Source organism: Dendrobates tinctorius, unplaced genomic scaffold (genome assembly GCF_039654945.1).
Source record: "Dendrobates tinctorius isolate UK_male_01 unplaced genomic scaffold, ASM3965494v1 ptg000105l, whole genome shotgun sequence".
Lineage (NCBI taxonomy): Eukaryota > Metazoa > Chordata > Amphibia > Anura > Dendrobatidae > Dendrobates > Dendrobates tinctorius.
In genome coordinates, this window is record NW_027361773.1 from 12,357,945 (window position 1) to 12,500,000 (window position 142,056).

Sequence of the window (142,056 nt, forward strand, 5' to 3'; positions counted from 1 at the left end):
CCCAAGCCTATCCTTAACCGTATTGGCATAGAATGAAAGAAATAATAATTATAAAATAAAATTAAATTAATCTGGCTAAGGGGATGACACTTGAAATATGATTTACTAATTGACTTTTGATCACTGTGATAAGGTCTTTCACAGTGATCAATATTAATCAATAGAAAAAAATCGCTGTTGCTGGGTGGTGGCCGGCAAATCTGGGGGATGGAGCAGGATGGACCGAGGGATGGTGGAGGTACCAGGTGGGCTTGGGGACATCATTTCTCTCTCTTATGACATGTATATCATGTCAGAAGAGAGAGAAATTATTTTAATAGCCGGCACACTTTTTTCATATAATATACGTGATCGACGTTATTCATTGAATGAAGGTGATCATGTAATCGTGGACTGGAAAATACATCCCTGATCGTGTTTTCCATGGTCTTAGCTGAAACCCCGGAGATTTTGAAAATCCGGGAGGAACTATACCCATGTTCCCAAAGGAATAAGGCCCCTTAGTGGCTGCCGTTTTAATGTGTATAAGTGGTTGTTAAGGGGTTAAAGAAGAACTCTCAGCAAAAACTTTATTCTCCAGTGTCCCTAGTAGGTCAAGCTCCACCGTTAGGTAGGAAAGAAAATAGGGTTTGACAATTTCAATTTACCCATTTTTTCAAGCGACAACAGAATTTCTTGACAATTGGTGTCCCCTACGCTATTTGAAATATTTACCTCATCATTTTTCACGCTCATTTGATGCGGAAATACATACATAACTTTGCTGATAAGGGACATTTGTCTACTATGCTTTGTGTTATTTATTTGGGGTTACGTGTGTTGTTAAGGTCTATCAGAGATTGTTTCGTTTGAAGGTTACCTCAGGCATAGCTCCGGCTTTCCAATGCACCTCTGCCAAGATGAGCTGCTGAAAATAAACTTTGCTATTGATGAACTTTACTAGGAAATGTTTAATGTTGACTTCAGTTTATGACACCAAGTGCCCTCAAATTTCTGAAGTCGGTAAATTTATTAGCCAGCTGCCATGTTCTAAGAGATGTTTCTTTCTGCCCCATGAAAGATTACGGAAAAACCCTGCTGATTTACTGTACTGTACCAAGTCTCTGCATTTATCTCTGACAAGGGTTAAGCACCTCTGTAGGAAAGGGCAAAACTTGTTTTATGGTACAGAAGGTTCTTAGATTAAAAATTAGCAACGCCATGTTCGCACGATGTGTATTTGGTGAGTTTTTGTTGTTGCAGATTTTTGCAGTATTTCTGCACCTATTAGCTAAATTGGATTACTTGCTTTTTTACATGCATTTTTATAGCTGAGATTTTTGTCTCCGTTTGGTGTGTCATGTTTTAATTAAAGCTGCTTTGTTTTTGATATTTTATGATATTTGGCGAAACTTTATTGATACAGTTGTATGTAATTTATGCTGGGAAACACACTAAAAATATGGATATTTTTACTTGAGGATTTTCCACATCTAATTCATTTACATGGAGAAAATCCACACATAAAATTCAGTGTATCCACAAAAGAAAATTAAATGTTGAAGATTTAAAAAACGCAACACAGCATAAAAATATCAAAGTGTGCATGACATTTCTATAAATCTTAACTTCTTGACTTGAACTGTAAGACCACTGTGGGGTTTTTTTTGTAAAGCATGGGAACTTACTGTAACTCAATATAGATTCCTGAAGATCGCCCATGACCTGACCTATAAAAAATCTCTATCCCAGTATTTGGGTAGTGATATCAGTTATATCATCATTTAATTGGACATATAATTAAAAAAAATTCTGCATTTACCTATTTTTTTTAATAATACTGGTAGAAAGTTTGTCATTTTGTATTTAGTTTTTCTTCCAGATATACAATACTGTGCAAAAGTTTTACGCATGTGTGAAAAAAATACTGCAAAGTAATAATACTTTCTCATAATATTAGGAGCACTCATAAAGAAGAGGGAAATCTAAATTTGGTTATAGAAAAAAAAAACCCCTCTTATAAGTGAGCGGCCTTTCATGCTCCCGGCGTCTGTGAGCCGCTCACGTCTGCTCCACAGCTGGAGGTACACTGACAGGAGGCTGCCACCAGCCGGGGCAGCCCCTGTAACTCGTCTATACCCCTGTGTACAAAACTCCCCCCTCTTTTTCCAAGTGCTGGAGCAAAAAGCGCTATTTTAACCTGCACCGCTTACTGGAGTGAGGACTTCACATCGCATTATCTTTACAGGTACCGCTCTCTGACTTGTGCATTTACTATTGCGGCTACTCTGCACAGCCGTTCACAGACTGCAATTTGACTTTGCCTTTTTTTTTTTTTAAGCTGCTATCAGGGAGAAGTACCCTGCAGTATATAACCTGTTCAGTGATTTCAGGTTTTTACCCTCACTCATGCCTTTTTAGTTTTTAATGATTGTTCAGGTTGGAACTAAGATTGCCACCAGCATCTATATACAGTATATATATATATTTTTTCCCTTAAGCACTTCTTCTGAGGTCTTACAATTGCCTATTTCTAATTGCTATTTTCTCGCTATTATCCAGCTACATAAAGAGCACTTATAAGAGGTTTTTTTTTTCTATAACCACCTAATTTAGATTTCCCTATTCTTTATGAGTGCTCCAAGCGCAAACTAATATTATGAGTTATTTTACCTTATTTCTTTGACACCCTTGTCACAGGTGTCTTAGTGTTTGCTGCTGGAATTACACTCATACACAAGCGCCACTGAATCTCCATTTGTAATAATACTTTCTGTTGGCATATGCAACAGAAATGGACTTTTTGTTTATGTAGGAGGACTGTATACTAGCCTGACAGCAGATGGCGATAGTGTGAAGTTATATGTTTGCTGTATTGTGGGGAGGGAAGCTCTCTTGTTGTTAGTTTTACTTTCGCTTTTGACTGTATTATGCCAGCAGCACGGGCTGTGTGCTTCTGAATTCTTATCTCATGTTTACCCATAAGAATTAAATGCTGTTTACTCAAGATAACTTGCTCAGTGAAGTTCTCCTGTGTACCAGTGAATTCTCAAAAGATACACTCTGCTACAGGTTATGGGACCAGACACCCAGAACAGGAGATAGTCCCAGACACCCAGAAGATAACTCCAAGCAATAACCTGAGACACTGAGAAGCAGATAAGCTCTGTTAACAGAAGGAGATAAAACCCAGTGAACGGAGGCTGAAAAGAAAAAAAATCCAGATACAGAGGGACAAAGGAATTTATGACCCAGGAACTGGAGGGCCGCACACTGGAGATAATAACAGAGAATCACCACACACAGGATATACAGGAATTATAAAGAAGAAAGAAGAATATCTTCATAAAACAAGTAAGATTATATAAAAATGATGTGCAGCACTGAGCTGAAACTCACAGTAGCTAAGCTGAACAGTGAAAATTATCAGTTATGGAAATTCAAAGTAGAGATGTTGTTATCTAAAGATGATTTATGGGAAGTAATCATTACAGATAGACCTGATGAAGATAATCAGACATGGGATAGAAAGAATAGAAAAGCTAGAGCCACCATTAGCTTATTAGTGGATGATGCTCAATTAATACACATAAGGAATGAAGAAACAGCGAAAGGAATGTGGGACGCATTGAAAAAGCTATATGAAAGATCTAGTTTAAATCACAAGTTATTTCTATTAAGAAAGCTTTACAGTATGAGATTGAGTGCAAATGACGATATGCAGAAGCACATATTCTCAAAGATGGAAGTAATATCACAGCTAAGGTCTATTGGTGAAGACATTAAAGAAAGTCATGTAGCAGCAATATTATTGTGCAGTTTACCAGATTCATATACAGCCTTGATAAATGCCCTAGAGGCAAGACCAGAAAAAGACATCCCATTAGATTTTGTGAAAACCAGACTAATACAGTTGTGGCCAAAAGTATTGACACCCCTGCAATTCTGTCAGATAATACTCAGTTTCTTCCTGAAAATGATTGCAAACACAAATTCTTTGGTATTATTATCTTCATTTAATTTGTCTTAAATGAAAAAACACAAAAAGAATTGTCCTAAAGCCAAATTGGATATAATTCCACACCAAACATAAAAAAGAGGGTGGACAAAAGTATTGGCACTGTTCGAAAAATCATGTGATGCTTCTCTAATTTGTGTAATTAACAGCACCTGTAACTTACCTGTGGCACCTAACAGGTGTTGGCAATAATTCAATCACACTTGCAGCCAGTTGACATGGATTAAAGTTGACTCAACCTCTGTCCTGTGTCCTTGTGTGTACCACATTGAGCATGGAGAAAAGAAAGAAGACCAAAGAATTGTCTGAGGACTTGAGAAAACAAATTGTGAGGAAGCATGAGCAATCTCAAGGCTACAAGTCCATCTCCAAAGACCTGAATGTTCCTATGTCTACCGTGCGCAGTGTCATCAAGAAGTTTAAAGCCTATGGCACTGTGGCTAACCTCCCTAGATGTGGACGAAAATGAAAAATTGACAAGAGATTTCAACGCAAGATTGTGTGGATGTTGGATAAAGAACCTCGACTAACATCCAAACAAGTTCAAGCTGCCCTGCAGTCCGAGGGTACAACAGTGTCCATCGGCATCTAAATAAAAAGGGACTGTATGGTAGGAGACCCAGGAAGACCCCACTTCTTACCCCGAGACATAAAAAAGCCAGGCTGGAGTTTGCCAAAACTTACCTGAAAAAGCCTAAAACGTTTTGGAAGAATGTTCTCTGGTCAGATGAGACAAAAGTAGAGCTTTTTGGGCAAAGGCATCAACATAGAGTTTACAGGAGAAAAAAGAGGCATTCAAAGAAAAGAACACGGTCCCTACAGTCAAACATGGCGGAGGTTCCCTGATGTTTTGGGGTTGCTTTGCTGCCTCTGGCACTGGACTGCTTGACCGTGTGCATGGCATTATGAAGTCAGAAGACTACCAACAAATTTTGCAGCATAATGTAGGGCCCAGTGTGAGAAAGCTGGGTCTCCCTCAGAGGTCATGGGTCTTCCAGCAGGACAATGACCCAAAACACACTTAAAAAAGCACTAGAAAATGGTTTGAGAGAAAGCACTGGAGACTTCTAAGGTGGCCAGCAATGAGTCCAGACCTGAATCCCATAGAACACCTGTGGAGAGATCTAAAAATGGCAGTTTGGAGAAGGCACCCTTTATATATCAGGGACCTGGACCAGTTTGCCAAAGAAGAATGGTCTAAAATTCCAGCAGAGTATTGTAAGAAACTCATTGATGGTTACCGGAAGCGGTTGGTCGCAGTTATTTTGGCTAAAGGTTGTGCAACCAAGTATTAGGCTGAGGGTGCCAATACTTTTGTCTGGCCCATTTTTGGAGTTTTGTGTGAAATGATCAATGTTTTGCTTTTTGCTTCATTCTCTTTTGTGTTTTTTCATTTAAGACAAATTAAAGGAAGATAGTAATACCAAAGAATTTGTGTTTGCAATCATTTTCAAGAAGAAACTGAGTATTATCTGACAGAATTGCAGGGGTGTCAATACTTTTGGCCACAACTGTAGATGAATATCAGAGAAGAAAAGAACAGACAAATGATTTTTCTACTGAAAAGGACAGTGGAAACACTCTTAAAGCTACAGAATTTAAAAAAAAACCTATAATAAAGAGACAAGAGAATGTTTCAGATGTAAGAAAAAGGTCATTTAAAGAAAGACTGTACCATATGGAAAGCAGAACAACAAAAATTACAACATAGTGAGCATACACAGAAAGTGAAAAACACAATTTCCGATTCATGTGAGAATAATTGGAATGGCACATTTAAAGTAACAGACAAGAAATCATCACTTGGTTGGTTTATTGATTCAGGAGCAACGAGTCATATGACAAGTGACAAGAATTTCTTCACTGATCTTGATTTAGATTAGAAAGAAGCCATTTATCTTGCAGATGGAAGCAAAATAACTGCAGAAGGTATAGGACAAACAAACTGTTCAAACAAACTGTTCAAACAAACTGTTCAAACAAGTTCGGACAAAATTCAAAGATACTTGTACAGAATGTGTTGTATGTTTCAAAATTGGAAGGCGGATTGTTATCTGTGAAGCGTTTAACAACCAATGGACTCACTGTAAAATTCAAAGACAATGAGTGTGCAATTCTAGCAGGAAACAATGTGATAACCAATGTCAAGGCAGATGAACAATTATACCATCTTGACACACCAAAGGAGCAGATGAAAGACGTACACATGATCACAAGAACTGTATTCACGTGTGGCATAGACATCTAGGACACAGACACCCTGACAGTATAAGGGAACTACAAAGAAAAGAATTTACAAAAGATCTAAAGATATCAGATTGCTCAATTACCGTAAGATGTGAATGTTGTATAAAATCTAAAGCTACAAGAATATCTATTCCAAAAGAAAGTGAGATGAAAAGCAAAAGACCACTTGATTTGGTGAATACTGATGTATGTGGACCCATGAAAGTGACTACATCAGGAGGAAATAGATACATGGTGACTTTTATAGATGACTACTCAAGATACACAGTCACATACTTAATTAAGAACAAAAGTGAAGCTTTTGATAAACTTGTAGACTATGTAACAAGCTCGAGTAACAAATTTCAAAGGAAGCCATTTGTCATCAGAAGTGATAATGGAGGTGAATTTACAGGTCACGAAATAGAAAACTACTTAAGACAGAATGGAATAGAACATCAAAAGACTGTTCCATATACACCTGAACAAAATGGAGTAGCAGAAAGGAAAACCATAACTCTGACAGAAATTATGAGATGGATGCTGACAGATTCCAAACTACCAGAGAAATACTGGGGTGAGGCAGCAATGACAGCTACATATCTACAGAACAGACTTTTTTCCAGAAAACTGAAGAAAACTCCATATGAACTGTGGCAAGGTATGAAACCAAGTGTCAATCATTTAAAAGTTTTTGGATGTAAAATTTTTGTATTCATTCCAACAGAAAAACTTTCCAAACTTCAAAACAGATCCATGGAGGGAATTGTCACGCCATTCTGTTTGTATTTGATTGTCGGCATGACAATGCATGTTTTCTGCTTTAACCCCTTACTCCTTTCCCCCTAATTGAGCTGGGGTACTGCTGGCTATTACCTGTATGGAGCCAGTTCAGTTCCCTGCTCTGCTGCGTAGCTGCACATGTGTTGTTAGGTCATTGCGCTGCTGCTTGACCATCCGCATGTGCGGTCCCTGGTTGCCACTGTGGAAGCTGTCCGCGGGTTGCGAGGTCATTTGCGCTGGTGCATGACTTTCCACATGTGTCTAGGCTGGCAGCCATTGCCAGGTGCTCTAAGCCAGGGGTCCCCAACCGCCGGTCCGCGGCCCAGCACCGTGCCGCTGCAGTGCCCTTGCCGGTCCGCGGACATAAGGGGAGCCAGGGGCGGTCAGTGGCGTAGCGGGGGCTGGGGCGGCGCGCAGCAATTCTTAAACTGCGTGTAGCGGTGGGCAGGGAGCGATCAAGCAGCTCCGCTGCCTGCAAGAGGGAATAGCAGGAGCGGAGCTGCAAGGACCCGTCCAGCTTCCTGCCCGCCGCCCGCACTTCCTGTCTCTGAGAGACAGAGAGGAGCATGCCGCTGCTGTGTGAGAGCGAGGAAGCGCGGGCGGTGCTGCGACAGGTGAGAGGTGGTGTGTGTATGCATGTCTGTCTGTGTGTGTACATGTATGTCTGTGTGTGTGTATGTGTGTGTGTGTGTGTGTTTGTCTGTGTTTGTGTAGGTGGAGCCTGGCCCTGGAGGAGATGGGGACATGAGGAGAAGACCGTGATGGGGAGAGAAGGCCATGAGGGGGTAATGGGAGAAGGCCATGATGCCTGGGGTGATGGGAGAAGGCCATGAGGGGGTAATGGGAGAAGGCCATGATAGGGGTGATGGAGAGAAGGCATTGATGGGAGTGATGGAGAGACGTCAGTGATGGGGTGAAGGCAATGATGGGGAGAAGGGAGTGATGGGGTGAAGTCAATGATGGAGAGATGGCAGTGATGGGGTGAAGGCAATGATGGAGAGATGGCAGTGATGGGGAGAAGGGAGTGATGGGGTGATGGAGCAGGCAAGAATGGGGTGATGGAGCACTCATTCAAAACCTATGGTGAGTTGAGTCACATTATAAATGTTATTTAATTATAAGTATGCACTGCTACACTACAACCGCGTCCATAGCCCTGCCCCCTTATGACCAAAGCCCCGCCCCTGCCACACCTCCATCCCCGCCCTACCGGGCCATGGAAGAATGGTCTTGCTTGAAACCGGTCCCTGGTGCAAAAAAGGTTGGGGACCACTGCTCTAAGCTGCAGTTCCTGCACTGATTGTGCTGCAGTGGTTTCTGTGTGTGCTTAGGGTGTGCGCAGCCACACCTCCCCTGCTTTTATCAGGGTTAGTGTGTGTACTTGAAATGCTGTACCCAGCCAATTGCTATGGGGCAGCTCCTTTATAAAATGACCCTGCCCTATGGGCGGGGCCAGAGCTACTCACAAAGCTCCTGAACCTTGCCATGTGTGTCTCGTGTCTGTGTCCCTGGACCTCGTCTGTCTCTGTTTTGGTACCAAATTCCCTGCCTTGATTCCTGCTTTGTCCTGTTCCCTCGCCCTGCCCCGGAGGCGGTATATCCGGGCCTGAATCCCTGATCCTGTACCTGACCCCATCTAAATTCGCCCTGGCGGCGGTGTATCCAGGCTTGAATCCTTGATCCTGTACCCATCCCTTACCTGACTATGTCTGAACTGTCTGCTGTGTTATGTTCCTGGAATCCCTCTGTGTTTGGAGCCCTGCACCCAGTGACTCTGAGACTCTTGCAACCGGTGTTCCTGCTGAGCATCTATTATTCTGTGCTCTGACTACCATGCGGTGCTAGCTCCATGCAGGCCCAGCAATCCTGCGGTGTTAGTACCATCACGCTTGAGTTCCTTCCTAGGTCCGATGCCTGGAGCCTGACGACCGCAGTCTGGAACCTGATGACCGCTGCCTGGAGCCTGGAGCTGGATGACTGCAGTGGTGCCTGTAGGTCATGTTGGATGTCCGGAACCAAACGACTCCCGTCTGATGTCTGCTGGTGACTCTGATGTCCTGTGGGTGACCCTGATGTCCTGCCTTCGTCTGGATGACCTTGTGTGTCCTGATGACCTCGTGTGTCCTGATGACCTCGTGTGTCCTGGTTTTGTCTATGTACTGTGACTTTACTTTAAGTAAACTTTACTTTATTTATACCTGAAGTTGTGCGGTGTCATCAAGTCCTACGTGTTCTTGTCCACATGCTCAGCTGCCACATAAACCCGGTCGCTGCCCTTCCCTAGTTCGGGTAGGCCCAGGTCCCCCTCTGTGGTATAGAGGGTCCATATTGCATCCCCGGGGGATGCTCGCCCCTCGCCATCGACGTGGAGGCGCCTGCTGGGCCGCGTCTGCGGCTGCAGTTGTGACAGGAATATTTGTTGGATATAGTAAAAATTGCAAGGGATACAGAATCCTAGATCCCAAAGCAGACAGAGTCACGGTGAGTAACAGTGTGACATTCATTGAGGATCTAAATGAATCTAAATGAAGACACTATGATTTAAATTGACACAAAAAATGAGAAAAACCTGCAGTGACATAGCATTCATTATTGTACTTCTCTTCAGCCCTTCAGCAAACTTCCTTATTTATGGACAAAGATTTGACATTTTGATTCAGCTCAGAGCACCTGCTGCCATTTTCCTGCACCATGGTTTCTATATGTTCACATATAGTTGAGGCAATTTCAATGTTGATTTTATGGACCTATATTCTTTTTATAAGGAAAGTGTCCGCAGGTTTGAGTCCACCAAACCACTGACAACTTTATATAGGTCCTGGGTCTTGTTTAAAGATATCTATATTGATGGACATCGTGCACTAAAAATAGACAAAATAAAGTTTTAATGTCAACTGGATGCTCCTGAAATTGTGAACTGTCCAAACAGTTCTGTTTAGCCCTTCCCCTGTGCTGTTGATTAGCATTACTCTGGAGTGCATCATCAATACGCCCTGGATTATGGAGCTGGTGCCTATCATGTCATTCAACGCAGGGTAAGGATAGGACTACACTTCTGCTGCAACACCTGTCTTGCCGCCAAAGTCACTGCTACACTTTCCTGGATGAAGCTGTAGGCATCAGAGATACATGTGGGGTGTCTGGGTGCAAACTCCTTCCCTGGGCTTTGCTTATGGGCGGTATTATCACCACCTTACGGTGGGACCAGAGTCATTATCATGCATTTTGTCTTACCTAATTGATATTGTTTGTCTTATTCTGGGTTTTATAAAGGTTGTATATGTGTCTCTCTGTGAAATTTACTGTCATGTCTATCTTGATAGGTTTTCATTTGGTTTATTGAGAGACTGATATATATTGCTCCTTAATCCGTGGGGAGGTTACTTAGTCCTACCATATTAGAGGTATCTACTGTGATCATTGGCCTGACTGCATAGACTCTTATTGTATGAAGATGAGGTTACTGGAGTTCTCCAGTCACTGAACCCATTACTTTATTCTACTTCCACAGTATGTATGTTTTTGATTACTATGTATGATCTAAAATAGACTTATATCTTATATTTTATATATCTCATTCTTATATGTATGAACTAAGATAAAGTTATATCTGATAAGCTATTGTATCCTGATGTAGATCTGCTACATATTCTGTTAAGGTACTGTCACACTTAGCGATGTACCAGCGATCCCGACCAGCGATATGACGCTGTCAGGATCGCTGGTACATCGCTAAGTGGTCGCTAGTGAGCTGCCACACAGGCAGATCTCACCAGCGACATCGCTGGGGTCGGGGGTCGCTACTTACCTGTCGGACGAGGCGATCCTGGCGTCCTCCCACCCGGCTCCACGCTCGTCGCTCGTCGTCACAGCAGGAAGCGCCGCAGGAAGCTGACGACGAGAAACAGTCCTGAACGTTCTCGCGCGATCAGCAATAACCAGCGGGGGAGCCGGTCGTAGGTAAGTATCACACACAGAGATATCACTAGCAATATCGCTATAACGTCACTAGTTATAGCGATATTGCTAGCGATATCTCTTAGTGTGACTGGCCCTTTACACACGAGTTTGGGATGCTTCAGTCCACTGACCATTTTTTTTGTGGCTCTTATATGTTCTTTTGGGTATTGTGCTATATATTTATTAACTGCCTGTATTGTGCAAATCAGTTCAGCCCAGTATATGCTGTATTCAGTGTGAATTGAGTTTGATATTGTGATTTTACTAGTTTTGTCATATCACTTGTAGTCTCTTTTCAATAAAAACATTTTTGGCATATTCAGGTGTGCACTTTTGTAAATGTATTTCTGCTTTTGTTCCAGTATCCAGGTCACTTCTACATCACAGAGCAATACAAGTGAATGAGGTAGCATTGCGACACTGAGGGTTGGATTTTTTGCAACTTACTTGTCGCAGTACCCTTAATGTCACAATGGACCTCATTCACTTGTATTGCACTCTGATGTAACAGCGACACACTTGACTACTAATTTGCATGTGTCACATTATTAAAATGCTATCTTGTTTCCATTGCACTGGCATCATTATTACGCCACGTGCACATACTGAATATTTGGTGATTTTTTTTACATCCGTATTTGTAAGCCAAAACCAAGAGTGGGTGATAAATTCAGAAGTGGTGATGTGGTTCTATTATACTTTTCCTCTAATTGTTAAAAAACTGATATAAAAAAAGACCAAATACTGAACGTGTAAACGTGGCCTTAACAATGAGCTCAAGCTAGAGACTCCATATATTCCAAAGGAAGACTCCATAGACTGCACAGGACCTACAGTACTGACCTCTGTCTGCAGTAACATGGGCTCAAATCTACTGCCCGATTGCAGGATGCAGCAAATTTTCAGTTTTGTGTTCTAATTTTTTCTTCTCTTTTTCATTTAAATAGCTATAACTTTTTTATTTTCACACTAGTGTAGACAGGTTGTTGTTTGGAAAGTCTCAATTAATTTTACTATAGAGAGAAATGGAAAATAGCAAAAAAATGTCCAAGTGTGGTGAAATAGTGAAAAAAACACACAATCTCCCCTTAGTTTTTTTTAGGTTTTATTTTCACACTTTTCTTTGTGCAGTAAAAATGACTTGGAAACATGATCCTCCTGGTCACTTTTTTTTACTATTTTATTGGCTTACCAGAATTCAGAATTTTCTTCAAAAACAAATAAATTTGGTATGCGTTGCCATTTTCAAAGACCTATAACCTTTTTTATATTACCATTAATGGAGCTGTGTGTTGTTTTTTGCAGAATCAGCTGTCGTTTTCACTTATATAATTTTGTGGTGCATATTATATTTTGATTGCTTCTTAGTATACTGTATTTTTCTGGGTTACTGCAGCAACCAAAAAAAATAAAATTTTGTTGTTTTCAATTTTTTCCTTTTTATTGTTTTTACTTGCTGGCTTAATTAATTTTATATTTTGATCTGATATTTCATCATGCAGTTACACCAAATATGCATATTTTATAACTTTTTATAGTTTTCTAGTGCTAACTAGATAGAAGGAAAAGGGTGATTCAAAAATTTTAAAACTTTTTTTGCACCTTACATTTTATTTTTTGGTTCCCTGAAGTGACTTGAACCTGTAATTGTTTGATGACTTGTACTACAAACAGCAGTACTATCTTCTTCTATAAGACCTAGGCACACACTGAAATCAAATGACAGGCTCTGGGGTGTTCAACCAGTCCATGGCTGTCATAGCAACATTTCAGCTCCCTGCGATCGCGTCATGGGGTGGCTAATGGGTGCCCAAATAAATGTCAAGCTGGGTTGCAGCTCTCAAATTTCGCTGTCAGTGATTGACAGCGGCATTTAAGTGGATTGGTAGGCAGCCTGATCAATGCTATCAGGAGCATCTGCTTTGTGTGGAGCAGGCTCTGCTGCTGAGTTCTCTCCAAAGTTAATGACACGCTCTCTTGAGGTATGGATCCATCATGGAGCGTGAATAGGTTAAAGAGAAAAAATAACTTGTTTTCTTAACACAGAAAAAATATGAACATAATGGGCCCAATTGACCATTTGCAATTTTTTAAGTCACTTTTCACAGCATTCATCTGAACCCACTGTATGTTATACCACTTGGTCCCTTCTCTTATGAACAATGGTCATTTCCACGCTCTCTCTCTCTGGATCCTTAGACAGGCCAGTGATTACATCTCTTCATATACTGGTACAAGTTAATATTCTGCATTTTTTTCATCCAAGAAAGACTTTTCACACACACCCTATTCACAGCCTGACGAAGGGTACGTTACCTAAAACTTTGCTAGAGTTTACTTTGCACTGTTATAACTTTTTTTTGGACATGAGGATAGAAAATTAAAAACATTAAAAAAAACATTCCATTTTGTGCCTATCTTGGTATGCTTTTCCTTTACACAATATTAATGTTCTCACTTTTCATATATTGTCTTGTATTCGCTGACAACTATTGAGAAAAGTTCATCAAAATATGTCGATCGCCAATGTTGCTCAAAATAAAAAGTGCTTTTAATTTCAGCCTTTCAATTTTCTTGATACATTTTAGCACAAGAAGTCATGTGTTCTGCTAAAACGCTATAAAAATTGCTCCAAACTTTCAGGCATACAATAAATTACTCCAGGGCTGGACAGGAGAACATTTGCACCAAATTTTGAGACTTTTCAAAGGTTGCAAATGATGAATCAGGTTAAAGTCCTAATCTCCGTGATATCACAGATCTATTCAATACAAAGGATGTAAAGAGCCTTTATGCAGTATTCATACATGGGGCCCTATTGTACCTATTGTGAGGCAGTAACCCCTGTTACAGCTAGAGGGCACTGTATGTGCTCCTCAGGATACGCATGGAGATGTAACGGTGATAGTGAGACAGTGACTGGTGTCATTGTGAATGGCCGGTATGTGTCACAGAGGAGATCCTCTGCACTGTAAGCCAGTAATGTTCTGGGATCTGTAGTCCTACAAGCTTTGTTTTTGTTTATTTACTTATAAGGGAGGCTTACAGGGATAGTCAAAGAGCTGGGCGGGACAGACTAACCACACATACACCACCCACTTGTGGGGGTGGCTACAGCTACATAGCGTGACCATGGTTTGGGTCACATGGTCAGAGTGTATGGACCTGAATGGTCTGTGAGACAGGAAGGCCTGTGTTTTGGAAGGCCCAAGGAGTGGACTTCCTGAAGAGCACATGGAGAGGCCGTGTGTGCAGACTCTGTGATGTCACTGCGTCGAGGAGCTACCGTTCCTCTGAGGGTCTGGACTGTTGGGAGTGCTCTGGACGGTGATTCCAGTAAGACAGCTTCCCCAGGAGAGAGCACTGACAAGGAGTCAGTGTGTGGAGCAGGAGCTCCAGGAAGGTAACTCCAGAAAAGAGGGTTATAATAACGGCAGAGACGTATCTGCCATTGGAACAGACTGTCGGTGTTTATTAAGTTCCGTTGATGTATATAATGAACTGTTCGGCGTGCGGTCGCCCACGGTAACTGGAGAGAAGTCCGGCGTGTTTAGTGACTGTGAGTTAAATCCGTATACTATAAAGTGCTATGGACTATGTGTTAGGTCTGTGATGTGCAACATGGCCTATGGTGCGGTTTATGATGTTTAAATAAACCAAACAGACTGTTTAATGGAGAAAATCGTTCCTGTGTGACTAAATCCCGTTGCCAAGCGAGTGTCCCCCAACACATGCAGTAAGCGCTGTCTTACACTACATATGCCTCTGATACCATGCTATGAAACAATTCTGTATTGTGAGGATTGCAGAGACTCATATTGCTCATGTTCATGAGCCCTAGGGCAAATAATGGACAATGGCAAGGAAACAAAAGACTTATTTGCACCTGTTATATGGAAATTTTAGCATCAATTAAAAACAAACCTATATGAAAGCCACAGGTTAAAAATGTATCAACATGTTCATTTAGGCTGAAATATTAATTCCAGTAGTTCTGTATATTAAGATTAAGCTAGAAGCATAGGGAAGAAACACACGGGAACATAATAATTAACATCCTTGTGGCTTCACTTTAGAGAAAAGAAACTATAAAATTGAAATGAAACTTAAAATTAGAAGAACATTTATGGTTTACACAGAAAGGTGAAGTTATGAAACCCTTTTGTTATACATCCTGGCACTACATACAGATACACTGAGCGCAGTAGCATAGTAGGGATACCGTCATTATAAAATATGAAACAGATTATGCTATACAATTATTTTTTTTGCAAACATTTTCATCAAGAATATTGCAGTTAACATTTACCATTCCTGAGGGACCATGTGCACAAATGTATTACATCAGGTACTGCTCCAGATAAAGCACCCTTAGCTTGCCATGCCCACAAGGTACCTCCATATATGCTAATTTCATAAAGAGGTTTGTTCCAATAAATTTATATAAAACGTGTAAGAAAAATAAGCAAAACTTATTCAACTGCATGCTATAATAAGGAGGAATTCTCGCTCAGAAATATCGTTCTTAGGGAATTTATACAATATCTCACAAACTCACCATATTGCTGCACAAGGAATTCCAATCAGCCTATGTAAAAGATCCATACGGACGACACCTAATCATACTAACGACTTTGAGAACGTATTGTCAACATGGCAAATGGATAAAACTATGCTAATTGTTGCTGCATTATAAAAACATAATAATATTGCTTCTACTCACAAAACCACAGATTCGATGCCTTCTATATGTAAGTCCAGGCCTAACACCTATGCAGGGACATCATGGGTGCAACCCTATTATGAATTTGCAAAAGATGGCTAAAAAGGGTTAAAAGGTTAAAAAAAACTCAGCAAAATGGAGAGTGGGAATATGTTCAAAACATTAATATGCAGAATATTACTTTTGACAACCATTGCTAATTTAAAGAGGCATTCTAAGTTTTGGAAGCTATCCCCTAGTCATAGAATAAAATATAACTTTCTGATCACTGAGGTCTGACAACAGAGCCTCCCACCAATCCAGAGAACTAGAGATCTGTATAGCCCCATGTGAATGGAGCAGTGGTACATGATTGTAAGGGAATGGAAAATGCTATTGGTCTATCTTTTACCTCTTTCTCGTATTTTACTGGTACTGCTACATGTTCATGTGTATTAACATTATGTGTATATCACATAGGTTCTGCTACACTATTCTGTGTATTACCTTAAGAGATAAAAGTGTAATGTACATTTATGTAAATGCTATGTATAATTACTGCTATAGTTGTAGGGAAAGCGTAGCATCCCAGTTAGGCCACTAGATGGGGTGGAGCGCATACTCAGCCTGTAAATATTTGAGATTTGAATCAGTTGGGCGGGAGCTCCCTGACAGGACAGTCAGCTCTGTAACGTTAAGGACACGGGCCCTGATGTCCAGGGCCTGAAGGCCACAGATGACATCACTGCAGAACACAGCAGCGCAAATCACAGCCACGCAGATCACAGCAGCCCAGAACATAGCAGTGCAGATGACTACACTACAGACGGTAGTGGGACAGTTGGCAGCGGTACGGCAGCACAGATGGCTCATTTTGAGGCAGCTTGCTACGTGGGCAGATGCCCTTTTTTCTGGGGTGAAACAGACAGGGGAACTCCCAAAAATGGTAACGCTTGACAGGGAGAATGCTGTGGAGTAGCAAACTGGAAGTGTGTCACTAGAAGCTCACAAAAGAGTAAGTGCTCAGTGGAATGCAGTCTTGCATATGGTGGGGCCACATTGGACCCCATTGCTGTGCCTTGAATTTGAAAATAAAAATTATCTTCAAAAATGAAAACAAAATTTGTAAGTACAAGTTCCAGTAATTCCATGAGAAAGGATATGGCCGTAGAATCGATAGTAGACTTCCTGAGTAATTTTTTGTGGCTTCCATGCCCTTCTGATGTTGTATGGAAGTATATAAGTTATTTACATCAAAAGTAACCAACAGGGTCCCTTCCGGCAATGTGCCAAAACCTCTTACAATCTTAAAAAAAAAGCCCTGTATCGATTCTATGGCCATATCCTTTCTCATGGAATTACTGGAACTTGTACTTAAAATTTGTTTTTCCATTTTTGAAGATAATTTTTTTTTCAAATTCAAAGCACAGCAATCGGGTCCAATGTGGCCCCACGTATGCAAATTGTTTCGTGTCTACATTTGAATTGGAATACATTCATTCTAATGAATTGTACCAATCACATTGTCTATTATGGCGTCGCTATATAGACGATATTTTTTACCTATGGAAAGGAACTAGTGACAATCAACATTTGTTTTTTGATCAAAATAAACCATATTTGGCCAGAATTGACCTTACTCTTAATTATCATACCTCAGAGATCAACTTTCTGGATACTAAAATTATACAGGATGATGATGGTAACTTAAAAATAGATCTTTACATGAAGGAAACTGATCGCAATAATTTATTGCTTTATGAAAGTTGTCACCCCAAAGCTGTAAAGAGATCCATCCCATTGTCTCAATTTGACCGAGTCAAAAGAATAGTCAGTGATCCTCAGGTTAGCACTTTACGTATGGACGAAATAGAAGATAAATTTATCCAAAGAGGTTATCCACGTCGACTACTCCGAAAATGTCGGAATAGAACTGTTATATCCACGAAATCTTCTTCAATTCAAAGAATCCCTTTCATCCATACCTTTCATCCTTTCATGCACAAAATCCACAATATTATCCGCAAGCATTGGCATTTACTTCAGAATAGTTTTCCCAGAGTTCCAGAATTTCAAGTTCCATTTCCTTTGAGAAGTAAAATTATTTGTGCAGACATTGGCTCTGCCATTACAATTCCTAGACAGACATTTCTTTCAACACAGCGGAAAGCCCCAGAACCAGAGCATTATTGGCACTGTGCACATTTAGAATAATTTGCATAATTGTTGTGCCTTTCCATGCACGGAAAAAATGTTCTTTAAGGTTTTAAATTTAACCACATTTAAAATAGCAAAAATAATTGTAGATCATCAGGTAAACTGTTCAATGAGAGTCTGGGCCAGGCGACGTCTGCACAGTGTTGACATTTAAAAGAACTCTATTGGATGTAATCAAGAGATAAAATGTTGGCGGCTGATTAGGAGATACTGTTTTTTTCCTAATGCCCAAATACCAGCAACCTAAAATGCTGTCTCATTAATCTAAGACCAGACACTGCAAGGAACACTTTTACAATATCAATAATTTACAGAGTAAACAAATGAACAAGAACACGATGTGCAAAAGATAATTTTGGAGGCATCCACATAACAAAACATGATCTGAATTTATGCTCTGGGCTAAAGGGACTGCGCACTCAAATTAAAAATTGGTTATGTAACGAATGAGAAAGCAATTGACGTAGTTATTCAGGAAGAAAAGCCAAGGCCGCAGAAAAGTGTCCATGCTTTCTAGAAAACAAGTACCACATTGCATCTCAGTCTGCTATTTTTGTTATGTCACATGGCAAGGGTGCACCATCAACGAGGCCATGTGAGCACTCCAACAGAGGTCACCAATTTTTCAGAGATAATGTCAATACATATAAGTCCAATTCCAAAAAAGTCGAAATGCTGTGTAAAATGTAAGGAAAACAAGAAACAATGATTTATAAACCTCTTTTTGCTTTATTTTAGCCACAATGTGCACAATAAAATAAGCCGTGCCCATATCCATGTGGAACTCGCTAGACTGCTGTTGTGACTCCATAGCCACCCGGTTGTGCCAAAGCAAAGATCCCAGCTGAGCTTTATATATATTTAGTCCCCACACTGTATAGCCGCATATGAATTACCGGCTTTTCTCCTATCTATTTTATCTATCTATCTATCTATCTATCTATCTATCTATCTATCTACAGTTGTGGCCAAAAGTATTGACACCCCTGCAATTCTGTCAGATAATACTCAGTTTCTTCCTGAAAATGATTGCAAACACAAATTCTTTGGTATTATTATCTTCATTTAATTTGTCTTAAATGAAAAAACACAAAAGAGAATGACGCAAAAAGCAAAACATTGATCATTTCACACAAAACTCCAAAAATGCGCCAGACAAAAGTACTGGCACCCTCAGCCTAATACTTGGTTGCACAACCTTTAGCCAAAATAACTGCGACCAACCGCTTCCGGTAACCATCAATGAGTTTCTTACAATGCTCTGCTGGAATTTTAGACCATTCTTCTTTGGCAAACTGCTCCAGGTCCCTGATATTAGAAGGGTGCCTTCTCCAAACTGCCATTTTTAGATCTCTCCACAGGTGTTCTATGGGATTCAGGTCTGGACTCATTGCTGGCCACCTTAGAAGTCTCCAGTGCTTTCTCTCAAACCATTTTCTAGTGCTTTTTGAAGTGTGTTTTGGGTCATTGTCCTGCTGGAAGACCCATGACCTCTGAGGGAGACCCAGCTTTCTCACACTGGGCCCTACATTATGCTGCAAAATTTGTTGGTAGTCTTCAGACTTCATAATGCCATGCACACGGTCAAGCAGTCCAGTGCCAGAGGCAGCAAAGCAACCCCAAAACATCAGGGAACCTCCGCCATGTTTGACTGTAGGGACCGTGTTTTTTTCTTTGAATGCCTCTTTTTTCTCCTGTAAACTCTATGTTGATGCCTTTGCCCAAAAAACTCTACTTTTGTCTCATCTGACCAGAGAACATTCTTCCAAAACGTTTAAGGCTTTTTCAGGTAAGTTTTGGCAAACTCCAGCCTGGCTTTTTTATGTCTCAGGGTAAGAAGTGGGGTCTTCCTGGGTCTCCTACCATACAGCCCCTTTTCATTCAGACGCCGATGGATAGTACGGGTTGACACTGTTGTACCCTCGGACTGCAGGGCAGCTTGAACTTGTTTGGATGTTAGTCGAGGTTCTTTATCCAACATCCGCACAATCTTGCGTTGAAATCTCTTGTCAATTTTTCTTTTCCGTCCACATCTAGGGAGGTTAGCCACAGTGCCATGGGCTTTAAACTTCTTGATGACACTGCGCACGGTAGACACAGGAACATTCAGGTCTTTGGAGATGGACTTGTAGCCTTGAGATTGCTCATGCTTCCTCACAATTTGGTTTCTCAAGTCCTCAGACAGTTCTTTGGTCTTCTTTCTTTTCTCCATGCTCAATGTGGTACACACAAGGACACAGGACAGAGGCTGAGTCAACTTTAATCCATGTCAACTGGCTGCAAGTGTGATTTAGTTATTGCCAACACCTGTTAGGTGCCACGGGTAAGTTACAGGTGCTGTTAATTACACAAATTAGAGAAGCATCACATGATTTTTCGAACAGTGCTAATACTTTTGTCCACCCTCTTTTTTATGTTTGGTGTGGAATTATATCCAATTTGGCTTTAAGACAAATTAAATGAAGATAATAATACCAAAGAATTTGTGTTTGCAATCATTTTCAGGAAGAAACTGAGTATTATCTGACAAAATTGCAGGGGTGTCAATACTTTTGGTATTCTCGGCTGAGAAAAAAATCGCAAATGAGATGTCACACATTGCCTAACATTGGTCAGAGTGCCATCCGATTTTCGCACCAGTGAGTATGAGCCCTTACAATAAATACAGGAGCTTCAGTGGATATCATAGACAGCAATGCATATGAACAATTGAAAACAAAGCCAGGCTTACAGCAAGTGCATACTAAAATCTTTCCATAAAGATCTAAAACACCTCTAATTACAATGGGACAATTTGACGCTGAACTTAGCTATAAAGAAAATAGGCAGAAAACCACTTTTCACACATTACAAGGATCGGGAGGCTGTCTTCTCAGGTATCACACTGCCCTGAAGCTAGGACTCATCCAGATTATTCATACTATAACTGACCCAGCGGATCTGGAAGTACAGGCCATGGTGAACAGCTTTCCTGCCCTATTTAGTGGTTTGGGAAAACTAAAGAACTCTCAAGTGCGTCTTCATGTAGATGACAGTGTTTGTCCAGTAGCCCAGGCTCACAGGCGTATTCCATTTCCCCTGAGAAAGAAGGTAGAAAAGGAACTCCAATTGCTCATGGATGAGGAGGTTATTGACACTGTTACTGGTCCCACTCCTGGGTCTCTCCACTGGTGGTAGTTCCAAAACCAAAGACTCCAGAGCAGGTGAGACTGTGTGTTGACATGCGCCTGCCCAACACCGCTATTCAGAGAGAAAGACATATCTCACCTACGATTGATGACATCATTTATTAAATGGAGTAACCGTTTCTTCAAAGCTTGACCTCAATAAGGGCTATCATCAATTAGAATTGAGTCCTGAAACCAGATACTTGACAACATTTTCCACCCATGTGGATCTTAGAAGATACAATAGATTGACTTCTATGATTCTATGATTCTATGATTGACTTTTGTGGCCTGCTCAGCAGCAGAAATTTTTCAAGACATGATAATTAGCGTAATTCAACACATTCCAAATGCCTTTAACCCCTTCATGACCCAGCCTATTTTGACCTTAATGACCTGGCCATTTTTTGCAATTCTGACCAGTGTCCCTTTATGAGGTAATAACTCAGGAACGCTTCAACGGATCCTAGCGATTCTGAGATTGTTTTTTGTGACATATTGGACTTCATGTTAGTGGTAAATTTAGGTCGATAATTTTTGCGTTTATTTGTGAAAAAATCAGAAATTTGGCAAAAATTTAGAAAATTTCACAATTTTCAAATTTTGAATTTTTATTCTGTTAAACCAGAGAGTTATGTGACACAAAGTGGTTACTAAATAACATTTCACACATGTCTACTTTACATCAGCACAATTTTAGAAACAATTTTTTTTTGTTTGTTAGGAAGTTATAAGGGTTAAAAGTTGACCAGCGATTTCTCATTTTTACAACTAAATTTACAAAACCATTTTTTTTAGGGACCACCTCACATTGGAAGTCACTTTGAGGGGTCTATATGGCAGAAAATACCCAAAAGTGACACCATTCTAAAAACTGCACCCCTCAAGCTACTCAAAACTACATTCAAGAAGATTATTAACCCTTCAGGTGTTTCACAGGAACTAAAGCAACGTGGAAAGAAAAAATGGACATTTATTTTAATTTTTAATTTTTACAACAAAAATTTTCTTTTAGCATCAATTTTTTCATTTTTTCATTTTCACATGGGCAACAGGATAATATGGATCCTAAAATTTGTTGGGCAATTTCTCCTGAGTACACTGATACCTCATATGTGGTCATAAAGCACTGTTTGGGTACATGGCAGTGCTCAGAAGGGAAGGAGCGCCATTTGACTTTTTGAATGGAAAACATGCTGGAATATTTAGCGGTTACCATGTCACGTTTGGAGAGGCCCTGTGTGCCTAAACATTGGAGCTCCCCCACAAGTGACCCTATTTTGGAAACTAGACCCCCAAGGAACTTATCTGCATGCATAATGATCACTTTGAACCCCCCCCCAGGTGCTTCACAAATTGATCAGTAAAAAATAAAAGTACTTTTTTCTCACAAAAATTTTCTTTTAGCCTCAGTTTTTTCATTTTCAGATGGGCAACAGGATAAAATGGATGCTAAAATTTGTTGGGCAATTTCTCCTGAGTACACTGATACCTCATATGTGGTCATAAACCACTGTTTGGGCACACGGCAGGGTCCGGAAGGGAAGGAGCGCTATTTGACTTTTTAAATGGAAAATTAGCTCCAATCGTTATCGGACACCATGTCGCGTTTGGAGAGCCCCTGTGTGCCTAAACAGTGAAAACCCCCCCCACAAGTGACACCATTTTGGAAAATAGACCCCTTATAGAACCTATCTAGATGTGTAGTGAGCATTTTGAACCCCCAGGTGCTTCACAGAAGTTTATAACGCAGAGTAGTGAAAATAAAAAAAATCAGTTTTTTTTCTTCAAAAATGATTTTTTTAGCCCGCTATTTTTTATTTTCACAAGGGTAACAGGAGAAATTGGACCACAAAAGTTGTTGTGCAATTTGTTCTGAGTACACGGATACCCCATATGTGGGGGTGGGGGGAACCATTGTTTGGGCACACGGCAGGGCTCAGAAGGGAAGGAGCTCCATTTGACTTTTTGAAATGAAAATTACCTCTAATCATTAGCGGACATCATGTCGTGTTTGGAGAGCCCCTGTGTGCTTAAACATTGGAGCACCCCCACAAATTACCCCAGTTTGGAAACTAGACCCCCTAAGCAACTTATCTAGATGCATAGTGAGCACTTTGAACCCCCAAGTGCTTCATAAAAGATTATAACGCAGTGTCGTGAAAATAAAAAAAAAAATTTTCCTCATAAAATTAAATTTTAGTGCGCAGTTTTTTATTTTCAAAAGGTTACCAGGAGAAACTGGACCCCAAAAGTTGTTGTCCAGGTTGTCCTGAGTACGCTGGTACCCCATATGTGGGTGGGGACCACTGTTTGGGCACACGTCGGGGCTCGGAAGGGAAGTAGTGACATTATGAAATGCTGACTTTGATGGAATGGTCTGCGGGCTACATTTGCAGAGCCCCTGATGTACCTAAACTGTGGAACCCCCCCACAAGTGACCCCACTTTGGAAACTAGACACCCCAAAGGAACTTTTCTAGATGTGTGGTGAGCACTTTCAACCCCCAAGTGCTTCACAGAAGTTTATAACGCAAAGCTGTGAAAATAAAAAATAATTTTTTTCCTCAAAAAATAATTTTTTTAGCTCGCAAATTTTTATTTTCACAAGGATAACAGGAGAAATTGGACCCCAAAAGTTGTTGTCCAATTTGTCCTGAGTACACTGATACCCCATATGTGGGGGGAACCATTGTTTGGGCGCACGTAAGGGCTGAGAATGGAAGTAGTGACGTTTTGAAATGCAGACTTTGATGGAAAGGTCTGCGGTCGTCGTTATGTTTGCAGAGCCCCTGATGTGCCTAAACAGTAGAAACCTCCCACAAGTGACCCCATTTTGGAAACTAGACCTTCCAAGAAACTTATCTAGATGTCTGGTGAGCACTTTGAACCCCCAAGTGCTTCACAGAAGACGTGAAAATAAAAAAATCATTTTTTTTCCAAAAAAATCATTTTTTAGCCCCCAATTTTTTATTTTCCCAAGGGTAACAGGAGAAATTAGACCACCAATGTTGTTGTGCAATTTTTCCTGAGTACGCTGATACCCCATATGTTGGGGTAAACCACTGTTTGGGCACACGTCGGGGCTTGGAAGGGAGGGAGCACTGTTTGACTTTTTGAACGCAAAATTGGCTGGAATCAATGGTTGCACCATGTCACGTTTGGAGACCCCCTGATGTGCCAAAACAGTGGAAAACCCTCAATTCTAACTCCAACCCTAACCCCAACACACCCCTAACCACAGCCCTAACCCCAACACATCCCTAACCCTGATCCCAACCCTAACCATAACCCTAACCCCAACACACCCCTAACCCTATCCCTAACCCTAATTCCAACCCTAACCCTAATTCCAACCCTAACCCTAATTCCAACCTAAACCTAGTTCTAACCCTAACTCCACTCTAATCCTAATTCCACCCTAACCCTAATTCCAACCCTAACCCTAATTCCAACCCCAACCCTAGCCCTAACCCTATTTCTAACCCTAGCCCTAACCCTCTTTCCAACCCTAACCCTAATGGAAAAATAAAAATAATTTCTTTATTTTATTAGTTGTTCCTGCCTATGGGGGTGATAAACGAGGTGTTTATTTACTTTTCATTCTATTTTGATCACTGTGATAAACTCTCACAGTGATCAAAATAGAATGAATGAACCTGCAGCCGGCGGGCGCGGAAGGTGGAGGGAGCCTAGAGAAGGGGGAGGGGAGCAGATGATGACGGCGGCGGCACATTGCCACCGTCAGTCAGTATCGGGGGCCGATCAGCCCCGTGAGTCGTAGGGGGGGTCGGATCATGGTCTCCAGCCATGTCCGATGCTACTGCAGCATCGGCCATGGCTGGATTGTAATATTTCATCAATTTTCATTTATGAAATATTACTATCGCTCTGATTGGCTGTTTCACTTTTAACAGCTAATTAGAGCGATCGTAGCCACGTGGGGGTGAAGCCACACCCCCTGTGGTGAAGAACAAAGCTCCCTGTATCTGCGTGTCAGGTGACCTTTCAGTGACCCCGGTCACCCGACCCGCAGGGGGGCTTTAAAGTCATGACGCTACATAGGCGTCATGGGTCGCTTTGGCACGACTTTTCATGACGCCAGGTCATGAAGGGGTTAATTATAGTGATGACATACTGGTTTTTGGGAAAACTCAAGCTGAACACAATCATGCTCTATATGCTATCTTCGAATGCCTGCTCTCTGCTGGACTTACTTTAAACAAAGAGTAATGTGAATTTGATAAAAGTTCATTGGAGTTCTATGGTCACATCTTCTCGGTGGAAGGGGTACGACCTGATCCCAAGAAAGTGGAATCCATCAGAGCAGCCTCAATTCCACAGAATGCCAGTGAAGTGCGCTCTTTTCTTGGAATGGCCAGCTACTGTGCTAGATACATTCCAAATTTTTCAACAATCAGCACTCCATTAAGGGAACTTACAAAACAAAGTTGTGTATTTCAATGGTCCCAGGACTGTCAGGCCTCTTTTGAAACAATTAAAAATGAACTCTGCTCAACAACCACCATGGCATATTTTGATCCAGCTCTTCAGACTGAACTGACTGTGGATGCCAGTCCTGTGGAATTGGGTGCTATTTTAGCGCAATACAAGGATGACATTCAAAGTCTCCACATCATTTCTTATGCAATCAAAACCCTAACAAGCACTGAAAGAAAATATTCACAACCTGAAAAAGAAAGCTTGGCAGTTGTCTGAGGATGTGAACACTTTCAATTATTTCTCTGTAGAGCTCCCTTCACCATTGTCACGGATCATCAAGCTTGCCTTACAATTTTTGGAAATCCCCGAGCTAAAATGCCTGCGCGGATCGTACGATGGGGTCTACGTCTACAGGACTACAATTACAAAATTGTTCACAAACCTGGAAAATATAGCAATGCGGCTGATTATCTTTCAAGACATCCTGTGAATGATGATATACCTGGGCATTCCTCCATGGAAGAATGCATACAATTTGTTGCAGCTTATGCCGTGCCAAAAGCACTTTCTGTTGATCTGTTTGTGAATACAACAACAAGTGACAAGACACTCTGTGCCTTAATACAAATCATCCAAAATTGAAGGTGGCATGAAATTCAAAAGGAAAAATTTCCTGATTCTGGGATTGATCTGAAGGAATTAAAACTATTATCAAATGTACATGAGGAATTGTCAGTCACTGAAGAGCACCTCATCCTTTGAGGTACCAAACTGGTTGTACCTAAGGCTTTACGCAACTTAGTCATACAGATAGCACACAAAGGTTATCTAGGAATTGTTGGTACAAAAAAGTTACTCAGAGAAAAAGTGTGGTTCCCAAATATGGATCAATTGGTGGAAGAGAAGATTAGACACTGTTCCACTTGTCAATTAATTACTCCATCATCAAATTTAGAGCCACTACAAATGTCTCCGTTACCCACTGCTGTCTGGGAGAAAGTGGCAGTTGACATGAAAAAAGGACGATCCAGCACGATCAGCGATACCCTGCGGGGGGGCCGATTGCTGCTGGATGTCACACACAGCGATCTCGCTGGAGAGATCGCTGATGTGTCACAAAGCAGAATAAGCAAGTATCTTATTTCTCAAAGGATTGCGCCTGGGAAGACTTCATAAGAATATTCATAATCAGGCTTGGCCACATGTTGCAGATCCAGCGTGGGTAAGTTGCAGCTATGATACAGCCAAAAATGTGCTTTTCGAATGCAGCTCAGCCACACTAGGTCCCAGTTGCTAGACCTAATCGATGTAACATGCTAGAGTGACATGGTATCTGTAATGTCCACACGGTATATGGAAATCAAGAGAGAACGCTTTAACTATATTTTATTCTTCTCCTTCTTCCTCCAGAACACGGCATAACATTTCCCTCCTCAGGCTAAAGCGAAACTGAAACTCTCCACACCCACTTCCTGTATATAACCTTCTAGTCCTAAGATTTCCTTTCTTAAAGAGACAGGTCAAATCATTATACATTACATCATCCCTCTTTTTTTTACATGCTAACAACCTCAAAAAAAATATTGACAAGGCAGCAACACGAAAAGAAGAATAAAGAAAAAAGAGAAGGAACAAAAAAAAAAACAAGAAAACATCCAAGAAAAGACATATGTCTGTATTGTCTTATTTGTTCATTTCCAAATCAGACATTTTAATTACATCTCTTCAATAAGTCTCGATGGAGCCTTTCTTTCCTGTGTAGGGTAATGTCTGTGTTCATTGGGGGAGTCCATTGCTGACGGATCAACTACCCCCTGTTGGCCCTGTCCACCGTCGTGTTCCAAATCTTCCACTGGTGGGAGTTCATTACCATTTTTCGGTGGTATGATTTTAAAATGTGAGGCATTTCGGGTTATAGAGTGATCATCTCGCTCAGCCGTGACTATGTTGCCTCTTCTCTCAGTAACACTATATTTTGCTGGACTATATACAGCAGAGGTTTTGTTGGATGATCTTTGACGCACAACAACGATATCACCTCTTTTGATGGCTCTTGGCTGTGCCCTTCGCCTTCTGTCTGCATAATGTTTCATGGCTTGCTTGTTAGAGAAATCTGTTGAGCGCACTGAAGAGTCACTTGGTAGGTGATGGCTGGTCACATCAGGGATCCGTATACGAAGAGTTCTGCTGAACATTAGATGCGATGGAGCAGCATTAGTAGTGGAATGTGGCGTATTGCAGAAATTGCGCAAGAATTTGTATAGTGACTGTTTCAGTGGGGTGTGCTCCAGACTAGCTGCCTTGATTCGTTTCCCCATAGTGCGCATGAAACGTTCTACAATTCCATTGACTTGCGGCCAGCAAGGTGTGATTTTCCTGTGGCTGAACCCTAAGTATTCAGAAAACTGTGTAAATATATGTCCATTGAATGGAGGTCCATTGTCGGTTTTAACCACTCTTGGAATGTCATATGCAGAGAATATGTCGTCCAGTTCTGGTATGACACTATTAGCAGACGTTGAAGAGGTGAACGAAATAACAGGGTATCTAGAATATTCATCAATTGTTACTAGAATGTATTGGCCATCAGTGCTTTGTTCTGAGTCAACACTGATATGACTATATCTACACATAGAGATAACAGGGCATTTGAACAAGTACACAGTTCTGGATAGTGAGAGCTGTGATTAGGAGACCTGCTCTGGGAGAAGACAATCCTGGTAAATTTTTAAAGATTTATGACAGCGGCTTGTCAGCATAGAGAGAGGGGGGAGGAAGGTTAGCTGCTAACTGCTGTAAAAGAAATCAATGGGCTGGACAGAACTGACTGGATGTTATGTGTTTTACTACATTTTTACTACATTCTCCTGGAAAGTAGCTGCTGCACAAACTTGGCCAGGGTCTGGGCAGGCACTAGTGGCCAAGTTCCATGGAAACCAGCTGTATAATATGTAAGATAAAAGCTCTCATTGCAGGAGAACGACAGCAGATAGAAAAAGAAAGTCAATTGCAATCTTGCTTACTTCCATGTTGTCTAAGTTATAAAATCAATTTAATAACTTTAGAATTAATTTATTACTCTCATGAGAATGAATTGTACTATATAATTGATTATGACGGCCCTGTGATGCCATATTAAAAAGTTGATCATTTATAATATTTTTAAAGGTACAGCACAGTGGCTCAGTCACTAGCACTGTTGCTGTGCAGTGCTCGGGTCCTTGGTTCAAATCCAACCAAGGACAACATCTGCAAGGAGTTTGTATGTTCTCCCCGTGTTTGCGTGGGTTTCCTTTAGGTTCTCTGTTTTCATCCCACAGTCCTAAGACATACTGTTAGGGAATTTTGATTGTGAGCTCCCTTGGGGACAGTGATGATAATGTCTGTAAAGTGCTGCAGAATATGATGGTGCTACAGTATATAAGCAATGCATAATAAATAAACTGTTCAGAGTCTATCATAACATGATCACCATGTTTCTAGCTTTTTATGCCTCCAAAAAACTGCTGGTGGCTGCTAAATAGGTACAGCTGTTATTGAGCAGATCTCTGTTCTGCCCAGTAAAGCAGTTTCCTGCCTGGGGAACCCACATCTATAAGGCCGGAGTCACACTGGCGAGGAATACGGGTGCGTGAGAGGCGCAAAAAGCACGCATTAGACACGGACCAATGATTCTCTATGGGGTCACTCGCACCAGGCGTATATTTCTCCTCCGTATCCTACGCTCCGTGCCACTCGCAGCATGCTGCGATTGTCAGCGTACTACGCCCGTAGCACGCCAATGCAAGTCAATGGGTGCGCAAAAAATACGGATTACACACTGACCACACGTGTGACCTGCGAGCAATACGCAGGTCTTTTGGCTGGTGACAGGAAATGGGCCAATCCATCATCAGGAAGCGTAGACATGCAAATGAGCTCAAAAAGCGCTCCAGACATCCAGGAAGTACGCCTCCACGGAGTACAGCAACAGCATGGCGTCCACTTACATAAATGTGGAGATGCTAATTGTGCTGGTGCAGGAGCGTCCAGAAATATGGGACCCACGCGACGCAAACTATGCGAACCGCACACGAAAGGAGGCGTCATGGAGGCGCATCTGTTGCCAGATGTACCATGACTTCGGTGACAGACCACGTGAGGAGCAGCAGAAAATTCGTAAGTGCAACCATAAAAATATAATTAACGTTAGCGCGCGCTATAAAATGACTCTACAATCAGCCCCCCCCCCTTCCTGGGCATGTAATTTTAGCCTCATGAGGCCGTTACATTAGGATGTGACACGTGGCTTCACACAGCCATAATTAGGGGTTAGGCCACAAGCTCCTCATCCTCCTAGCCACAAAAATTATTTTCAGGGGAGCTAATGAGACCCTGGGTATCGGCCCAATTACATATGCCACCATGGGTAGAACGCACACCCCATAAGGCCCCATGCCTAGACTACTGTTTGAAAATGTGACCACTCAAATATGTGATTTTGACAATCTTTCCTGTCACATTGCAGTGGAAGATGTGATGAAACGGTGGAGAAGCATCCGGGACCAATACCGCCGGGAACGCCAGCAGCGGTCCAGGAGTGGGGATGCTGGCCATGTAAAGCGGAAATATATATATTATGACCGGCTGAACTTCCTCGCCCCAATTCTGGCTCTGAGACCGTAAGTACATACCTCACACCACATGACACAAAAACATTACACAAATACTTTACAGGGACAAAAATATTGATGTATTTTTGCCTCTGTTCTATTTCATAAGAGAACTCAATCCAACCTTACGGATCGAGGAACGGCCTCAGATGCAGAGCCCGTTATTGATCCTGTAGGGGATGAGGTGGCTGGCCCATCTTCTCCCCCTACAAGAAGGATGTCTGAAGAGGAGGCATCACAAGAGCACACAATGGCTGCCCGACAAAACACACCACCAGGACGGTCTGCAGCTGCAACCTCACCCATCCTGGAAGAGATGGGCAACTTGAGCAGCAGCCCAACTGCCCAGATCAGGCCCTCCCCACAGGCTGCTCTAGCAACACGGCGAATAAGAAGAAGGCGCCAGGTCGCCATTCAAGAGAGCAGGACCAATGTGGACACTGGGGTGCTGAATTACCTGTCCAGAGTCACTACAGATGATGGTGAGGAGGCCTATGCACGTAGCCTCACCCTTTATCTCCGTGCCCTTACCCGTGAGGTCAGGCTCCGTATTAGGGGGTGTATTCAGATCCTGCTTGATGCAAGCACCCCCCCCCCAATACCCCATATGAGGTGTTTGAATTTCTGGAGAGGTGGCAGCTCTCACCAAGAAATTTAATGCGCATGAGACCATCCACACAGATGCTTGCTCAAGCAGGGTCTGAACAGCCCCTAATACGTGGGCCAACACCTCAACCCCTTCCTCCCCCTACCCATCCTTCTATTCCGCAGCCCCAAATGTCTTCAGCAAGCCAACCCCACCAATATGGCCACTTGTACCCACCCAGTGTTGGAGGCTGGTCCCAACCTGGTTGGGGACGATCTGGCTATCTTGGTGGGTATGATCCACGGGCCTACCATAGCCAACAAGAAGCCCCTCACCATCATCATTATTACTCTGGGCAGTATCACCAACAGGCCCAGGAGGCTGGACAACAACAGCATCATGGGCAACAGTATGGCCCCACACAGGGCGATGTTGGCCACAATGTCCAGCAGCACCCCCAGGCTGTTCCTCCCCGTTCCTCTTTCCCTACATATGAGGATTTATGAATCCAAACTTTGGAGATGTCCAGTGACATGTAACTGGTGCTTCTAATCTAGAGAAAAAAACAGGTGTTCTCCATCACCAACATTTAGAACATAATTTAACACTCACATTTGTAAACAATGTTTTCCAAACATATGAAACAATCCATCATGACAGGCAACGCTACCTCACGCCTTTCACACAGATATTACATGTGTGTATAAAAGAGAATATTTAAATGCGCTATACTGTTACCTGAAAGGATGAAAATACACTAATCACTTGTTAATGCATAGGAAAGGTGTGCTTGCCTTTAGTTAAGTAGTCAACTTTGTTATTAGCATTCTCTAGTAAACCAATTTGAGGCGAACAGCATTCACAATATCACGCTCTCTCTATGTCTTAACAAGTGAGTTTTGTATTTTCTTCCTTTCCAGTATAGCATGCTTAAATATTGTCTGTTCTACAGACAGGTAATATCTGTGTGAAAGATGTGAGGTAGCCTTGCCTGTCATGGTGGAATCTTTCTATGTTTGGAAAACATTATGAGGAAATGTGAGTGTTATCTTATTGACTTTATTTTGGTGATGGAGCTCACCCTTTGTTGCCTAATCCAGGTTAATGTAGGCATGCAGCAATGTTGTTATTGCATAATGTTTGTTGCAGTTATTTTCTGTTATGTTAATGTTACATCAAGTTAACGAAGGCCCAAAGGGTCATTTTGGCCATTGCCAAATTTGTGTGATGGCAAAATTATGTTTGCCTTTAAGCAAAAACCAAAAAACAAAAAGGCAAAACTAAAAATTTGTCTACTCTAGTTAACGTCTCTGTGTGATTTCTCACTATCCCTCACAACATACTAACAGACACCAACCAATGCAAAGAAACACTCATAGAATCATAACAAGGCTTGAGTAATATATATTTAGACACACTTTGACCCAAAAATAATTAGAACATAGACACAGCATTCTCTTGCCAAGAAGTAGCCCCCTCAGGTGAGATAAAGTAATTAGTGAATATATCACGCACTTTGAGGCCAGAGAGCGGTCTACGTTGAGGGATGATAGGTGGTCTCACCCTGCGCACATTGTCCGGCCTACGCACAACACCATCAGAGGAGGAGCAATCATGTATCCTGGTGAAGTTATGCAGAACAACACAGGCTTTCACAACTTCATTCACATTTTGCTCACTCAACTGAATGGCAGACTGGAGTACCCGCCATTTGGCACAAAGAATCCCAAAGGAACACTCCACCAGTCGCCTAGCACGTGATAGGCGCAAGTTCAAAATTCTGCGCCTGTGGTCAAGGTTGCGCCGGGGATATGGCCTCATGACATTACGTGATAACTGAAAGGCCTAATCTGCCACAAGGACATAAGGGACTGATTGTTCGGGGGAGCCTGGTAGCTGGCGTGGTGGTGGTAGTTCAAACTGGTTGGTGCGTAGCCGCCGACCCATTATGGAAGTATTGAAGACTCTAGAGTCTCCCGTCCTTCCATAGGCCCCAATGTCCACAATTATAAACTTGTATTGAGGGTCTACCAGAGCCAACAATACAACAGAAAAGTATTGCTTATAATTGAAGAATTGGGACCCTGAGTTCGGCGGCTTGCGCACCCTGATATGTTTGCCATCCAGGGCCCCAATACAATTTGGAAACTGGCAGTCCTCCTCAAAGTCCCTTGAAATCCTTAACCAGTCTTCCATCCTGGGCTCGGGTAGGACCACCTGATGGAGTCTTGTCCAGATTTGTGCACATGTAGACCTCACTATGCCTGAATTGGTGGACTTTCCAATGAGAAACTCATGGTGGAGGGCGGCATAAGACAGGCCAGTGGACAGGAAGCTGTAGAACAACAGAAATAGTCCAGGTTAGAATGGCTAAAGTAAAAAAAAATCAGTTACATGCCGACCAAACTTGGTAGGAAATGAGAGAGAACAACACACACATATTTGGTGGCACAATGACTAAGTGATATGCAGTACATATTAGATGTAACATTGTGCTGTGTCAGGTGAAACATATTTTGAGTAAGATGAGGGTATTAAACATTGTCCAAGAAGGCCAAAAAACATAAATTAACACACACATTATGAACATAGAGAATGTGGTTGTGGAGTACATACCGTATTGTGAGTAGAAGTCGCTCCTCTGCAGATATGGCTTGGCGCATCCTAGTGTCCTGAAATGTGATCCCAGGGCGCACTGTCTCCAAGAGGCGATCAAATGTGGAAATGCTCATTCGACAGTACTGGTAAAATTTTTCCGGATGCTCCCGCAGAGACGAATAGAGGCGGTGAAAATGCCCTCTTGTGAGTCGTTGCCTCAAAAGTGGATGTACCCACATGCGTCTCCTCCTCCGCGGATCCACTTTCACAGGATATGGTTGGCCAAAGCGCCATGACAAAAGCCAGGTAAAGAGAACCTGCTCGGTTGTATTGAATGTCAGACCCTCTGCCATGCTGCACAAAGAACACCAACACACCTCGTGAAAGCAAGGTGAGAAATGTACAGAATGTAGGCAGCCACCTATTTCTGAGTGTCTAAATAGGGTGCAGGCTAATGATTTAAATAGTTTGCAGGCCTCAAAACCGTTAAATGTCCATTTTGCAAGGCTGCGAGAAAATCTCGCCATACGGATTGCATACGGATTGCATACGGAGACACACATGCGCAAAATACGCGACCTCACCTTGCTTACGGATGACCTACGGACCACTATTTTGTGGTCATTGATCCGTATTATGCATGTAAAATACGGAGCGTATTTTGCGCAGGTTAGTGTGACTCCAGCCTAACGCCCATATGCGCAAACAGGTAAAATGGTCAGAGGTTATCTCAATAAGATAATTATACCTGCTGTCAATGAGATGTAATATAGCTGATTAGCCCTAGGGACGTGACATTTACATGCAAACACATGCTCATAGCTTATGGGGGTGGGTACTGCTACTGGTGATGGCAACTCAGTAATGTTATCAAGTAGCCCTATCTTTGGGGTCTGAAGTTAATTTTCTTGGAAAAATATTGTAGGGAAAACAAAATACTAAAATCTAGCAAGAGCTCATTTACTAGAAAAAGCAGACAATATCTGACCTTCATCTAAAAGATGGGTGTCAATGGGGCAAATCTGTAATTTTCTAAGCAAATGCTAACAATTGTAAGTGCTTGTTCACACTCAAAATTGATTTGTATTATTTTCTGATGTGGAAAAATGCTGTTCTATGACAAGACTTCCCTACTAAGCTCAATAGCAATGGGTCACAAGTCCAGGTTGAAAAACAACCCTGTTGTGTGCATTAAAAAAAAAAAAACATGCTTGTCTGTGCTGATGATTTCTTAGCTCCTAGAAGTTTTTCCATGCCGGTCAGTGCCACATGGGACACCAACATTTGGATACTTGCAGATACTTGTAGATATACTTCTATAGATACATCTTTTTTTTCTATTGGGTAACATTTCAGATCACTAGAGTCCTCACTTATCGGAAGTGTCAAAAGAAAAAAGCCTTTATTGTCCAGAGCAACCAATCACATCACAACTTTCATTTTTTTTTAAACAGATATAGTAAAATGGAAGCTGCACTGTCATTGGTTGCTATATAGACCATAAATTCAGTTTTATGCTAGATGGTCTGGATAACTCATTCACATTTCCTCTGCATTGGGCTGGTTTCATATACACAGTTTGGAAAAATGATGCAGTTTTTTGTAATCAAAACCAGGAGTCAAATCAAAAGAAAGTGGGAAATGCAAAGGAAGATTTTCTACATCTACGGTACTTCCTGCAATATCTATGTCTGGCTTTTGGCTCAAAAATTGCATCAAATCAAGCAGTAACATTTTTTTGTAGGTTGTTTGTGAAACCAGCCCTCACATATTTGTGCAAGAATGGACTGGTTAGAGGTTTCCTGATCCAAAATTGACAACCTTAGGGGCAAATATGAGGCTAAGTTTGAGTCAGGAGACCCACCGCTGATCAGGGCTTGTGTCAGGGCTGTATTTGCCACTAGGGTCTCGAGGGCACATGCCTAGGGCACCAGGATGCGGGGGGGGAGGCACCTGAGCAAGTTTTTTTTTTATGCAGAAAAACTGCCGGCTCTGCTGCGAATGGCAAAAATCGCTGATGTGAAAGTAGCCTAAGTCACTGCCGACAGTGTCTGCATTAGGCTGGTTTCACATTTGCGTTAAAACAACGCTGCGCCCTGTGCCGTTAAGCCCCGCCCCGAGCCGGCTCCCTGCCCGCCCCATCCGGGATCACCGCCTACTTTCGCATTTGCACGCATGCGATCGGCGCACCCTATCTTTAGCATAGGGTGCGCAGATCGTGCGCTGCCAGTGTGAAAGTAGCGTGCTGCTTCACCTCAGCCAATTCGCCCCTAATGCTCTTCAGCTCTTGTTTCATTTCTTCCACCCATTGAGGCTCTCCGATGGCGTTCATAGAGGCTTCAGTGCTCTGGACCTTTCCCATGAGGACTGTCAGCCCTTGTTTTTGTTCCCGAGCGCCCACCTGGCTCCCTACCTCGGAGAAAGCCAGATGTGGGTTTACCCGGACCCGTTCCCGCAATGCTTGCTTAGTCAGGGGGTCTTGGAGCCCGGTCACTAAGAGGTCGTGTAAGGTTATGTCAATGGGCCCTACGCCTACACCGTCCTTTTGTTCAATGGCCGTGTATAACTCTTGAAGGACGTTCATGTATTGGGTGACCGTCTCCCCTTCCCCTTGCATAAAACTGTATAACCGGGTCTTCAACTTTCCCACATCCGTTGGGTCCCCATGGGTCTCCTCCAAGATCTACAAGACTCTGATAAAGATGTTTCGCTGTCACAGGGGCCTCAACATCACAGAATCCCGAGCCTCCCCGTCCAACGCCATTAGGGCCACTTCTGCCTCTAGGTCAGGGGTCATCGGATGCATCCTAAATAGCCCTCGCATCCCCGTTCTGTCCAGCTCCACAGCATAGTGTTGCTGCCAGAGAACCTAGGCAGGTTACTCAGCATAGCCCCCAAGGATAAACTGGACCGGGGGCCGCCGTCGGCCCCCTGGTCCACAGCATCGCTTGCGCTCGGACACTGCATCCTGCCAACTACACCAAGTGTAGTAATCACAGGCACGCGGGATGGAATGACGAGATGGGAGTTGGAGTAAGCTTTAACTGTAACTTTTATATAGATATATATCCCTTTAGGGCTATCTCGAGTAACCAGCAAGCTAACAACCGTTATCCTCGCAGGGATCAGAACTACAATACACAGGTAACACAATAATAACTACCCGGTTAGAACAGGTAACTATGAGGCCGTGATATGGCCGACTATGGGTCCAGAAACTACGATTATGCAACTACAGCGTGTCACTTATCCTCCTCTGACGTCTTGCAGAGTGATGATCAATGTCTGTTCAACGTCTCAGCCGCTGTGCCCAGCCAACGAGTTGACGCAAGCTTCTGGTGTTCCTACACCCAGGTGGAGCGAGGGCACAACAGGCCCCGGTAAAGTTCCTCTGCGTGGCGCCTCCCGGCGATGGTGGGGCGACGATGGTCGGGGCCCGGGGTGTGCAAGCCCCAGCCACAGGCTGGAGTCAGACGGCAGCAGCCATGGGCGGCAGCGGACAGGCCGCGGCCGCAGGTTGGAGTTGGCCGGCCGCAGGCGGCAGCGGGCAGGACGCAGCCGCAGGCGGCTGGCGGTGGCCGAGTGCCTGCAGTTGTACAGAGGCGGCCGCGGAAGACAGCAGGCAGGCTGCAAGAGTGGGCAGGAGTTGGCCGGCGGCGGCCGTGGACGGCAATGGGTAGGCCGCGGCCTTGGTGACAGTCCCCTTGGTTCCGGTCCAGTTACACAGCGGGGACTCTCCTTCCTAAACTTTTGTCATAAAAAAAATGGCAAAGTCGCAGTCAGATTTGACTTGTATTCAAGTCTAGGACAAGTGAGTAGGGCGAGATTCAATAGTGACAGAAAATCCACAGAAAAGACATTTGGAAATGTTTGTGACTGTCACAAGTTGCCTTAATGAGAATAAATGTCTGTATGAAGTAGGAAGCAGACAGATGTATAGAATGGGCCCATAGATTGCTATTGGTGGCTGGTAAAACATGTATCCTTGACAGGAGTCCAGGGATGAGAATTCCCTTCTGTCATTACGTTTTACCTTTACAATGTGGAGAATACTGAACTAGATGAATGTTTCTACTAGGAAAAGTGCAGCCCCTAATAATAAAGCCTTGTAGAGTATTATTTGTATTTGTTTTTCTTGCAAGTTAATGTAATGAGATATTAAGGACAAGTTTCCATTTTCCTGAATAACCTGAGGCATTTCCTCCAAATTTTTAAATGATATCTGATCCCTTCAGATTGGGATTGTCCTGGCTATTTGCCCAAACATCCATTATCTGAATCTAGACAGAAGCAGAATCTTATGTTTTTCTTAGGAACAAGTTAATTCTTGCCTATGAAAACCATTCTAAATGTTTAAAGGGCTATTCCCCCTAACTTGTAATAAAATACTGGACTAGTGCAGCTTCTTGGTCTTTTACCTGTGCATGCTGTGTATGTGAAACATACTACTTCCCCGTTGTAACAGCCTATAGTCTCTTCTAGTTTATTAATCTTACCCACATTATAATTTCATGGATTTCTTAAAGGGAAACTGTCAGAGCAAACTGACAGCATAATTTAACCCCTTAACGCCCAATGATAAATATATCCAACTTTGGACGCCTCCCCCTGTATGGTGCGGGTTTCAGCGATGGGCTTTCTTTTGCCCCTAACAGCCGCCGGTGTAATCGCGATCCACCCACGGCTGTTAATGTGTTAAATGCCGCTGTCAAACTCTGCCAGCGGCATTTAACATGCAGGCGTAGGAAGTGTGTCATTAACCCCACACATCGGCACCCGTGTCACATGGGTTGGCCTGACAACCCGGGGTCGGCAGCAGACCCGTGGTTGTCATTGCCAGATTGCTATGAGCGCCGCCCAGCGGACGGCACTCATAGCATGTGAGCATTTCTGCCTCATGGAGCAGGGCTGCAGCCCTGCTCTATGTAGCGCAAGTGATCAGATGATGGCAGCTTCTAGTCTCCCATGGAGACTATTGAAGCAAGTAAAAAGAAAAAAAAAAAAGAATGTTTTTAAAAATATAAACAAAACATATATACAAGTTCAAATTACCCCCATTCAAAATTAAAAAATAATCATATTTGGATCGCCAAGTTCATAATCACCTGATCTATCAATATATAAAAAGAATTAATACAATCGGTTAAACGGTGTAGTAACAAAAAAAATCAAAACTCCATTATTTTTTTTTGGTCGATGCAACATTGCAATAACAGGCAATCAAAAGACCATATGTATACCAAAATGGAATCATTGAAAACGTTAGATCAGTGCGCAAAAAATAAGCCCTCACCCAACACGAGATCACGAAAAATGGAGGCGCTACGATTCTCGGAAAATGGCGACTTTTTTTCACCACTTAAATAAAAGAGAACCTAGACATGTTTGTTGTCTACGAACTCGTAATGACCTGGAGAATCATAATGGAAAGTCAGTTTTAGCATTTGGTGAACATGGTAAAAAAAAGAAAAATCCAAAAAACAGTTGTGGAATTGCACTATTCTTGCAATTTCACCGCACTTTGATTTTTTTTTCCCCATTTTCCAGTACACAATATGGTTAAATCAATGTTGTCATTCAAAAGTACCACAGAAAAACGTGTCCCGCTAAAAACAAGCCCTCACATGGCCATAGTGAAGGAAAAATACAAAAGTTAAGGCTCTGTGAATAAGGGTAGCAAAAAATGGAAACACAAAAACAGAAATACCCCCTGGTCTTTAAGGGGTTAAGCAGCCTTTTAGGGGATATAGCCCATATAAAATTCTCACTTTTAGGCCAAGTTCACACATTCAGTACTTGGTCAGTATTTTACCTCAGTATTTGTAAGCCAAAACCAGGAGAGGAACAATCAGAGAAACACGTCACCACTTTTGTGTTTATGAGACAGGTGCGCCAAAAATCGGATGGCACACGCATGGTCTGTGTGCAGTGTGATTTTTTTTTTTCACGCACCCATTGACTTGCATTGGTGAGTCTCGGCCGTTTTACGCGGCCATATGCAGCATGCGGTGATTTTTTTTCCTCACCCCAATTTCAGGAGAGGAAAACCTCACAGGAGACCACTGCCTAATTTAATAACATTGTTGCGAATGCAATGTAATTTTTTTTTCTCACTTTTTTTTTTGAACAGCAGTAAAAAAATAAAAAAAAGGCACCAATTACTCCTGGGAACTAACAGTGTATTTCAAATTTCCCAAAAGCTGTGGGTCCAATCTTCAAAGCTTTGCATCACAAAAGTGGTGTAAAAACGTTGAAAAATTGCAAATTTTTTGCACAGTGCAGAGTTACGCAAAATATCACGACTTGGCATTGTCACGCGATCTTGGATCGGCTCTGCTGAAATGGTCAGAGCTGGGTTGGAGCCGTAGTTGGGTCGTGGCTATGATCCTGGTCAAATTCTTCAAACCTGCCACCATTTTCTACACCAGAAATTCACAGAAGGGGCATATGTCAAATTCATTAAGTGGCGTGTGCTTCTTAATTCGGTGCTCGTGTACTCTGTCAAGGCTGGCGTAGTCCCCTGTATGTTTAAGGCTACACGTCATGCGATTAATGATCCGAAAAGTCACGCAACAAAAACAATTTGTTTAACTCGTTTGCGACTGGTTGTCGTGTGACCATTTTGAAGTTCTGATTTTGCGGTGTATAAAACATCAATTTGCAGATAAGTCACATGTTGTGGGCAACTTGCATTAAAGTGTATGGCAAGTAAGTCACATGCAACCAACGACATTTGGAAACATTTGTGACTGTCGCAAGTAATCCAACGTTGCAATGTGTTGCTGTGATCTCAGTTGAACAGCATCTCGTATGTAGACCGAGCCTTAGTTTATTTGCCCACCGTTTTACACCTCCATAATCTGCTACCTGCACGATTTCCCAGGTCTCACCGGTAAAACATGAGCTGTAAAGAATATAATTCTAGCTCACTGTAATCTTACTTTTTCCTTCCTAGAAAAAGTACACAAAGAATGCATGGACCATATTTCTACTGAGAATGTAATGACACGACCATTTCTTGCTCCTGATCTCCAGTATTCAGGAGAAGATTTTTTTGTGTAGTTCTCCCAAATAAAAACATGTTGAGGCCAGCCATAGTCTAGAGAACCGATAGTGAGAATTCTCTAAACCTCACATTGTGCTCCCCTAATTGAAGGATCGGACAGGAAGGATTGTTACATGCCCATTCCTTCATAGCACGCTTCCTATTGAAAAACACGCTTGGCTGGCTAACTTTTATGACAGTCTTAATACTCATTTGTAAAGAAGTCTTTGAAATGTACAAAGTTACGTCTTTCATACACTTCTTTTATCCCCTTCATGACCGGAGCTTTTTTCAGTTTTTGCGTTTTTCGCTCCCCTTCATCCCAGAGCCATAAGGTTCTTATTTTTCCGTCAATATGGCCGTGTGAGGGCTTATTTTTTGCGGGACGAGTTGAACCTTTGAACGACACCATTGGTTTTACCATGTCGTGTACTTAAAAATGGGAAAAAAAATTCCAAGTGCGGTGAAATTGCAAAAAAAGTGCAATGCCACACTTGTTTTTTTGTGTGGCTCTTTTGCTAGGTTCACTAAATGCTAAAACTGACCTGCCATTATGATTCTCCAGGTCATTATGAGTTCATAGACACCAAACATGTTTACGTTCTTTTTCATCTAAGTGGTGAAAAATAATTCCAAAGTTTGCTTTAAAAAAAAAAAAAAAAAAATGTGCCATTTTCCGAGACCTCGGGTTGGGTGAGGGTTTATTTTTTGCGCGCCGAGCTGACATTTATAAATGATATTACTTATGTGCATATAGTATACGTTCTCTTGATCACCCGTCAATCAGGCTAAACCTTTTTTTTTTTTTTTTATTGATAGTGCGATCCTGAAGTGGCAATACCAAATATGTGTAGGTTTGATTTTTTTATTGTTTTATTTTGAATGGGGCGAAAGGGAGGTGATTTTAAATGTTTATTTTTTTTAAAATTTTTAAAAATATTTTTCGTTAACTTTTGGCATGCTTCAATAGTCCCATGGGAGGCTAGAAGCTGCCATAGTTCAATCAGCTCTGCTACATTGAGGCAATGCTCAGATCGCCTATATGTAGCAGAATTACTACATTGCTATGAGAGCTGACCACAGAGCAGCGCTCATAGCAATCCGGCATCAATAACCATAGAGGTCTCAAGGAGACCTCTGGTTGTTATACCGACGAACTGATGACCCCCGATCACGTGACGTGGGTCAGCGGTGCATGTATTTCAAGCTCGATGGCTGGAAGCACGCGTTAAATGCCGCTGTCAGTTTGACAGTGGCATTTAACTAGTTAATAGGTGCAGGTGGTTCGCGATTCCACCCGCACCTATTGCGGGCACATGTCAGCTGTTCAAAATAGCTGACATGTCTCAGGCTTTGATGCGGGCACACCCTCATAGCCGACATCAAAGTGGGGGATATTGCCATCAGATGTACTATACCATCCGATGGCAGCAAGGGGTTAAAGGGAAGCTGTCACCCCATTTTTCGACTATCAGCTGCCGGCACCGCCATCAGGGGCTTATCTACAGCATTCTGTAATGCTGTAGATAAGCCCCTGATGTAACCTGAAAGAGAAAAATGAGTTATATTATACTCACCCAGGGGCGGTCCGGAGGGTGTCACGGTCCGTTCCAGCGTCTCCCATCTTGTAGCTGTGACGTCCTCTTCTTTGCTTCCTGTCACGGCTCTGGCGCACTGCTCTGCCCTGTTGAGGAGCAGAGCAGAGTACTGCAGTGTGCAGGCACCGGACCTGGTCAAAGAGGTCCGGCACCTGCGCACTTTACTCTGCCCTCAGCAGGTAAAGTACGCCTGTGCCGAAGCCGCGACGGAAAGCAAAGAAGATGATGTCACCACTACAAGATGGGAGGCGCTGGACCGTGACGCCCTCCGGACCGCCCCCCAGTGAGTATAATATAACTTGTTTTCTTCTCTTTCAGTTTACATCGGGGGCTTATCTACAGCATTACAGAATGCTGTAGATAAGCCCCTGATGGCAGTGCCTGCAGCTCATACTCCAAAAATGGGGTGACAGATTCCCTTTAAGGCCTGGGTCAGACTTGTGAGAAACTCGAACGTCAATATCCGGCACTGCCGCCAGCACTTGGGACAGGAGCGTTCAGCTGCATAGAAATACATGCAGGTGAACGCTCCGATCCGAGTGACGGCGGCAGTGCTGGGTATTGACATGCGATACTCGTGCGACTTTTTCTCAAGTCTGACCCCAGCCTAAATAAGTTATTCTAAGTTGAAACTCAAACTACAAAATAATATAGCATACCTCCATAATTTATTATAACCCCATTTTCAAATACTACTGCTATAATCTTTACAGTGACTTCAGTCAATAGGGGGTCAGTAGTTACAGCCATACGCCAGGCCAATATATACCACCCAGTCTGAGGTCCAATGGGTTACTTTTGCAAGGACTAGACCATCTGGTCCAGTTCCAGAGAGCAGCTACTGTTAAAAAGCCAATACTGGCTACGCTAGAAAGTTATCGGCAAATCATAGCTTGCTTCATAAATCAGGTCCAAGTGTCTATTTTGACCCCTGCTCTACAGCACTGTTACCGAAGGTCTGAGGAGTCCAGTGTTCTTATCCATTATGCAAATTACTGGGCACTTATGCGCAGTTTATGTGGGGAAGAGATGGAACTATAATGCACTATGGAAAGATGACAAGTGGGCAGTTGCCTGGAGCACCATACTTCCACGTTTTGCTGGGAAACCTTGGGTCCTTCACGATGATTTTACCTTGGCATGTACTATCAGTTTGTGGTACATTGTCATAGACAAAGAACACTTTGTTAAATATTGGTATTCCTTAAAGGAAGTAGCCTCCTTCAGCAGGATATTTAATCCAGTCCAATTGTGTATCTATGAGATATGATGGTGTAAATAAAACAAGAAATAAAAAAATCCAATCCTCAGACGTCGCATTTTGCAACTTCCAGGACGTAAAGTTAAGTCTGTCCGTAAAGTCAATGCCTCGGGGTGAGGCTCAATTGTTTTGGAAGCACAAAGGAGACGTGCACATTATGGTATTATTGTTATGGCTGATCAATACGTGCCAAAAGAGATGACAACTAAAAGATGAGGGATTTCATTTTATTGTACTTGAAGATGTATTGCTGTACAGACATTTACATAAAACCATGCATTTCCGTTATGTACAGTGGCTGAACACCCAACAATGCATCACAGTCTTCCGCAAGATACAAAAGTATTTACAGTATAAGATTACAGTACAGTAAATATGACGGCAGAGAAATTTTGCACAATCCTGATCGACAAGTTGCAATCAAAATAAAAAAAAAACAAAAAACTTTTATTGTAATGGTCACTAATTCACTAACGTGAAATTGTATCTTCCACCTACAATTCAATATGGTAAAACCTCTACCATTTCACAATCTATATTAGTCAATATTTGCTTCTCTTCACAACGTCCCTCCTGACCTTCTACGACATACAGAAATCCCATCGAACTCACACGCTTGCCATAGGCATGGCCCATCAACTCTAGTCTCTTGCCAAAACACAGTATTCATTACTCTGCAGCGGCGCTCCTAAACCCTTCACTAGTGTCTACTTTTCTTACACACGTCTACTTTAAAAAACAAAACAAAAAAAAAAAAAAAACATTTTTTTTTTTTTTTATAAAAAAAAAAAGGTGTCCAAATTTAAGTCAACTGCCGCGTCTGGGGGGAGGGGGGGGGGGGCTGCATCTGCGAGAGTCAATAGATGGTCTCTAAAAATCTTCAAAACTACAATAAAATGGTCGTGAAAACCCTCTACACTACATAAAAAATTAAATACTTGTCACAAAAAACAAAACAAAACATAAATGAAGGAATGTACAGTAAACAAAATTCCAGTAGGTAACATGGAAAACCTGCTAAAATAGAGTCTTTTTAAGGATTTGATCAAACATGTTTCAGATGTAAAAATAACAAGGGTTTGGGTATTTCTGACATTCTGAAAAAGAAAAGAACAAGTTACTGGCTCAGATTACAGTCTAAGTGTATTTCAAGACCTTCCAGCTGGAGAAATCCATGGTGAAGAAAAGACCAAATATGGCCGCGGTTACTGACCTCACTTCACACTGAATTCCCTCAACATTACAGGCATGATCTACCAAATTTACAGTCATGTAGAAGGTGTAATGCCCTACACTTACATTTTATAACATTTACTATTGGGACATTAACAAAAATTACTTTGTAGTTTTATTATTCCCCTCTTATGGGGGTACGGTGTTAAAGACTCTACTTTAACAGTGTTGACTGAATACCAGTAGCTGCCACTGAAAGGGAACAAGGGGGAACACATACAGTAGGATCCATGACAATCCCAGTATACGCACATGGAAAAGATAAGAAAAAAATGTACATATCTATAAAACACAAGTCCAGCCAAAAGGCAATTTGCAAATTAAACCAACGTTTCTTTCCGCTTCATGCTTTGCTGTGTCTTCTCCAGAGTTTTCCGACTGCCTTTCTCTGTTTGCGTTTTGCCAGACTTAGGTTCCTCAGGGGAGTCTGCACTACAACTGTCAGCATTTGATTCAAAGTCCATTTCTACATTGCTGGATATGGTGGACGAGCGCCTCTGTACTTTGGCATTTGGCACAGGCGGATGATTTTCTTCACATTCCTCACTGAGGTCGGGCAGCTCTTTTAATTCAGTTGGTGATGTGTGTTGGTATGGGGCAACCGCTGTTCTGATACAGTTCAGCCACTGCTGCTTGTGAAAGATGTCATTGGCTTGGAGTGTGTGACTTTGGCCGACGCAAGCATCTTGAAACCGAACCCTGAAGATGTTTTTAGCTAAAAAGATAAAAAGTAAAAAAAATAAATAAATTAGAATTTGCCTATAAAAAGGGCACTTTATACATGTATTGGCCAAAAAAGAAAATTTGAGCCCACAGCTTAAAATTACATTTACATATTCAGATCTCAAAACTGAGAACTGCATTAGTGAAACTGGCCTTCTTCACTTCGAGAGGACAGGAGGTCACATACAAGATATTAAATGACGGCGCCACAGCAAACACATTTATATATATAGTTTGAATTGAGTACTCCAAAGAGCAAAAATAATTCTGAGTTATGGGGGTCACACACCTTACATAGCTGTACCATAGACATGTATGCTTGGTGAAGGCTAGAAAGCATGGGTCTTCAATGGGCAGAGGGGTACCCAAACGTTTGGGCATAGGTAAATCATAATTAAAGCCTAGAAAACATGTTGTTCAGGACTGCAAAGCCTACAAGTGAAATCACAATAATCCAGGCAAGCATACCTTTGTCAGAATTGGTGAACGCCCCCCTGAAGGAGCCTCCCATTCGTACATCACCATCCTGGAGATCCTCTAACACCAAGTCTTGGACAGGGATAGGCTGCCTGTAAACCTGGTAAGAGTGACGCTCGTTCCGTGTAACTGGGCGTGTTAAAACCAATATGTCTTGAAAAAGGAACAGGTACAGTTTCTGTGAGGAAACAAAACGCCAGATTAGATTATTCCTTTTCATGCAAAATCATTTCCTTCACCATAAAAAGAGCACAGAACTATCCCCTGGACATGTACTTTTTAAGAGAGATTTTCTACTTTCTTGCTGTCACATACAATTATAGCTTCTTACAAAAATTGGTGATGACCTCACCGCATAAAAGCTTCGCTCATAAAGCAGGATAAAAATAGTTTTGAAATTAAGCTAGGACTGCAAATCTTTAATTTATACTTCCCGTCCTCCAGTAATAATATACTAACAATGGTAAAACTGCAGCCATTAGCCTGCCGTCCTGTCCTACCCACAAGTGTAACATGTCATTTACATTGGTAAAACACATTTGAATGCGTGAGGTCATTGTTTACGTCAGTCTAGTGAATGCCTCGCAGCAGAAGAATGCCACCCAGCCACATGGCATCATATTCGCTAGTTTCGAGGAGTAGTAAAGTCTCATTTCATTAGTAATTACGCTCTCAAACACTTACATGGCCATTTTTATTCTTCAGTTCTCCGTGACACAGTAGTGACTTGCTCGATTCTATCCGTAGGTCTCTTTGTTTATCATCGAGGTACTCCAGCTTGTCGATGTAATACTGGCATTCGGACTCGCCCTTTTTCAAGTTTATGTCTGCGAGGACACCTAGGATTAAGAAGAGCTGTAATGGAAAGGAAAAAAAGTTAATTAAAATAAAATTGCAATCAAGCAGGGCAAAAAAAAATGGTGGGAAATATTTTTTTTAAGGGTTTCTCCAATATATATATCTATATCTCTCTATATATCTCTCTGAAATCCAGCAGATACGAGTTTGGTAATACCAAGCCAATTTTTTGGTCAGTTTCTGTCTAAACATTACTAGTAGGTCATATGACAGCATGGTAATACAGTAACTCAATGGCTTTTGAGGTCCACTTCCAGATTGAGTAAATGGCCCATTTTTATGTGCAACACGTGGGCCACTTAGACAAATTTACATGACTATAATGATGACTAGTGACATCCTTCAAGGACTGCCAGCTTATCATGAGACCTTCACCTTTGGTGATCCGTGATGCTACACAACTTACCGCTTGCTCCAAACTCTTCACATCTGGATGGTCTTTGGGAGTGTGTCGCAAGATTTCCTTGAGTAGAAGGGGATACTTGACTAGACGGCTTCTTGGAATATCAAGGAAGCTCCACAGGTCTAACTTGCGACTGAAAGGGGACTCAAGACATCTCTGAAGAAAATCCTGAACTCTGCGATCGAGCTTTTTTTGATCCAGGAGAGCTTTTGCTGCCAACTGGTTACTGCAATAACCTTTATAAGCATTGAGTCGTGGCAACTAAAGAGAAAAAAAATAAGAAAAAACAAATTATAAAAGTTACAATGATCTCAGGGTGGTATTTTTTCTTTACTATAATTGTTAAGAGAAAAATAATGATTTCGACAAAAAACTTAGCAGAACTTACCCAGTTTACAAGAATGGGACCAATGTGCTCAACCGTTCCATCCGGTCTTGTGGCTTCTCCTAGTTTAGTCAGAAGTTCTAAAATAAGAAGCATATACATTAGAAATCAAATCCTAAAAAAAACTTGGCAAAGGGATGGACAAGAGGTCACACCAGAAATGGGTTCAAATGTACCTTCATGTAGGGGAATGTAGGCATCCAGATCGCCAAATATGTGCGCCAGCTCTTCTTCAGACATAATTGATAGCTTAAGCATAGGGTCATGGTAGGCCTTCCTGGCAAGCTTGAGGTCTTCAATAAGGTCTTTTTCTCCTCTGGTCATTTCAAATATAGCCTTTAAATACAGAAGAGTAAGGGTTTAAATATGGGGATTGTAGTCATAATGGGTTTACCCTCTAAGCCCAGCTACACAAATATATTTGTCCATCAGCTTCACAGATGTATAGACTAGACATATATATTACACTTCAGGCTCAAATGTAGACCTGAAAGATCTCTAATTTGACCATTTTCTCTCTGACGACACATTATTAATACAGGATATATTGTATGTATATTTATTTCGGGTACCTCTTGCCGTTTTATTTCCTTGGTGCTTAGTGATTCCTTCATGTTGACATCTAACATCTCAGACCATAAGACACTGTTTCTTCGTTTTGGAGGAGTTGGTGCAGCCATTTTGCTACAAGATTTGTGTGTACCACCTGGAGACTTGTTTTCTGCTCGCATTGCGAATGACTATTGGGAAGAAAGCACAGGAACAGCTGAATTTAGATGTACATACTTTAGACAGAGGCATATGTTCCATGAAGACATACTTTCTCACAAGCACGATGGCAAAAACAATATGCCACAACAAGGAAGGGTCAACGCTGGTGCAAAACACCAATTCACTTGGGGGGGAGGAGGTTTGCAATTGCGGTTATCCTAGCATTTATTTACCTGGATCGTTTGTCCAAAGCGTCGGACGGCGCCATTTCGCACAGGAGATATTAAATTTGCGAGAGATGTTACACGTGCTAATGGCCGTACTCTTTTATTGCTCGGCTCCTGAAAACACAGAAAAATAACACATACATTATAGTTAGCCTGAAGCTTTCCATTTTTTAAGTCTTGCTGCTACGTGAAGGCTATCAAATCACAGGCATTCTTCAACACAAAGCAAATATGAAATGCTAACTAGCATATAGAGGAAGCCGGACAATACCGGCTTACGTAGGTAGGTTTGTCTGCACGCAAGCTGCATTAGACAGAAAAACAAAGAGTAATCCAAGTAAATATTCAAAGGGCAAAATCCTCAGAAATATACCTAGAGGGTGTCCACACAGATGATTATTTACCAGGGACTCAGCTAGTCAAGACTGGACTCCAAAATGCCAAAGGCCAAAGCAAAGCAAAACACTGATCAACCACTGATAAAAGGAGACCTTTAATAGCCGAGACATTTATTTAGATATGGGTCAAAACTACTGAAGCCTGTAGCATATCAAGTTCACCTTATAAGTTTATACGAACTTCTAGTCATTTTTTGCAGCTTTAATTTGACAGTAATCACGTTCCAGAACTCCATTCTTAAAGGGGATGTCCAGTGAAAAGTTATCATGCAGCCAATAGATAGGTGATAACTTATTGATTGGTGGGGGCCCAACTGCTGGGACCTGCATCGATTGGTAGAACGGGTCACCTTTATCCCAGTAAAGGAATAGCACAGCAGTGCGAATGCGGCTCAAGTCATTCTCTGTTTGACTTTTTCCGGCAGCCCCATATGGACCTAAGAACGCAGAGGTCAAGCACGCACGCTATTGCTCCATTCTAGAAAGGGCATAAAAATGCCTTATCCTGCTGATCAGTGTGGATCCCAGCGGCCAGGCTCCCACCAATCAGTAAGTGATCACCTATCCTGGAGATAGACGATAACTTATCTTTACTGGAAAACCCCTTCAATCAGATCTGCGGGAAAGCACAAAAGCATCTGCTGACGTGTTTTACATTTCTCCACCCTGTATTAAACTTCACTTTCAAGAAGTTGTTAATCTCACAAGGCACAGCAATCACTTTATGAACTTATAGATACAAGCGAGAACATAATCGTCATCTGGAAGAAAAGTGAACCATCATCTCCATTCATCCCTCCACCACGGACCTCATGTGTACAACAAATCTTATATTCTTATTCTATTTTCTACAATAGCTCAGATCAGTATATAAAGGTAAAAACGTCCCTTCTGTGACCGGAGGTCTTTATCAGAAGTGACAGTAAGGACAATAGGTTCCTATGCCCAAAGAATGGCAGGTGTGAAAGCCATTAGGTCTTCGCCTCATATTACAGGGCCATTGACTTCATCATAAGTTAAAATGTGGTCACAGATGAAGGGACAAAGGCGCCTTTTGTTCCAATAGATGAAAACCAAGTGCCGGTGAGGTGTAATCCATGTACTCGCTATGGCAGTTTAGCGATACTGACAAACAGGTTATGCCAGAAAGTGCAGAGGCGCCAAGAGTCACCGGCTGCCTCAATGCATCGCTGCAATAACACCACCTCAAGACTGCTACTATAACATCACCTCACCTCCAATATTAGGAGCGTAGGGTACACAGCAAATCTGAGCTTACCAGCCATAGCACACTAGACAACAGCAATCTTAACAGTTCAGTGTGTCAACCAGACATTAGCCTGAAGGAAACAGCACAGTCCGTCCTACGCTGGAGGGCACAGCGCCAGAAAATGCATGTAAAAATCAGCATAAGAGATATTTATTCATCATATGCTAAAGACATTAGTCCCACACGCTGACCGGCACAATATCACACTTTGTTCTCTCCTGAAAGGATGCATTGAGGAAAGTCACTTCTAAAGACAAAATATACAAGAAGCGAACAGGAAGACAAACTAAGGAACAGATAAGGCTCAGCAGGGGTTACAACTACAAAGAGGCGCTTCAGCAGCTCTGTTCTTGAAGGGCAAGCAGTTTTACTATAGCTAAACCACACGGCTTCAGGCTCTTCATGGAAATGTGAGAGAGTGAACCGTGACTAAACACAACTCCATTATGTTGTAGGAGGCTCATTTTCATGAAGCACCCTGGGCTGCTGTACTGTGGGACCGTACAGATTTGTAGCTTTTCATAGCAATCCTGGATAGAAGATAGATATCAGGAATTGCTACAAGAGTATAAAGAATGTCAGATGATAACCATCAGCACTGGAATTCAGCCAATATGAGGCACATATATGTATAACAAAGTCGCATCCCTAGAGAAAACCATTGCAGAGCACAACATACCTCTAATTCCTTTGATGCCGGATTCTGTACGGCTATCACCTGAATAGTCCTTTTAATAGGCAAGAGTCCACCGATTTCATCATGAGCCACCATACTTTATAATCTGCTCCTCACACAAGCAGTTACTAATCCACGTTAGACGCCCAAGCCCTTTAGGGGCTTCTGTGTTTTCATAGACGAGTCTCCGGTGTGCTAAGAAACACTCACAGCTCCTTCCCATACTGCATACTTCCCTGGCATCAAGTGGAGTGAGCTTTACAAAGTGCAGCAACTGGGAAGACTTCAAGTGGGGAGGAGCCACCTCAGCTGCCAGGGCGGGATCCTGTGGAATGCCATGTCATCTGTCTGACAGCTGGTACACCAGTCGGCAGATCAGCTTACAGCACAGACCGTGCCCTCTCACCAGGAGGAAGGAGTGTGGTGCTGGGGCTTCACATCCACCAGCAGGACAACCACACTGGAGGGGCTGTATTTGGGAACAGCAGTTCCTTTGTAAGTGTTACAATGTGTTACCCCAATATTTCTATGTAAAGTGCTGTGAAAGCTGATGGAACTATATAAACTGCTTAATAAAAATAGTACAGAGTTAAATATTCCAAGCAAAACTAAAAACTACAGATTTACCCAGAGTATTCTACCCCCAACCCCATCCCTGGTGCCACCTGTTGGTAAGATATGTGTATTACTAAGACATAAGCTCCCATATGTACATCATTGATCTAAAAAAAGAGATTGTCTACCAATGGATAGATCATCAATGTTTGATCGGCCAGGGTCTGACACCCGACACCCTGCTGATCAGCTATTATCGCTCTCTGACAGCAAGCACCCACTTGTCGAGCTGCTCCGTCTACTTGTAGTGGCCGCCGCAGGGTACTGCACATCCAAATATTCAAATCAATAGGAGGGGAATGTGTAGCACCCTGCGGCGGCCACTACAAGTAGACGGAGCAGCTCGACAAGTGAGTACTTCCGGCCAGTTGTGGCCAAAACCAGTAATAGTGGATTGGCAGGGGTGCCGGATGTCGCTGTAAAAGCAGTGCACAACCTCTTAAGGGTATCTGTGCACACTTTGCGGTTTCTGCTGCGTTTCCGCAGCGTTTTTGGCTCTGCAGAAACGCAGCAGATTCTGCTGCGTTGTATAGTACCTTTATTTCCTATGGAAAAAAAAAAAAAGCTGTGCACATGCTGCGTTTTTTTCCGCGCGGTTTTCAAAACGCAGCATGTCAATTGTTTGGTGCAGAAACGCTGCAGTTTTACACCTCATCCATTATGAGGTGTAAAACCGCAGGGCAAAACCGCAGAAAAAACCGCAGCACTTTGTCCTGCGGATTTCCTGCAGTTTTCTCTACAAAATCCGCGGAGACAAAAAACTATGTGTGCACATACCCTTAATGTATATCTAGTTTATAACAACCATACATGTGTGTGGACACAGTTTACCGATAGCAGGTGGGGGCACGTTTTTTTTTTTTTTTTTTTGCAGATTTTGGTTTGTAGCGGATTCAGTGAGGAAAAACTGAGCCAAATAAGCAACAGACACACACCAAAAATGACAGCCTGTAGTTAATCTGCTCCACAGGTCACTTTCCATTGGAGATAATTGTCAACAAATTTAGGTGATAAGTAAAACCACTGGGGGTCCTAACGCCTATGATGAGGGTCCTGTTCTGCCCCATTTCAATAGTGCTGTGATTACATGTGCGTACTACAACAGTGATCATACATGTGTTTAATGCTTCCAACAAGTGACACTAGAGCTCAAGTTCTCTTGCTCTCAGACGAAGCAATTTCCATATTTAATTTCCCAGAGGTGCATTGCATGACTTATAAGCCTCCTTACACTGGCTTGTCGCTCTCCGCAAGGAGAAATGTTACCTCTTCGATCCCAGTCAGAAGCATCTCATACTTTGCACTGACGAGGGGCAATATCCTGAAACACTGGGTTTACAAACTGAGATTCTGATTTGGCTATTATTTTAAGACATATTACAAGGCTCATTAAAGGGTCAATATTGACTTTTAGGATTGCTACTTCCTATAGGTGGCACTAGAGTTCTAGACCTCTCTCTCTCTGAAGAGGCAATTTGCATATTTAATTCTTTGCCATCTCTGTCAGTCTCAGACAATGCCTAAAGAGAAAAAACCTGTTTAACAATTGGCTGCGTTGCTGGAAAGAAGTCTCTTGCTGCAATATTCATTAGAAGGTTCTTTGTGGTCCACTATGCGTTTCAATGCCGTTTTGGCATCTTTATCAAGAGCACAAAAACCAACAGGACTTGATAAAGATGCAAGTAGGGCACTGAAACGCATAGTGGACCACAAAGAACCTTCTAATGAATATTGCAGCAAGAGACTTCTTTCCAGCAACGCAGCCAATTGTTAAAGGTGTTTTTTTCCCCTGTTTTGGTCATTTCCCTCTGGCGGATCCTTCCCCCAGCCATGGGGCAACTGCAGCCGGCTATCTAAACCTTTATAGTGGTTGTGCCTCCACACAACCCCCCAAGGTGAGCAAACCTATTTTACTGTCTCCTATATTTGGGGTTTACCCTACTGTGGGCTTCTCCCTTCACAGTCACTGCTTATTCGAACAGAGACCCCCGCTCCATTATAACGGAGGAAGGCGAGTGTGATTTTGCACACATGTATGCGTATTTTGCGCATGTCAGCATCCGTATGTAATCCATATGGTGAGATTTTCTCGCAGGCTTGCAAAATGGACATATAATGGAGCCCTATGACAGTTTTAATGAAGAAATGAAAGAATAGATAGACACATAGAATATATATATATATATATATATATATATATATATATATATATATATATATATATATATATTTATTCTGTGTGTCTATATCTATTCTTTCGTTTCTTTATTAAACCTGTCAGTGTGAATTTACTGTATAGTGCACTGAATTGCCGGCTTTGCTAAAAGACACCTGGTGCGTATTTCTCGCAAGTCACACGTGTGGTCCGTGTGTAATCCGTATTTTTTGCGCACCCATAGACTTGCATTGGCGTACTACGGCCGTAGGACGCTGACAATCGCAGCATGCTGCGAGTGGCACGGAGCGTAGAATACGGATGAGAAATATACGGCTGGTGCGAGGGACCCCATAGAGAATCATTTGTCCGTGTGTAATGCGTGCTTTTTGCGCCTCTCACTCTCCCGTATTCCTCGCCAGTGTGACCCCGGCCTTACACCTAATATCAGTCCTGAGATGGCCTGTATGCCATTGGCGCTATTAACCCCAGCATCTAATGGTTAATGAGAACTCGTCACCTCCAGAAACACCATCTACTTACAGATATAGGGGTAAGCCACGGGAAAATAGCTGCCTTACTAAAACAACTGCAGGGAGAAAATTACGTTTCATTCTCCCTGCAGCTGCTTGCTTCCAGGCCCCACACTTATCCTCCCTGACACATTGATTCAGAGGGGTGTGAGCAGCGAGTGAGGCGACAGATTCTCTACCAAATCACCATGGTAACAACTGATCCCAGCCATTGCAGCCAACACTTGTAAGGAGAGGACTAAAGGCCCATACACAGTACATGGACATTCTAGGTTCTATAGAAAGCAACCTCCACACATCTCTGGCATCAGATTATCTCACCAAGGGTAAAAGGATCGCAGTCTGAAAACCGGACAAGTGTGATTGTTTGCTCCCATAACATCATCTGTTGGAGGACTCTGGAGGCCCCCATACACATTAGGCCGTTGGCTGAGCGCGCAGACACCGGCAGGTTAAGCTGTTGAAAGTCTAAACCCCTGAGCCACTTAGAATGTCTCCACCTGCCTACATACACAATATATGGCTTCACAGGGATACATTTGACCCCCTAAACAGACATTGGTTTACATTTTTATTTCATAAATCAATGGTACACATGAAAATAAGAAATGTTGTAATACATCTTATTAGAGAAATCTGCTCTTTTCTCCGACAGGACTTATTTTCAAAATTTTCCATTGCAGTAAAATCTGTGTTCAGGGAAGACAGTTACATTACTGAGATAGGAGATGGCAGGTACTACTGATCAGACTATTTTGAGTAAAGGGGGAGGAGCTCTGTCTACAGCTCCTCCCTCCATAAAACCTTATCAGTACCAACTGTTATCTTTCATCTCAGTAAGGCTGGGATAACACAGGCTAGGAATACGCCCGAGTCTCACATGTTAATACCCGGCACTGCCGTCAGCACTCAGGAGCGGAGCGTTCGGCTCCATGTATTGCTATGCGCCGCACGCTCCGTTCCTGAGTGCTGACGGCAGTGCCGGGTATTAACATGCGAGACTCGGGCGTATTCCTCGCATGTGTGATCCCGGCCTAATGCATCATTTTACCCGTGAATTAAGAATGAATGATCAGTCCTGGCAGAGAAAGAAGCAGATGTCTCTGATAAAATATATTACACAGTTACATATTTTCAGTGCACTCTTCATTTATGAAATAAAAATTAAAGTGCTGGTTACATGAGGATTCTCATTTCTATTTAATTTCCATCTAATCTCACCTCATCAGGCAGGATGGGTGTTCTCAGTTTAGATGTGGTAGCAACCATAACCCTAATACATGGATACGCCATAAAGGTCTAACAAAAAAAAAAACAAAAAAAAAAACACACAACACTTTAAAAAGTGGCACTAACCATGCAATGGCACAGCAAGCTGAAAATGACTCTGAAGGGCAGAACTACTGTCCATCTTTACACATCTCTGCTTGGTTCAGTTAGGCTACTTTCACACTTGCGCTTTTTTTGCGCTGCGCACCGTGCGCAGTGCAAACGCACATAAGAAAAACACATCATGCGTTTGTGTGCTTTTTTGCGGTTTTGCGCATTTTTTTATTTTTTTTTTAAAAAGGCATGCGTTTTTTTTTTTTTGCGCTGACGTGCGCATTACCATGCGCACGTCAGCGCACCCATAGACTATAATGGGTGTTTGGGTGGAAAAAAAAAAGCATTACGTGCGCATGCGGTTTTTTGGGACAAGTCGGACGCACAAAAAATGCAACAGGATGCATTTTGTGCGCCCGAGCGCACACTACAAAAAGTGCATTCGCGTACAAACGCATGTGTATGCGCACCCATGTAAAGTATAGGGGAAAAAAAACGCATGCTTTTTTTGAACAAAAAAACAAGTGTGAAACTAGCCTTATTTAGGTTTTATTTTCAGTAACGGAGGTTATTTATAACCACGGGTGAAAGGACTACTTTCTAAGCAATGGTATTACACACAAAAAGGCAAACAAAACCCGACACACTCAGCACTGCACATGAACAAAGGCCGCGCTCTGGTCAGAAGCAGAACAAGGGTACTATCTGCCAGGTCGGCCCCTCAGTAATAACCTAGCCTACTACACAGTTTGGCTATTTCCACAGATCCAATTGGAGACTGACACCAAACTGTAGATCTGCTAGAGAGAAGAACACTTGGGCACAGATCCAGCACGAAGTTTTTCCTTATCCCAGGCAGCTCAGATAACATTTTTAAAAGTTAGTGGAGCAGGACATGCCGATGTGCACCTGACAAAGTCAGAAATTTACTCCACAAATGAACGCCTGCACCTGGCTGGAGGACACTGCAGGCGTTGGCGAACAATATTTGAAAGATGCACGCCTATAAATTAATTTGGAGTATCCACCAGCACTCCATTAAAGGGGCTTTTAGGTTCCATTAAAGGGGCTTTTGCACCATTTGCCGGTCACAGTTTTTCAGTTTCCATGCACATTCAACTTTGATGTGGTTAAACAGGGAAAAAGTTACATTTTCCTTTTGAACCATCAGAATGAGCTCACTGACCAACTCTCAGTTAAGTCATTCTACAGCTAACAATAGACAGTGAAACACAAACCATGCAACCCAATTAGAAAAATTATTTTCAGCCAAAAAATGAATGCATTTAAGAAAAAAAAAAAAAAATGTTGCCAAAGATGGTCAACGCCTTTATTATTGGCATACGAAATGTTAGCCTTAGGGAACTGAGGTTTTAGTAGTTAACTTGATCAAGTTTAGGAGAACCCCTTAAATAATTATACCTTAAAGTTCACAGAAACACCTTGGGGCAAGTTTCTAAAAAGATGGGTATATAGGGGTTGATTTAGTAAGACTGGCGTTACATAGGCGCAAACAGAAGTCTGCTAAAGTAATGTGTACCAAGATACGCCTTCTGCTAAATTTGGTATATTTTGTGCTGTCTATGTGCCCTGAAATAGAAGGCAGATATCAGCTTGTGTCAATCTCTTGATCAGCTCAGGTGTAAATCATAGTAAATCAATTGGGTCATCCATTCTTGTTTGGTGACGCACAGTTTTTTCTAAAAAAAAATTATATTATATATACACATACAGTATATGTATACACATTTACAAATACACATACATACATTATTTATACAGTGCAGACCAAAAGTTTGGACACACCTTCTCATTCAAAGAGTTTTCTTTATTTTCATGACTATGAAAATTGTAGATTCACTTTGAAGGCATCAGAACTATGAATTAACACATGTGGAATTATATAATTAACAAAAAAGTGTGAAACAACTGAAAATATGTCTTATATTCTAGGTTCTTCAAAGTAGCCACCTTTTGCTTTGATTACTGCTTTGCACACTCTTGGCATTCAAGTGTTAATTCATAGTTTTGATGCCTTCAGAGTGAATCTACAATTTTCATAGTCATGAAAATAAAAGAAAACGCTTTGAATGAGAAGGTGTGTCCAAACTTTTGGTCTGTTAGAGATAGAGAGAGATATATAATATCTCTCTATCTATCTATCTACATACAAATATACAGTGGGGAAAAAAAGTATTTAGTCAGTCAGCAATAGTGCAAGTTCCACCACTTAAAAAGATGAGAGGCGTCTGTAATTTACATCATAGGTAGACCTCAACTATGGGAGACAAACTGAGAAAAAAAAATCCAGAAAATCACATTGTCTGTTTTTTTTTCATTTTATTTGCATATTATGGTGGAAAATAAGTATTTGGTCAGAAACAAAATTTCATCGCAATACTTTGTGATATGTCCCTTGTTGGCAATGACAGAGGTCAAACGTTTTCTGTAAGTCTTCACAAGGTTGCCACACACTGTTGTTGGTATGTTGGCCCATTCCTCCATGCAGATCTCCTCTAGAGCAGTGATGTTTTTGGCTTTTCGCTTGGCAACACGGACTTTCAACTCCCTCCAAAGGTTTTCTATAGGGTTGAGATCTGGAGACTGGCTAGGCCACTCCAGGACCTTGAAATGCTTCTTACGATGCCACTCCTTCGTTGCCCTGGCGGTGTGCTTTGGATCATTGTCATGTTGAAAGACCCAGCCACATTTCATCTTCAATGCCCTTGCTGATGGAAGGAGTTTTGCACTCAAAATCTCACGATACATGGCCCCATTCATTCTTTCATGTACCCGGATCAGTCGTCCTGGCCCCTTTGCAGAGAAACAGCCCCAAAGCATGATGTTTCCACCACCATGCTTTACAGTAGGTATGGTGTTTGATGGATGCAACTCAGTATTCTTTTTCCTCCAAACACGACAAGTTGTGTTTCTACCAAACAGTTCCAGTTTGGTTTCATCAGACCATAGGACATTCTCCCAAAACTCCTCTGGATCATCCAAATGCTCTCTAGCAACCTTCAGACGGGCCCGGACATGTACAGGCTTAAGCAGTGGGACACGTCTGGCACTGCAGGATCTGAGTCCATGGTGGCATAGTGTGTTACTTATGGTAGGCCTTGTTACATTGGTCCCAGCTCTCTGCAGTTCATTCACTAGGTCCCCCCGCATGGTTCTGGGATTTTTGCTCACCGTTCTTGTGATCATTCTGACCCCACGGGGTGGGATTTTGCGTGGAGCAACAGATCGAGGGAGATTATCAGTGGTCTTGTATGTCTTCCATTTTCTAATTATTGCTCCCACAGTTGATTTCTTCACTCCAAGCTGGTTGGCTATTGCAGATTCAGTCTTCCCAGCCTGGTGCAGGGCTACAATTTTGTTTCTGGTGTCCTTTGACAGCTCTTTGGTCTTCACCATAGTGGAGTTTGGAGTCAGACTGTTTGAGGGTGTGCACAGGTGTCTTTTTATACTGATAACAAGTTTAAACAGGTGCCATTACTACAGGTAATGAGTGGAGGAAAGAGGAGACTCTTAAAGAAGAAGTTACAGGTCTGTGAGAGCCAGAAATCTTGATTGCTTGTTTCTGACCAAATACTTATTTTCCACCATAATATGCAAATAAAATGAAAAAAAAACAGACAATGTGATTTTCTGGATTTTTTTTTCTCAGTTTGTCTCCCATAGTTGAGGTCTACCTATGATGTAAATTACAGACGCCTCTCATCTTTTTAAGTGGTGGAACTTGCACTATTGCTGACTGACTAAATACTTTTTTTCCCCACTGTACATGCAATAACCCATTTAAGGTTTCGAAAATGCAGACTGTAGCACTCATCGCTTTGGTTAGTTAAAAGTAGCACAGGAAACTGACTGCTTCCCGTTATTACCACCTTATCTCACATCGTGAAGCGCCTCCAGGTAAATCTGGGTTATATTAGATCAGCAGCTAGCTCCATTTTATTTTTTTTTTTTTTTATAAGGTTTCCTGAAGCATTGGAAGCACAAGACTTTCCCATTCAGATTTGCTCTATTGTGTATTGGTTATTGTTGCTATAAAACATGGGTAGCACCTGACAAAGTAAACAGGCAGCGGAGTCACCGACTCAAAGAATCCAGCCTGTTACATGAAGTCATAGGCTGCATCTACGCTGAAAGATTATAGAACAACCGTCAAGACCGTTCATGTCACAATAACCTTTCAGTGTAAACTGGCTGGTGATCACCTGATGAGGAAAACATTTTATTATTGAGTGAAATGAAATGTAGAACAGCACAGATCCGTTATTGGCGGTGCATCGTCCTACGTAAATAGGCTACCATGGTTCTCTGCCATGTAGGTGCACTGATCTACAGATCGCTCAGTACACATAGTGTATTTTGCCTTGTGTGAACAGTTTATAAGGCCTGTTTCACACTTCCGTTTTTTCAAATCCGTCAAAATCCGTTGTTTTCCGTAAAAAAACGGATCCGCCATTTTTTGCAGGATCCGTTTTTTTTGTCCCATAGACTTCCATTACGGTTACCGCGGATCCGTCAAAAAAACGGATCCGTTTTTAAAAAAACGGATCCGTTTGCATCAGTTTCCGTCAAAAAAACGGAAACGGATCCGTTTGGCGGACACAAAAACGGAAGTGTGAAACAGGCCCTAGATGACCGCCATTCGGTAAAGGTTCACTGATCGGGGATCATTAAAGGGGTTGCCCAAAACAAACATTTATTTTAATCCTAAAAGGCCAATTAATTTAATCATCACTTTTCTAATATATTTCAATTTAAAAATCACTGATCGTTCCCTCACTAGGCCATCTAACTGCTTAATTTTTTGTACTCCCTGTTTGGCTTAGTTTGAAAATGCTGGGATACGAAGATGGCAAAGGCTGGGGTCAATGCCGCGGCCTTTGCCACCACCCTAAAGCGAAGTGCCCCTGCTCTACTACTGAGTATGTGTCAGTTATCAAATCTGAAGTATGCTTAGTTGGATTTTCACTGTGCAATATTCTTTTTTAATAGCAGAAAAAAATCTGGTAAGCAGAGATCAGCCCTGCCCAAGGGTGGGATTGGTCTCTGCTCGCCAAGTAATCTCCCTACAATGTACACTGACACTGCGCACTCTTGCCAGCTAGACACTTCATAGCCTCGGAGGGAGAGCACTGTCACTGTCCATTAAAAAGAATACTTTATTGACAAGATCCTACTGAACACATGTCAGAAATGACAAAAGATGCATGCTCAGTAGAGTAGGGACTAGCCAAGACACTAATCACTGATGTTGCTTCATTTCAGTGTGTGGTCAGAGGCAGTGCCAAAGAGGTAGTAGGTAAAAAAAAAAAAAAAAAAAAAACCATAGCGTAGTGAGTGAATGATAGGGTATTTTTAGTTGAAGTATATTAAAAAATAGATTAGATCATTAAATAGACATTAAGAGTTAAAATAAATGTTAGTTTCAGGCTACCCCTTTAAAACCAACTGTTTTTTTCCCCCCCCATGTAAACAGATCCTCAGTCACATCTGTCTCTCTTAACTGTACAATGACTAGGGAATTTCTTTTTGTGTGCTCTTTGGGTTAACAGGAATCTGTCACCCCATTTTTCGACTATGAGCTGCCGGCACGATGTAACCTGAAAGAAAAAGGAGTTATACTATACTCACCCAGGGGCAGTCCGGGTCTGGTTTTAGTCTGATGGGTGACGCGGTCCGGTCCTGCAGTGCGCAGGCACCGGGAGAGATCCGGCGTCTACGCATTGCAGTATTCTGCTCTGCCCCCAATAGGGCAGAGCAGTGCGCCTGCACCGGAGCCACGACAGGCAGCAAAGAAGAGGATGTCACTGTTAGAAGATGGGAGGCGACGGACTGCAACACCCATCGGACTAAGACCGGACGGCCCCCCGATGAGTATAATACAACTTGTTTTTCTTATCTTTCAGGTTACATCGGGGGCTTATCTACAGCATTACAGAATGCTGTAGATAAGCCTCTGATGTCGGTGCCGGCAGCTCATAGGCCGGTTTCACATTTGCGCTTCAGGGCGCAGCGACTTCCTGCGCACGGCCGACGCTAAGCCCAGCCCCCTGCCGCGCCTCCGTCGGTAGCTCCGCCTCCGGGCGCATGACGCTGCATGCGTCATGCGTCCCCTATCTTTATCACTGAGGACGCAGGCGCCGCCAAACGCATACTGCGCACGGCCTGCGTCCTTTTGACGGTGCGCCGACCAGCGCCAAACGCAACCTGTTGCAATTTGGTTGCGCTCGGCGCACCGTCAAAAGGACGCACGGCCTGCGTCCTCAGTGATAAAGATAGGGGACGCATGACGCATGCAGCGTAATGCACCTGGAGCTACCGGCGGAGGCGCGGCAGGGGGCGGGGCTTAGCGGCAGCTGTGCGCAGGCCGTCGCTGCGCCCTGAAGCGCAAATGTGAAACCGGCCAGAGTCGAAAAATGGCGTGACAGATTCCCTTTAAGCTGCAGGTTAATCATGTAAGGAAGGTGCAGCACCCAGGAGAAAATGAACTCTCAGCAGCTGTCAAAGTCCCAGAGTATGCTTACAGCCACAGTTCTAAGAGCTGCGAGCGGTGACTATAGCAGCACCGGTACGCCTGTATGACTGAAGGCAGCTACTGGGAGAAAAGGTTCATTTTCTCACATGAGCGCCGTACTTTCAGTATGTCGGCCGAACACTTTCCTTCCTATTAACTCTATATCTGCATGTTAATAGCATTATCAGACCTGACAGGTTCCCTTTAAAGCTCAGCAATTATAAGCAGCATGCTAGCACTACTGCCTTGCAGTATGTTCCTCCATGGATTTCATCTAGTACCACTGACTGTAAGAAGCTTTAGAATATATTACTACATTTACCATTACGTTTCTTAGTGACGTTTGGACCATAACTAGGTTCTGATGATTCAAGACATTTCACTATTTTTACTTCATGTTACCTTCAGATCAAAGCTACAAAGGCTGAAAGTGTCATCATCCTTTTCTTTGCGTTTCCTTTTCTGAAAGCAAAAAAAAATATCAGTCAATTTATCACTGAAAATCAGCAACTCAATAGTGCAAACTTTAAAGTCTAGTTCTCTACAGCAGACAGGCCCCAATGATATACTACTATATAATAGAAGTTGCAAGGCACTGATGAATATCCACTTGCACCATGACCCATCATGACCTATAGCGTCACGCTATAGGTCAGTGAAAAATCAGGAAGCACATGGAGGGGGATCAGTCTAAATACCCAATAATAGGCATCAAAGATCCAAATATTCCAGCACACCTTCTTACTTCAAGTAAGAAGATGTGCTGGAATATTTGGATCTTTGCATTTATGTCAGCTTGTGACATTTCCTAGCACCTTCATCAAAGAACTGCCTCCAACGTGACAAGTGAAAAAGGTGAGCTGAATATTTTCGTTTTTCAATAATAGGCATCAGTCTTCTGTCCAATATTGACATTGCAATGCATATTAGAAGTGTTGTCTTTCAATTTACTATACAATTTATACACGAAAATTAAAGATGGCAAGAAGTGACAATGACCAAACACTGATTAAAAGTGATCCATTTTTTGCATCCATTAAAAGTTGATGCAGTCTGCACAAGGCATAAGGCGGCGTTCATACGCCGTGGCTTTTAGCCGTCTTCCTGCACAATTGCTTAAACCTTAGTTCTGGTTGGAAGGGACTTTGCAGAGTATCATGGCACTAACGTAGCTGGCACTTCCATATAACATGTCTAGGAATCTCCATATCAATAGGAACAGGTCACAATCAATTTTGTTAGGGAAATTTTATTTTGCAGTCCTCTACTATAAAATGGTACAAGAAGTGTCACAGGGACAATGAAGAAAGAAAAAAAAAAAAAAACAGCAAGATAAAAAAAAAAAAAAGCGAAAAACAGGTCTAATAGTGCTGAACTAGACAGGAAAAAAAAAAACAACACAGCCCTGCTGCTGTAGACAAACATCTGCGGATTCAGTTATGGGGAACATAACGCCGGTAGACAACATCTGGATTAGGTTTGGGCATTTAAAAGAATAAAGTGAGTCACTCGTGATGAGCGCCGTCTAGGACGAGGCTTTCAGCAACGGCGTACACATGTTTGCCATTATGACACATATGGAAAGAAAAGCCTTTCCAGGCCAGATTTACATGTATACAAAGTGTGCAATCTCTGCACATTGTCTGCAGCAACTGCAACTAGTGTCAGAAAGCAAAGGTACTGTCACACTTAGCGATGCACCAGCGATATGACGCGGTCAGGATCGCTGGTGCATCGCTAGGTGGTCGCTAGTGAGCTGCCACACAGGCAGATCTCACCAGTGACATCGCAGGGGATGGGGGTCGCTACTTACCTGTCAGACGCGGCGATCCTGACTTCCTCCCGCCCGCGTCCACGCGTCGCTCGTCGGCGCCACAGGAAGCCCAGCAGGAAGCTGACGAAGAGAAACGGTCCAGGCCGTTCTCGCGCGATCAGCGATAACCAGCGGGGGAGCGGTCGGAGGTAAGTATCAGACATAGCGATATCGCTGCTGCGTCACAAAACCAGTGACGTTACAGCAATATCGCTTAGTGTGACAGGCCCTTTAGACAAACATTCACAAGGTTATTTACATACAATGGAGAATTCGCCACAGATATAAAAGATTAAGAAATATACAGACAGATCTACATTAGTACTAACCAGTGTAAAATCCCACGGTGTGCTTGGCGTCAGAAAGGTGAAGGAGCTCCCTCTTTTGAGCGAATGGCTGGGAGAAGATGCAAGAAAACAGCAGTTTAGTAATAAGAAGTATTGCTGCGACTTAAGCAGAGAGCGAGGTTTAGAAAATTCCACTTGAACCTATTTCTCCAAGTACAGGTTTCACTCATGAGACCCAGTGTTTACTGTCAGTGGAAAAATGGCACTTGTGTGGAAGCGAATGGTGAACCTGGCAGGCAGAGTCGCGGAAGACGTGTCTGCATCTGTCCCATTACTCTGAATGGAGGTGGCAGAAAGCCATGTACAAGCTGCAGACAATCCGCCACGTGACCATTACATTAGCGCTGAAGGTCACCCCCACCAGTGAGACTTTAGGCCATGTTCACACGTTGTGTTCTTTTGCGGCAGTTTATGCACATTTTTGTAACCACAAAAGCCATGACATTTCAGAATTCTCATGCACGCACTTTTTTTTATCCTGACTGACTTGGAAAACTGTGGCACTTTTCATGTCACTTCCCTCAGCGTTTTAAAAACCCATAGAAAGTAATAGAGCAAAAACAGCAGGGATTAGGTTTTGCTGCGTTTTTGACGCAGAAAACTCCGGAAGTTACATCATGATTTCTGGGGGGGCACTAGATTTTATCAGCATGTACATGAGACAAGAAAACGCAACATGTGAACAAAGCCTTACTGGGGCAGCTGCTCATGGTTCCTAGAGCAAGTGGGGGCCAGGAGTAGGGCCGGCAGCTGGACATTGTGGAACGTTTCATGGATTAACTGTGCTACTAATAATTATTACATTTTAGACACAATAGAAAATGTACATTTATAATAAACAGCCATCTTAATATTACATTTATTGTAGAATCTGGAAAACAGAAAAAGCTTAGAAATTGGAACGCGTAAGAAAATGATAGTATTTATTACTTCATGGCGCCCCCTAGTGTTCTTCTGATTCCACATCAGTTGAATGGAGCATGTGCGCTGACCCTTCCTTTCTAGCAAGGATGAAGCTGCCCTGTTCTGTTAACCGGTCAGTGGACGGACCCCCACTGATCAATAACTCACCACCATCCTGTGGATAGCTGATAAAGGGGTTGTCCAATAATATGCTCAAACCATTATGATTTAGAAGCCATCAAAAACACTAAAGTGGGGGAGATTTATGAATAACGGCATAACGGAAAATCTTAATATATCAGATTTTCCTTAATAAGCGCATGCCTCGTAATAAATCAGGTGCATTCAGCAAACACATACAGTGGGGAAAAAAAGTATTTAGTCAGTCAGCAATAGTGCAAGTTCCACCAATTTAAAATGATGAGAGGCGTCTGTAATTTACATCATAGGTAGACCTCAACTATGGGAGACAAACTGAGAAAAAAAAATCCAGAAAATCACATTGTCTGTTTTTTTTTCATTTTATTTGCATATTATGGTGGAAAATAAGTATTTGGTCAGAAACAAAATTTCATCTCAATACTTTGTGATATATCCTTTGTTGGCAATGACAGAGGTCAAACGTTTTCTGTAAGTCTTCACAAGGTTGCCACACACTGTTGTTGGTATGTTGGCCCATTCCTCCATGCAGATCTCCTCTAGAGCAGTGATGTTTTTGGCTTTTCGCTTGGCAACACGGACTTTCAACTCCCTCCAAAGGTTTTCTATAGGGTTGAGATCTGGAGACTGGCTAGGCCACTCCAGGACCTTGAAATGCTTCTTACGAAGCCACTCCTTCGTTGCCCTGGCGGTGTGCTTTGGATCATTGTCATGTTGAAAGACCCAGCCACGTTTCATCTTCAATGCCCTTGCTGATGGAAGGAGGTTTGCACTCAAAATCTCACGATACATGGCCCCATTCATTCTTTCATGTACCCGGATCAGTCGTCCTGGCCCCTTTGCAGAGAAACAGCCCCAAAGCATGAAGTTTCCACCACCATGCTTTACAGTAGGTATGGTGTTTGATGGATGCAACTCAGTATTCTTTTCCCTCCAAACACGACAAGTTGTGTTTCTACCAAACAGTTCCAGTTTGGTTTCATCAGACCATAGGACATTCTCCCAAAACTCCTCTGGATCATCCAAATGCTCTCTAGCAAACTTCAGACGGGCCCGGACATGTACAGGCTTAAGCAGTGGGACACGTCTGGCCCTGCAGGATCTGAGTCCATGGTGGCGTAGTGTGTTACTTATGGTAGGCCTTGTTACATTGGTCCCAGCTCTCTGCAGTTCATTCACTAGGTCCCCCCGCGTGGTTCTGGGATTTTTGCTCACCGTTCTTGTGATCATTCTGACCCCACGGGGTGGAATTTTGCGTGGAGCACCAGATCGAGGGAGATTATCAGTGGTCTTGTATGTCTTCCATTCTCTAATTATTGCTCCCACAGTTGATTTCTTCACTCCAAGCTGGTTGGCTATTGCAGATTCAGTCTTCCCAGCCTGGTGCAGGGCTACAATTTTGTTTCTGGTGTCCTTTGACAGCTCTTTGGTCTTCACCATAGTGGAGTTTGGAGTCAGACTGTTTGAGGGTGTGCACAGGTGTCTTTTTATACTGATAACAAGTTTAAACAGGTGCCATTACTACAGGTAATGAGTGGAGGAAAGAGGAGACTCTTAAAGAAGAAGTTACAGGTCTGTGAGAGCCAGAAATCTTGATTGCTTGTTTCTGACCAAATACTTATTTTCCACCATAATATGCAAATAAAATGAAAAAAAAAAACAGACAATGTGATTTTCTGGATTTTTTTTCTCAGTTTGTCTCCCATAATTGAGGTCTACCTATGATGTAAATTACAGACGCCTCTCATCTTTTTAAGTGGTGGAACTTGCACTATTGCTGACTGACTAAATACTTTTTTTCCCCACTGTATCTGCCATGAGCTGCTGTAGGTTTGCCATTTTATAGGAAAAATTATAGTAATTTTGCCACGCCACGTGCAGTTCCATCCATTTGTTTTCTCTCCTTACGTGTCATGAGAGGAGGAAACAATAAAACTTGCAAATTACGGCATACATACAGCAAGGGCTTTAATTTGCAGCCTTTTTTTACCCCAGTGTCTGGTATAAATGTCCTAGTTTATGCTGAGTATGGTGCATCTTGGCCAATAGGCACTTATGTGCCAATAGGAGGAGGCCATGGCAGCTGAGGCCTCTTTCACACTTCCGTTTTTGACCATCAGTCAAAATACGCCAGTTTTTGAAAAAAACGGATCCGCCATTTTTATTGGCGGATCCGTTTTTTCCCCCTTTGAGTTGCATTACCGGCGGATCTTGACGGATGGCCATCCGTTGGATCCGTTTTATTGCGGATCCGCCAAATTTTTTGTGTCCGCCGGCATGCCTGGACGGACCCTGCAACGTTTTTTTTTTTTGCTGTAGGGTCCGCATTGGAAAATGCGCATGTCCGGAGGAAGGAATTCAGCCGGAAAATTAACCCTGAAATCCTTTCTGGTGGACGAAAAAAAAAAATCTCTCTCTGGCCAGCGGTTCCTTTAAAATTCTGCATTCAGCGGATCCGTCAAAAAACGGATCCTGTGGCATCCGTTCACATCAGTTAGGAACGGATCCGCTTGTCCGCCTTTTGGGCGGATTTTAACTGACACAAAAAACTGAAGTGTGAAAGAGGCCTAAGTGGCACGGTTGTGGCTGTATAGTGTTCCCATAAGAAGGGCACCACAGTAGCCTCAGAAGCACAGAACTATGAACAGCTTGCAAGCTCGGGATTAAGTGAAGACACAACCTTTTGTCTTGAGTTTGTTTTTAAAGCGAACCTGTCAGCAGCTTTGGCCGCTATAAGCTGCAGCCACTGCCTTTCTGGGCTGAAACACAGCATTCTATATTGCTGTAGATAAGCCCCTGGGCGGCGGTCCGGTCCTAGGGGTGTCGCGTGTCCGATGCCTCCCATCTTCTCGTGATGCTGCTCTGCTGCTTTCTTCACAGCTCCTGCGCAGGTGTACTTCTCTGTTGAGTGTAGAGCAAAGTCCTGCATTGCGCAGGCGCCGGGAATGGTAAGAGAGGTCAGAGAGGGCCAGCGCCTGCGCAATGCAGGACTTTGCTCTACACTCAGAGAAGCATACCTGTGCAGGAGCGCGATGCTGGGGAGCCTGTGAAGCAAGCAGGAGAGCGGCGACCATAAGAAGATGGGAGGTGTCAGACGGCCCACCCGGGTGAGTATAACAAAACTTATTTTTCTTATCATTCATGTCGGATTGGGGGCTTATCTACAGCATTACAGAATGCTGTAGATAAGCCCTGAAAGGCAGCGGCGGAATCTTCTATCGGCCAAAACTGACGACAGGTTCGCTTTTACTTATGTTACAGTTTCAATAGCAACTCCTGGCATTATTGCAAGTAACTTCATTCTATAAATGCATGTTCACACAACGCTTTTTTTGCCTTGAAAACAAGTATTTTACAGTCGCAACCAAGCGAAAATGATTTCTGAGATCTCATGCACATGTTGCTCATTTTTTCTTGCAGATTTGAAGCACCATGCCAATTTTCACAGAAATGTCATCACATAAGACCTGTGACTGCACAAAAATCAGTCACAACACAAACCCTGTGCTGTGCCAACCAAATATTGATTGCAGTGAAACACTGCCATCTAGTGAGAAACAAAATGACTACATCATGTAATAGGAAAATCAATCACCTAAAAAAAATTGCCTAAATAAATTGGAACGGTTCAATTCATAATATCCATTAAAGTGATAACAAACCGGCCAGTATGAACAAAAGATCAACAATGAACAAGTGTTTTGTTTTCTTATTTATTTTCAAGAACTGCAGAACGCTAACAATGGGTGATACAATAAGTACTACTGTACTCAGCATGTATGCAAATCGCATAGAGTGACTGCAGACTTTCAGAAGACCGAACAACTAGGGTTGATTGAATAGCTTCAGATAAGAGGTTATCCAAATAGCTAGAGCACTTCCCGAACAGCAGCATCGGTTACCTGGAGTGCACCCGATAATCAGCTGATCGGCGACACAGCTGCAGGTGTCGCGGCTGTGTGACAGTCACAGCACATGATTGGATAGCTTGCTTATTGTGACTATCACACAGCCACGACACCTGCAGCGCCGAACAGCTGATTATCGCGAGAGACCCAGGTAACCGAGGCAGCTATTAGGTAAATGCTATAGCTGTTCGGCTAACCTCTTATCCAAAGCTATTCAATCAACCCTACAAACAACCCCTTTAAATGTCCATATGTGAGATAAAAATCATTCCTGCATTTCTGGCTCATTTAAAATTTTGCAGCATTTGCTTTTACAGGCTCTTTATTTTCTTGAACATTCCACTTTCATGTGGTCTGTGGGCATGAATCAGCTGAGAGGTGGTTAAAAAGATAGATAAGAGTTACAAACTCATCTACCAGAATCAGGTCACTGATGAGTTCCCAGTTAACTCATTTTACCGCTTGCAATAGACAAGCTTATCAATACCATTAATATGAGGCATACAGATAGGACTAGTGCAACTTTTCTATTACCTGTCTGCACACATTAATAGGTCATATACATCCCAGGGTGACAGATTCCCTTGAAACCATTCGACTGTTGCTTTGGCAGTATGCTTTGGGACATTGCCTTTTTAAAAGGTAAACCTCCGTCCCAGTCTCAAATCATTGACAGACAAACAGGTTGTGCCCAAGATTATCTCTGTATTTCGCACCATTAATTCTTCCTCTCGACTAATCATTTTCTATGCCCCTGCTGCCGAAAAAAATCCCCACAGCATGATGCTGCCACCACCATGTTTCACTGTGGGAATGGTGGGCTTTGAGTCATGAGCTGTATTGCTTTGGCGCCAGACACTGCGTTTACCTTGGTAGCCAAAAAGTTCAACTTTGGTCTTGTCTGACCACAGCACCTTGCTCCATACATTTGGGGAATCTCCCATGTCTTTTGGTAAACTCAAAACGAGCCTTAAAATTTTTGCATGTATGTAAAGGATTTTTTTCTGCCAACTCTTCCATAAAGGCCACCTCTATGGAGTGTATGACTTATTTTAGTTGTATGGACAGATACTCCAGTCTCTGCTTGGGAACTTGTAGCTCCTTCATGGTTACCTTTGGTCTCTGTGCTACCTCTCTGACTAATGTCCTACTTGCCCAGGCTAAGGGTTTTGGTGACCCTCTCTTGGCAGGTTTGTTGTGGTACCATGTTCTTTCCATTTGATAATTACAGATGGGCGAACCCGAACAGTAAAGTTTGGCGTCTGTACCGAACACCTACTGTGTTTGTCACGCTGTAATATCCATATGCAAAAAAAACCCTGTTTGGGAGAGAAGAACAGACAATTCGCGGCGCCCCAAGTGCGAAAACACAATATTGTAGTCTTTAAAGGGTGCACAATTTTATGCACTCACCTGATAGAAGACTAATATAGCTTTAGATTATGTATCCTCAAAAATCCTTCCTTTTGGGATACTTCCCAGAAGACAGGGCTTGCAGCTTGCCTCGGGTGGATCCAAGTTAAAGAGCCAGGTTCAGGCTCACACAGGATGAGTAAATCAAGAAAGGCACATCCAGCCCATAAACGGCAGCGCTTCCCAGGACTCACATCCAAAAATGATATTCCATATTTTTTTATTTCATAGGTTAAAAAAGAGATACAACGCGTTTCGGATACAGTGTATATCCTTCATCAGGTATCATAAAACCACAGTACAAATCCTAATAGTATAAAATTCAGTTACACTTATATATAGTAGCAACCTTTTATCCCAGTCTCAGAAACTTGATTTAGGGTGTGGACCAAGTTCAGGAACACACCCACTGATTGATCCAACCTTGACAACATAGATGCAAGACGGAAAAGAAAAAAAAAAAAAACAACCCAGAGAGAAGAAAAAAAAAAAAAGAAAAAAAAAAAAAGCAACGTTCAAACTCTCTCTATGATATCATTCAATCCTTTTGGATATAATGTTCCCAGACGATATACCCAAAACGTTTCATTCCGGTTTAAAAGAGCATTCCTATTTGCAACACCAGAGGGTATCTGCTCCACCGGAGTTACTTTTATGTTACTAATGTCCTACTTGCCCAGGCTAGGGGTTTTGGTCACCCTCTCTTGGCAGGTTTGTTGTGGTACCATGTTCTTTCCATTTGATAATTACAGATGGGCGAACTCGAACAGTAAAGTTTGGCGTCTGTACCGAACACCTACTGTGTTTGTCACGCTGTAATATCCATGACAGCGCGGCCGCGGCAAACACTGCTTCTGATCAGCGGTGAAATCATCAGAGAGCAGCAGTTCCCACGCTGTCAAAAGACAAAGTGAGCACTCAGCTGTGATCGGAGACGATCACTGGTGTCAGCTGATGGGACTACTGTTCCCATCATCCGATGCCTGCTGCCGCTAATAACAGCGAGAGCAGGAGCTGCAGATGGGAGAATTCATTTCAATACTGCAATGTAAATGAATAACTTAAAAAAAAAAACCCTGGCGATAACCAGCTAGGCAAAACTCACAGTTGGGGACTGCAACCCTCAGCTGTCAGCTTCAGCAAAGCTGGTTATCAAGAATAGAGGGGTCCCCACGTCGTATGCTTTAATTATTTAATTTAAAAACACGGCGTGGGATCCCCCCCACCCATTTTTGACAACCAGCCTTGCTAAAGCAGACATTTGGGGGCTGGCAGTCTCAGGCTGGTAAGGGGCAATGGATATTGCCCCCCCCCTTCCTAGCCTAAAAATAACAGCCTGCAGCCGCAGAAAAGACATCTATTCAATGTGCCAATCCTGGCACTTTGCCCGACTCTTCCCACCTGTAGCAGTGGGGTTCATTTTTCTGGGGTTGATGTCTCAGTGACCGGAGGCAACCTCAATGACGTCAACGCCGGTCACTGAGGTTGCGCTTGCAGCAGTTTAGCCACCAGTGGTTCTCTCAGCCTTGACGGTCACATCTTGCCACCATCTAGGTTTAAAACTGTTTATCCCCGAGACACAGATTACGACGTGGGAATGAATAATGGATAAGTGAGGGATAGTTTATTTTTTTTTCATTACAGAAGACGAGGGCTTCGGTGGAATAGGCGTTGGGCGAGTATAACTGTGTTTGTTATTTTTAAATAAAGAAAAACTGTGTTTTATTTCAAATAAACACAGCCAGAATAAAGTTCTTTATTTATCATACAACTACAGGACTAGTAATGGATAGGTGTCTTAAAGACGCCTCTCCACTACTAATCCGTGGGCTTGACGTTACCTGACAATACAAAGTTGACATCAACTCCACAAATAAGAACCACACTTGCCACCGCTACAGGGAAAGTGGGAAGAGCAGGGCAAAGCGCCAGAATTGGCACATCTAAAAGATGGGCATTTTCTGGCAGCTGCGGGCTGCCAATTTTAGGGTGGACAGGGGCCCTTACCAGTCTGAGAATACCAGCCCCCCGTCTGTTTCCTTTAGCAAGGCTGGTTGTCAAAAATGGGGGGGGACCCCACGCCGTATCAATTATTTAAAATTTATGTCATGGGGACCCCTCTATTCTTGATAACCAGCCTTGCTGACAGCTGATGGTTGAAGCCCCTAGCTGTGAGTTTTGCCTGACTGATTGGAATCGCGGCTCTCTGACCGGCGGGGATGATTTCACCGTCGATCAGAAAGTGGCGTTTGCCGCGCTGTCATGCACATGACAGCGTGACAAACACTAGATGTTAAGGCCCCCCCATTCAAGTGAATGGCATCCAGGTTCAGGTACTTTCCTGGCACCCAAACTTTTTGCAACTGTTCAGCCAAACCTGAAAATCCAGGTGGCCACTCATCTCTAATGATAACTATTTGATGGTACTCCGGGGGATCATCAGAGCTTGGGATATTTCATTGAGGCTGTGATGCGGTGGAATGACACGTGATGCCTGGCGCCCAATCAGCACTAGCATCACTGTATCTGCCTTCGGACAAACTGAACATGAAGAGGAAGTAAGGGATGAGCTGCAGCCCTGGCTTTCTTCATGTTGCGTTCATACGAAGGTGGAGAAAGTGACGCCAGTGTCACAACTCCACATCACAGACCTGTGGAGAGCGAGAGCCGACACCGCAGAAAAGGCACCAGCAGAGGAAGCAGCAGCAGAGGAGGAGAGTATAGATTATTTTATTGGGGCAGAATGTTTAGTTTAAGAAGAGGCCGTCCTAGTAGTGGACATGCGATGTCGGGAGCTGCGTTCCCGCAAAGACTATATGTACGGTGCTGCAATCGGGTGCATGTATCAGCTTTATGCGAGAGCCGACACCCTGCAACAACCCTCAAGATTGATGCTAGAGCCTATCACGGATGTTTAACCCCTCTGATGCTGCTGTCAATAGTAATAGCAACATCGAGGAGCATAGCACAGGGAGTGAGCTCCCTGTCTGCTACCATTGGCACAACGGAATGCCATCGCGTTGGGTCGATGGTCTCCATAGTGACCCACGGCCACAAGATGGCCACAGGGTCCTGCAGGGAATGTGGCCTGTGAGCGCCTGCTAGGTGTAGGAGCTGACACGCCTCCACCCTGCCTGTCAGATGCTGCTCTGATGCCCTGAAGTGCAGAAGCACATTGCAGAGCATCAGATCAGTGATCTATCATTACACAGTGATGTCAATGACCATCTAAAACAGTAAAAAAAAAGTTTTTACCAAGTGTAGAAATAATATATATATTATTCCAGTAAATACATGTGAAAAAAGTATTTATACTTTTTAATTTTTTTAGAATGTGTGTGTGTGTGTGCGCGCGTGTGTAAGGAGAAGGAGAAGCAAGCCAGGCTTGTCACATCCATAACGGGCTCAGAACCGTCGGGTCTGTCACCTCAGTTACAGGGCGGAGCGCTTAAAGTAACAGGACGTTCCTTGTGCTCGAGAAAAGGGGGTGTGGCTAAGCAGACAGAAAATGCGCGCGCAGCTATTCAAACTGTGGAGGCGGGAACGCTGAGCGCGCGCGAGTGGTGTGAGGCTATTTCTGCTGTGAGGCAAGGGGGCGGAGCAAAGGGGAGCTGGAGATGAGAGGATGCACTGACAGGCCACATGTACCGTTGTCCCCGCTAACATCAAGGTCCTTGACAAGACTGCAAACTCGGCCAACTATGCTGACACAATTACCCTGGCCAACGGTACTGACTGGGGAAGGCAAGGTCTGTGTGAGGGATACCGGTGCTCAACGGTACAACTCAGCAGACCGAACAGACCACCGTGAACTGTTTCGGGACAGTCTCCCAGGCCCCGATAGTACAAGAATTCTCACCTCTGAGGGAAGAATTTGCCCCTCCTTCTGCCCTGCATCCGTTGGGACCAGTGCCCATAATAGAACCCTGGGCAATCACCACCAGCGACAGGATTGAAAAGAAGACACCGTCAGGACCACAAGAGGACATTCTCAATGCCAGAAAAGCTTCCCCCATCTTCCACAAGACTGTAACAGATTCCCATTGTGACTCATTCCAAGTGGCCCCAGTCAAAGTGAGGGGCACATCTGTGACTGAAGCGCAAAGTGATAAGTGCATAGTTTACATTTTCTTCCCCTATTAGTTAAAACCCCCTAGAAGTGTTCTTTGTATTAGGGAAGAACTCTCCCCCTCATTTAAATATCTCCCCACGAGGAGTTTCCTCCTGTGAATTAAACCCTTTGGTAACCCTAGGTTTGCCTCTTGTCCGTTACTGCATCCCACTACCTGCTCACACTTGGCGTAGTCAGCAGGATGCAGTCCTTACATATGGACATGGCAGACCAAGTGTCGGGGGGAGGGACCTAGATCTAGCATTTCTTTTGGGACAATGTTGAATAACCTCCCGAAGTTTAAAGGGGTTGTCCGGGCTTTTCACAATCTCAGTGCATATCTGGGCTGCAGAATTATGACAATAAGTAATTTACGTTATGTCACCAGTTTGCACGGTTTTCTAGATATTCTGAACAGAACGTCCAAGGGGGGTGTGTTATGGCATTGAAATGAGAACTGGTCGTTTCCTCCTACTCTACTAAAAACATGCCGTCTGTAGCAACAACCCCACCCTCCATAGCTACAGGCCCTCCCCGTCCACATAAAGAAGCCCTCCTCACACAGTAACAAAGCCTCCCTGCAGCTCCATTCCCCCCCTTCCCCCGGCGCCATTCCCCCCCACCACACCGGTCCGTCTCACCCGGTCTTCACATTGCCGGTGAAAGCTGCAGCCGGGAATGAGCGGGTCATGTGACAGGCGGGCTGAAGTGACGTGCACAAAGCCTGTCACATGACCCGCTCCTTCCCGGCTGCAGCTTTCACCGGCAATGTGAAGACCAGGTGAGACGGACCGGCGTGGTGGGGGGGAATGGAGCTGCAGGGAGGATTTGTTACTGTGTGAGGAGGGCCTGTAGCTTTGGAGGGTGGGGTTGTTGCTACAGACGGCATGTTTTTAGTAGAGTAGGAGGAAACGACCAGTTCTCATTTCAATGCCATAACACACCCCCCTTGGACGTTCTGTTCAGAATATCTAGAAAACCGTGCAAACTGGTGACATAACGTAAATTACTTATTGTCATAATTCTGCAGCCCAGATATGCACTGAGATTATGTGAAAAGCCCGGACAACCCCTTTAATGGGAATAACACCATGTTGTGGAGCTGGACTGAGCGTATAAAGGGGAAGATGAGAATGCACCCTATGGTTCCAGCCTTGAAGGTGGAGGTCGCCGTGATGGCCTTAGACGGGGAGGCAAGACATTCAGTTATGTTGCGGCCCACCCGTGAATGAAACACCCTTGACAAAAGTACTGCAGATACTAGAGGAGACTCATGGGGACCCCACAGACGTAGGGGTATTACGCATGCGGCCGTTTCGTCGGGGTCAAAGAGAAGGGGAGACAGTGACCCAATATATGAATGCGTTGCAAGAAATCCATAATGTACACTATAGGAACAGGAAAAAGCGCAATAGGGTCTTATCCGGGTTAATGTTAAAATTATAAAAGAAATCCACTCACCTATTATAGGAGAGATCAGGCATATACAATTGGTAGTCAGCTGCTGCACGTCCAATGGCCAGACAAGTGACCGCTAATATATCAATTCTTTATGGAACTAATTTTTGGACTTCCATGCGCTGCTTGACAAAATACAGGATTCCAATTATAGTAGAAGATTAATCATTTATTGCCAACGCTTTTCGAAGTAAGAGCTGCTTTTTCCTCAAGGGATGACAAATATGAGCTGACAGCGTTGTCTCAGGACTATATACACTCTAGATTTGAAAATTGGCGCCAATAGTCACATGTTCTTTTTGCAAGAAGTCAAACTCCAATCACATCAAATGACAATCATCAATCTTTACATCTTAAAATAACAATGTCCCTTTATTTTATTACAGAAAAAAAAACTTTTTTTTCTCTTTTTTCCCTCTAAGTTTTTCAAATCTAGAGTGTATATAGTCCTGAGACAACGCTGTCAGCTCATATTTGTCATCCCCTGAGGAAGAAGTAGCTCTTACTTCGAAACGCATTGGGAATAAATGATTAATCTTCTACTAAAATTGGAATCCTGTATTTTGTCAAGCAGCGCTTGGAAGTCCAAAAATTAGTTCCATAAGAATTAAGAAATCCATACCGCCATAGGCAGAAAAGACGGCTTGGGAGTAGGGTCGACTGATGTGGTACTGCGTGACTAATTAGTGACTGGGAGGAGAGACGCGTTGCTTAAGCAGACCCTGCGAGAGCTCTTGCGCGTGAATCCACATTTGACCTTTGCAGAGGTGGGAAGTGAGGCACGCGCACACAAACAGGAACAGAGGGTGACTGTCCCTGCGGCGAAGGTCCGGAGCGGGAAGGCGGCCGTGAAAGCTACTGCTGAACCAGGATGGGTGGAAGATTTAAGAAAAGAGATCCAATCGATGAGGGAGGATCTGATTGAGACTAAAAAGAAGGTAACCTCAGCAAGTACACCCAGTAACAAAACCCCTTCAGTGCCACGTCAGGATGAAAGAGGGTCTCGTTGGAGAGAGCCCCTAACGTGTTCTCCTTGTGGAAAATTAGGTCATATGGCCCAGTTCTGCCCGCAACGTAGGCAGCCCCCAAAACATCCCCCGTTACGCCACCCAGAGCCAGAACAGCTCGAGAGGAATACCGATAGTCCCACCAATTTATTGTTAGTGAGTCCCTTGGTATGGGCCGAAATAGATGGACTGGCCGTACGCTGCCTTGTAGACACAGGCTCTAAAGTAACCACGATGCCCGAGACATATTTTAAAAGACACTTTCCAGAAGCGGTGTGGTCAGAGTGGTACAGTGATCAAGTTGACGGCCACCAATCAACTACCCATACCAGTCACAGGGGTAGTGTGAATGCACCTTAAAGTCTGCGGCAAGGACCTGGGCCGTAAAGGAGTGGTGTTAACCGCGGGTGACTCCATACAGCGACATACCGTTACGCTTGGAATGAATGTACTCAGAGTTCGGAAGTCTTCTTATTAGTGAATCTCCAAACACTTTCCTGAAACAATGGGGCCCGCATACTCCACAAAGTAAAGTATTTCAGCAATTGATCTGGATGGCCCAGGCACAAGAGGTGTCCTGTGAAGGAAAGGTGTTAGGGAAGATATCAAACCGGCCACCACCAAGCTTGACTTACCTCCGGGTCAAAGTGTACTGTCACTACCTGTCCGACAGTGTACCCCATTAGAAGGGGTTAAAGTTCAACTGCAACTAGCAACTGTGGAGAATCTACCATCGGGGCTCTCAATAGTCAGGACATTAGCTACCGTGTGTACGGTGTGTGAATTTAAGGGAAGATACTCTGACGCTTACCCCCAGAAGTGAAATCGGGAAAATACTAGGCATGCCAGAGGAGCTTATACGAATCACATGTCGTTCAATTAAAGACAAAAAAGGAAGACCCCTGGACTGTAGATGTAGAGACAACACCTGTATTCGAACCTCAATCACAAAAAAGGGGGCACCACATTCTAGAACAAACTCGGGCTGAGTTGGCAGGGTTCACACCGCAGCAGGTGAAACAAGTCGAGACCGTGTAGGAGCGTTATCATGAAGTGTTCGCTAGAAACCAGGACGATTTCAGTTGTACGACTGCCATCACCCATGAGATTCTGACGGGTAACGCTGCACCTGTGAGAAAACGTTACAGATTCCCCCGCAAATGTACCAGGAGGTAAAAGGAATGTTAGCCCAAATGTTACAGAATGGTATCATCCAAGAAGGTCAGAGCCCGTGGGCTGAGCCCATCTCCCTTGTACGGAAAAAGGATGACACCCTACGGTTCTGTGTGGACTATCGCAATTTAAGCGCCTGTACGGTGTGAGATTCGAACCCACTGCCCCGATTGAAGAATCGTTGTGCGCTCTGGGAAACGCCAGATACTTCTCCACCTTATATCTGGCTAGTGGGTACTGGCAAGTGCCATTGTCGGCACACGATCAAGCAAAGACTGCCTTTATACTACCTATTGGCCTGTATGAGTTCAACATAATGCTGGTTTGATTGGCTAATGCTCCCGGTACTTTTCAAAGACTCATGGAGAGGTGATTGGGGGATCTGAACTTTGAAGCTGCTCTCATCTACCTGGATGACATTATTATATTTGTCCCCACTTTCGAAGAACACTTACAGCGCCTTGAGCAAGTACTCAGGCGGCTACAGAAGCATGGGCTTCGTGTGAAACCATCCAAATGTCACCTGTTTCGCACCCAAATTGAGTTACCTGTGGTCTCCGCAGAAGGTGTACATCCGACTCGTGAAAAGATTGCAGCAGTGCAAGACTGGCTGACCCCAAGAACTGTAAAAGATGTTCGAGCCTTCTTAGGACTGACTGGATATTATCGACGGTTCGTGAAAAACTTCACCCACATTGCGAATCCGTTACTAGAACTGTTGAAAGGAGTATCAGCAGGAGGGGAAACAAAATCGGAAGATCCAGTGGGGAGAGCGCCAGGAGGAAGCGTTCCAAACCTTGAAGATGGCTCTCAGAGGCCCCGGTCGTGGCCTATGCCGATTTCTCTCAACCCTTCATTCTTCTTACAGATGGAAATTTACATGGACTTGGAGCCGTGCTGTTTAAGATCCAAGATGGGAAAGAGGGCGAGTCGCCCCCTGCATGTCTCTGAACAGAACCCAGACAATTACAGCTCGTTCAAACTAGAACTATTAGCACTAGTCTGGACCATGACAGAAAAGTTTACGGAGTACCTATCCGGATGAGGTACAGGTGCGCACAGAAAACCCTCTGGCCCATTTGGAAAACACAAAATTAGTCCTGGAACGCTTGGTCGCTAGAATGGCCAAATACAGATACAGAATAGCCTACAAACGGGGGGCTGAAAACACCCATGCAGATGCATTATCCAGAGTCCCCTATGGGCAACTCTGCTCTAATCGGGATGAAGAGCTAAGCTAGAGGCTGATGAAGTGCCAAAGTTCCACGGATCTGCCAGGACGTTGGCGGCTATGGGGGAACCAGTTCGGTCAGAAATCACGGTGGAAGTGTTCGAGCAGCCCCGTGATGTGTGGGTTCAGATTCAGCAAAAATTCAAAGAGCTCACTCGACTTCGGAAATGGGTGGCACTAAAACAACTGCCTACTCGGTTGGAAAGAGAAAACCCTGTCCCCTGGAATGAAACAGATTCTCTGGCAATGGAAGAGGCTCCACCTAAAAGAAGGATTACTGTATAAAAAAAGTACAGTTAGAATTGGCCGTCACCTGGCAAGTGGTGATTCCTGAAAACCTGTTACAAGTGGTCACAGAGGCGCTTGAAAAAGGGGTACACTTTGGTCCAGAAAAAAACTTTCACTGGCTGCAAAAACTAGTATATCACCCACTATTGAGAAGAAAGGTGGAAGAAGTCTGTCGACTCTGTAGGAACTGTGAACTGGTCAAACCTCCAGAGCAAAGGGCTCCCACACAAACTATCGTAACCTCCACTCCGTTAGAGGTATTAATAATTGATTATCTAAAGTCCCCGTCACACACAGCGAGATCGCTGATTTTGTGACGCCACAGCGATCTCGCTGTATGTGACACACATCAGCGACCGGCCCCCCCTGCCGGGTATCGCTGATCGTGCAGGAACGTCCTGAGCCATTTTTTGATCGCTGGCTCCCGCTGCCACAGGTAGCGATGCGCGCTGGCTAGCGGGAGAGCAACGATCAAAAAGCGGCCGTGCACGATCAGCGATGCCCGCCGGGGGGGGGGGCGGTCGCTGATCCCCGTCACACACAGCGATCTTGCTGTGTGTGACAGGGCCTTTAGTCTAGCACCTAAAGATTGTATACCAACAGAAAGGAGGGTGGGCGAGGCTTGATAAGCATCCAAGCCACAATCACAGATGAAACAATAAGTATCCAGGAATACATCAGGAAAATGGCACTAAGAGATAAGATGCTGAGAGAAAGCCTAAGGCAACAACAACTGATCTGGAAGGAAGAATAGGAACAGGAAGCGCTATGGCAAGACAAGCCGCTGCATGGGATGTACACTACCATCGACAAGATAATGGAGGTGGCTGACATGGAGAAATCCTACCAATGGCTGGAGAAAGTGGGACTCTGAGACAGCACAGAGGCAGTAATAATAGCAGCACAAGAGCAAGCACTAAGTACCAGATCCACAGAAGCAGGAATCTACCACACAAGTCAAGACCCAAGGTGCAGACTATGCAAAGAAACCATCCAACACAGTGTCAGGATGCAAAATGCAAGCAGTAACAGCATATACTGAACGCCACAACCAAGCAGTGGGGATTGTATACAGGAACATCTGCACACTATATGGGCTAAGTCCCCTATGTCCAGGTGGGAGACCCCAGAAATAGTGGTGGAAAATGAAAGGGCTAAAATCCTGTGGGACATCAAGACCCAGACAGATAAGCAGGTGTTGGCTACCCAACCAGACATTGTCACAGGGCTGTGGAGTCGGTAAGCCACAGTTGCGACTCCGACTCCTGGATTTTATCAGGCTCCGACTCCTTCATAAATGGCCAATTCATAACAACAAATTTACTGTTGTAAAATATTAAACATCGTGCTTATTCAGTTTCTCACCATCATATAAGTAATCAGACCACTTATAGCAAAAACTACATTTATTAGAATACAATTAGAATATAGCAAATAACTTTTATAAACTTTTCTAAACTGTAAGTAAATATGCAATAAACACTTTTATGCAGTTAATAAGAAGAAATCTATAAATTTGTCCTCAGAAAAAAGTATTGCCTCTGTCAGATCCTCCTTCATGGATGCCCTCAAATCTGATCTAATTATTTTGAGAGCAGAGAACAACCTCTCTACACTAACTTGTGTTGGTGGCAAAGCAGTAACCACTCGGGCAACATCTCTGACAATGTCAGGATACAGAGGAATCGCTTGTTGCACTGTTATTTTTGATGAACGGTCAAATTTCTCAATTTCTTTTAGTGTACATGAAAAATTCTGCTGAAATGTACTGGCTGTGTTCCTTGATGGGGATGACTCTTCTATGCGGGAACGCTTTGCACGGTCCTTGTGATCCAAATATTTTTCGAAATTAAATTCTTCATCAGTTGATGATGAGGGTGAAGATGTGGCAGGATGACCAAATTCTTCTTGTTCCTCCTGACTGTTCTGCAACCCTTTCATCCTTATTGCTATTTCAAACAGAGCTTCTTTTCCTTTACTTAGTTGTTGATCATCTAGAAGAATCCGATGCATTGGGTCTACATAAACAGCTGCCAAAAGAATGTTATTTTGTAATAGTAGCTCCTCTCTCCGTTTCATTGATGTAGCAATGCCACTTGCAATTAACCCTCCTCTTTGGGACAGGCGAAACATCAGGTTCTTCCACTCCTTTAAGAAAATACCTGGAGTTAAGTCCTCTGCTTGTAATTTTTTAGTCACTGTAAATGGGTGCTCTAGCAATTTTTCCAGCTCAGTCACCTGATTCCACTGACTTTCATTTAGCGTCAGTTGAGGGTTAGCCATGTCTACAAGAAAGGTTTTCAGTTCAACCAAGCGCTGAATCATTAAGTAAGTAATGCCCCATCGTGTGGCTTGATCAATAATTGCCCCTTTTCCAGCACGTCTCTTCAAAATTGAGTCAACTTTAGGGGTTTCTGGCAACAGTAGCCAATTTTCTCACCTTGCCAATCAGTGCAGCAGCATGTCCTTCTTGCAGACTGTCTCTTATAGCCAGCTGTAGCGTATGCACAACACAGCGCATGTGATGAATGAAAGAACATATTGACACAGTTTCTACAAGATCTAAACTATCATGTTGCTGTTCATCTGAAGCAACTTCAGTTTGCTCCTCAGTTACAATACTGTGTTCCTCTATTTCAAACATTTCTGTGTCTGTGGACCCAGAATGTTCTTCTAGCTGCTGGTCACCATCATTACTCTCATTCATTAGCTTAATAGTACTTATCGTATTTGAAGCATTGTCAGTTATGACAGAAAGAACTTGCTCTTTTTTAAGTTCATAGTCTTGCAGAACCTTTTCCACCAAGACCTGGAGAAACTCACTGGTGTGATGAGCTTTGGTGTCTTTTACTGCCAATGTCTTGGTAACTATTTCATTTTTGTCACAAACAAATCGGACATTGATGGCAAAATAGTTCACTCTGTGACGTGTGCAGGCATCCATTTAAAGAAACAGAAAGCGTCCCTTGAGAGTTTTTTTTAAGTTCTTCCTTTTGTTTAAAAGATTCTTCGATTACTAATTTTCTAATACTCTCTCTCTCCAGAGAAACACCAAGCTTGCGGGCCATTTCCCCATTCAGACACATAAAAGCTGGTCGTGGAAATAATGAAATAGGCACACTATCCTTTACAACAAGCTCTATGATCTGTTTTTTAAATGTATCTACTGTCATTGTCACAGTAACTTTGTGACTGACAAAATATCTTGCAACTGATGGCTGCAAAGTTCTCTGCTCCTTTGTTTGCCTGGAAGAGCTGGGCACTGGTTCATTGGTTTGGATGCAGTCTCTCATCCACTGCTTTCAGTACTTCTGGATGAAAGCGCTGTAAATGTCTCTTTAGATTAGAAGCTCTGGTAGGAGCATTTTTATCTTTGCCTGAATATGCACTCATCTTGGCTTCACAGCATTTGTTTTCGTCTGGATCATTTGTCATACACTGACAGACATAATGTTTTCTATCTTGAGTGATGGTGAAATGTTCAAATACAGCTGATTTAATGTGATGCTTCTTTGACATTCTCAGGTTTTTAATTCTGCATTCACAATCCAAATGACAATTGTTTTTCCTAAAAATTATTGCCAGGTCGTACAACTGATATAGTGGTCAGTAATACTGTTATTATTCCTCATGTACTCACAGTTAACTGATGCAAAGTTTGTTGAAAGGATAATACTTCTTACAGTCTTCCTCTTCTGAGTAGCAGGCAGCTGTGAGATGCTTGGAAGACGCACACCTAGTATGATCTAGTCTAGAGGAGGAGCTTTACTACTAAGAATTTGCAACACATTTTCACTTTCAGTTTAATACTCCCCAGTCGGGGAGTTGGGGCAGCATGAGGTTAACCAAGTATAAGATTAGATAAGGGCAGTGGTGAACAGTGACACACAAGAAGAAATGTCTCTATCTCCAGCAGAACTGCTTATTGTTGTTCATAGTTTGATAGAACATATATATTTGAGTAACATTTATAAAATTCATATGAAAGTTCAATTATGAAATATTAATACATTTTTTTTTAAAGCTGGAGTCGGAACATTTCTACCGACTCCAACCAAAACTAACTCCGACTCCACGACTCCAACTCCACAGCCCTGCATTATAGTAGACAAGGATCAGAAGACAGCAATGATAATAGATGTGGCAGTGCCAAGTGACAGCAACATCAGAAAGAAGTAATATGAGAAGCTGGAGAAATACCAGGGCCTCAAAAGGAGAAGATGTGGAAGGTGAAGGCAACAGTGATGGGAAGAATGGCTACAACAGATCCCAGAAGCATCATCTGAGCTCTCTGTCCAGAAAAGCGCAATGCTGGGAACAACTAAGATCCTGCGCAGAACCCTCAAACTCCCAGGCCTTTGATAGAGGACCAGAGATTGAGGAAGGACAACAAAGACCACCCAAACAGCTGATCAGCCGAATCGATCCAGGAAGCCAGGTTCTCTCTGGAGCTTATTCAATAAGAGCTATAGCTTGCCAAATAAGCCCTGACCTGATCAAATTCGCTCAACTCTAGTCCTTACTCCTTTGGTGTATCTCCATTTGCCCGACTTACCCTTCCACTTATAGCCTGACCTCTGGTTGGGTTGAGGTCTACGAAAGGGCTGATACTTTCGTGCTTTATCCTCAGTGAACCCCTTCATCAGAATATCTGGGCCAAAAACTAATCACCCAAGAAGGGAATGGAACACAGCGTGTTTTTGGACTGTGTATCCCCCGACCATGTTTTTAGCCAAATAGCTCACCAGGCAGCATTAGATAAGGCTTCATGCCTGGCTGCGAATCTAACAAATTTAGCAGATGCGACAGCCATAAACCCAGTAGCTAACTTTAGGGGGGAGGGATTTCAGGATAGCATCCCTGGGGGTTTCAGACTTTAGGTGTTCCTTCCAGGCTGTCAACCCGGAGGTGCATGGACCGAGGTTGCCGCGATGCTGGCTCAAATTATGGTCGCCGTCGTCTCCCAGGTTCCCTTAAAGGGAATCTGTCATCTATTTTTTTTGACTAGAAAATGCGGACACCACCATCACCTCAACAGGGCAGAGCAGTGCTCCTGAGGTGCGACGGGAAGCAAAGAAGAGGAGATCGTGCTGGATCGGACCGCGACACCCATCGGACCGGACCAGATCCCGGAGTGAGTATATTATAACTCGTTTTTCTTCTCTTTCAAGTTATATTGGGGGCTTATCTACAGCATTACAGAATGCTGTAGATAAACCCCTGATGGCGGTGGCCGCATCTTATATAAAAAAAAAAAAAAAGTGACAGATTCCCTTTAAGGAGACCATCTGCCTTCCGATCCATTGGCTATTTAAGGTTAGACGAGTCCTCAAACGGGATCAAACTCCTCTTCGCCACCTTGGCTATGGGCACATCGATTTTGGGGATGTCCTTCCAGGCTTTAATGTCCTCTGGCTTGAAGGGCTGGCGAAGCTTAACCCCTTCCTGCCATCCGACGTACTATCCCGTCCATGGGACCTGGGCCCCTATGCCCATGGACGGGATAGTACGTATCAGCGACGCCCACTTGGTGAGCGCCGCTGATCGCGGCCGGGTGTCAGCTGATTATCACAGCTGACACCCGGCACAATGTGTCCGCCCCCGACACGTTAACCCCTTGCACACCGCGATCAAACATGATCGCGGTGTACCGGGGGTTAAAGGGAAGCATCGGCAGGGAGGGGGCTCCCTCCGTGCTTCCCTGAGCCCCCCACGGCAGCGCAATGTGCAGCGCTGCTGCGGGGGGCTCCTTTCCTGCAGGCCCCCGAATCCAAGATGGCGACGGGGGCCTTCGGGGGCCTGCAGGAAGTTGGCTTCCTCAGTGCCTGCAAAGCGCAGGCATGAGGAAGCCTTCTGCACTGCCTGTGACAGATCGCTGATCTGTCACAGTGATCTGTGATGTGACAGATCAGCGATCTGTCATAGGACAGTGATGTCCCACCTGGGACTATTTCATAAAGTTAAAAAAAAAGATTAAAAAAAGTGTTAAAATAATTTAAAAAAAAAAAAAAAAAAAAAAATTCCCCCCAATAAATCCATTTTTTGGAAATAAAAAAAAAAAACAACAATAAAAGTACACACATTAGGTATCGCCGCGTCCGTAACGACCCGCCCTATAAAAACTGTCCCATTAGTTAACCCCTTTAGCGAACCCCTTAAAAAATAAAAATAAAAAACGAAGCAAAAAATAATGATTTATTATCATACCGCCAAACAAAATGGTACCAATAAAAACGTCAACTCGTCCCGCAAAAAATAAGCCCTCACATGACTCGGTGGGTCAAAATACAGAAAAATTATAGCTCTCAATATGTGGTGATGCAAAAACTATTTTAACAATAAAAAGCGTCTTTTAGCGTGCGACAGCTGCCAAACATAAAAACCGCCATAAATAGTAAATCAAACCCCCCGTTATCACCCCCTTAGTAAGGGAAAAATAATAAAAAAAAAAAAAATGTATTTATTTCCATTTTTCCATTAGGGTTAGGGCTCGGCTTGGAGTTAGAATTGGGGGTTTCCACTGTTTGGGCACATCAGGGGCTCTCCAAATGCAACATTGCGTCTGATCTCAATTCCAGCCAATTCGGAGTTGAAAAAGTCAAATGGTGCTCCTTCCCTTCCAAGCTCTGCCATGCGCCCAAACAGTGTTTTACCCCCACATGTAGGGCATCAGCCTACTCAGGACAATTTGCAAAACAATTTTTGGGGTCCAATTTCTCCTGTTACCCTTAGGAAAATAAAAATTGGGGGGCAAAAATATCATTTTTGTGGAAAAAAATGATTTTTTTATTTTCACGTCCAAGCGTTATAAACTTCTGTGAAGCACTTGGGGGTTCAAAGTGCTCACCACACATCTAGATAAGTTCCGTGGGGGGTCTAGTGTCCAAAATGGGGTCAAATGTGGGGAGTTTCAATAGTTTAGGTACATCAGGGGCTCTCCAAACACACATGACACCCGCAGACCATTCCATCAAAGTCTGCATTCCAAAACGTCACCGCTTCCCTTCCGAGCCCCAACGTGTGTCCATACAGTAGTTTTCTCCCACATATGGGGTGTCAGCGTACTCATGACAAATTGGACAACAACCTTTGAGGTCCAATTTCTCCTGTTACCCTTGGGAAAATGAAAAAATAGGGGACTAATTGATCATGTTTGTGGAAAAAAATACGATTTTTTTATTTTCATGCCCTGGCATTATAAACTTCTGTGAAGCCCTTGGGGGTTCAAAGTGCTCACCACACATCTAGATAAGTTCCTTAGGGGGTCTCGTTTTCAAAATGGTGTCATTTGTGGGGGGTTTCCACTGTTTTGGTACATCAGGGGTTTTCCAATCGCGACATGGTGTCCGATCTCAATTCCAGCCAAAAACGTCAAATGGCGCTGCTTCCCTTCCGAGCTCTGCCATGCTCCCAAATAGTGGTTTACCCCCACATGTGGGGTATCAGCGTACTCAGGACAAATTGCACAATAACTTTTAGGGTCATGTTACCCTTGGAAAAATAAGAATTGAGGGTGAAAAGATCATTTTTGTGGAAAAAATATGATTTTTTAATTGTACCGTTGTACGTTATAAACTTCTGTAAAGCCCTTGTGGGTTCAAAGTTCTCACCACATATCTAGATAAGTTCCTTGGGGGGTCTAGTTTCCAAAATGGGGTCACTTGTAGGGGGTTTCCACTGTTTAGGTACATCAGAGACTCTCCAAACGTGACATGGCGTCCGATCTGAATTCCAGCCAATTTTGCATTGAAAAAGTCAAACGGCGCTCCTTCCATTCTGAGCTCTGCCATGCGCCGAAACGGTCGTTCCCCCCCACAAATCAGGTATCAGCGTACTCAGGACAAATTGCACAATAACTTTTGCAGTCCAATTTCTCCTGTTACCCTTGGTGAAATAAAAAAAATTGAACCTGAAGTATTTTTTTGTGAAAAAAAGTTAGATGTTCATTTTTTTTTAAATATTCAAAAAAATTCCTGTGACACACCTAATGGGTTAATAAACTTCTTGAATGTGGTTTTGAGCACCTTAAGGGGTGCAGTTTTTAGAATGGTGTCACTTTTGGGTATTTTCTATCATATAGACCCCTCAAAGTGGCTTCAAATGTGATGTGGTCCTAAAAATAAAATGGTGTTGTAAAAAAATGTAAAAAAATCGCTGGTCAACTTTTAACCCTTATAACTTCCTAACAAAAAAAAATTTTGGTTCCAAAATTGTGCTGATGTAAAGTAAACATGTGGGAAATGTTAGTTATCAAGTTTTTTGTGTGCCGTATCTCTGTGATTTAAGGGCATAAAAATTCAAAGTTGGAAAATTGCGAAATTTTAAACATTTTTGCCAAATTTCCGTTTTTTTCACAAATAAACGCAAGTTATTTGAATGAAATTTTACCACTAACATGAAGTACAATATGTCACGAGAAAACAATGTCAGAATCACCGGGATCCATGGAAGCGTTCCAGAGTTATGACCTCATAAAGGTACAGTGGTCAGAATTGTAAAAATTGGCCCAGTCATGAACGTGCAAACCACCCTTGGGGATGAAGGGGTTAAAGTCTCTAGGAATAACTAGCCTTTTCTCAGCGTCTTCCCACTCTTCCATGATCATGGAGTGGATGTGGCCGTTTACCAGGTAGACTCTGTTCCTCTGGGATTTTAAAAGGGAAGGTGCCGTGATTTTAATTATTGCATTAATAATTATTGATTATGGTTACCAGAAAAATACCCACAGGAAAATTGCCCACACGGAAAATTGCCAATTGCATCATCACAAAGTTTCAGATCTATGATATTTGAGGTGCAAGGTGAGGATGTTCACATGATATGTGAAAAAAGCCCACAGAAAATTGCCCACAGATATGAATAACCACAGGAAAACAGTAGAGAGTTATATTTGAGATGCTCTGCAGGACAGAGAATAGCATAGATCTATAGGTTAAATACTCTGCAAGACGGGGGATAGTATGCAGGTATACATAAGATGCTCTGCAGGGCAGAAGAATAATATAGAATTATAGGTGAAATGCTCTGCAGGATAGAGAATAGTATAGAATTATAGGTTAAATGCTCTGCAAGCCGGAGAATAATATAGAATTATAGGTGAGATGCTACGCGGGACAGGAGAATAATATAGAATTATAGGTGAGATGCTCTGCAGGACAGGGGGATAGTATATATGGCGCCCCTGAGGGTTCAGTTGCCACAGACGTACTGCACCTCCTCCTGAGGTGTGGTACCCCACCATCCAGGTAAGTTGGAGGCTCCTGACCACGCTCCAACACAACACTGTAGTTCAGCAAAGCCACATTGCAGCTCCCTGCTTGGAGTGTAGCAGAGCACCTTTGGAACACGAAACGTGCTGGGAAGCGGGTGGAGTTAGAATACATAAAAGAGTGGGAAGGTTTAGGATTTCAGGTCAGTCAGTCAGAGAAGAGAGAGGATCCCTGAGAGAGGGATGGAGGAAGCAGGTGCTGCAGCAGATCTCAGTGACCTGGGTCTGCTGGCACGGGAAAGGAAAGAAAGAGAAAGACATTGAACAGAAAACTGATCATCCATGGGAAGGAAAGACTAGTACGGAACGTAGGAGAAAAAGGGAACAGAGGACGTGGGTTAGAAGAGAACCCTGCCTAGAAGTTCTAAGCGCAAGGCCGGGGCCCGGTCCCCGAGGTTGTATGGATACTAAGGGTCCTACAGCAGACACCGGTGGAGTAGTGGGCTGTAAATGCACTACTCCCAACTAAGACTTGGGGGCACCACAGCAACATTGTTAGTGAGCCGGGACTCAGGAGCAAGGAGTCCCCGAAGCAGGCTACAGCTGTCTGCCGTACAAGGAAGGTTCATGGGAACATCTGTCAGGAGGAACTCCAGTGTAACTCAGTACTAGGAGATCTTCACACCAAAGGCGCTATAAGAGGAGACGTTCAGAAAGGCAAATGTTGGCAGAGTGTTGGAAGGGAGCATTCCATCTGACCTGGAGGTTGACTGAGTCCCTGACCCGGAGGACACAACACGGAGGCAGGCACCTGTGTGTACTACAGACTGAGTAAAACGTTGGAACTACAAGCCCTTGTGTCCTCCATTTATTCTTGCGCCAACACACCCTGCATCACTACATCTGGGTACCAGCTTCTACACTGCCTGCGCCTCTCCTCTACCCCTACATCTACACTGCCCTGGAACTACAGCTCCACCTCTGGGGAGCTTCACCATCTTGGCTGCAACACACCACCAGTCCCAGTGGATCTATTCTGCATGCAGCGTCGGCTTAACATCTCACTTGCCGAACACCACAGGTGGAGTCACGAACTATTCAATCAATTACATTCCAATTCCCCCATTACTTGGGCGCCAGGGCCACGGACCGGGTCACCGCCGCTGTGACACATCCCACTGACACCGGCCCGGTACCGAGTACCCCACGGCCCTGGGAGGGCGACCCATATACAGGTATGGGTACAGCTACACTAGCTTCAAACTCGCATTGTTAAACAATCAGTCAGGTCAGATTGGTAACTTTTTCCTCTGCTGATCTCAGACTGCATGGAAAATCGCAGCATGCTGCAATTGCATGTGTATATCGCATGTAGGTAGCCAATGCAAGTAAAAAACACGCACACAGACAGCGTTTGTAGCATGGACTTACCCATGCTGGAAAAAGTTAAAATAGAATAGACAGATAGAAGGAATAGCTAGATCATCTTACCAGTCTCCTGCTGCCACTTCCGGGGCCACTCATTAAGCTTCATGCATATTCACAGCACTGACCTGCAAACAGCCAATCACAGATGCTCACACTCTGTGATTGGCTGTTAGTGTATGGCAACCAACCTGCTATCATAGGGTGTTAAATAAACATGACAGGGGTGAGCGAACACACTGGTACACCTTGTTCACAGTCCGTCTGAGTCGGGGCTAGGAGTTTGCAGCGCGGGCCTATACTTTTGCGTTGCTCCGCAGAGAGTGAGTCAACCTTCTCCTGCTGCGCAGTCTGTCTTCACGCCAAGTCCCCAGCATTACCGCGCGCCGTCCCTTTTATTACAGACCCACCCCGTACAGTCAGGTGCAAAGGTCTGTCAAGGTCAGAAAGCTTTCCCCCCAGCAACAAGGGTGACAGCCCCGATAGTTCCGGATCCGGCAAGATGGACCGGGCCGGTGGTGCCTCTATCTTCCTACATACACGTAGGATCTGTTCACTTACTATTCGTAGTCATAAGTGGACAGGAAAGGAAGTGCAGGCGCCAGAATCACTGCCACTGAAATCAATGGGAGAGCGGCGCTCCTCCGTTGGTCAGTGACATCACTATGGAGGCACAAGGGCCAGTGGGTGCTTTTGTCTGCTGGCCTGGCTGTTGTTCGAGAGCCCACAAGAACCAGGGCTCATCCCACTGAATGCCCACACTTGATCCCCGTGGGTAGAACACCACTCAGACAACACAGGGTGAGGGGACACACATTGGTAAGACTATTGGTTCACCAAAAAAAAAAAAAACAAAAAAAAAACAGGTGTAACGACTGTGGTCGCAGCTATCAAGGCCGATGTAACATTAAGCCTGGCTAATAATGGAGAGGAGTCAATAGACGCCTATGCATTATTAATCTTATATTAAAAAAGGGTTAAAAAAAAAACACAAGAATGAAGTATTTTAATGAAATAAAACACGACTTTTCAAAATTTATATTTTACGCCTATCCAGTCGAAGTCATACATCACCTGCAAAAAAAAAATTAAAAAACCAACAATATACTCCCTGTCCGACGTAATCCCATTAATAACGAGTGTCCCATGACGATTTCCCCTATAGAGCTGTCACATCAGCAGATGTGACCTCTCTATAGGCCTCCGATGACACACAGACGGGAGATAACCCTCCAGCAGTGTGTCATCGGAAATAAGCCTCTTGCTTTACGGCACTACAGCGCGAGAAAATTCTCACGTTGTAGTGCCGCAAAGTGACGTGTGAACTCCAGCGACCTGTCGCCCCTGGAGAGCGATCGCATCAGCTGATGTGACAGCTCTCCATGGGAGATCGTCGCGGGAAAATCGTATTAAGTCGGACACAGGGAGTATATTGATGGTTTTTTGTTTTTTTTTCTTTTTACAGGTCTTCAAGGGCTTTGGGGATAAGGTGTAGATGGTGAGTATGAACTATATATGTGTGCATGTTTTGTCTGTTTTTTTTTTTTTTTTTTTGTTTTTTTACAAACACAGCCCCCCCCGCAGACAGCCACACAGACCCCCTCGCGCACACACACACACATCATACTCGCACACAGTGTCGGAGCATGCGCAGTTAAAAAAAAAAACGGAATCAGTCGCCGGATTCTGTCATTTATCGGACAGCGACAGATCCTGCGCCAATAGGCTTCCATTCTAGCAAAAAAAATCGGACAGCAACGTATTCGTAGCTGTCCGATTTTTCAACGTAGAGAAAACACGTTCCTATGTCCGTTGTCTCCGTCCGACGGACAAAATTTAAGATGGATCCGTTGAACGACGGATGATATGTGCGGCCATCCGTCGCCAATACAAGTCAATAAGAAAAAAACTGATCCAGCGGCATCAGTCGCTGCATCCGTTTTGGCGCAATAAGTGAGCCTTATCAGGGCGGCTGTGGGCTGCTGTCTTTGGCTGGGGAGGCAATATCAATGGCCCCTTACCAGCCTGAGAAAACCAACCCCCTGCTGTTTGCTTAAGCTTGACTGGTTATCAAAAATGAAGGGGTCCACACATTGTTTTTTTTTTTTAATTATTTATTTAGAGCGCATGAGCCAGCTAATGAATACTCCCATAAGCAGCCTCTGCTCTCACTGTTATTCTCAGCAGCAGGCATAGCCTGATGGGAGCAGCAGCCCCATCAGTCCACGCCAGTGACCAGAGGTGAACTTTATACCTTCGATCACAGCTGAGGGCTCATGCTGTCATTTGACAGTGTGGGAACTGCGGCTGTATGACCAGCGGTAATGCTTTTACCTCCAGTGTGGCAAACACTGAATGTTTGGGCTCCCCATTCAAGTGAATGGAGTCCTGGTACCCAAACTTTTTTTTTTCCCTTTTACCATTCGGACGAACTTGCTGGACTTAAACATTTGCGGGTCCGCCCAGCTCTAATTAGGAGAGCATAATAGTGCCGTGGCCAGTTTTGTGCACTTCTGAAAAGAGGCCATATGGAGTCCAAAGTAACTGTTGCCTCATTATAGTGAATGGTTCCCTCGGGGGTTACATCTGTCACATTACTTGGACATTTAGATGGAAAAACAAGATAGTGCTTAGCGTACTGTACCATATAAATATGATCCTAAATGTTATGTAAAATGTTCCAAATTACATCTTCAAACCAATCCTTAAAAAAAAAAAAAAAAAAAAAAAAAAAAAAAAGAGTCCCCAATCAGGTCCGTCATCGGTCAATGGAAATACAGTGCCTTGCGAAAGTATTCGGTTCCCTGGAACTTTTCAACCTTTTCCCACATTCATTCTTCAAACATAAAGATACCAAACGTAAATGTTTGGTGAAGGCTACTTTCACACATCCGGTGTGTGGGGTCTGGCGGCGTGCGGCGAAAAGCTGGGCCGCCGGATCCGGCCTGCAGCCGTGACACCGGATGTGTGTGCGGCGAGAGATACGGCTCGGACATTACTTAAAGGAGCCGCAGGACGAGGTGGACAGAGGCAGCCGATGAGAGACAGCTGCTGAAAGGGAGGGGAGGGGAGGAGAGGATAGGAGAGGAGAGGGGGGTGGAGAGAGAGAGACATGGGGGGTTAACACTTAGTGTCCAGGCGAGAGAATTTCTCTCTCTTGCCGGGCACTTGTGGGGTTAACCCCACAGAGAGATCTCTCTCTCTCACCCAGACACTGAGTGTTAACCCCACAAGTGCCCGGCGAGAGAGATCTCTCACAAGTGTCCGGGTGACAGAGAGAGATCTCTCTCTCTCTCGCCGGGCACTTGTGGGATTAACAGTCACAGAGTCCGGGTATGCGCTGTGGAAAAAGCCGGTCCGGCGCTGACAAAAAACGTTGCAGGGAACGTTTTTTGCAGATGCCGGACGGCTAATTTATGCCGTGTCCGGCAACAACCGGACACGACGCATAACCATCCGGCACGATGCGGCGACCATGAAAGCTTATGGGACAAAACCGGATCCGGTGCTGGATCCGGTTATTAAAAATTTTGCCGCATCGTGCCGGATTACTAAAACCGGATGTGTGAAAGAGGCCGAAGAATCAACAAGTGGTACACAATTGTGAAGTTGAACGAAATTTATTGGTTACTTTAAATTTTTGTGGAAATTCAAAAAACTGAAAAGTGGGGCATGCAATATTATTCAGCCCCTTTACTTTCAGTGCAGCAAACTCACTCCAGAAGTTCATTGTGGATCTCTGAATGATCCAATGTTGTCCTAAATGACTAATGATGATAAATATAATCCACCTGTGTGTAATCAAGTCTCCGTATAAATGCACCTGCTCTGTGATAGTCTCAGGGTTCTGTTTGAGGCATACAGAGCATCATGAAGACCAAGGTACACAACAGGCAGGTCCGTGATACTGTTGTGGAGAAGTTTAAAGCTGGATTTGGATACAAAAATGATTTCCAAAACTTTAAAGATCCCAAGGAGCAATGTGCAAGCGATCATATTGAAATGGAAGGAGTATCATACCACTGCAAATCTACTAAGACCCGGCCGTCCCTCTAAACTTTCATCTCAAACAAGGAGAAGACTGATCAGAGATGCAGCCAAGAGGCCCATGATCACTCTGGATGAACTGCAGAGATCTAAGGCTGAGGTGGGACAGTCTGTCCATAGGACAACAATCAGTCATACACTGCACAAATCTGGCCTTTATGGAAGAGTGGTAAGAAGAAAGCCATTTCTCAAAGATATCCATAAAAAGTGTCGTTTAAAGTTTGCAACAAGCCACCTGGGAGACACACCAAACATGTGGAAGAAAATGCTCTGGTCAGATTAAAACAAAATCAAACTGTTTGGCAACAATGCCAAACAATATGTTTGGCGTAAAGGCAACACAGCTCATCACCCTGAACACACCATCCCCACTGTCAAACGTGGTGGTGGCACCATGATGGTATGGGCCTACTTTTCTTCAGCAGGAACAGGGAAGATGGTTAAAATTGATAGAAAGATGGATGGAAGAAAAACCTGTTGGAGTCTGCAAAAGACCGGAGACTGGGACGGAGATTTGTCTTCCAACAAGACAATGATCCCAAACATAAAGTAAAATCTACAATGGAATGGTTAACAAATAAACGTCTCCAGGTGTTAGAATGGCCAATTCAAAGTCCAGACCTGAATCCAATCAACAATATGTGGAAAGAGAGGAAAACTGCTGTTCACAAACGATCTCCATCAAACCTCACTGAGCTCGAGCTGTTTGCCAAGGAAGAATGGGCAAGAATTTCAGTCTCTCTATGTAAAAAACTGATAGAGACATACCCCAAGCAACATGCAGCTGTAATCGCAGCAAAAGGTGGCGTAACAAAGTATTAAGTTAAAGGGGCTGAATAATATTGCACGCCCCACTTTTCAGTTTTTGAATTTCCACAAAAATTTAAAATAACCAGTACATTTCATTCAACTTCACAATTGTGTCCCACTTGTAGATCCTTCACCAAAAATGTACATTTGGTATCTTTATGTTTGAAGCACGATATTTGGGAAAAGGTTGAAAAGTTCCAGGGAGCCGAATACTTTTGCAAGACACTGTACCATAAGGATTGGACCATAGAGGACTGGAGTAAGGTAATCTTCTCTGATGAGTCTATTTTTCAGCTTTGCCCAACGCCTGGTCGTCTAATGGCTAGACGGAGACGTGGAGAGGCGTACACAAGCCACAGTGTCTTGCACCCACTATGAAATTTGGTGGAGGATCGATGATGATCTGGGGATGCTTCAACAAGGCTGGAATTGGGCAGATTAATCTTTGCAAAGGAAGTATGGATCAAGCCGCATACATGGTTATCCTGGAAAAACAGTTGATTCCTTCTGCTCAGACAATGTTCCCCAACTCTGAGGACTGTTTTTTCCAGCAGGACAATGTGCCATGCCACACAGCTAGGTCAAGCAATGTGTGGATGAAGGACCACGATATCAAATCCCTGTCATGGCCAGCCCAATCTACAGACCTGAACCCCATTGAAAACTATTGGAATGTAATCAAGAGGAAGATGGATAGTCACAAGCCATCAAACAAAGAACTGCGTATATTTTTGTACCAGGAATGGCATAAGGTCACCCAAAAGCAGTGTGAAAGACTGGTGGCAAGCATGCCAAGATGCATGAAAGCTGTGATTAAAAATCATGGATATTTTACAAAATATTGATTTCTGAACTCTTCCCGAGTTAAAACATTAGTATTGTTGTTTCTAAATGATTATGAACTTGGTTTCTTTGCATTATTTGAGGTCTGCAAGCACTGGTTCTTTCATTTAATTTTGACCATTTCTCATTTTTCTTCCTTTGGCATCAAAGACATTGCCCTATCCTTGATCTCATCATACCTCTCCAAACGCACATTCCGCGTCTCCCACATTACCTCCTCATCCCACCCTCTCTATGTTGGAGTCCCCCAAGGTTCTGTTCTAGGACCCCTACTCTTCTCAATCTATACACTTGGCCTGGGACAACTCAAAGTCCAATGGATTCCAGTACCACCTTTATGCCGATGATACTCAGATCTACCTCTCTGGCCCAAATGTCAACTTTCTGCTCTCCAGAATGTCATTCAGCCATATCCTCCTCCTTCTCCTCCTGCTTCCTCAAACTGAATGTGGACAAATCTGAACTGATCATCTTTCCCCATCTCACAGATCTTCCTTACCTATCTATAACAATTGACGACATCACGCTTTCCCCAGTACCAGAAGTTCGCTGCCTCGGAGTAAACCTTGACTCTGCCCTGTCCTTCAAACTGCACATCCAAGCTCTCTCCACCTCCAGCACAAAAATATTTCCATAATCCGTCCCTTCCTCAACCCTCACTCTACTAAACTACTTGTGCAAGACCTCATCATCTCCCATCTCGACTACTGCAACATCCTTTTCTGTGGCCTCCCTGCTAACACCCTTGCACCTCTCCAGTCCATCCTTAACGCTGCTGCCCGACTAATTCATCTCTCTCCTCGCTACTCCTCCGCTTCTCCCCTCTGAAAATCTCTTCACTGGCTCCCACTCCCTCAGCGAATCCAATTCAAATTACTAATACTGACCTACAAAGCCATCTATAACCTGTCTCCTCCATATATTTCTGAACTACTCTCCCGATATCTTCTCAAACATAATGTCTGGTCCTCCCAAGACCTCCTTCTCTCCTCCACACTTATTCGCTCCTCACCCAACCACCTCCAAGACTTCTCCCGAATAGCCCCCATCCTCTGGAATTCTTTGCCCCAACATGTCCGGCTATCAACTACAGTAGGATCCTTCAGACGGAACCTGAAAACCCATCTCTACAGGAAAGCCTACAATGATCCCCGCTGCCTCCTCACCACTACTGGAGCTACCGCCTCACCAACACCAGAGCTGCTGCAACCCCCCCAACCTACTGTCTCCTTCCCCACCATCCTGTAGACTGTAAGCCCGAAAGGGCAGGGTCCTATCCCCTCTGTATCAATCTGTGATTGTTACTTTGTTTACTGTAAGTGATATCTGTAATTTGTATGTATCCCCTTCTCATGTACAGCACCATGGAACCAATGGTGCTTTATAAATAAAAAATAATAATATTAGTTTTAGAAAAAAAAAAAACAAAGTTTATTGCTTGAAAATTCAGAGACATGTTGTCTGCCCTTTTATTCTATAAACTACAATCTACATTTTACTCAAAAATATACCTATAAAGAGAAAAATCAGACAAACTGAACATTTGGAAGTGGTGTCTTAATTTTTGCCAGAGCTGTATATCTCATGTTCATTCCCCACCTATAAAGCACAGGGAATATAATATACACCTGTTTATATGGAATATGTGTTGATTTCCTAGTTGTCTACATATATTTCATGTTCATTTCATATCCAAGATGCATAAGAAATCTGTAATACCTCTCCATGGCTTTGGACTTATCAGTTACTATGTTCGCTTTATTTATTCATTTTCTTCATTCTTTTTAGTATGCCCCCAAATCATTCAGCTGCTTCGACACAAACTAAATCTCCGAGCACGCCAAAATACTCGGAGGACACCCGAGCAACGAGTATACTCGCTCATCACTTGTTATTACCACATAAAATGACACAGGTCAGAATTGTAAAAATTGGCCTATTCAGGAAGGTGAAAACAGGCTCAGGGGTGAAGGGGGTTAATGGTGTTACAGCCTCTGTATATAGTGGCAGACCAGGTGACCCCTTCCTGTCACCAAGGGTGTGACTTATGATGAAGGGAATTGGTTGCAACAGAAACTTTTATGGCTTCATAGCAAGAGGGGTGAATACATATGCACATGGCAGTTTTTAGTTATTTGAGCCCATAATTGGAATTTACGCCTAGATTTTTCTCACTTCACCATCTTAGGCTATGCGCACAAGGTGCAGATTCTGCTGCGCAGCGTTTCTGGCCCTGCGGGGCCGCAACAGAATCTGCTGCGCTGTACAGCACCATTTCACTCTATGTAAAATGGAAACCGCTGTGCAGACGCTGCAGAGTTTTCCGTGCCGTTTCAAATCCGCAGAAAGAATTGACATGTCAATTCTTTCTGCGGATTCCGCTGCGGTTTGCCATCTCCTCCATTGTAGAGGTGATAAGCCGCAGCCCAATCCGCAGGTCATTTGACCTGAAATTTACCTGCGGATATTTACAAATCCGCAGCTACAAAAACCACGTGTGCACATAGCCTTAGACTATTTAGTGCTGATGCATTACACACATCAGATTACAAAAATATTTAAACACGGCTTGTAACGTAACTAAATAGGTAAAAAGCAAAGGGGAGGGGTAAAGACTTTCACAAGATTATATATATACACACACACATACACACACGCCTGTCTATCTTCTCCCCCATAACCATGGATGAAGGAAGGACCCAGGCATCCACAGTGATCAGTGGAGATGCCACCCCAGGGTATGCTGGGACTTGTAGTGCCACACCACATAAATTACACAACACTACTGCACAGATGATGCTTGGAGTAGTAGTTCAGCAGCTGGGCGGTAAACACTGACAGACCGAGGATCTGGTCTCCGCTCCCTGCATGTATGACAGACCGGATCCCACCGGGCACATAGGCCGAGTACCCGCCCTCAGAACCGTGCGTTCTCCTACCTCCTGGTGCAGCTCTTCTCTGGAGTGCTCTGCCCGACGAGGCTAGTGACGGACGCTTTGCGTGTAGGTCCATTTCTTTTTTTGGGCTTCGCATCCCCTGGGGGTGGAGAGCACTCCGCCGGCGGCGCCATTACCTCCTCCCCCTCCATGGTGGGCTCAGGCTCACGGTAGACGCACGAACGTTTGTCACTCAACCGCCGCGCCAGTAGTTTGAAATGTGCAGACGTAAAACAATAGCCAATAGGATAGCGAGAATCTGGTTGCTAAGAGACGGATTAGATCTTTTGGTGGCGTCACATCCTATGCGCATGCCGCCGCCATATTAGTTGAGGGCAGGCGTCTGGTCGCTGTTCTGCGCCGCTGTCGTGTTACTTCCTCCTTAATCTCAGTGAGCGCTGTGCATCCTAATTACGGGCTAATACCTGGTGCAGATTAGAAGGCACGAGGCTCTGAGTCACCACTGCAAGAGTTTTTTTTTTAATCACTTTTCTATTTTTGCCTTGTATTTGCTGTCGTTTTTGTGCTACACTGATCCAAATGTCACTTGTGGCTCAGGAATTGTGTGCAAAGTTAAAGAAAATGTTGTTATTTTCAGATTAAACGCTTTTTTTTTGCAACTCTTCAATGCAAAAAGTCGCACGGTTCGCAAAGTGGCACAAACAACACCCAAAAAGCTGGGGCGTGAGATCACTTCATAGCGGAGGAGCCTGGAGTACGGCGGCAGCGAATGGCACGTTGTGAAAAGTTGTAAATGATGATCAGGCGAAAATATCTAAGGCTGTGTGCACACGCTGCGGATCCGCGGCGGTTTGGGCCGCTGCGGACCTGCAGCAGTTTCTGCTGCGGTGTACAGTAGCATTATTCCCTATGGGAATAAAAACCGCAGTGCAGACGGTGCGGGTTTTTCCGCGCGATTTGCTGCGGTTTCTAAACCGCAGAAAGAATTGAAATGTCAATTCTGCGGATTCCGCTGCGGTTTGCCATCTCCTCCATTGTAGAGATGAAAAACCGCAGGCCAATCCGCAGGTAAAACCGCAGGTCTTTTGACCTGCAGATTTACCTGTGGATTTTACAAAATCCGCAGAGCATTCCGCAGCGTGTGCACGTACCCTAAGAAACCCTAAGGCTGTGTTCACACACTTTTTTTTTACGTTTTTCCCGTGGATTTACCAAAAAAGCCGCCCAAAAAACGCTTAAAAGAAGCTTCCCATTCATTTTAATGCATTTTGCACTTTTTGTGCATATTGATGCTTTTTTATTTCTGCGAAAAAAACACTTTGCGGTAAAAAAACCGCAGCATACTCATTAATTTCGCGGAAAATTCTGCATTTCTAGCTATTTTCTATGTCTGGGGACGCACGGAAAAAAAAGGCGCATTTTCTGGGAAGGAGTCCGGTTTTTATGCAGAAATTTTCTGTACACGTGTGCACATAGCCTAGGCTGTGTGCCCACGTTGCGTTTTTGTAAGCGTTTCCGGATCAGACGCTGCAGAAACGCTTAAAAGAAGCATCCCATTCATTTTAATGCATTTTGGCCTTTTTGTGCCAATTATGTTTTTTTCCACATAGGAAACGCTTAGCGTCTAAAAGCGCAGCATGTTCATTATTTTCTGCATTAGTCCGCGTTTTTAGCTGTTTCCTATGAGTCCAGAAGACGCGCGGAAAAAAACACATCAAAAACGTGCGGTTTTTGTGCAAAAAACGCGTGTTTTCTGGGAAGGAGAAGCGTTTTGTATCAGGTTTAAAACGCTAATGTGGGTACATGGCCTAAAGGAAGTATAAAAAGAAAGCAACTAACAAATAAAAAGGCACAAAATGAGACCCCCTCTCATTTTGTGCCTTTTTATTTGTTAGTTGCATGCACTCCAGTTTTTTCGGCATGAGTACCTCCCAATTGGTGACTTTTTTTTTTTGCGCCTGTTCTCGAGTTTTGTCTTTTATTTAGTTTCCTCGTTTTTACATCAATGTGGCTTCTTTATATGTTTTAGACTTCATTCCCCTGATGACCTTTTGGTGAGGTTTCGATGTTGCAGATTTTCTGCACCCTTTCTGCCCCCATAAAACAAAATAACGTGTATTTTTTTTAAAAAATATGCAGTGTGAGAAACTCACAAAAAACTCATCATGAGAACATAGTCCTGAACAGGTTCATGAAATGTGACTTTAAAAAAAAAAGTCACTAAATTCGGTAAAAATCTACTCCAGTCCTTTCTCTTGGACTGATTGTATAGATTTTTTTTTTTAACATTTTTTTCAAACATGATTTTTCCCATTAACCCCTTCACGACTCAGACCTGTTTTCACCTTCCTGACTGGGCCAATTTTTACAATTCTGACCAGTGTCACTTTATGAGGTAATAGCTCTAGAACGCTTCAATAGATTTCACCGATTCTGAGACCATTTTCTCGTGACATATTTTACTTCGTGATAGTGGTAAAATTTATTTCATATGACTTGCGCTTATTTGTGAAAAAAATCGGAAATTTGATGAATATTTGGAAGATTTCGCAATTTTCAATCTTTTTCAAAGATTTCCCACATGTTTATAATTTACATCAGCACAATTTTTGAAACATTTTTTTTTTGTTAGGAAGTTACAAGGGTTTAAATTAGATCACCGATTTCTCTGTTTTACAACAAAATTGGTAAAACCATTTTTTTTAGAGACCATATCACATTTGAAGTGACTTGGAGGGACTTATATGCGAGAAAACACCCAAAAGTGATACCATTCTAAAACTGCACCCCTTAAGGTACTAAAAACTACTTTCAAGAAATACCCTTCAGGTGCTTCACAGAAATTAATGGAATGTGAAAGGAAAAAAAATAAACATTTAACTTTCTTTCACAAAAATTATCCTTTAGACCTATTTTTTTATTTGGTAAGGGTAACAGGAGAACATGGACCATACAATTTGTTGTGCAATTTTTCCTGAGCATGCCGATATCCCATATGTGGGGGAAAATCACTGTTTGGGCGCACAGCAGGGCTCAGAAGGGAAGGAGCACCATTTGACTTTTTGAATGTAAAATTTGATGGAATAATTAGCAGACACCATGTCGCGTTTGAAGCGCCCCTGATGTGCCTAAACAGTGGAAACCCCCCACAAGTGACACCATTTTGGAAACTAGACCCCTTATAGAACTTATCTAGATGTGTATTGAGCACCTTGAACCCACAGGTGCTTCACAGTTTATAACGTAGAGCCGTGGAAATTAAAAAAATAAAAATAAAATTTTTCTCAAATAAATCTTTTTAAGCTCCAAATTTTGCATTTACATAAGGGTAACAGGGGAAATTGCTCCATAGAATTTGTTGTGCAATTTCTCCTGAGTTCACCGATACCCCATATGTGGGCAGAAACTACTTTTGAGGCATAGTGCAAAGCTCAGAAAAAAGTAGCACCATATTACGGTGCAGATTTTGCTGCACTTGTTTGAGGATGCCATGTTACATTGGCAGAGCCCCTGAGGAGCCAACACAGCAGAACCCCCCATAAATTAGCCCATTTTACAAACTAAACCTCTTAATGAATTCATCTAGGGGTGCAGTGATTATATTGACAGCATAGGTGTGTCACAAACTTTTATACAATTGGGCAGTGAAGAACAAGTAATTTATATTTTTAACACCAAGATTGTGTAGCCCCAAGTTTTACATTTTCACACTGGGAAATGGGTAAATAGATCACCCCCAGGGCAGGTGGGGGCTACTCGGTACCGTCCGGTGCCTCAAAGGGATGTGTCATGGTGGTGGTGACACGGTCCGTGGCCCTGGGTGTCCATGTAAAATGGGTGGAATGAAGCTGAAGTTTATAAGTAGATAATTCGTGACGCCACCTGTGGTGCTCGGCAATGAAGGTGTTAAGCCGACACTGCGGTACAGATCCTCTGGGACAGATGGTTTAAGGCAGCAAAGATGGAATAGCTCTCCACAGGTAGAGCTGTAGTCCCTGGGCAGTAATAGTAGGTGTTGAGGTAGATGGTGTAGTGTTAAGCACAGAGATGTAGCAGTGCTGAGTGGGTTGGTGCAGGAAGAAGGCAATGACACAACTGAGTGCAGTTCCATTTCTTTTACTCGCGTTTCTGGCACAGACAGGTGCCCGCTTCAGTGCCGCAGCCTCCAGGTCAGGGACTCGGCCAACTCCCAGGCAGATGGAATACACCCTTCCAGCACTCCCTTTCGTGTGCCTTTTCTGAACGTCTCCTTTCTAGCGCTAATCTTAAGTACTTGTAGTTCTGAATTACACTCAAGTTCCTCCTTCTTGATGTTACTTATAACTCCACTCGTATGACCGGCAGCTGTAGCCTGCTTCGGGGACTCCATACAATCATGTCCTGGCTCACACACGTTGCTGCTACGTCTTCAAGTCTTAGGTGGGAATAAAGTGGTCACAACTTCTATTCCTCCGATTTCTGCTGTAGGATCATTAGTATCACACACAGCCTCGGATACCGGCGCCCGAGTCCCCAGTCTCTCTCCTCACGTTCCATTCTTATCTATCTTCCTTCTGAACAACTCATCCTTCCTTCTTTCTCTTTCCTTGCCAACAGCTCCAGCTCACAGGGAGCTGCTGCAACCACATCCTCTCTCCATTCCCCTCCGGGGAGCCTCTGACTGCAGAGAGGTCTTCTCTGTTATGAATGGGTCACCGAGGAGAATGAAGCAAAGCAAGCTAAGTCACAGAAAACCAGAGAGGTTGGTAACTATGCAGATTGCAGATCCCTGATCATACCACACAACTAGCAGTAGCCGTGGAGCATGCCTACGATGTTCCTAGACACCTCGTCACTGCCGGAGGACTAAATAAGCCTAAAGCAAGAAAAGGGAAAACTAACTGCCCCAGAGCAGACCCCAAAGGAATAGATAGCCCCCACACATGTACAGACCCCAAAGGAATAGATAGCCCCCACACATGTATTGACAGTGAAACAAGATGAAGGCACAAACAGAGGCAGGAAAATAGGCTGAGCAAATGATGGGGCCCAAACTAACTAGACAGGAAAGGAAAGGAAAGACACTGTCTGCAACCTGCAAAAAACCCTACAAAAATAATGTCCAACACTTCTGATAGCAAAATTAACCCTGAAGTCACTAGACTTCTCCCACTATATCAGCACTCTGAAATATTCTGAAACAGAGCAAAAAGAGACCGAACTAGTAAGGGACAAAAAGCCAATTGGCAAAATACTGATAAATAAGAGTGGAAATTCAGCACAGCCCCCAGCCGGGGCTGGCTGACCACACAAAAAACTGAATAGACCAACAAAATCAAGTGTGAACATTAGCAGAAAAACTTAGCTTTAGATGACTGGAACAGAGATGGAAACCAAGAGCTGACAAACCAGAAGGAATCACCAGCAACTGAATAGGGCGTCGGCTGTCTTAAATCCAATCTGAGAATCCTGAGGTCCAATCATCATCCTCATTCTCAGGTGGCAGATCTCCACCTATCAAACCAGCCCCGCCACCTCCCGTCACCACCAGAGGGAGTCCGGAAGGGGAACTCACAACTGGTGAACCAGAGAATAAACTCACAACACTTCTCCCTGCTTCCCCATGCTGGGAACTTCTAACCCAACTTCCTTTCAGCTTTCCCCTCTAGTATTTCTAAGCTCCACCCACCACCCTTCATGAACCAAAGCATCTGCCATAAAGGGTGCTCTGCTGTTCTAAGGTGTCTGTGCAGGATGTAGGTGTTGGAGTCTGGTCAGGTGTTACCATCTTACCTGGGAAGTGGGATACTACACCTCAGGAGGAGGTGCAGTACCTCTGAGGCGACTGAACCCTCAGGGGCGCCACATAAAAATGTCACCAAAATTTATCCCACAATTTCTGCTGATTGTAGAAATACCCCATATGTGGCTGTACAGTACAGACTCGGGAGGGATGGAGCACTATTTGCCTCCTGGAGCACAGATTTTCCTAAAATAGTTTGCAGATTCCATATAAAGAGCTTCTAAGTGCTAGAAAAGCAGAATCCTCCTTCAAGTGGCCACATTTTGGAAATTATAACCCTTTGGGAATTTATTTACAGATGTAGTGATGATTTTGATTCCATGGCTGTTTTCCAGAAACAGGCAGCAGTGGATGTTGCTGAGTGAAAATTGCAAATTGCCTTTGTAGTGACCAGTACGTTGCAGTCAATCGTACAGTACATTATGCCCAGCTCATGCTTCTGGAGACACACAACTTTAAATTAGGTGGTGTGACAGTCACTGGTAATGTAATAGAAGGGAGATATGTTATACAATTGGGTCGCCCTCCCAGGGCTGTGAGGTACTCGGTACCGGGCAGGTGTCAGGGGAATGTGTCACAGCAGCGGTGACCCGGTCCGTGGCCCTGGGCGCCCAAGCAATGGGGAAATGTAGTTAATAGAATGGAATAGTTTGTGACGCCACCTGTGGTGCTCGGCAAGGGAGATGTTAAGCCGACTCTGGGACTGATGGTAGGGTGCAGCAAGGATGTAAAAGCTCCCCACAGGTGAAGCTATGGTCCCAGAGCAGTGTAGAGGTGGTTGGCACGGGGATGTAGCAGTGCCGTAAGGGTAGGAAGCAGACAAGACACAGCGGGGTGCAATTTCTGTACCTTTACTTGATAACTGCAGTCCAGGGTCCTGATTACAGATGGTAACGGAGCAGGCTAGCCTGGAAGCAACTCAGGGATTCTCCCTCAGCAGACGGGCTGTGCAGTCTCCATCCTAATGCTTATTTGAATGAAGCACTCCAGTACTAAGTTACTCTGAAGTTCCTCCTGTCAGATGTTCCCAAGAACCTTACTTGCACGGCAGGCAGCTGTAGCCTCTCTCGGGGACTCCTCTTTCTCTGAGTCCTGGCTCTCTATCCAAGCTGCTGTTGTGCCTCAAGTCTTAGATGGGAGTAGGGCATTTACAGGCTCCTACTCTGGTATCTGCTGTAGGACCGTTAGTCTCCGTACAGCTGTGGAGACCAGGCTCCAGTTGATGCGCTCTCAAGCTGAGGGAGCTCTCCTTCCTAGCTCAATCTCCAGCTTTTCCCTACACGTCAGCACACTTCACCTTCCGCAGACTAACTGACCACTCCTTCCTCTTGGCCCTCAGAGAGCACTCCTCCCCTTAATCCCGGTTCAGAGTTCCCCCTGCTGGCCTGGAGTGGAACTGTGTTGCATGTATGGATTGACTGCGAGAGAGACCCATCATTGCCTCCAAGCATGGCATTACCCTCCCCTGGAGGAAGGCAAAGCCACTGTGGCGACCATACTCCTGGGGGCACCACATTCCCCTCTAGTGCAAGTCAGCACTCCTGGGCTGAACAAAACATGAATGACATATAAACAGTTAGACAATAACACGTACAAGATTTAAAAATGAAAAATGTACAAAAATCAAGTGCTTCAAAAATGGTCCTATGATGATAAGTCCAGCATCAATGCCCATGGTCCATTCCTGGGCAAATGGTGAAATATTTACAGAGAAAGTTTTTGACCACACACAAGTCCTGTGGTTCAGTGTCCATAAAACAAATTCCAAAGGAAACTCTTACAGGTTACCTGTAGGCACAAAACTTGAGAACAGTTACATATTTACAGGTACAGGTGAACATTACTTTAACTTATTTATATGCGATATCTAAGGGGTGGTATATCTTGTGTAGTGCGGGTAGACCTGCGTAAGACTGGTGCAGTGGGTAATGGACTGGATACACTACTGGGGGTTCTATGTAACACAGGGATACTAGACTGACTGTGACCTCTTAGACTCACCAAGGGCATAACAGGTTCACCACTGGCAGGGCGAGGGTTCTCTGGCTTCACTGCTGGTGTGGCATCTGCTACCCGATTTTCCTGATTCTCTTGAGTCACATCTTCCTGTGCTACCAATTGGGGAAACAGCAACACTGGCACCACTATAGCATCGTTCACTTTAGTCCAATTCGCAGGGAATTCTCCAAACACTGTGCTGACCTTCTCTTCTTCCACTATGGGTTGGATGTTATCTGGTTCTTCTTTCCTTTCCTTCAACTGGTCAGGACACAACTTCAAATGATCTCTCGATACCGCTGCTGAGGTCTCTCCTCCATCTTTACTAACAAGGCATACCTTAGTATTATCAAAATTTGAGGGCAGAATGGTATAAGGTTCAGCTTCCCACTAATCATCCAATTTGTGCAATCTTCTCTTTCTTTTCAAGACTTGCTTTCCCGGCGACAAAAGGACGGCAGGTGCATTTTGATTGTAAAGCTTCTCCTGCTTTTGTCTTGCCTGGGCCAAACTCTTCTCCACACATTCTTGAACTCTCCTGTACTGTTGCTGCCTCTCCATGTCCCAATCAGCCTCTGGGGACGCCACTTCAGGTGTCAGGACTCCCATGTCTAAGTCAATAGGCAGCTTACCAGGTCTTGCTCTCATTAAGTAGGCTGGGGTACAGTTGGTGGAGTTCACTGGGATATGGTTGTAGAGGTCCACCAGATCGGGCAACTTCTCTGGCCACAGATTCCTCTCCTCCAAGGGCAAAGTCTTCAGGAGATCCATCACTACTTGGTTCATCTTCTCGCACATGCCATTGGCCTGTGGGTGATACGGCGTTGTCCGGATCTTCTTACACCCATACAGGTTACAGAATTCTTGGAACACTTCTGGCTCGAAAGCTGGACCTTGATCTGTAAGCACTTTCTCCGAGTACCCATGTGGTCTACAGAAGTGCTGCTGGAACGCTCTGGCTGCTGTCTTGGCGGTCTGATCTTTGACAAGCACAACTACCAGGAATCTTGAGTAGTGGTCCACAATGGTAAGAGCATAGATGTAGCCTGACCGGCTTGGAACCAGCTTCACATGGTCCAGGGCTACCAACTCAAGGGGCTGTTTGGTGATGATTGGCTGTAGAGGAGCTCTCTGGCTGTCCCGATCCTTTCTGCACAGGTTACATAGTCCACACTCCCGGCACCACCTCTCAATGGCTTTCCTCGTACCAGCCCAGTAGAACCTCGCTTGGAGCAATACTTCCAACTTCTTCCATCCGAAGTGTCCAGCTCCATTGTGGTATGCTTCCAGGACCATTGATGCCTCTCTCTTTGGGACTATCACCTGCCAGACCAGCTCATGAGTGCGGGCATTGATACTCCTCCGCACAGCTTCCCTTCATAAATGAACAGCCGGCCTCTCTCCTTCCACAACTGCTGAGTTTCTTCAGGAGCATCCGACTCTGGAAGTGAGTCAGCTCGTGTCAGCAGCTCCTTCACCAGGCGGACTGCAGGGTCACTATCTTGCGTTTCTGCCTAGTCATGATGGGGCAATGGATTCAGGGTGACCTCCTTCAAGCAAGACCATCTGTTTCTCACTCCTTGAGCACGCTGGGCCGCAAGTGGCCGGTGGAAGGGAGGTAACTCTATTTCCTCAAGAGCCTCAGGGTCTTCTCCTGCATCTGGTAGGTTAGGCATTCTGGACAGCGCATCAGCATTGGCATTCTTGTGCCCTGCCCGGTACTTGATGGTAAACTCATAGTTCAATAGCCGAGCCATCCATCACTGTTCCAGTGCACCCAGTTTTTCAGTGTCCAAATGCATCAATGGATAGTGAGATAGTGAACTTGGCAGAGGCTAGGTAATGTTTGAACCTTTCGGTGACAGCCCAGACTTTGGCAAGGAACTCCAGCTTGAAAGAACTGTAATTATCAGGGTTCCTTTCAGTGGGGTGCAGCTTCCTGCTGGCATAGGAGATCACTCTTTCTTTCCCATTCTGTACCTGCGACAGTATTGCTCCTAGTCCCACGTTGCTGGCATCTGTGTACAGCACAATGGGTTTATCATAATCTGGGAAGGCCAGAACTTCGTCTCCTGTGAGAGCCATCTTCAATCTGGTGAAGGACCTTTCCAACTCTTCAGTCCATTCAAAGGTGGAATTTTTCTGCTTGGTCTTCTTGGACTGCCCCACCAGTAGATTTTGCATAGGGGTGGCTATTTCAGTAAAGCCCTTGATGAATCTTCGGTAGTAGCCTACCAGTCCATGGAATTGGCGTACTTCATGAAGGTTGCTGGGCTTCGTCCAGTCCCGGATGACTGTGACCTTATCAGATCTGGTGCCACACCTTCTGCACTGACCACATGACCAAGGTACTGCACCTTGGGCTTCAGGAGGTGGCACTTGGAGGGCTTCACCTTCAGGCCAAAATTGGACAAAACTTCAAACACTTCAGCCAGGTGCTCCAGATGATCTTCATAGGTTTTGGATAAAACAATGACATCATCCAGGTACAACATGACTATCTCAAAGTTCATGTGTCCCAGGCAGCGCTCCATCAGCCGTTGAAATGTTCCTGGAGCAGTGCAGAGCTCAAAGGGCATATAATTGAACTCACAGAGACCCATTGGAGTGGTAAATGCTGTCTTCTCCTTGTCTGCCTCTGCCACGGGAACCTGCCAATACCCACTAGTGAGATCTAAGGTGGAAAAGTAATTAGCAGTTTTAAGTGCAGCCAACGATTCCTCAATTCTAGGTAATGGGTAGGCATCTTTATGTGTAATGCTGTTAATTTTCCTGTAATCAACACACATTTTCATGGTACCATCCTTTTTCTTTACAAACACTGTTGGAGCTGTCCAGGGGCTACAACTGTCTCTGATGACCCCTGCCTCCTTCATCTCCCTCAACATACTCTTAGCACACTGGTATTGTGTTGGGGGTATAGGTCTGTACCTCTCTTTTATGGGTGGATGGTCTCCTGTGGGGATATGATGTTGAACCCCTTTTGCCTGCCCAAAATCTAGTGGGTGTTTGCTGAATACCCGCTCATACTCTTGTGTCACTCTGTAAACCCCATTTTTCTGGTATGACGGTGTAGAGTCAGTTCCCACCTGCACCTGCAGTTGCTGACACCACTCCTCTGGCTGCTTCACAGAGCCATTGTCCTCCACCTGATCGGATGAGACCAAGGGTTCTGCTGCCTGCAAAGAGTTGTTATTGACGGTGAGCAGCTTAGCAACTGTAGCGTACCGAGGTATTGTGGCCTCCTCTTCCCCACAATTCAAAAGGTGTACAGGTACTCTCCCCTTTCGTACGTCAACCACCCCTCTGGCTGTTAGGACAGTGGGCCTGCTCTCGGAGTATACTGGTTCTACCAACGCCTGGTAATCTCTCCCTCTAAGACCTATAGCTGCCCGACACCAAACCAACATTTCACATCTGGGGGGTATAGCAATGGGAAAAGCATCACTCACTCTGACGCTGCCAATCTCTCCGCCAGAGAGTTCTACCTGTTGCCTTTGCATCAGGGCTCGGATCTCCTTCTGCAGGACTCGTTGTTCTCCGGAACCAGCAGTCTCAGCCACCTGTTGCAACAAGACAATAACCTCAGACAGACAGTTTTCAATTACATTTGTACCAAGAGTCATCATGGGATTACATTCATGTCGGTCAATATCAACAACTATTCAACCTTGAGACTTTAGCTCTACCCGCCCCACTTTGACAGCAATTTCTTTGCATCCTATCTGCGGTAAAGACTGACCATTACTAGCAACTACGGTCAGTTCATCAGTGGGGTCACGGGTAAGTTCCGAATCAGCCCAATACCTCTTGTACAGAATGTACGGCATAGTGGTCACCTGGGAGCCAGTGTCCAGCAAAGCGTTCATGGGGATACCGTCAATCACCACAGGAAGGATTGGTCTCCCTCCCACATACTTGGCTCTCCAGTTCCTTGGGCCTGGGGATCCTATTCCTGGGGATTGGCCCTCTGCCCCAGGGGTTGCCCATTTAAAGGACAATATCTTGCAAGATGACCGGCCTTGTAGCAGCGACGACAGATGGGACATCCATCCTGGTCATAGCGATCGTTGTTCCTCCCTCGAAGTGGTGGGGCTCTCCTCCTCCGGAGCCACGGGACATCCTCTTGTCTGGAAGCAAGCTGGATCTTTTCCTTAGAGAACACTTGCAGGGACTGCACGGTTTTAGTAAGTGCAGCCATTCCTTTGGTCAACTCCTGGACCTGAAGACGCAGCTCCTCAGTTGGATCTTTATCCAGAGTCTGTGCATCAGCCTCCACAGGGATGGAAGGAAAAGATGTTGCTTCCTGATGGTAGGTGATTGCTGGGCGTCTAGGGGGCGCTGGACGGCTGTCCGTGGACTCCTGCAGTACCCGAATAGCCCTGTCCTTAAAATCAGCAAAGTTCAGATCTGGGTTTTGCAGGGTTATAATACGCAACTGTCCTCTGTGGGTACTAGATAGGAGTCCTTCAATGAACTGCTCCTTTATCTTCTTCCTTTACACTGTCAGGATCAACTTGCTTAACTGCTCTCAGCGCTTCCTGCAGGTTGAGAGCATAATCCCTGATACTGTGGAGACAGCTGCAGCGGGCACTCCTCCTGGCGGTGCTGCGGGGTTGACAACGGCGCCTGCCGCTGCATCGCCGTTTGGCGCGGACATCCTCTTCCCCCTCTAGTTAACGTTAGCCAGGGCCGGGGGTTATGTGAGCTCACCGGCGGCCGCTTCACAGGCCAGACGCTCCGGGCTGTAGGCCTCAGCTCCTCCTTCTCTCGCGCGCTGTCCTCTCTTCCCGCGCGGCACTTCACTTCTTCGCGCTCTGTGGCAGGCTCCGCCCACGAAGGCCTGCCCCTTCTTCCCGCGCGCGCCAAGCAGCGCAGCAATGGCGGCAACTGGCGCCAGTTTCACACACAGTCTTTTTGCACAAACACAGTCTACGGCACACAGGACCCGGGGGGTGCCGGGCTCCATAATCCTGTTCGTGATGCCAAATTGGGTCGCCCTCCCAGGGCTGTGGGGTACTCGGTACCGGGCCGGTGTCAGGGGAATGTGTCACAGCAGCGGTGACCCGGTCTGTGGCCCTGGGCGCCAAGCAATGGGGAAATGTAGTTAAGCTATGGTCCCAGGGCAGTGTAGAGGTGGTTGGCACGGGGATGTAGCAGTGCCGTAAGGGTAGGAAGCAGACAAGACACAGCGGGGTGCAATTTCTGTAACTTTACTTGATAACTGCAGTCCAGGGTCCTGATTACAGATGGTAACGGAGCAGGCTAGCCTGGAAGTGGGTCACCCTCGCACCTCAGACACCCATCTTCTCTCTTCTCTCTCCTCTAACCAACTAACCACTAACTTTCACTCTTCCCACTCTTTTGTATCATCTTACTCCACCCACCTCCCAGCACATTTCGTGTTACGAAGCAGGGTTTCACGAGGGGTACTCTGCTAACCCCCAGCATGAAGCTGTTAGGTGGACCCACTGAACTATCCTGTGTGTGGGGTGCAGGTGTGGAGCGTGGTCAGGAGTTCCCAGCCTACCTGGATGGTGGGGCACTACACCTTAGGAGAAGATGCAGTACCTCTGTGGCGACTGAAGCCTCAGGGGCGCTACATACCCCCCCATTAAACACAGCACGTCCGCGGGCTGTAAGACAACAAAAGTACAATACAGGAACACACAAAAATTTTTAAATGCTATTCAACAATACTTATCTAATCTTCCTAATATAGGAGGCACATTTCTTAAATGTTACAAACAGGTTAACTTCCTATCTTAGTATCAAAAATTTACTTAAGTGCAATTCTTAATTCAAAGTGCTATACTCAACACATTTTCTATCAATTATTCTCTTTTTCTTTTTCTTTCTTCTGGACGCAAGACACTGACCATCTACGCTTGGCCTGTCACCTGTCACTTTCAATTATTCAGTCTTGGTTCAATTCTCACATTCTATCTCAAAACTTTTCTAATTCTCTGTATCAAACATGCTATAAAAGACATTTACTTTTCATAAGACACAACATTATCAAATACGTTATCATAAAACATTCAAAATTCTTGTAAAGTGCTGAACACTGCTCCCAGCCGGGATTTCTTGCAGTGTAGCTTGAGGTAGACATCATTCTTCGAAAAGTGTCCATGCAAAAACATTATCTTCGCAAAGAGTCTCTTTATATGTAAAACCAAGAAAGGGCACCTAAAGAGGTGCAACTATTTACAATAAAAGTTTTTGGATCAATCAGCGTCTATGATCTCCACAGCTCCATTTCAAAAACAACGCTGCCAATCAAAAACTGGGCAACATGATAAAAAGAAGACAAAGGCACAACTGGTGCAACAAACCCTCCTGGGTAACGAGATTTGGTAAATTATTTCAATTGTGGTCCCCTCCTGGGGTTCTGGTATCTGAACTGGAACTGGTCTTATCCTGATTCTGGTTCCTTGCTATGTGGTCTTGTCTGGTACGAGGTCTAGCTCCTAAGGCTTCTGCAGTGTGTTGGTGCTGATGAGCAACTGCCTGGGGACTTGGCAGTAAAGGGATCCCAAGATCACCATCCCAAAATGATCCAGATCCCCTTCTGACCTGTAGATGTCGGATCGGGCATGCCGGCTCCAGCCGTACTCCCACCAGCATGGTGCTCCTCCTCCCCATCAACCCATTAGGAAGGCCAGGGTAAATACCTGGGATTTCCCGACGGTGTGGCCTCTGCTCCGGGGCAGGTGGTGTGGCAGCGGATGCTGCCCGGTGAGACATTGGGGATAGCGGTGGAGCGATATCAGCAGCTCCGGTTCTGCGGGGGCGGCTGGCGGGACCTGCGCAGCCGCGCCAGGTCTGAGCAGGGGCTCCTCTTCCTCCGCTTCTGCTCCCTGGGCTGTGTACAACTCCTCCAGTATCAGCGGCAAAGAAGGAACAGAATACGCTGCTGGTGGCATGGCAGCAGCTCCAAGCTCCGTGGGGTCTGCCAGGAAAAGATCCGGTGCAGCAGCGGCGGGCACCGGTGTCGCGGGTACCGCAGGTGTGGGACCTTTCTGGGCGCGCTGCAGGTCTATTGTCCATAGCGCTTCTCTTCTTAGCTGCAGACGGGTAGTCAGTTCCGTGATCTCATCCTGTAGCTGCCGGCAAATCATGCCAGCTTCAGGGTTGGAGCCGTCAGCCATGGCACCGGGGGTTTGCACGTCCCCGCGCTCCGCAGGCCTCCTTCCCTCACTCTCCAAAATGGCGTTCTTCTTCTTGCTCCGCCCTTCTGCTCGCCACTGGCTTTCTCTGCCCCTCCTTCTGGGGGCGGCGTCTTCTTCCAGCGCCGCCATACCAAGCCAGAATATGAACCCCTCGGGGGGTGGGCCATGCATCGGTCACATAGTAATTCAGGCAGGGACGGCCCAAGACTCTTCGCGGTCTTTTCTTAGGACCTCCCATCTCTTCACGCCCTTCTTCTCCGCGCCAGCGGCCATTTCTAATGTCCATTTTACAGTCTATTACATTTGGTCTTCTGCACATTTTCAAAAGTTGTAAATCCAAGGCACACAGAACCCGATGGCATCGGGTCTCGTCATCCTGTTCGTGACGCCAAAATTGGGTCACCCTCGCACACCCAGGGCAGCGGGGTACTCGGTACCGGGCCGGTGTCAAGGCGGGAATGTGTCACAGCAGCGGTGACCCGGTCCGTGGCCCTGGGCGCCCGTTGTCAATGGCGGTGATGTTAATGGTGTTAAAGTTTATATCAATAGTTCGTGACGCCACCCATGGTGTTTGGCAAGTAAGATGGTAAGCCAACGCTGCATACAGATCCGCTGGGACTGATGGTGTGGTGCAGCAGAGATGGTATAGCTCCCCACAGGTGGAGCTGTAGTCCCAGGGCAGTGTAGGTGCAATGGATGAGGAGAGGCGCAGAATGTATGGAGGCTGGTACCCAGGTGTAGTGGTGCTGGAATAACTGGAGGACACCAGAGTATGCGGTTCCAAAGCTTTACTCACTGTTTGCAGTTCACACAACTGCCTGCCTCCGTACTGTGTTCTCCAGGTCAGGGCTCCAGCCAACCTCCAGGCAGGATAGGATTCTCCCTTCCACACTCCACCAACATGTACCTTACTGAACGACTCCTCCAATACGCCTTTAGGTGCGAAGCACTCCAGTACTTAGTTACCCTTGAATGCCTCTCTCTAGGTGTTCCTAGTATTTACTTGTATGACAAACAGCTGTAGCCTGCTTTGGGGACTCCACTCTGCGTCCCGGCTCTCTATTCAGTTGCTGTTGTGTCCCAAGTCTATGATGGGAGCAAGGCGTTAGCGGCTCACTACTCCTCCGGTGTCTGTTGCCGGACATAGAGATCCAATCAACCTCTGGGACCGGGCCCCGGCCTTTGCGCTCTCTGGACTGGAAGGGTTCTCTCTCTTTCTCAACCTGCTTCCCACCATCCTTCTGTTCTCCTTCATTCCGATCTGTTCTCTTTCTCTCTTATGGAAGGTTAGGTTATCAATCTTATCAGTCTCTTTCTCTGGTCTTTCTCGTGCCAGCAGGCCAGATCACTGGGACCTGCTGCAGCACGTCCCTCAGACACCCATCTTCTCTCTTCTCTAACCAACTAACCACTAACTTTCACTCTTCCCACTCTTTTGTATCATCTTACTCCACCCGCCTCCCAGCACATCTCGTGTTACGAAGCAGGGTTCCACGAGGGGTGCTCTGCTAACCCCCAGCATGAAGCTGTTAGGTGGCCCCACTGAACTATCCTGTGTGTGGGTTGCAGGTGTGGAGCATGGTCAGGAGTTCCCAGCCTACCTGGATGGTGGGGCACTACACCTTAGGAGAAGGTGCAGTACCTCTGTGGCGACTGAAGCCTCAGGGGTGCCGCAGAAGCAACTCAGGTATTCTCTCTCAGCAGACGGGCTGTGCAGTTTCCTTCCTAACGCTTGTTTGAATGAAGCACTCCAGTACTAAGTTACTCTGAAGTTCCTCCTGTCAGATGTTCCCAAGAACCTTACTTGCACGGCAGACAGCTGTAGCCTCTCTCAGGGACTCCTCTTTCTCTGAGTCCTGGCTCTCTGTCCAAGCTGCTGTTGTGCCTCAAGTCTTAGATGGGAGTAGGGCATTTACAGCCTCCTACTCCTCTGGTATCTGCTGTAGGACCGTTAGTCTCCGTACAGCCGTGGAGACCAGGCTCCAGTTCATGCGCTCTCAAGCTGAGGGAGCTCTCCTTCCTAGCTCAACCTCCAGCTTCTCCCTACACGTCTGCACACTTCACCCTCCGCAGACTAACTGACCACTCCTTCCTCTTGGCCCTCAGAGAGCACGCCTCCCCTTAATCCCGGTTCAGAGTTCCCCCTGCTGGCCTGGAGTGGAACTGTGTTGCATGTATGGATTGACTGAGAGAGAGACCCATCATTGCCTCCAAGCATGGCATTACCCTCCCCTGGAGGAAGGCAAAGCCACTGTGGCGACCATACTCCTGGGGGCGCCACACTATGCCCTCATGAGGTCAGTGATATAAAATCCAGAGTGCTATTTCCTCCAGCACAGTAAGTGTTGCGAGCGTTAACTTATGTTATGGGCTGGTTTTTAGGGTGACATTCATAGAGCGGGTGGGAGAGTGTCACCCCATATCTCCCCCTACAGAGCTAGCACCACTGTGACCAGACCTGGGTGATATCACAGTCATGTGATCAGTCACGTGGTTGAGTCCAGGAGGTATGGGCTTAAATGGCTGAAGGAAAGAACTTTCAGTATTCCGTGTGTTTGCCTGGACAATGAACACTGCAGGAGAGTGCTCTATGGACTTGAGAACCTGAACCGTGTGCGTTCTGTCAGGCATGAACGGGAGGAACCCTGCTCATAGAAGGACTGTGTTTGTTCTGCCACCATCTTGATTTGTTTTCCTGTTTTGCCCAGTGGGCTGTATTTTATTTACTACCCCTTGGTTTACGTTGCTTCTAATAAACCAAAGGTAGTTCATAAAGCCGCAGTGTTCCCATGTCTACGTCCGTGTGCAGCCGAGTTGGCCGGCCTACCACACGTGGTGTTAGAAGTCCCGGCAGTGTTTCCAGTGAACACGTGGGATGGCCACAAGCAAGCATGCTACTTCAGACAAGATGGAGGACCTGCTAAAACATCTACTACAAGCACAGCAACAGCAATTGTGGCACCAACAACAATTACAGCAGCAGCAGATGGTGCAGCAAGAGACAAGGAAGCTGCTTATACAGCAGATGCAGCAGCAGCACGATAAGCAGATTGACTTGCAGAGTCGGTTTGTGGAAAGCCTGCATTCCCTATTGCAACTCCAGGTGACGATATGCACTCGTGGAAGATGGTAAGACGAGCAATGCAGAAAATGACCCCGGGTGATGAGGTGGAGGCGTTTTTAACTGTGTTTGAGTGGGTGGCGGAGCGTGAGAAGCTACCACCAGAGCAGTGGGCAGAGGTGCTGGCCCACTATTTGACTGGTGAGCCCCAGAAGGCCTATTATGATCTGGCTTTACAGGACATGCAAGAGTATGCCAAGTTAAAAACAGAAATTTTGGCACGTGCGGGAGTAACTATGTCAGTAAGAGTGCAAATGGTTCACCACTGGGCATATTCAGGGGATAAACGGCCTCGGTCCCAGATGTTTGACCTTCTACATCTGGTGCAAAAATGGCTGCAGCCAGAATACTTTACTCCAGCCCAGATGGTCGAGAGGGTGGTCATGGACAGATTTGTCCACCCCCTTCCTAGGCTGGTTCAGACCTGGGTTGCCCAGGGAGATCCCCAAAATGCGGACAAACTAGTGAGCCTAGTGGAACGGTTTCAAGTGGTCGAGAAGTCCCTAATGAAACCAGGGGGTGGTGCATCCCCTTACAGGGGTACAAAGCAGGAACCTGAGCCCCAAAAGAGGGATAGTAGAGCCACCACTGGGGGGGGAGAGGGGGAGTCCTAGATCCCAAGGGGTTGTCAAAGGCCACGAGGAGAAACTTGCTTTGCTGGAGATGTCATGGTCTAGGCCATATAGCCACCCGTTGTCCCTGGTTCCCTGAAGAGATGGACTGCAGCCTAGGGAGGCGCTGCTCCTACTAGGCATATCCTGCCTGCAGTGTGGACTATCAGCCCGGAGAGGGGCGGCAATCATGTTCTGTGACCATAAACGGAGAACTGTTGTATCGAGTCACTAAGCTGAGAGATGAAGTGGTAGAGCAGTTGTTAGTACCAGCTTCCCATAGTTGTAGGGTCATAGACCTGGCCCATTCCCATATCCTGGGTGGACATGTGGGAGTAGACAAAAACACAAGAACGGGTCCTTAGGAGGTTTTACTGGCCTGGGTGTCACCAGGAGATTGGTAACTATTGCCGGTCCTGCCCTACTTGTCAGCTTACAGCCCCCGTGTCCCAATTCCAAAGTCCCCTAGTGCCATTGCCCATTATAGAGTTCCCATCTGACAGGATTGCCATGGACCTTGTAGGGCCTCTGGTTAAGTCTGTCAGAGGGCACCAATACATTCTAGTGGTGATTGACTATGCAACACCGTACCCAGAGGCAGTACCCCATAGAAACGCATCCGCCAGGAGCATAGCCCGAGAGTTAGTCCATTTTTTTTCTTGGTCAGGCCTGCAGCAAGAGATCCTGAAGGATCAAGGCACACCATTTATGTCCAAAGTGATGAGGGAGTTGTGTAAGGCTCTTCAGGTTACACAACTCCGCACGTCAGTGTACCATCCGCAAATGGACGGCCTGGTGGAGAGATTCAACAAGACGTTGAAGTCCATGCTTAAGAAGGTCGTGGAGAGGTATGGCCGAGACTGGGATTGCCTACTGCCATACCTATTGTTCTCTATCAGTATCAGGGAAGTTCCTCAGTCCTCTACGGGATTCTCACCGCTACAGCTGTTGTTTGGATGACACCCCCATGGACTTCTAGATATTGCAAAGGACACCTGGGAGGCAGAATTTATACCCCATTGGAGCGTTATTGAGCATGTGGCCCAAATCAGGCCTGGATCGCAAGAGTGATGCCAAATGTGAAGGAGAGCCTCCTTCAAACACAAGAAGCCCAGGCGAGGGTATACAATCAAGCCGCGAGGCTGACAGTTTAGCCCTGGAGACCGGGTGTTGGTGTTGATTCCCACTATGGAAAGTAAGTTCCTGGCCAAGTGGCAAGGGCCATACGAGGTGGTCGAGAAGTTGAGTGACGTCAACTACAAGGTCCACCAACCAAGGAGAAGGAAGCAGTATCAAGTGTACCACATTAACCTGCTGAAACCATGGCCAGAAAGGGATCAGGTAGCACCATGCCTAGGGGACAGTCAGGAAAGCCAGGGTTGAGGATGTTACAGTGGCAGAGACACTGTCACTGGCCCAGAAACAACAGTGCTGTGAGCTGCTTCAGCGGAACTGGGACCTGTTTACGGAGCTACCAGGTTGCATGCAGGTAGTGGAGGACGAAATCCTGATTGAACCACATGTGAGGGTAAATTAGAATACATATCAGATTACCGAAGCCCGCTGTGAGGTGCTCTCCAAGGAGAGGAGGAGAATATTGAGCCTGGGTGTTATCAAGGAGTCAAAGAGTGGTTGATCCAGCCATATTGTCCTTGTGCTGAAGCCCGATGGAGAATGGCGCTTCTGTAACGATTACAGGAAGCTGAATGAGGTATCCAAGTTTGACGCGTATTCAGTGCCCCGGGCGGATAAACTCACCGAGAGGCTAGGGTCGGCCAGATACATCACCACCTGACGGCCTTCTCTACACCTGATGGATGCTTCCATTATGCCAGAATGCCATTCGGTCTACAAGGAACACCAGCTACCTTCCAGAGGGCTATGGACCGGATCCTAGCCCCTCACAAGAAGTACGCTGCCGCTTATTTGGACGACATTGTGATTTTCAGCCTGAAGTAGGGAAATCACCTGCAGAAGGTCCATGTGTTGATGCACTGAGGAAGGCAGGGTTTACCATAAACCGAAAGAAGTGCACCATCGGGAAAGAAGAGGCAAAATATTTGAGCTACATTGTCGGAAGGGGTGAAATAAAGCCGCAAATAGACAAAGTGGAGGCAATCCAAAAGTGGCCACAGCCAGTCTCCAAAAAGCAGGTCAGAGCATTTTGGGATATTACCGCCAGTTTATCCCAAACTTCGCCACGGTAGCCGCCTCTCTGACGGACCTCCTTAAAGGGACAAAATTGACAAGGGTCAAATGGTCCTCTAAGGCTATGTGCACACGTTCGGAATTGCTGCAGAAATTCCGCAACTTCCTGCCGCGGGAAATACGCAAGCGGAATTGGCATGCGTATTCCCGCTAAACACAGTGTTTTGCAAGCGTAATTAGCTTGCAGAATGCTAGCATTTTCCAAGCGATCGGTAGCATCTCTTGGAAAGCTGATTGACAGAATGACAAGTGTGAACAACTTTTTACTATTGATAATGTTAAAAATAATACCAAAAATAAAAAATCTTCATATTCTCACCTTCCGGCAGCCCCCGCAGCCTTCCCAATCCTTGCGATGCTCCCGGCAACTCTCGTTCCCACCAATGCCTTGCGACAATGACCCCAGATGACGTAGCATCACACGAGACCGCTACGTCATCACAGGTCATTGTCACAAGGCATCACTGGAACCGGAAGATGCCAGCGTGGTGAGAGGCGGGAAGGACTCCGGGGGCTGCTGGAAGGTGAGAATGTCACAATTTTTTATTTAAATTTTTTTTTTTTTTTTTTTTTTAACAGGGATATGGTACCCAGGGCCTGGAGGAGAGTCTCCTCTCCTCCAGACCCTGGGTACCATTGCCACATGATCTGCTTACTTTGCGCATGGTGGGCATAGCCACATGCGGAAATTAAGCGGATCAATGCATTCCTATGAGCATACTGCGTATTTTGCCACAATGCGATTTTGCTGCGGAAAAATACGCAGCATTAGCACAGCATTGCGGAATGCCATTGAATTCAATGGGTTGCATTGCGTAAGCATTTTCGCGGCAAAAATGCTTACAATCCGCAACGTGTGCACATAGCCTAAAGCTGAGATGGCGTTCTAGGCATTGAAGCTCGTCCTGTGCAGACAGCCAATCTTGGTTGCACCAGATTTCATTAATGAGTTTGTGAAACGGAAGTACATCTGAACAAGAATGTTGCGGCTTAATAAAAAGTCACAATCGATGCACGAGTCAAACCAAAAATGTTGGCCATAACAATGAGCGTTAAAAAAAAAAAAAAAAAAGGCAACATACTGAAAATAGATTTGAAAACAATTCACAAACCAAAAACAAATGAAACGATGAGAGCAGGTTCACTTTGAGCACATGTGACAGTCTGGAGACACCGTGGCAAATGTTCTGCTGCCTGCAACATCCACCAGCATAATCGCTTTGGCAGTTGGTCAGTAATGGTGTGGGGGGGGGGAGATATTTTTTGGGAGGGCCACACAAGCCTACATGTGCTAGCCAGAGGTCCCAGGACTGCCATTAGCTACCATAATTAGACCCTCAGACCCATTATGAGACCATATGCAAGTGCAGTGGGCCCCAGGTTCCTTCTGATGCATGACAATGCTAGACTTCACGTGGCTAAAACATGTCAGCAGTTCCTGCATGAAGAAGGCATTGATGCTATGGACTGCCCGTTGCCTAAACCTGAATCCAATCGAGCCCATAATGTCTCATTCCATCCACGACCGCCACATTGCACCACAGACTGTCTACATTGACTGAATTTTTTTTTTTTTTTTCTCCAATGCAGGGCTGGGAGGAGATTCCTCAGGAGCACATCCACCACCTCATCAGGACCATGCCCAGGCATTGTAGGAAGGTAATACAGATATGTCAAGGACACACACTTTCCTTATCTTGAGGCATTTCCACTGAAGTTAGATAAGCCTGTAATTGTTTTTCACTTTGATTTTGAGTATTATTCTAAATCCAAACTGCTATGGGATATCCACTTTGTTTTAAATCGTTCAACACATTCCATTATGTAATGAATAAAGATTTACCACCGTGATATCTCATTCAGTGATACTTAGGGATGTGGTATTTCAGTGTTCCCTTTATTTTGTTCAACATTGTATATTAATGCCCTTAAAAATAGTGCCCACATTTTGCTTCTGAAAAGTAACAATGCCCTGTGTGCCCCTTTGACAGTCACAATAATCTGGATGCCTCTATAACAATAAAATGTTAAGTGGGTACTTAATGTCCCAATTCTCCCCCTTACACAGTATGACGCTCTCATATACACAGTAAAGTGACCTCTGCACTGTATAGTACCCAGCCACTCCCACACACATCATGCTGACCCCCAATAGCCCCTTACAATATAATGCATTCCCATAAAAAAACAGCAGGCACCATGTAACATCATTGCACCTGTTGCAGTGAGACGTCAGATGCAGAGGGGGGGGGGGGGTGTAGGGGTAGCATCAGCTGATGGTCCCTCTCATCATTGCTTTCAACTGTATCAGCATCCAGGATGCCAATTCAGTTGAACTTTCAATGACAGGCCAGGGCCCTGGTACTAGCACCGGTGGCACCCTTGGCTCACAGTACCCATAGTGTCCACCTGCTCTGCCGGAAAGTTTAACTGTATTGGCACCCTTCGCACGACCATAGAGTTAAAAGTAGCATAGCTCCAGATGGGTCCCTCAGAGCATGGTGCCCTAGGAACACTTCATACTCTTCTGCTACTATAATCATTCTAGATCAGGGTTTCCCAACTCCAGTCCTCAAGGCACACCAACAGATCATGTTTTCAGGACTTCCTTTGTATTGCACAGGTGAAGCAATTATCACCTGAGCAATACTAAGGAAATCCTGAAAACATGACCTGTTGGTGTGCCTTGAGGACTGGAGTTGGGAAACCCTGTTCTAGATCACTAAGTGACTTCTTATCCCACAGTGCAGGTAAGCAGTGTCCCACCTAGCAAGTCTTCAGTGCAGGGCCAAACACTGTAAAGTCTTATGATCTTTGACACTGAAGAAAGTAGAAGGTTGCTGCTTGGTGTACTGTTGGCAACTGAGTAAATAGCCCATACTGTGATTTATTGGGGATAAGATTTCCCCCCCCAACTGTATGTAATCAGCCACCAGTTGTGCAAGTTCTCCCACTTAAAAAGATGAGTGAGGCCTGTAATTGACATCATAGGTAGACCACAACTATGAGTCAAAGTGAGAAAACAAATCCAGAATGTCACCTTGTCTGATTTGGCAAGAATTAATTTTGCAGATTATAGTGGAAAATATGTATTTGGTCATCTAAAAACATGCAAGATTTCTGGCTCTCACAGTCCTGTAACTTCAAGAGACTCCTCTGTCCTCCACTCATTACCAGTAGTAACGGCACCTGATTGTACTTGTTATCAGTATAAAAACGACACCTGTCCACAACATCAGTCACACTCAAAACTCAACTATGGTGAAGACCAAAGAGCTGTCAAAAGACACCAGAAACAATTGTAGCCCTGCACCAGGCTGGGAAGACTGAATCTGAAATAGACAAGCAGCTTGGTGTGATGAAGTCAACTGTGGGAGCAATAATAAGAAAATGGAAGACCTACAAGTCCACTGATCATTTCCTGTTGTGAATGCCCTTGCTTGGACTTCTGAGCCGGAGCTCCTTCTGGTGGTTACTGGATGTAGTGGAGGTGGCCAGGTTGATGGAAGTTTGCCACCTGATGATGATGATTGGGAATCTGGGATTACTGGCTGGGAGCATATAATTAAGCAGGCTTCCCTTAGTGGTTGCTAGTGATTTCCTCCTTGTGCATTTGGAGTTCTTTTCTCTCCTGCCTGATCTGCATGGTTCAGTTAAGTGATTCTTTTGCATCTAATCTGGTTGTGCCTTTTTTGCTTTCTGCTTTGTTGCGAGGGTTCAGCATACTCCCTGCTGGGGGCAGCGCTGGGCCCCACTCCATATGTTACAGCTTGTTCAGTCCCTGTTATATTAGTATCTTTTGATTTGCTTCCAGTTCACACCAGCATGCTGATCTAGCAGGGGTGAGGTAGTGTGGCCTCAAGTTTTTTTGTATATCAGATGTGTTGGATTTTTTTAGGTTTTTTGCATGATTGCAGACAGTATCTTTTCTGTCCTGTCTAGACAGTTTGGGCCCTACCATTTGCTCAGTCTATTTTCTGCCTGTGTTTGTGTCTCATCTTGTCGACAATATATGTTTGGGGGCTGTCTATTCCTTTGGGGATCAGCTCTGGAGCAGTTTAGATTTCACCTTTCTGGCTTTAGGCTTGGTTAGTTCTCCGGCTGTGCCGAGGCATCATAGGAATGCTCCACGGCTACTGCTAGTTGTGTTGATAGGATCAGGGGTCTGCGATCCACTTAGTTACCAACCTATCTGGTTTCCTGATGGCTTAGCCTGTTCCTGCCATCCTCTTGGTGACCCATTCATAACAATTTCCCTCAGTCTGGGGCTCCACGCAAATTGTCACCCAGAGGGTTCAAAATGATCACAAGAAGAGTGAGCAAAAATCCCAAAACCACATGGGGTGACCTAGTACATGACCGGCTTAGCGCTGGACCACTGTAACAAAGGCTACCACCAGTAACACTACAGCGCCAGGGACTCAGATCCTGCAGTGCTAGATGTGTCCCCCTGCTTAAGCCAGTACATGTCCGGGCCCATCTGAAGTTTGCTAGAGATCATTTGGATTATCCAGAAGAGTATTGGAAGAATGTTATATGGTCTGATATAACCAAAGTACAACTGTTTCATAGAAACAAAACCTGCCGTGCTCAGAGGAGACAGAATGCTGAGTTGCATTCAAAGAACACCATACCTACTGTAAAGCATGGGGGTGGCAACATCATGCTTTGGGTCCGTTTCTCTGCAAAGGGACCAAGACTACTGATCCGTGTACATGAAAAATGAATGGGGCCCATGTATCGTGAGGTTGAGTGCAAACCTCCATCAGCAAGCAAGGGCATTGAAGATGGAACATGGATGGATGTTCCAGCATGATAATGATCCCAAGCACACCACCAGGGCAATGAAGGTGTGGCTTCATAAGAAGCATATGAATGTACTAGTGTGGCCTAGCCAGTCTACAGATCTCAACCCCATAGAAACCTTTGGAGGGATTTGAAAGTCCAAGTTGCCAAAACATCACTGCTCTAGAGGAGAACTGCATGGAGGAATGAGCCAATATACCACCAACAGTGTGTGCCAACCTTGTGAAGACTTACAGAAAACATTTGACCTCTGTCATTGCCAACAAAGGATATAAGAAAATATTAAGATGAACTTTTCTTAATGACCAAATACTTCTTTTCCACCATAATTTGCAAAATAAGTCTTGCCAAATCAGACAAGGTGATTTTCTGGATTTGTTTTCTCATTTTGACTCATAGTTGTGGTCTACCTATGATGTCATTTACAGGCCTCCTCTTTAAGTGGGATAACTTCTACAGTTGGTGGCTGACTAAATACTTTTTTCCCCCCACTGTATATTCCATACAGAGTAATTTTTAGTTACATTGCAACTTCATAGAGAAAACTATATTTAGTCTTGCAAATTTGCTATACAGTAACTGCTACATACAAACTGATTGCATGCAGATGACAAATTGAAGAAAATTCAAGCCTTCTGGATGAAACTCAAACTTTATGGGTGGTTTAAGAAAAGCATATATTTAAAAAAAAAATAAAAATAAAATAAAATAAAAGTATCCTATGATAATCACATTCTTAGGAACCTGTGGGTATGCCTTCACTTCACCAGTTTCCATTAAGCATTATAAAAAAAAAATCCATGAAAAATCTTTCAATGTCTATATACGTTAGACTTTTCCCCTACACACAGTAAATTGCATGTAAGAGGAGAATTGCCTGCTTTCAGATAGATTTAGCTGCAGTTTTTCTCCAGAGATAAAAGGATTTTGTTAAAAGAGCCAATCCTTCTAGTAGCTGGATCCACTGATATCTGCAGGTTGATAATCATTTGTTGCACATGACCATCTTGAAGTCAGTTCTATACCTTTGTGTTTTGTAGTCTGTACTCCGAACACAATGCACAGACTGACCTGATTTCAAAAGCCTAGTTTGTCTTTGAGACTGCAGGGTTCAGGTCAGGAAGTCCCAAAGCTAATCCATACAATCTAGACTGGAATATCACATGCAGTTTTCAAAAAGGAGGGGGGAAAAAAAGCCACAATGTTCAGCAACTTGTGTATAAGCATCAATTTCCAAACCCATTATGTTGCATGTCTAATCGCCTTTACAGAAGGCCATGTTATCAGATTAATGAACACCAACAGACTGATGCATCACATTTTATTGATACAAAATAAATGCTCTTTCAACCATCAATACAAGATCATCATACAGTTTATGTATTCAGCAGAACACAATTAGATACAAGACCCTTTATATATCTGAAACCATTGCTAAAAACATACAAGATCATGACAGTTAAATATTACATCTGTAAAACAGGTATTTACACATTGGCAAATATTAAGCTGGAGCTGTTCAGTATTCATCATCCTCCTCATCACCACCATCTACAGACTCAGTCCCCACTTCTTCATAATCCTTTTCTAGAGCAGCCATATCCTCTCTTGCCTCAGAGAACTCCCCTTCTTCCATCCCCTCGCCCACATACCAATGTACAAAAGCCCTCTTCGAATACATGAGGTCAAACTTATTGTCCAATCTGGCCCAGGCTTCTGCAATTGCGGTAGTATTACTTAGCATACAGACAGCACGTTGCACTTTGGCCAAGTCTCCTCCTGGGACCACAGTGGGAGGCTGGTAATTAATACCCACTTTAAAGCCAGTAGGACACCATTCAACAAACTGGATTGACTTCCTTGTTTTAATAGAGGCAATGGCGGCATTTACATCCTTGGGCACCACATCACCCCTGTACAACAAGCAGCAAGCCATGTATTTACCACGCCGGGGGTCACATTTCACCATCTGATTTGAGTATTCAAAGCACGCATTAGTAATCTCTGGCACAGACAGCTGTTCGTGGTAAGCCTTCTCTGCTGATATTATGGGGGAGTAAGTGACTAGAGGGAAATGTATTCTAGGATAAGGCACCAAGTTAGTCTGGAACTCTGTCAAGTCAACATTCAATGCACCATCAAACCTCAGAGAGGCAGTAATAGAGGAAACGATCTGGGCAATTAATCTGTTAAGGTTAGTATAAGTAGGACGCTCAATGTCCAGGTTACGGTTACATATATCATAAATTGCTTCATTATCTACCATGAAAGCACAGTCCGAGTGCTCCAGAGTTGTGTGGGTTGTCAGAATTGAGTTGTATGGCTCCACCACTGCAGTAGATATCCTGGGGGCAGGATAAACTGAGAACTCGAGCTTTGACTTTTTCCCATAGTCAACAGAAAGACGCTCCATCAATAGTGAAGTAAAGCCTGAGCCTGTACCACCTCCAAAACTGTGGAATACCAAAAACCCTTGTAGACCACTACATTGGTCAGCCTGCAAGAAAGTAGGAAAAAAAATAGATCAAAGTTCTGCTAGATATGCATACAGAGTATCGAAGTCAAGACCAACATACATTAACTTCTTTCTGACATCAGGCATAGATTTAATCTGATGTTGGACTCCCTCCCTTTGATGTGGGGTCCAGCGATGAGCCCACATCTTTCCCGGCACATATCAGCTGTTACCACCCACGGCTATTACCCTGTTAAATGCCTCCGTCAAATTGACAGCGGCATTTAACGTGCACTTCCTGCAATCGTGCTGGAAGTCTGCCCACTGGTGACATCCGTCTTGTGATTGCAGGTCACCGATGGGCTGGCATGACAACCAGAGGTCTCCTGGAGATGTTTTTGGTTGTCAGTACTGGATTGCTATGAGTGCTGCTTGGTAGTCAGCGCTCATAACAAGTGAGCAATTCTGCTACATGCTGGCGATCTGATAATCACCTTTATGTAGCAGTGCTGATCAAGTTATGGCAGCTTCTAGTCTCCCAAGGAGGCTTGAAACATGTCCAAAGGAAAAAAAAAACCTAAACATACTTGGTGTCTATGAACTCATAATGACCTGGCAAATCATAATGGCAGGTCAGTTTTAGCATTTAGTGTACCTAGTATAAAAGCAAAGCAGAAAATAAGTGTGGGATTGCACTTTTTTGCAATTTCACCACACTTGGAATTTTCCAGTTTGAGTACACAATATGGTAAAACCAATGGTGTTGCTCAAAAGTACAACTTGTCCCGTAAAAAACAAGCCCTCACATGGACAAAAAAAAAAAATAATGTTATGGCTCTGGGAAGCAAAAAATGAAAGTGTAAAGCCAAAAATACCTCAGGTCGTTAAGGAATTAGAGGTGTTCTCAAATTTAAGTAATGTTCCAGATCCACAGGCTAGGTGACAATTTCCATTTTCTGGAGGTCCGACTGCTGTGGCCCCCACTGATCCTGAGAGACACAGCTTTGAAGAGCACTGTGGGAATGGAGCCAAAGACTATCATATGCACTTCCTCTCCATTCATTTTAAAAGGAGTGATAAAGATCAGCAAGTCAGCACTCCCATCAAGAATAAATGCATCAGTAGTGTGCATGATTGCACTCTGCTCCATTCACTCTCAGGATCAGTGGAGGTCACAGCAATCAGAAAGTTATCCTATGTCCTGGAATTGGGGGATAAACTTGAGATAACTCCTTGAAGGCATAGTTTAAAGATCAGGCTTGGCTGGAGGATATGGGTGTGGCGATGGGAGGTGAGAAGAAAGAAAACAGACAATTCTAGTCTAAGCTTAAGACATGGCTGCCTAAACTATATACAAAATAAGAGTCACTTATCCCAGGCTGTATGCAGTATTGCAGCTATATTTTTAATTTGACGACTGATAGTGAGAATATTATTTAAGTTGCCAAATTCAACATTTCGAGTGTACTTGCCAGTTTTCGAACTTTGTCCAGCACAGAATCTATTAACTCTTTGCCTATTGTATAATGCCCACGAGCATAGTTGTTAGCAGCGTCTTCTTTTCCAGTAATAAGCTGCTCTGGATGGAACAAGGTTTTATATACTCCAGTCCTAGTCTCATCTAGAAAGAAAATGAAATGGCTAGATTGTTGAAGTTAATCAAAAGTTTAGTTGCTCATCCCTCAACTACTCTACTCCATATATTTAGGGATGGCCATGGCATTGGTGCGATTGCACAGGGGACCATTTCCACCTCCAAAATTAGTAAACAGATTCTGTCACAAACATGGTCCTACTAATGGCCCATTTACAGATTACATAAAAGAGCGGGAAGGTTTAGGATTTGAGGTCAGTCAGTTGGAGAGGAGAGAAGAGTGAGGATCCCTGAGAGAAGGATGGAGGAAGGAGGTGCTGCAGCTGATCTCAGTGACCTGGGTCTGCTGGCACAGGAAAGGAAAGAAAGACACTGAACAGAAACCTGATCTTCCATGGGAAGGAAAGACAGGAACAGAATGTAGGAGAGAAAGGGAACAGAGGATGTGGGTTAGAAGAGAACCCTGCCTAGAAGTTCTAAGCGCAAGGCCAGGGCCTGGTCCCCGAGGTTGTATGGATACTAAGGGTCCTACAGCAGACACCAGTGGAGTAGTGGGCTGTAAATGCACTACTCCCAACTAAGACTTGGGGGCACAACAGCAACATTGATAGTGAGCTGGGCCTCAGGAGCAAGGAGTCCCCAAAGCAGGCTACAGCTGTCTGCTATGCAAGGAAGGTTCATGGGAACATCTATCAGGAGGAACTCCAGTGTAACTCAGTACTAGGAGTACTTCACACCAAAGGCGCTATAAGAGGACACGTTCAGAACGGCACATGTTGGAAGGGAGCATTCCATCTGACCTGGAGGTTGACGGAGTCCCTGACCCGGAGGACACAGGACAGAGGCAGGCACTGGTGTGTACTACAGACTGAGTAAAGCGTTGGAACTACAAGCACTGGTGTCCTCCATTTATTCTTGCGCCTACACACCCTGTACCACTACATCTGGGTACCAGCTTCTATACTGCCTGCACCTCTCCCCCTACATCTACACTGCCCTCAGATTACAGCTCCACCTGTGGGGAGCTTCATCTTGGCTGCAACACACCACCAGTCCCACAGGATCTGCATGCAGCATCGGCTTAACATCTCACTTGCCGAACACCACAGGTGGCGTCACAAACTATTCATTCAAGCAACAATTCCCCCATTACTTGGGCGCCCAGGGCCACGGACCAGGTCTCCGCTGCTGTGATACATCCCGCTGACATCAGCCCGGTACTGAGAACCCCACAGCCCTGGGAGGGCGACCCATTACCATAATGTGCATATTTTTATTTTTTTATTTATTTTATTTTTTTTTACAGTGAGCATGTATACAGTAGCAGTTAGACCTGATGTTTTAATAGCTTCTTCAGAACGAATGTCATTACGTATTCCTATAACAGACTACCACTAATCCTGGAAACAAGGCTTCACCGTGTCTTCAAATACAGTCTACTGGACTGGCAGATTGAGAACAGCAGTCAACCATCTGTGGCAGTTCTATAGACAACTAATGGAGGATTCATGTGCATCCATTGCTACAGCCAGATGGGGCTCTGCAAAGCTTTGTTCTCTGGTTAAGTGGGGGAGCCAGCAATTGGCAAGCCATAACTCATCCTGTGGGCAACCACTAAGGCCTCTTTCACACATCAGTTTTTCGCCGTCAGGCGCGATCCGGCTTTTTTTGTAAAACCGGATCCGGCAAAATGCAATGCCGGATCCAGTTTTTCCCCATTAACTTGCATTAGCGCCGGATGGCATTGCGTTTCATCCGTTTTTTGCTGGATCCGGCTACTTGTCTCATTCCGGCGTCTGGAAAAAACGGCTACTGTAACGTTTTTTGTCTCCGGCAAAAAAGCCGGAAGCGCCGGATCCGACGCTTCTGGCTTTTTGCCACAATGAAAGTCTATGGGCGCCGGATCCAGAAAGACGGATCCAGCCACCGGATTCGTTTTTTTAAGTCTGCGCATGCTCAGATCCAATTGGCCAGCCCCCAGGAAACAGATATAACCTGCTAGACGGATCCGGCAGAATAACGGATCCGTTTCTACAGTTCTCCAAAATTTATGCCGGATCCGTTTTTTCTAAAAATAGCCGGATCCTGCCTGACGGCAAAAAACTGATGTGTGAAAGTAGCCTTAAAAAAACAAAAACAAATAAAAACCACACACACACACCTTAAACCAAGAATAGATACTGTACCTATGACAGTTTCCTCTAAGTCAACAAACACTGCTCGTGGTACATGCTTTCCAGCTCCAGTCTCACTGAAGAAGGTGCCAAAAGAAGAGTCCACGGTTTGTGTGGTTTTGCCATGTTCTATTACCCCATCTGGTTGGATTCCATGTTCCAAGCAGTACAGCTCCCAGCAGGAGTTTCCCATCTGAACACCTGCCTGGCCTACATGGACAGAAATGCATTCCCTCTGCAAAATAAGATCAGAATTAATGTTCACTTCTATTATCCATCTCCCATAAGGCAGGTGCAGGCATGCATATTTTTGTCCAGTAAAATCAGATTGCACTCAGATCAATGTTAGGTTATGGCGCTATGCACATGTTAGATTTTCCTCAAACCGAGCCAGTCCAAGGAAAAATTTGCTGAATGCCAGAGTTTGATCTGATTTTCAGACGCACTGCTATGCAAGTCAGTGACTCATCTGAGTGTTGTCCAGTTTCCACTGACAGAATGAAGATGGAGACTTCTCATTTGGATCCTACTACACTCGCTCTGATTTGCATAATTGACTAGTTTCTTTGAGAGAATACATGGTAGCCTGCACCTGCCTATATAGCGCCAATAATTCCACAGCACTTTACAGACATGACATCCACACTAGAGCTCAATCTAAATTCCCCATCAGTAGGTTTTTTTGGTGTGGGGAAACAAGTATATTTACAGGTAATATGTTTTTTAAGAACACATGACAGCACCCAATGAGAGAAGGGATCCAATCTTTGAGCACAGGAAACCTTCAAGATAAAAAGGCAGCGCCTCTCTCCGCATCAGTGGATTACAGCGCACAAGAGGACCTCCAAGATTAGTGTACACAACTTTAAACACCATCAGTTTCTTCATCAGGAACAGGGGTGAATAAAACACTCCCCCCCACTCTTGTAGAAGAACCTCTAGCAGAACATTTTTTGTTCAATAGATACAATCTCAAACACCCATTCTGTCGAAGATGCATGTGGGGCAGTCATCAAATTACTCCGGAGTTGGTAGGAAGGCGGAGAGCCTCCCTCCACCTGGGAAAGGGAGTCATGGGGGGGGGGGGGGGGCCACTGGACAGGAATCTTAGGCTTGCTTAACCAAACCATTAGTGACCTGGCTCTGCAAGTTGCTGCTGTGGGTGATCTTAATTCCCCATATGATGCTCCAGTATATAATGGGCCCCATATATTACTCTACACCAAAAAAAAAACTGAAATCCTCACCTCTCCTTGATGGCCACTGCTCTGGACTCAACCTTGGTGTCTTCCGGCTCTCTGCACTGACTCTTCAGGCAGAGGGCGCACACACGTAACATCACTGCACCCTCTGACCTGAAACGTCATAGTCAGAAGACGCCGCAGCAGAGGAGCAAGAAGAGGCAAGTATCGCAAGTGCCCGAGCCCTGAACATGTGGGGAGGGTGGACTATTAGCCCATGTGGCAACATTTCCGTTCCACAGCAGAGAAAGCTTATGTTATGGATCTGAAACATTGCCACATGGGCTATTAAATAGTCTGCCACTTTACAGCTTATTGGAGTGATGACATATATACACATACACACAAGACCAGATACTGAGAATTACACCATGTATACAGGACTGGAGAAGTATACACAGCATACATAGCTCCACAATATATACTGTGGTAAGGAATATAGAGTGTAGTTGTGTACATATTGTAGAGATGGGCCAACATAACATTATGCACTATATCAAGACAGCATTATACTATATTATGTTGCATACATTATATAGGCGACTGTAAAATATATATATATATATATACACACTGAAGAGCCCGGCACTGCCCGGGCATAGTAACTAACTGTGGTTAGTTGTAGCAAATTATAATTATCCTCCATCCCATAGTAGAGAGCCCATATACCCATCACACATCCTCCATCCCATAGGCCTGTGCCCATATACCCATCATACATATCCGCCATCCCATAGTCCCATGCCCATTTACCCATCATACCTATCCTCCATCCCATAGGCCCGTGCCCATATACCCGTCATATATATCCTCCATCCCACAGTCCAGTGCCCATATACCCATCATACATCCTCCATCCCATAGCAACCATTGTGACATAATGAGGGGCGGGGCTTGATACGCACACACTGTTTCCCCATTATGTAGATAGGGGCAAAATGGTTTGGTGAATTGGAACGCGCGGGGTTAAAATTTCACCTCACAACATAGCTTAGGATGCTCTCGGGGTCCAGACGTGCGACTGCCAAATTTTGTGGCTGTAGCTGCGACGGAGCGGATGCCTATCCCGTACATACACACACACACTTTGAACTTTATATATTAGACTAGATTATGGCCCGATGCCATCGCATCAGGAGGATGCAATAGCATCACACCTCTTGCCTTGTTAACCCTCAACACACACACTCCTCTCACCTTCTCCACTCACGTCCACTCACTCCTTCACTCCACACACGACCCCTTCTCTCACTCTGTCTCTCATACGCCGTCATCGCCGCTGCTCCACGATCCCCGACATCATCTTCCGCCGGCGCCATCCTGGATCCAGACGTTGTCCACGCCGGCGACATGTTCTTGCGGTGACGCCATCTTGAGTATCGTGAAATCCCGCGATACTCAAGATGGCGTCGCCGGAAGAAGATGTCGCCGGCGTGGACGATGTCGGGATCCAAAATGGCGTCGGCAAAATCTTGCGAGTTTTGCCCTCTCACACCCAGGGCAGCGGTGTACTTGGTACCGGGCCAGTGTCAAGGTGGGAATGTGTCACAGCAGCAGTGACCCGGTACGTGGCCCTGGGCGCCCAATATCAACGGCAGTGATAGTTCGTGACGCCACCCGTGGTGTTTGGCAAGTAAGATGTTGAGCCAACGCTGCATGCAGATCCGCTGGGACTGATGGTGTGGTGCAGCAAAGATGGTGTAGCTCCCCACAGGTGGAGCTGTAGTCCCAGGGCAGTGTAGGTGCAATGGATGAGGAGAGGCGCAGAATGGTATGGATGCTGGTACCCAGGTGTATTGGTGCGGGAAGAACTGGAGGACGCCAGAATATGCAGTTCCAAAGCTTTACTGACTGCAGTTCACACAACTGCCTGCCTCTGTACTGTGTTCTCCAGGTCAGGGCTCCAGCCAACCTCCAGGCAGGACAGGATTCTCCCTTCCACACTCCGCCAACATGTACCTTACTGAATGACTCCTCCAATGCGCCTTTAGGTGCGAAGCACTCCAGTACTTAGTTACCCTGGAATGCCTCTCTCTAGGTGTTCCTAGTATTTACTTGTATGACAGACAGCTGTAGCCTGCTTCGGGGACTCCTCACTGCGTCCCGGCTCTCTATTCAGTTGCTGTTGTGTCCCAAGTCTATGATGGGAGCAAGGCGTTAGCAGCTCACTACTCCTCCGGTGTGTTGCCGGACATAAAGATCCAATCAACCTCGGGGACCGGGCCCCAGCCTTTGTGCTCTCTGGACTGGAAAGGTTGTCCATCTTTCTTCAACCAGCTTCCCACTGTCCTTCTATTCTCCTTCGTTCCGATCTGTTCTCTCTCTCTTATGGAAGGTTAAGTTATCAATCTTATCAGTCTCTTTCTCTGGTCTCTCGTGCCAGCAGCCCACATCACTGGGACCTGCTGCAGCACATCCCTCAGACACCCATCTTCTCTATCATCTAACCAACTACTCCCTAACTCTCTTTTATATCATCTAACTCCACCCGCCTCCCAGCACATCTCATGTTACGAAGCAGGGTTCCACGAGGGGTGCTCTGCTAACCCCCAGCCTGAAGCTGTTAGGTGGCCCCACTGAACTATCCTGTGTGTGGAATGCAGGTGTGGAGTGTGGTCAGGAGTTCCCACCTTACCTGGATGGTGGGGCACTACACCTTAGGAGAAGGTGCAGTACCTCTGTGGCAACTGAAGCCTCTGGGGCACCACACAGGAACCAAAAAAAGAAAAAAGGAGATATGCAGCATGGGGGGGGGGCACAAAGATCACAGGGAGTGCACAGACACATGGGAGCATAAATATCAAGGGGGGGACAAAGCTGGGGCCACAGAGATCACAGTGGGGTACAGAGGCACAGAGATCATATTGGGACATATAGCTGGGGGGGGCACATGGCTGAGAGGCACAGATCACCAGCAGAAAGTCACAGAAGTCACCAGCAGGCAGGCACTGAACCGAGCTGCCGACAGATCTCTCTGGACTGGCAGTGGCATCATTGGGAGCTAACCCCGCCCACCCTGGTGATAACCCCTCCCACCCTAATGACAATCATCTATGTGCAGGCAGCGTTCTGTAATGAACGCTGCGTGCACTTGGGGGGGGGTTAAAGGGCTGGCAGGATACCACTGTCACTCAAGCATTGCAGACTCTTGGGACCTGCCCGCAGATGGCTTGAAAAGTCTGTGGGCCGGAGGTTCCCCACCCCTGTTTTAAAGGGCCGGCTGCCCACTTTGTATTACAGAGCCGCTAGCCCACCGAGCATCTGCCTGGCTGGGCAGATTAACAATCTGAGCCTGCAACTTCTCCAGTGGAAAGCAATGGCCCATCCAAGTCACTCTGCAGCGAGGAAGAATCTGAAGCAGAGTCCTGCAAAACCCCCTCAACCGAGAATGAAGACAATACTGGATAGCTATGGGACATATCTCTTGAGTGGGACAGGGCTTTAAGGGAAATCTGCACCTTCATTTTAATGATGGACTTAAGGCTAGCAGAGATGTTATGAGACTCCTTCAAATTGGTTTCTCCAATACAGGTCTGCCATAGCTTTGTCCATTCTCTAGCTAACCCCTGGCTGCATTGAGGACAGGTTCTATTTGATTTTGTGGTGCACTTCCTATTGGCATCCTTCAGACAGAAAAAGAAGGGAAGAACGAACACCTTAACAGGCTGAGCTTTCTCGCAGATCACCACTCAGGTTTTTTTTTTAAAAAAAGGGGGGGGGGGGGGGTACCAGAACTGGAGGCAGAATGTCATCCGAGATCTCTGCTGTGCAGACAGCAGACTTCAATCCTGCTGGAGCTGTACTGACTAAACCTGGAATCCCTAGTCCTATGTACTCCATTGGAGCAACCACTTCTTTCTGGATGTGGCTGCTGACTTCTCTGGGGATGCTTCTGCTGAGGTGGGAGATGCTGTGGCTGAGGTTTCTTCAGGTGCAGCTGCTGCATGGTGCTGCTGCACAGGGGGCTGTTGCGACTCCATATGGACAAAAGTGGCCCTCCCTGACCAGCAATTTTTATGTACACCACAACCTGGGTTCTGCTAGCCAGCCCGCTACTGCAGCTTCTGGTAACACCCACTGGAAGCTCCGTTCTGGGTGAAAGGTCCTGGCACACGACATTGGGGTGTGACTTCCCGATCCCGTACTGGGATGGTGCCACAGCACACTCCAACCAACAGATAGACCAGTCTCCAGCGCTTCCAGTCTCCCAGTGCAGCAGAGACTGTGCCCTGCTGGAACACCAGACAGCTCAGGTCTGGGAAAACATCCACTTTATCCTGTCGCCGTCAAGAAGGCTCCCCCGTCGAGGACAGAAAACCACTGATGCAAAGAGGCGCCGCCCGTTTTATCCTGAAGGTTTCTGGTCCTCGAAGGGCAGATCTTCTCTCATTGGTGCAGTCATGGGTGACAAAAATCAAACATAACTTCAATATTCAATTGATACTCTGTACAGGTTAGCTTGGAGTTTCTTTTATCTAGGTACCACTTTAGCGCCTGCATTGGGTTGTACCCAGCACCAACCCAGTGCAGCTCCATTCACTGCCAACATTCAGCTGCTGACAATTTGTCAGTAGTGTGTTGGACCCCCATCACCCATCTGATATTAACCACTTCATGACCAGGCCAAATTTTACAATTCTGACCAGTGTCACTCGAGGTAAAAACTCTGGAATGCTTCAGCAGATCTCACTGATTTGGAGATTGTTTTTTCATGACATTTGTACTTCATGAGAGAGTGGTAACGTGTGTTAATTTGTGAAAATATCAGAAATTGCTAAAATTTTTGAAAGTTTTAAACTATTTTTATATTCTTAAACCAGTTAGTCATGCTGTACAAAATAATTTTTGGAAGTTGAAATTGCTGATCGATTTTTAGCCCTTCTAATTTTTTAATTAAAATTAACAGATTTTGTTTTGGACCAGATCACATTTGAAGAGACTTTGGGGGCCTATATGATGGAAAATACCCAGAAGTGACACCATTCTAAAAACTGCACCCCTCAAGGTGCTCAAAACCACTTTCAAGAAGCTTATTAACTCTTCAGGTGCTTCACAGGAATTAATGCAATGTAGAGGGATAAAAAAAAAAAAAGTTTACATTACTTTTTCACACAGAAAAAAAAAAAAACATCCCCCCACATTTTTAGTCCCAAATTTTTTTATTTTGAGAAGGATACCACGAGACAAGTCACCCCAAAATTTGTTGTGCAATTTCTATTAAGTACACAGGAACCCCATGAGCGGTCGAAAACTACTTTCTGAGGCACAGTGCAAAGCTCAGAAGGGAAGATACACCATATTAGAGTTCAGATTTTACAGTAAGGTCTGTGCACACGTTGCAGATCCTCAGAAGGTTCTTCTGCGGTGTACAGTACCATTATATTCAATGTAAAATAAAAACACTGTGCACATGCTGCAGAAATTTCTGCGCAGATTGCTTTGGTTTTAAATCCGCAGCATGTCAATTCTTTGTGAGGATTCTGCAGCGTTTTTACACCTCTTCCATTATAGGAATCTGCAGGTGTAAAAACACAAGTGAAATCTGCACAAAAACTGCAGAAAATCCAAAGTAAATCTGCAGATAAAACATTTTACCTGCGGATTTAGCAAAATCTGCCCGGAAAAATCCACAGCAGAATCCACAACATGTGCACATACCCTTATTGTTTGCAGGTACCATGACATACTTGGAGAGCCCCCGAGGTGCCAGAACAGCAGAAACTCATTTTACAAACTACACCTCTCATTGAATTCATCTAGGGGTGCAGTAATGATATTGATATCACAGGTGTCAGTTTTTATACCATCAGACAGTAAAGATTACATTTTTACCACAAAATTTTGTTTTATCCCAAGATTTTACATTTTCATATGCGAAAATGGATAAAAATGGCACCAAAACGCGTGACAATTTCTGCTGAATGTAGAAATGCCTCATGTGGCTGTACAGTACTACTAAGCAAGACAGCAAGACTCAGGAGGGACAAAGCGCTAGTTGACTCCTGGAGTGCAGGTTTTCCTAGAATAGTTTGTGAACTCCATATACAGAGACCGTAAGTGCTACAAGAGCAGAACCTCCATCAAATGACCCACTTCGGGAAATTACCTACAGGTGCAGTGACAATTTTGACTTCATGGATGTTTTACATAAACAGGCAGCAGTGGATGTTGCCGAGTGAAAATTGCAGATCTGCTATTGTAGTACATTGTAGTGCTCAGTACTTTATGCCCCAGCTCATGCACCCATAAGTTAGGCGGCATTTGGAAGCACAGAATTTATTTTTTTTGGGGGGGGGGCATAGCATTTTTCCAGAGCCTTTGTGCTAACAGTAGCATGCAACCCCCTATATTTCTGTTACGAGACAGACCTGAGTGAGGGCTTTTTTTGTGGATTGTGTGGAAACCTTTATTGGGAATATTTTGCATAACATTTGGATCACATTTATCCTGTGCTCTACGCTGAGCATTTACTTTGGGGTTTCCATCCATTTATGGGTCCAATTTTTTTTTTTTTTTTTTTTTTTATAATTGTTTAAAATCTAGCTTTACAGTTTTTCTTCACTTTACTTAGTCCCTCTATGGGGCTTTGACTTCCCGCAGTCTGATCACTTATAATGCATTGCAATGCATTAGAACTGTCAGCCTGCCCTCATACTAACATGTTCGATCATGCACTGTGCACAATCTAACAGGCTTGTTAGAGTCTAGTGATGTAGTCATGGTGAAGCCGGGTAACCATGACAACAATCGGGCCCTCGTGATGACGTTGCAGGGGGGGTGCCGAGCGAAGGATTGAGGGCCACCTCCCTCTCTGCCTTCTAAATACTGTGATCGATATCAATTGCACAATTTAGAGGGTTAAACTGCCATGAGCAGCGCAGGCACCACTCCTGGCTGTGAGCTGGGGTTCAGTGGTCATGTAAGCTGAACACCCAGCGGCAATCACAGCTCCTGGGTATACATACACTTCATTGGTCAGGAAGGGGTTAATGACTTGCCTAATAAGTCATCATATCCCTGGAGAACCTTTTAATCCTTAATGGAAACATGTGCAGGAATGCAGGAGTAGAGTGTGGAGAGGGATCAGGAGCTGAGCTCTCCATATGTAGTCTATGACATGCCAGCAGCAACCGAGCTCTGATCGCTGCTTGTAGCCATTATACAGACACACGCACATTAAATGAAACGCATGTCAATGCTCACGTGCCCTGGCACCCATCAGCCTGTTGCAATGATATTGTAGGGCACCAATGGGTCACCATGGCTGCAACCTTGGAAATATTGTGAAGCTCAGCCACAGGTTGAGCTCTATAGGAGGCCAAAATATACATTACATACTATGTTACTGCAGTATATAACAAGCAGTTTAACATCTACAAAGGTCAAGTCCTTTAAGACAGACAATTGTATTTTTTCCAGTCACTTCCAAAATTGGGATAAAAAAAACAAACAAAAAAACAAATAAAACAGCTTTAGCAATGGGAAAAATAAAGCCGTTACAGATCTGGGAACTTCGTTTCTTTTTTGGCCTCATTTAGTTTTTTATTTTTCATTGTCTTTAATGGGGAAACAAGTACCCATTATAAATTTTGCTGTTCATGCACCATGTGTCAAAAACCACATTTAGATGGCTCTCAGAAGAGGAGGAAAGAATCAGTCCTGGCGAGGTTTAAGTTAGGGTGAATATTATATACACAAAAACCAGGAGGGGGGACAAAAGGAAAACAATTGGTGACAACTATTGTAAAGAGCTCCAACCCCTTAGTGACCACCAATACGACTTAAAAGTGACCTGCGATATAAGAAACAAGCCTCCAGTAGTGATCAGCTGGACACTAGATGACAACCTATTACATCAGCCACCAGGGTTAGCGCCAGCCATGGCAGTTTAACCCCTTAAATAAACACTGCTGTCAGTAGTGACAGCATCTAGATTGTTAACAGAGTGTGGGGGCTCCCTCTTTAACCCTATCGGCACCCTGAGAGCTTGAACATGTGTTCCTGGTGTTTGCAATGGAAATAATGGCCTTAGAGTCTGCTAGCTACTGTGAGTAGCCTGTTAAGTTAGAACTATTAGATGGTGAAATTACATTTTTTCATTCTTGTGTCACTTTGCATTCCTGAAAATCACCTGAAGTGTTAAACTACCTAACAGCAATTTTGAGCACATTGAGGGGGTGCATTTTTTGAAATGGTATCACTTTTGGAGGTTTCCAAAAAGATCCCCCTCCCTCAAAAAAATAAAACCCCAACAACACAAATACAGTAAGTTTTGTTAGTATCATTGAAAAAAAAAAAAAGTAAAAAATGTTAAAGGAAACCCCCCCCCCCCCAAAAAAAAAAAAATAAAAATAAAAAACCAAGCAACATTTTATAAATGGTGCTGTAAAGCAGTCAAGAGGGAAAGGTTATTAGTGTTTGTGTGTGGAATGAGTATCTGGACTTTCATGACTGACATTTGTCAAGTTTATGATTTTTTTTGTAAAGAAACACCAAACCTAAATTTAACATTACCATAAAGTATAATGTGTCAAAACTAAATCTAAAAATCAACGGAGTGTTGAAGTATTCTAGAGTTAGTACTAAATAAAGCGACACATCAGATTTAAGAATTTGGCCCAGTCATTAAGGGGTTAAAGTAATGCCATTTGTGCATTTATGACTGGCATATCCTCAGGAGGGGCCTAAACCATTGATGTAGATCCCACCAATGGGAACCACATCTAGTTCTAAAATGGGGCTCCATTGAACACTGCTCAGTGGAGAGATGGTCAGGCTTCCCGAACAAATAAGTGGGAATTACAATTCCGTCTCTAGACAGTAGGGTACATCAGGACCCCATCTTCAAATCCTATTGTTGTGATCTGCACTATTATAGTGTACACATTTCACACCCTTACCCTGGATAGAAATTCAGTGTATTAAAACAAACCAAATAACCCCCTGCATACCATGCTTTTTCCCGTTGGCTTTTCACCTCCACACAGGAGCCTTCCCAGCTCACCAAACTATCAGCAAGAAAAACAATCAACCAGGTGTCTCTCCCGCACCATGATATATAAGGCCTATTAATGTCACCTGATGGGAAATGCTACCGTTTAACACCGTGAGCTCCAGGCCATTTTTTGGCCTATAGAATTTTCTTTGTTTATGGCTGCAGGAAGTTTTTTCAGTTCACAGTCTAAACTTAAGGGCTCATACTCACTTGCGAGAGACTCGCATGAAAATCTGGCACTGCTGCCGGCACTCGGACCGGAGTGTGCGTCTGCATAGAAATACATGTAGCCGCATGCTCCGGTCCGAGTGTCGGGGCAGTGCCAGGTTTTCATGTGAGAGAATCGTGCGAGTCTCTCGCAAGTGAGCATGAGCCCTAAAAAGGATTGTTGCGATTTTGAGCTGTAAAGTTTTTACAGGCAAAAAGTTTTTTTCTTTTTCACGTTGAAAAAAGTTCAGTCAACATCCTCATTGGAATTCTCATTACAACTTGCTTGGTCGAAAAACGTACACTTTGCTTCCAAATATTCTGACATTCATAATGACTTCTTTCTCTTGGTACGATTTTGGGTACAAATATGTTACTAATTACCGTTATTTATATTACTTTATATTTTGATGTAAAAGCAAAAAAAAATTTGTGTACTTTTTGCTTGGTTTATACATCAACCTAAATAACGTGATCGATTTATGGTAATCGCAAATGCAACATCTTGCTGCGTGCGACCAAAACTTCACTCGCTGTGATGCCCAATGGCCGCACAATTTTGTTTCAGATTTGTGCACCCATTGGACACCATAGTGTCTCAATACCCAGCATGCGAAAACAATGGCAGCATACTGTGAGTGGCTGCAACAATTGGATTGCACGCACCCATAGAAGTATATGGGTGAGGCCGGGGTCACACTAACCAACGCAAAATACGGTCCGCAGTTTACATGCGTAATACGGATGAATGACCCCTAAATAGTGCTCCGTATGTCATCCGTAATCAAGGTGTGGTCGCGTATTTTGCGCATGTCTGCATCCGTATGTAATCCGTATGGCATCCGTATGCAATCTGTATGGCGAGATTTTCTCGCCGCCTTGCAAAATGGACATATAA

At 44.4% G+C, this 142,056-nt stretch overlaps 2 protein-coding genes across 3 annotated transcripts; both read right to left on the reverse strand.

Moving 5' to 3' along the window:
• Positions 1-43,445: 43,445 nt before the first annotated feature.
• Positions 43,446-99,145, reverse strand: NET1 (neuroepithelial cell transforming 1). Of its 2 annotated transcripts, XM_073589076.1 has the most exons (11): positions 98,837-99,145; positions 63,896-63,962; positions 62,156-62,215; positions 48,258-48,365; positions 47,886-48,053; positions 47,490-47,649; positions 47,317-47,393; positions 46,932-47,189; positions 46,352-46,522; positions 45,659-45,845; positions 43,446-45,182 (listed from the first exon to the last, which is right to left on the reverse strand). In XM_073589076.1, exons 1-11 carry the CDS (start codon positions 98,983-98,985, stop codon positions 44,788-44,790), a joined length of 1,800 nt encoding a protein of 599 aa, XP_073445177.1. In that variant the 5' UTR covers positions 98,986-99,145; the 3' UTR covers positions 43,446-44,787. The 2 variants fall into 2 exon arrangements, with proteins under 2 accessions (XP_073445177.1, XP_073445178.1); XM_073589077.1 differs by lacking the exons at positions 62,156-62,215; positions 63,896-63,962; positions 98,837-99,145 and adding an exon at positions 50,599-50,863.
• Positions 99,146-125,799: 26,654 nt separating this feature from the next.
• Positions 125,800-141,058, reverse strand: LOC141100508 (tubulin alpha-1B chain-like). Its single transcript, XM_073589078.1, has 4 exons — positions 140,908-141,058; positions 130,728-130,950; positions 128,420-128,568; positions 125,800-126,989 (listed from the first exon to the last, which is right to left on the reverse strand). Exons 1-4 carry the CDS (start codon positions 140,908-140,910, stop codon positions 126,012-126,014), a joined length of 1,353 nt encoding a protein of 450 aa, XP_073445179.1. The 5' UTR covers positions 140,911-141,058; the 3' UTR covers positions 125,800-126,011.
• Between the last annotated feature and the right edge of the window lie 998 nt (positions 141,059-142,056).

Coding starts and splice junctions, on each gene's coding strand:
- NET1 (XM_073589076.1), bottom strand. CDS start 98,985: ATGGAGGGGGAGGAGGTAATGGCGCCGCCGGCGGAGTGCTCTCCACCC. Junction 63,963..98,836: donor GAGAAGAGCTGCACCAGGAG/GTAGGAGAACGC, acceptor ATCTTCTCCCAG/CCATTCGCTCAAAAGAGGGA. Junction 47,190..47,316: donor GTCCCATTCTTGTAAACTGG/GTAAGTTCTGCT, acceptor TTTTCTCTTTAG/TTGCCACGACTCAATGCTTA.
- LOC141100508 (XM_073589078.1), bottom strand. Junction 128,569..130,727: donor CTTAGAGGAAACTGTCATAG/GTACAGTATCTA, acceptor TTTTCTTTCTAG/ATGAGACTAGGACTGGAGTA. Junction 126,990..128,419: donor TGGACAAAGTTCGAAAACTG/GCAAGTACACTC, acceptor ACTTTCTTGCAG/GCTGACCAATGTAGTGGTCT.